A 128,256-nucleotide genomic window follows, 5' to 3' on the forward strand; every position below is an offset into this window, starting at 1 on the left:
ATAGAGGAAAGAACTAGGAGATAAAAGACATTTATTGAGGTATAAATATAAGTATGTATTTATGTAAATATATTAATAGATAATGATAGGGATATAGGCCTATGTGCATATCTTTATATGTTAAGTATTAAGGTAACATATGGACATTGGGCCTCAATGCAAGAACACTCTGTTCTAATAATCTGGTATTTATGTGATACCTTCCCAACATGATTGCTGAAGACAAAATGGGTGCATAAGCAAATGTGAAGAAAGTTGATGGTGCCTGGCTATTAAAAGATATAGTGTCTGGGGTTTTAAAAGCTTGATGTTAAACAAATGGCCATCTAGGAGGGAAGCAACAAAGCCATACAGATAAAGCACACCAGCTTCTATGATCACTAGGTGTTGACAGGATCAGGTATCAGAAAATCCAAAACAAACGATTATGTCGAGGCAAACAAAGGAGGTCGGAGTGGAGACTCAAAGACCATCTGTAGACAATTGGACATCCCCTCACAGAAGGGTCACAAGGAAGGGACGAGTCAGCCAGGGTGCAGTGCAGCATTGACAGACAAACAACATTCCTTTAGTTCTTTAATGCTCCCCCTCCACCGCCACCCCCACACTATCCTGACCCCAGTTCTACCTTACAAACCCAGCTAGACTGGAGTGTGTACATGGAGACAGATTAGCGTTCTTGACACACAGAATCCAGGACAGATAAACCCCTCAGAAACGGTAATAGAGTGGCAATATCATGAGGGTAGAGGGAAGGTGTGGGGACAAGGGGGACTGATAGCAATGATCGACGTATAACATACATGCCCCAAAGGGAACAAATAACAGAAACGTGGCTGAAGGGAGACAGTGGATGGTGCTAAGATATGAAAATAATAATTATATAATTTATCAAAGGTCTATAAGGGTGGGAGGGTGGAGGAGGGAAGGAAAAATGAGGAGTTGATACCAAGGGCTCAAATAGAAAGAAAATGTTTTGAAAATGATGATCGCAACATATGTTCAAGTGTGCTTGATACAATTGATGCATGGATTGTTATAAGAGCGTGAAAGAGCCTCCAATAAAATGATTTTTTTTCCTTGTTCCCCTTGCTATTAGCTCTCCATTTCTTGCCAGCTTCCCTTGTCATGTCCCTTTGACTTTAATAATCCAGTTGTAGTTGCTATAGGCATATGGGTCTCATATACAGCCCACTAATCTGTGTGGGATACAGAAAGATTTCTCCCAAGTTGTCTTCCCCAAATGTATGCCAAGCCTAGCTGCTTGCTACACATGGCAAACAACTATACACTTCCCTCCAATAAAATGATTTAAAATAAAACAAAACCTTTTTTTTTTTTTAACTCCTGTGATGGTCCTGTGTCTACTGGGAAAATCTATTATGTTAGCTCCTTGGGATCCAAAAAGAAGAATACAATTGCCATCACATTCTTGAATTGAATTGGCCCAGCAGCGTCCCTGGGAAGCCACCATTTTGATTGGACCATTTTTTTTGGAAAGCACCGTGACAAGACTAAGACAAATGTGTTTCTGAGAGAACTTGTCGGCAGCCATCCACGGTTCACAGAGGCACATCTAAACTTGTTGTGTGTGGAATATATCTGAACAGGAATGAACCGGGGCCCTAGTCTAAGCAGTACTTTTTTGACTTAACCGGTTCCTTCTGCATGAGCCCCACTTCCTGCTGGGAGCCACTGTTATGTCATTAAGACTGACCTGGGAGTCCCCCAGTCCTCTCTCTAGGACTCACCCATAATCTAAAGCAGCTCCACAAACCAAAAGGGGCCCTTCCTGCAAACAGCTGCCACAGGCACCACCCTATCTCCATTTCCCGATTAGATGCCTCCATTCTTGTATCATTAAACCTGAATTGACGGATTTTTGCAGCCCTGTGAGATCCTTTGTGGCACAAATGTCTCACATGCTCAGCTTCTAAACAAAAGACTGGAGGAGGTTCTAGTCCACCCTCAGCTACCTCTAAAGAGAGATCTAGGGATCTACAGACTCCCCACTGTCCTAAAGCAGAGTCCCCACGGAGCCTCTCCCGTGCCCAATGGGGTAAGTCAAAGCAGCGGTTATGACTCGCAGGACAACTTTGTGAACAATTCCAGACTCAAAGGATGACCTACCTGATCGTGCCAAGCAGCGCATAAGGCCTGAGCAACGCAAGCCACAATGGGGGGCTCACAGACCTGGGCAAAGCTTTGGCAGCTTGATGCTGAGATGCAATTGGTCCTGCGTAGCTCCCTGAGAGAGATCTGGGGGAGGCGGACACTCCCACTGCTCCAGGTGGTGCTCTTTTCCCCTCCAATAGTTTTATTAAGAAGTAATGACTGTGCCATACATTTGCATCGTTCAGTCATATTTTCAAAGAGCTGTGTATACATCACCACAATCTAGTGCACCCTCCCCACTCTCATAAGCATTTTCTGCTCAAGTCCCCTCATACCTTGATAAGCTATTTTTTTTAAGATCATTTCATTGGGGGCTTATACAACTCATCACCATCCATCCATCCATCCATTGTGTCAAGCACGTTTGTACATTTGTTGCCATCATCATTCTCAAAACATTTGCTTTCTGCTTGAGTCCTTGGTATCAGCTGTTCAATTTTCCCCCTCCCTTCCTCCATCATGAACCCTTGATAATTTATAAATTATTATTATTTTTTCATGTCTTACACTATCTGATTTCTTCCTCCACCCACTTTTCTGTTGTCTGCCCTCCATGGGATAAGTGATTTTTTGGGATAATTTTATTGGGGGCTCTTTCAGCTGTTACCACAATCCATCCATTCATCCATTATGTCAAGCACATTTGTATATATGTTGTCATCATCATTTTCAAAATATTTTCTTTCTACTTGGTATCAGCTTATTTCCCCCCTTCCCCACCATCCCGCCCTCATGAACCCCTGATAATTTATAAATTATTGTTTTTCATGTCTCACATCGACATAATAATTTATAAATTGTTGTTTTTCATGTCTTACTTCGACCGCTGTCTTCCTTCACCCATTTTTCTGCTGTTTGTGTCCTCCTGGGAGGTGGGTTATATGTCGATCATTGTGATAGGTTCTCCCTTTCTCCACCCCCCCCCGCACCCCTGACGCTTCCCCTTCCCCTCTTGGTATTGCTACTCTCGTTATTGGTCCTGAGGGGTTTATCTGTCCTGGATTCCTTGTGTTTCCAGTTCTTATCTGTACCAGTGTACATGCTCTGGTTTAGCCAGATTTGTAAGGTCGCATTGGGGTCATGATAGTGGGGGAGGGGAAGCATTAAAGAACTAGAGGAAAGTTGTATGTTTCATAGGTGCTATACTGTACCCTGACTGGCTCATCTCTTCCCTATGACCCTTCTTTGAGGGGATGTGCAGTTGTCTACCGATGGGCTTTGGGTCTCTTGATAAGCTATTGCATCCATTATTGTCTCTATACATCTGCCCCTTCTGTGCTTCATAAATTGGGAAACATACCAAAAAACAAAACAAAACCAAAAAACCACCTACTACAAAACGGTGTATATCTATCTATTTATAACAGAAAAGAAGAAAAGACCACAATATTAAATAAGCCAGACAGGAAATCTCTGTCCAGAAACAATCAAGAAATATTTACACCCAGAACAAAGTCAAAAGGAAGAGCAAATACCAGCTATCACATTCCACCATACTTCCATCCACCGTAATCAAGTTTACAGTAATCTCTGCCAGCTAGCAAGGCTGTTCTCGTCCCTCAACTGTGGCCAACAGGGCATCTGTCACAGGACCCCCCAGGAAGTCCTGTTATCCCCATGGGAGGAACTTGAGACTCAAAGAGGTGAAGGCACTTGCCCAAGGTCACACAGCCACGAAGTATCACAGGTGGGATAGGAAATAAGGCTGGTCCCTGGTTCCTAGCCATTGCCGGAACTGCGCTACACGGTCTCTACAGCACAGTGTCAATTCACAGGTGAGGTTCCTTGGGAGGGAGACATTATAGCTTATAAAGCCACAAGGAGCACCGTCCGCCTTTATGAAAGAGCAGCATTCTAGGCAACCTTAGCGCAGCCACCATCAATATACAGGTCCAACTGTGGTGGCTTTGGTCCAGAGGAATACGGTTCAGCACTGGCAAGGGTTTTGTCCCTCTCTGGGCTTAATCAGTAAAATAAGTGGATCCAACCTCCAGGATCGAGTCTAGAAATCCCTATTTATTCATCTTCCTTTACAGAGAAGGAAGAGAGGCTTCTTGAGGCAAAGGGCAGGCAGGACCCAGCCAGGCCATCCCAAACCAGCCATACCCACCAGACCAGCCACCCTTCTTGCCTTGTGATGACTTGAGGTGGCCCTGGAGGCTCTTCAGGAGCGCACACGTTCATTTTTCTCAAAGGATGATATACGTTGACCTTGCATCTCAACTGCAGATTCTTGGCACAGAGCAGGTGTGGGTGGGTATCTTGGATCTTTTCTTTCTCAGGAACAATGCACTGACTGGATGACAATTGCTTAGTTGGTTGGCTGGAGCCCTGAGAACAGAAAATGACAAAAGATGCATTCATCATAACATTGAGAGTCACCAAAAGCACTGAAGGGGTAGGGCCACATCAGCGACTGTGTAAGGAAGGAAGTGGACCTGATTGCAAAGAAAGAATGTTATTGCAGGCCTGGTAGATGGGCTGGGACACTTCAGTGCCTCTTAGGGAGTTTGGATGCAAAGTTCCTTGCCCTGAGAGGAAAGTAAAAGGAAATAGAGGAAAGAACCAGGAGTAAAATGGGCATTTATAGAGGTCTAAACACAGGCATGTACATATGTAAATATATTTATATGTAATGATAGGGAAACAAATCTATGTACATATATTTATAGGTTAAGGGTAGCAGATGGACATTGGGCCTCGACTCAAGTACTTCCTCAACGCAAGAACACTTTGTTCTAATAACCTGCAATTCCACGATGCTCAGTTTCCTGACATGATCATTGAAGACAAAATGAAAGCATAAGCAAATGTGAAGAAAGCTGAGGGTGCCTGGCTACCAAAAAATATGGTGTCATGGGTTTTAAAGGCTTGTAGATAAACAAGTGACCATCAGGCTGAGAAGCAACAAAGCCTACATGGAATAAGCACACCAGCCCGTGTGATTATGAGGTGACGATGGGATCAGATATCAGGCATCTAAGACCCAGAACAATAAATCATATCAATGTGAATGAGTGGGTGTGCAGAGTGGAGACCCAAAGCCCATCTTGAGACAATTGGACATCCACTTACAGAAGGGTCACAGGGAAGAGACAAACCAGTCAGGGTGCAGTACAGCACGATGAAACATACAACTTCCCTATAGTTCTTTAATGCTTCTCCCACCCCCCTTATCACGACCCCAATTCTACCTTACAAATCTGGCTAGACCAGAGTATGTACACTGGTAAAGATAGGAACTGGAAACACAGGGAATCCAGGACAGATAAACCCCTAAGAACCAACAATGAGAGTAGTGATATCAGGAGGGGAAGGGGGAAGGTACGGGGAGTAAGGGGGCAACTCATCACAATGATTGACATATAACTCCCTCCCAGGGGGGTGGATAACAGAAAAGTGGGTGAAGGGAGACACCGGTCAGTGTAAGATATGAAAAAAATATATATATAAATTACCAAGGGTCCATGAGGGAGGGAGGGGTAGGGAGGGGGAAAATGAGGAGCTGATACCAAGGTCTCAATTAAAAAGAAAATGTTTTGAAAATGATGGTGGCAACGAAGGTACAAATGTGCTTGACACAATGGATGTATGTATGTATTGTGATAAGAGCTGTATGAGCCGCCTCAAAATGATTTAATTAAAAAAAGAGTTCAAAAGCCTTCCCCCCCCCCTCCCCAACAACAACAACAAAGTTCCTTGTCCAGCTGTAACCTTGCAGAAACCTTGCAGGAAAGGACAGGAAAGGTGATAGTCATGAAGATGACAAAGCCACTGACATGGCAGCTCAGATGTACCGAGCACGGACACTGGGCTCACGGTGTTACGCGCCCTGACTCTTGAAGCTTCCCAACTGCTTTGGGAAGCAGAAACTGGTTTGTCCATGTGGAAGGTAAAAATTAGAGAAGTCACATGCTTATAGGACCAGGGGCATGGTGAGACGGGCCGTGAACTCAGCTCTCTCCACCTGTGGAGAATGAACGTCCTAGGCCACCATCTTCTTTCCTCTTCCTTCACAAGGTGCTTCTCTGAGGACAAAAGTCACTGTTCTTTTAGGGATGATCCTGTAGGCGACACAATACCATTCCTCACCTTACGATCTCAAATCCTGTCCATGTGGCGCTAACAGCCTTTGAGAGAAAGCGAGAGAGTCACACGAATTACACGTACACTGGAAATTGTAATGACTATCATGACGGAGCCACCCCGCATCTGTCACTGCCTTCTGTGGTTTGCATGATGCTGTGATGCTGGAAGCGATGTCACTGGTATTTCAGATACAATCAGGGTCACTCATGGTGACCGAGTTTTACGGGAGCTTCCAGACTAAGAGAAGATGACAAAAAGGGATAAGTTGTTCACTTCTAAGGAACTAGACGACCTTATGAATAGCTGGGGAGCAGGTAGAACCGGAAGATGAGCTCCCACCGCCCCAGGTTGGAAGATATTCAAAGCACAACTAGGGAAGAGCTAGCTCCTCAAAGTAGAATTGATCATAATGACGTGGGCAGAGAAAGGCTTCCAGGATCTTCCTTTGTCAATGGGCCATGACTCAAAATGATAAGAAACCACTGCAAACAGCCATTTTAATAATCTGATTATGGGGGGTACACAGTGTGAATCTAGGAAAACTGGAAATTGCCATAAATGAAATAGAAAGCCTAAAGAACAATATCCTAGACATTTGGATAATAACCTGGAATAGACCGATGTTGGCTACTTTCAGTCCAACAATCAAATTGTCTACTATGCTGGGAATGGGAAATAAAAAACAACAGCATTGCACATACCATCAGTCAGAACATTTCAAGATCTATCCTATCTGGGATAGGATAATATTTACTCACCTGGAAGGAAGTCCAGTTAATATAACTATTAGTCAAATTTATGTACCAAACACTAAAGTTAGTGATGAAGACATCTAAATATTCTACCAACTTCTTCAGTATGAAAGATACATTGATAACATTGGCAATTGGAATGCAAAAGTCAGAAACAAAGAGAAAATAAAAAGTAGTTAGAAAATATGGCCTTGGTTATAGAAATGAAACTAGACATCATATGTTAGAATTTTGCTAGGCCAACGATCTCTTCATGGTCAATGCCTTTCTTCAACACCACAAACAGGTACTACACACGTGGATTTTTCCAGATGAAAGACACAGGAATCACATTGACTATATCTCTGGAATCTCTGAGATCATGGAGAAACAGTGCTAGCAGGCAAACACAACATTATGCAAGTCCAGGTTGTAGCCAAAGAAGAGTCACAGTCCAACGTTCAGTATATCCCACCACAATTTAGAGAACGTCCCAAGAATAGCTTTGATGCATTAAACACTAATGACAGAAGACCTGATGAGCTGTGAGGACATCAAGAACATCACACATGAAGAAAGGGAAAAGTCTTTAAAAGACAGGAAATTACCGATCACAATGACCTACATATAACATGAAAAAAATTATAAATTATCAAGGGTTTATGAGGGAGGGAGGGGGAGGGGAATGAGCTGATACCAAGGGCTCATGTAAAAAGAAAATGTTTTGAAAATGATGATGGCAACATATGTACAAATGTGCTTGACACAATGGATGGATATATGGATTGTGGTAAGAGGTGTAAGAGCACTGACTAAAAGGTTTTTTTTTTTTAAGACAGGAAAGAAAAAAAAGTTCAGTGTGGATGTCAGAAGAGACTCTGAAACTTGCTCTTAATTGTAGAGTAGCTAAGGCAAATGGAAGAAATGATGAAATCAAAGAGCTGAACAGAAAATTTCAAAGGGCAGCTTGAGAAGACAAAGTAGAAAATTATCATCCAATGTGAAAAGACCCAGCGTAAGAAAGTGAAAAAGGAAGAACACATATAACTATTTCAAGCTGACAGAACTGAAGGAAAAATTCAAGCCTCGAGTTGAAATACTGAAGAATTTTACAAGCAAAATATTGAACGATGCAGGAAGGATCAAATGAAGATGGACAGAATACACAATCACTTATAACAAAAATAATTGGTTGCTGTGTTAGTTTGGGTACTTTGGAGAAACAACTCCACAGAAACTCATGTATTAGAGAGAGTTTTATATAAAGAGTAAGTGCACATCAAGAAAACATCCCAACCCAGAGCTGCCCAAGCCCACAAGTCCAACATTAACCCATATATCCGACACCGATCCACAAAGCCCTCCTCCATCTCACAAAACACGCGCTATGACAGACTGCAGCAGGAAAGCTGAATCAGTGAACGTGTAAGCATCTCAGTGCTGGCAGGGGTCTCCACACAGCTGCTCCAGCACCCAGGGCTGCATCGGGGTAGGTCCATGCAACTTCTTCTTTGAAAGTCTTGCAGGAAGTGAGCCTTGCCAGCTGAAGCAAGGTACTGGCTAAAGCAGCTGCACCCTGGTCTGATCATCGCAAAGGAAGAGACTCGAGAACTAGAAAGGTGAGGCTCCCTGAGCCATTATCCCTCAGCCCTTCAATTAACCCCACCTGTGTTTATCGGCCAGGTTAGCAAAATCAACTAACTCCCTCAGTTGCCATCAACCCTTTCAAGAAATAGGATGTGATCAGCAACCAATAGTAGGAAAATAAGCTTCAATGCAAGTTGCATTGAAGACATTAGTGTAAACAAGGCTCCAAGAATTGACAGAATACTAATTCAAATGTTTCAACACTGATGAAGCTTGGAAGCACTCACTTGGCTATGCCAAGAAATTTGTAAGTCAGCTACCTGGACAACTGTCTGGAAGAGATCTACATTTGTGCTCAAGCCAAAGAATGCAGAAATTATCTACTAATTCAGAATAAGATGTGGCATAAGGGATATCATCTCTGATTTTGTCTTAAAGCAGAGAATACTATAAAGATGTTTCTTTGTTATTGTTGTTGTTTAATTGACTATGTAAAGGTATTCAGCTGTGTGGATCATAAAAAAAACAAAAACCCTATGGATTACACAGAGAAGAATAGGGATTTGAGAAAACTTCATCGTGCTCATGTGGAATCTGCACAGAAAGCAAGAAGTAGTTGTTAGAACAGAACAAGAAAATGCTGTAGGTTTAATATTAGGAGCAGTGTGTATATGCCAGAATTTCATCCTTTCACCACATGTAGTCAATCTGTATGCTGAGCAAATCATCTGGGCTGGGCTATATGGAGAACTCAGTATCAGATTGGAGGAAAACTTATTAACAACCTGCAATATGTAGATGACACAATCCTCCTCGCTGAAAGCAAGGAGGACTTGAAGCACTTGCTGGTGAAAATAAAAGACTGTAGTCTTTAGTGTAGATGTTAATTCAATGTAAAGAAAGAAAGAAAGAAAAATTTTGACCAAAAAGCAACATCATCAAAATTGGAGGGAAAATTGAAGTCAAGATTTCACTTTGCTTGGATCCACAACCACTCACAGAAATTGCAGTCAAGACATCAAACCATCCAAGACTTTGGCTGTTTGTGAGAATAGAAAGCCTCGTCTTTCTCCAGCAGAGCCGCTGGTGGCTTCAAACCGCCACCCTTGCAAATCACAGCCCAACGTATAACCACGAAGCCACCAGGGCTCCTTAGTACAAATTTAAAAGAAGACGCATGTGTCACTTTGGAGACGATGAAACGTGCTCGGGTCTTTTTCCTCTCCGTAGTGATAAGATGGGACTTTTAGGGTTGTTTTATTTTATAGTTTACACAGGGAAGGAAGACAAGGCTTTCTACTCCCATAGAGAACTGAAGTCTTGGAGGCCACAGGGGCCATTCTGAGTGCTCCTGTGGGGTCACCGTGGGTCTCAGAACTAACTCAATGGCAATGGATGAACAAATCTGGACAGATCTTCCCACTCTGTCTGGCCCAGATATAACCATGTAATCTACATCATAAAATATTGTCTACTTTGTTATGCTGCCATATTAGTAGAAAATTTTCATCATTAACAAATCAAAAGGAATGGGCAAATCTGCTGCACAAGATTTCTTTAAAATGTTGAAGAGCAAGGCTGTTACTTTGAGGACTAAGGTGTGCCTGACCCAAGCCATGCTATTTTCAATGGCCTGCTATGTGTACAAAAGCTGGAGGAGGCTAGAGAAAACTCTATGACTTTGAATTATGCTGTTGACAAAGAATACTGACAGTATTATGGACTTTGAGAAGAACAAACACACCTGTCTTGGGAGAAGCAGAACTCCTTGTAAATGAGGATGGCGAGACTTTGTCTCTAGTGTTTTGGACATGTTATAGGAGGGGCCAGTCCCTGGAAGAGGACATCGTGTCTGGTAAAGTGAGAAAGAGGAAGACTCTCAATGAGATGGGTTTGCACTGTGACGACAACCATGAACTCCGACACAGCGATTGTGAGGATGGTACAGTCAGCTAACAAGAGCAACAGCAATCAGGAATCCGTATAAGGATCCAAAGAATCTACGCAGACCTGGGAGAGCATGGGAGACTTCCCAGAGGAACTGACTTTGGACCTGCGACAAGTTGGTCCGTGTCCGAATTTTCTTTGAAAGGCCGTGAGGCAAGGACCATGTGACTTGATAAATAAGAAGGTAGAGGAGGAGAATAATGTGCACCCTAAGAACTAGTAATGATCCCCTCCAGACTTGGGATTTACCAAAAGTGAGTTCACTTGGCTCTCTTAGAGCAGTGTTTCTCACAGTGAGGTTTCCGAACCAGTAGCATCCACTTTACCTGGGAACTTGTTAGAGAAATAAACTCAGGCCCCACCTCAGATTTCATTAAAAACTTTGGAAGTAAGGCCAACAATCTGTTTCATTTATTTATTTTTAAACAATTTTATTGGCATTTAGTCCACATACCTCACAATTCAATAATTTAATCATAACAAGAGTTCTACAATCATTAATACAATCAATTTTAGAACATTCCCTTTACCTCTGCCCCCATGGTGAAATCACTTATAAAATGAGTTGTGTAATCACCAGCTGTGTTAGTCTGGGTACATTAGAGAAACAAATCCACAGAGACTCATGTATAAGAGAGCATTTTATATAAAGGTTAAGTGCACATCAAGAAAACATCCCAACCCAGTTCTCTCCAAACTTACAAGTCTAACTGTAAGCCATTTATCTGACACCAATCCACCAAGTCCTCCTCCATCTCACAAAACAGATGCAACGATGTTGACTGCAGGAGGAAAGCCAAATTAGTCAATGTGTAAGCATCTCAGCGCTGGCAGGGGTCTCCACACGGCTGCTCCAGCACCCATGGCTGCATCAGGGTAGGTTCATGCGGCTTCTCCTCAGGGATGTCTCTCAGGAAGTGAGTCTTGCCAGCTGAAGCAGGGAACTGGCTAAGGCAGCTGCACCCTGGTGTGACCATCACAAAGCAAGAGACCCAAGAACTAGAAAGGCGAGGCTCGCCAAGCCATTTAGCTCTTCACCCTTCTACTAACCCCACCTGTGTTTTTATTGGCCAGGTTGGCACAATAAACTAACTACCTCACCCACAGTTTTAGAGAATGCCACCCCCCATAAATTCTTTGTCCCCTAGCAGTTCTTATCTCTATGCCTCTAATTATTCTGTGCATTGCAAACTGGAAAACCCAACAGAAACAGTAAAAAAAAAGTGGTAAGGATATAATAATAATACAGAGATAAAAAATACAAATAGTGGGTAAGAAAGAAAAGACCACCACAAATGTTTAAAAGGCCAGGCAAGAAATTTTTTCATGGAATAAGCAAGAAATACTCACACCTAGAAGAATCTCGGAGGGATCTGCCAGCGGCTTAATCTGACTATATAGATGCTCTGCAGATGGATTTTGGGCTCCCACTGTCCTCCATAGCTTTCTACAAGTTGGGTGTTTGCAATTTAGGCTCCGATACTTTCCCCTTTGTCATCTTTGAATTTTGTAATGCCATCTTTGGATCATACAAACTGGTGTGCTTCCTCCATGTGGACTCAGTTGACTCCTTGCTTAGATAGCTGCTTGCTTCAATAACAATCTGTTTTACTAAGTTCTCCAGGATAGTTCAAGAGTTATTAAAGTTGTAGAGACAAGGTAAGCTCCAGATATCTACCGTCAGTTGGCATCTCACACAGCTCCTGGTGTTTGTTCTCTCTCTTTCTCTCGCTCCCTTCCTCCCTCCCTCCTTCCCCCCTCTCTTGCTCTTGCGATCCTTGCAAGAGTAACTAGTAGATGATATGCTGGGAGAAGGAAGGCCTGATAGAGGTCTGCAGCTGATGGGAGCAAGGGGACAAATGATCTGATGGAAGAAGGGAGAAAAAGATAGGCTATTTCATAAGCCATAATGACGTCCATAATTGAGAGATACATTTCTCAAGGAATGAGATGCCAGAAAGTAAAAGCATATTATTTTTGAACTGGAAAGAATCAAGACTTACTCATATCCAACTCGCAGTTCCATTCAAGACAAGGCAAGGATGGCTGCTACCTCTCCCTTCCAAGTCGGGCTTTTCCCTTGTTGACTGGTTCTGAGTATTGGGAAATCTGAGATGAATTCTTCCTCCCTCCCTCCGACTTCCTTCCATTGGATTTCATGTCTAGATTTTTGCAGGTCCGTCTCTTCCTCTTCCCCATGACAGCATCATGCTTATCTGTGGTCCTTAGTGAAGGCAACATTACTGAGCCATCGAAGGGTGAAAGAATACCCTAGACTTATGAATGCCTTTGACAAAGTAGGGGGGAATGTGATAGAAACTTCAAGTACAGCGCCCCCACCCCATCCCCACCAGCTAGGCCTCCTGACTTAAGGGTGGCTTTTCAGACTGGCCCCCATTCTGGAGAATATTAAAGCTTACAGGAATCTGATTCCTAACTCCAAGCCAAACCCTTGATGTTCATGGAGGTCACTGTTTCTTTACTTTCCTCCATTCATGGTTTAGCTAGTTAGGAAGAAAATTTTGAACCATTTATTTAAATTATCAATGCTTTTCAGGGGTATTAACTCTTCAACAGTCCAAGCCAACTCAACAGTGACTCAGCACAACAGCTACCCGGACTTCACAACCCAGGATCTTCATCATCTCCAGAGAAAACCATCCTCAGAACAGCCAGTGTCGCTGAGCCCCTTCTCACTCTCATCCCACTAGATGCTCATTCACACATGCATTTAATCATCACACACAACCCTGAACCTATCCAACCCCAGCCCTTCCCTCTCAGAGGACCTACAAGTGGGCATTGCCTAATATTTTCCTCCAAATTGAGAGACCAACGTCAACTCTGACAGGTATCACTCCAGAGAATACAGTACCCATAGAGCCAACTCAGAAGATCAAGAACGAATCAACCAACAAGAAAGAATCATTTAAATTCCCCCGTTGAGCTCGTAAGAATGCTCTTCCAACACCCTTATAACACCAGGAAGAGGCCCAAGGGATTATTAGCCCACTTCAGAGAGAGCCAGACAAACTCAGCAGGAAATACATCGCAGGGATGGGCCTCTCAGTCTGGGTTTCCTGCCACCAATCAGTGCTCCGTTGGCTTGGGAAGGCTCTTGGAAACACCCCCATCTGGGGATGATGTCAGCCCTGGAATGATGCAATAGGATCAACCAAAACAAGACCTAAAAGGAAACTTACTATGACCTGGGGCTCTGAGTCCTCCTGCATGAAGGTGGTCTTTGGCGAGTCCCACCATGATAAAGCTCATTGCTCCAAGGTTGCCTTCACAGCTTAACACTCTTGAGGACGCTGGACAAAATCTGACCACAGGCTCTGAAAACTGGCTTCACACCAAACACTGAGGAGAGTTCATATGCCCACCACCTTCTAACAACTCAAGCCAAATTGCTGTTTCATTTTCATAAAAATAAAGTAAAAAGAAAAAATTCCATTGGATCACAACAGTCCATTGAATTCAAGCCTATTCACAGAGGAAGCAAAAGACTTCCTAATGTCAAGCCAAAAAATGATAGCTATGCACTCCCACCGGGTTCCAGCCCCTGGAGGCTGCAGGGCACCAGGCTAGCACAATAACCGCCCAGCTGACCATCATTCAGTTCTCTTTTGTGCAAGACTCCAGAGCTCTCCAGCAGGTCAGATCCAAGCTTCAGACTAAGGATGTTATTCACTGACCTTAAAAATAAGACTCAGCGATCCAGACAGATGAAAAGTTAGAGGTCAAAGATCACCACATAGCTTGGTTCAATTTCTCCCTTTGAAGAAATTATTTCCAATTTGATTTAGTAAGCATGGCCTTGTATGCACCAGGCACTGGGGGAAGAATAGGAGTTATAAAATCCTCTTAAGAGCTGATAGATAAAGCACAAGGTTAAATTTAAGAAAAACGGATGTAGTAGAGTGAAATTTCTTACAATGGCTCTTCTATCCATGTCTCTGTAAGTCCCATCAAATGATTGGGTCGGCTTATACCAACTGGGCTGATGTAGCACTATTAGAGAGGATTGGTTAGTTTTAGCATCTACCTCCCTGGCTATAAGGATGAGGTATCTTTGACACAGGAGCAGAGAGAGAATTACCAAGACCATAGGAAGAAAAATCTGTTTGAAATTTCTGTCTGATGTGGTGTAGGTTGAGACCATGGGTACCAGAGACATGTCACAGAGACCAAAGGACCGAGCAAATCAACCAGAGGCTGAGTCTAGGAGACCATGAGAGACCAGACACAGAGACCAAAGGACCGAGCAAATCAATCAGAGGCTGAGTCTAGGAGACCATGAGAGACCAGACACAGAGACCAAAGGACCGAGCATATCAACCAGAGGCTGAGTCTAGGAGACCATGAGAGACCAGACACAGAGACCAAAGGACCGAGCATATCAACCAGAAGCTGAGTCTAGGAGACCATGAGAGACCAGACACAGAGACCAAAGGACCGAGCATATCAACCAGAGGCTGAGTCTAGGGGACCGTGAGCTAGAACAGAGGAGCATCACTAAAACCATGAGACTGGGAGGCAGAGCAGCTGGCTGATTTCAGGCCCTCAGAGGCACAGGCCAAGGAATCACAGGGCAGGCAGGCTGAGGACTAGAGAGACACTTGGCGGGTGGCTGAAGAGAGGGATTATTGTGGACCAATGGCTGTATCATTAATATTTTCTGATCTTGGCTTGTGGTGACTTCCCTAGTAACCCACCCCCACCCCAAAAATTGTGACTGGAGACTTGGTGCCACAGTGGGTCTCAAGGTGGGCTGCCAATGGCAAGGTCAGCAGTTCAAAGCCACCAGCCAGTTTGCAGGAGAGAGATGAAGCTTTCCACTCCCTACAAAGCATTACCATTTTGGAAACCCACATGGGTCGGTTCTACTTTGTCCTATTGGGTCGATATGAGTTGGAAATGACTCAGTGGAAGTGAGCTTGAGCTTCTAAGCATGAGTATTAGCTTTGAGTTCTCTGTGGCCACTGCAATGAACCATTGAACCCAGCCTAGTGCTGTGGGAGAAAAAGGTGAAAAAGGATGGAGGGTAGAGGCATGTGTGACCTTAATGTCTTGTGGCAATAAGGAAACCAGAGGTGGTCTGATAGGGCTCCCGTGCTGGGAGCACAAGGCAGACATTGTGTATTTGGTGCATTACAGTAAGAGTCTTAGATCACAGAAAATGGTGGGGTAGTTCTAATGAAAAGAAACTCACCTGGGACACTGACTAACCTGTCATTTGCCCTGGGAAATATCAGTCTTTTTTTTCTTGCACCCCTCACCCCAATTCTAGTCCCACCATCAGATTTATTGTTGGGTCCAGCCCTGCCTTCCCACTGTTCAGTACCAAACATACCATATTTTTATCAGCAGTTAGGTACTTGGTGAATCGTATTTTACTTAGTAGACTTTCAAGGTATAATAAAAACATACAAAAGATGGTATAAGTCATAGTGGTTACCCAGGATGCATTTTATTGCTATACGGAAAAAGCTACAGAGTAATGTATGAGTAGAATATCTTTTTCTTGCCATCAGGAGCAACAGCAAACCCCAGCCACATCCATGTGTATCCATTGCTCCAAAGGAAAGAACTACTTCGGGTGATCAGTGGTGAAGGTCAGAGAACAGTGGTTTCAATTCTGCTCTGCCTAGTCCTGGATATAACCTGAGATAGTCACTACCTGTGACACAGAACTAAACTCTCGATGATCAACAGGAAGTGCTATAAGGAGAGGGAGACCACCGTACATGAAAGTATCTTCAAATACTTGCCTTCTTTGGGGAAAGATATCTGTTAATCTCTTCCCAACATCTTGGTAATAGCGGGGGAGGCAGGAAAATTTAAAAAAGGAAATATATCTAAACAGCAACATTGTTTTTTTAAAAAGAGAAAAATATCAAATATGTCAACAATTTAGAAACCATAAACACCCTAACAGCAAATACTGCCAAATGCTACTTTGCTACTTAGAAGAGGCATATTGATTTCATAAGGGTAGAGAAGAGCTGAATTCAAAGGATAGAAAAAAAATCTATCAAGTGAATATTTATCCAAAGAAAACTGGTTAATTCAGATCAGACAATATAGACCATAAAACATATCATCATTAAACAAACAGATTCACCACCAAAATGATAAAAATCAATTCTTAACAGTGATATTAAAATTCTAATAAACTAGTTCCTAACTATTTAGAGAGAAGTATCATGCACATCAGGCTTGGTAAAACAGAGGCTCAGCAAACATGAGGAAATCCTCCCTGACATGGACTGACGCCGGGACAGCAATGATGAACTCAAATGGAACAATGATTGTGAGGACGGCACAGGATCCAGCAGTGCTTCCTTCTGCTGCACATAGGGGTTGACGTGAGCTAGAATGAACTCAAAAGCACCTAATAATTACAAGGATTTACAGCAAAATTGTAAGACCAGGGGGACGGACAACAGAAAGGTGGGTGAAGGGAGACATCAGACAGGGTAAGATTTGATGAAATAATAATTTATAAATTATCAAGGGTTCATGAAGGAGGGGAGACCAGAGAGGGAAGGGAAAATGGGGAGCTGGTGCCAGGGGCTTAAATGGAGAGCATATGTTATGAGAATAATGAGGGAAATGAATATACAAATGTGCTTTACACAAGTGATGTATGTATGGATTGGGATAAGAGTTGTATGAGCTGCTAACAAAATGATTTTTAAAAAGTTGTAAGACCTGTATGGAGAATATGACATGTCCACCTTATCAGGCTAGATTTAAACACAGTCAAGTAAACAAATAGGGAGCAAGGCAGACAATTGATATAGAGTATTTGAAGAACACGATTACATCAACTTTATGCTATATCCTATCATATTTTACATTACATACAAAAAAAATAAAATCATATAAAATGCTCAGTTAAAATCAGAGGCGGGGGTAAATGTAGGGAAGAGTGGCCAGATGATGAACAAGGAGGCAGCTCACCCTGGGAGCTCCATGGTGATGGGGAGTGAGGATAGTGGGGACGATTAGGGGTTCTGAGGCTGTCGGTTCACTCCTAAGACAGCCTGGAGAGCTTCCACGAACCAGGAGCTGACTCCCACCCCATCTCCTGTCCCCGCTCTGGAGTCCCAGGGACCTGAGCCTGCTACAGGAACTAATCCAGCCGCCCACCTGTGCAGTGGGTGTCCCCACTGCGGCTACCACCCAAGGCCAGCACGCCCTGGTCACAGCGCCCCAAGCTGCCAGCTGCTCACCAGAGGCTCTCACAGCCCTGGTTTGACACGCCAGATGACATGGGATCCTCCTGCTGCTGTGGGAGGGTCCTTCCTCCAAGATCGGCACTCTTCTCTCTACCCTTTTCCTGCCCTGCCAAGCACTCACCGCCCTCAGTTCTCTGAGCTGCAAGCTAAGCCGACAGATGGAGCAGGGAGCATTTTTTGCCTGCCCACCCACCTGATCCCCAGTGCCTCGAGCCAAGAACTGACCACCCAAATCACACCACAGCTACTTCCACTGTCATCTGCCTATGCCCCAGCTGCCCAGCAGGGGCTCTAGCAGCCAAGGTTTGATACTCCAAAGGCCCAGCGCTCCCCCACCCTCTGCTCTCTGAGCTTCAGAGGACTGAGCTGACACACAACTGGGACCTCTTTCCAGCCCTACTGTTTGCAGTGCTTCTAGCTGGGAACAGATCACCCCCATTGTGTTAGTCTGGGTACATTAGGGAAACAAACCCACAGAAACTCATGTATAAGAGAGAGTTTTATATAAAGGTTAAGTGTGCATCAAGAAAACATCCCAACCCAGTGCTGCCCAAGCCCACAAGTCCAACATTAACCCATATGTCCGACACCAATCCACAAAGTCCTCCTCCATCTCACAAAACACACACAATGATGCCGACTGCAGGAGGAAAGCCAAATCAGTGAACATGTAAGCATCTCAGTGCTGGCAGGAGTCTCCACATGGCTGCGCCAGCACCCAGGGCTGTATCGGGGTAGATCCATGTGTCTTCTCCTTGGGGATGTCTTGCAGGAAGTCAGCCTTGAAAGCTGAAGCAGGGAACTGCTAAGGCAGCTGCACCCTGGTCCGACCATCACAAAGCAAGAGACCTGAGAACTAGAAAAGTGAGACTCACTGAGCCATTTTCCCCTCAGCCCTTCAATTAACCCCACATGTGTTTATCAGCCAGGTTGGCACAATAAACTAACTAACTTACCCATCACAGCTAACATCTGGGTCATCCACACATGCCCTGGTTCTGGCACCGTGGCTGCCATGCTCTAAGCTTGTCAGCTGCCCCTGAAGCCACAGTTTGAAAGGGGGGCGGTTTCTATGTAAAAACGCTTTCAATTCCAGGCATGGTCCTCTGTGTAACATTGAATGTAAGTCCTCAGAACTCTGGGCATTAGCATCCTTTAACATCAAAAGGTAGCCAGAGCTGATCTTCAGAGCACAGCCTAGGGTTTGTAACATAACAAAATGGGGGAAAGGCCAACAGGCCCTACCACTCTTTGAAAGGCTGCAAATCAGACCAACAGCCAAGATCAGGCCCAGGCCAAGCTGCAGGCCTATCCCATCTTGGCCCAGAAGCAAACCTACAGTTACCATCTTCACAGCAGTCTATGAGACCCCCCACCACTGCTGGCCACTGAGTTGCCATAGCAGTCCGACCCACCACCATAGTAGGCCATAGGCAGTCCTTGAAAACACTCTTATAAGTCACACAGAGAAAAAGCCCAGGACCCCTTGGTCTCCCAGAAACATGGCACCCAGTTCTTCCAAAGGGACACACAAACAGCAACATACTGAAACACCCTCAACAAGAAAGACAAAACACAACAGTGGAGCTAACAACGCCCATAGAAGAAGCATATGTGGATCTGCCACAAAAAGAAATCTTCAGAAGGCTACTTGGAGTAATACAGGAGACAAGGGAAGCAACACAGAATAAAGATAGAGGAGAAATCCACAATACAGAGGGTGAAGTGAAGTTCATGATAGAGGGGATGGAGTCCACACAGCAAAGGGAAATACAAGAGCTACTGGATGAGGTAACAAAAGCAAAACACAAGACCATGGATCTCACAAACAGATGAGAAGAGGCAGAGAATCATACCAGAGATCTTGAGGACAGCCAGGAAGACTTCAATGAACGGGAAAGACAGTCCAACAAGATCATCAAAGAGGGCGAAGAAAACCTGAGATCAATGACAGATGCTATGAAAAGGAACAATATTCAAATAATTGGTCTACTAGAACAAGACACAACAAACAAGTCAACAGCTAAATTAGCAAGGGAATTTTGGGAAGCAAACCTCCCCAATTTAGTGAGCAAGAATCTGACACCCATATTGGAAGCAGAGAGGACACTAACTAGATTAAGCTCCAAGGCATATAATAATAGTCAAATGATCCAACTTCGAGGAAAAAGAGAAAATTTTTAAAGCAGCAAGAGAAAAAAAGTCTGTCACATATGGTGCTCAGGTAAGAATACATATGCTCAGATGTATCAGCAGAAACCACAAAGAGGAAGAGAGAGTGGAGGAACATCTTCTAAAAGCTGAAAGAATAAAACGCCTGCCTGAGAATCCTCCACCCTGCCAAATTATCTGTTAATATAGACAGCAAGGTAAGAGTCTTCCAGGACAAGGAAGAACTAAAAAAGAAAAAAAATATGCCATAAAACACCCAACCGTGTGGAAAATCATTGCTGACTCACTATGGTCAGACGACCAACATCCACCAAGTACAACCAGGAAACAGCCATATAGCCCAACTCCACCCAGAAGCCAACACACTGATAACAATTACCAATATAACATGGCCTCGGAGGGGAAAGAAGGCCAGAATGAAGCCCCTCACATAAACAGAGCCCAATGATATGGAGGCAGATCGGAAAACACCCAACATAAAAAGTACAAGATGACAGCAATGAATCCACAAATCATGTTAATATCTCTGAATGTCAACAGCCTCAATTCATCCATTAAAAGACAAAGGCTTACAGGCTAGAAAACTGGCTCAGAAAACATAACCCATCAATCTGTTGCCTGCAAGAGACACATTTTAAGCTTGCAGACAAAAATTGGCTAAGAATAAAAAGGCTGGCAGAAAATGTACCAGGCAAACGGCAACTTAAAAAAGCAGGGTTTGTATGGAAGAAACACACCAGCCTGCGTGATCACAAAGTGCCGAAGGGATCAGTTATCAGCTATCAAAAAAGAAAAAATAAATCATATCATTGTGTGCTCACCTCCCTGATACAAATGCTGAAGACAAATGGGTGCATAAGCAAATGTGGCAAAGAAAGCTGATGGTGCCTGGCTGTTAAAAGATATAGATAGCGTCTGGGGTCTTAAAGGCTTGAAGGTAAGCAAGAGGCCATCAAGCTCAGAAGTAACAAAGCCCACATGGAAGAAGCACACCAGCTTGTGCAATCACGAGGTGTCAAAGGGATCAGATATCAGGCATCATCAGAACAAAAAATCATATCATTGTGAATGAGTGGGGGAGTACGGAGAGGAGACCCAAAGCCCATGTGTAAGCTATTGGACATCCCCTTACAGAAGGGCCTCAGGGAGGAGATGAGCCAGTTAGGGTACGATGCAGCAATGATCAAACATACAACTTTCCTCTAGTTCCTAGATGCTTCCTCACCCACCCACCTTCACTATCATGATCCCAAGTGTACCTTACAAATCTAGCTAGACCAGAAGATGTACACTGGTACAGATAGGAACTGGAAACACAGGGAATCCAGGGCAAATGGACCCTTCAGGACCAGTGGTGTGAGTGGCGATACTGGAATGGTAGAGGGAGGGTGGTTTGGAAAGGGTGAACCGATGACAAGGATCTACATATAACCTCCTCCCTGGGGGACGGACAGAAACATGGGTGAAGGGAGACGTCAGACAGGGAAAGATATGACAAAATAATAGTTTATAAATTATCTAAGGTTCATGACGGAGGGTGGGGTGGGGAGGGAGGGGGAAAATGAGGAGCTGATGCCAGGGGCTTAGGTGGAGAGCAAATGTTTTGAGAATATGAGGGCAATGAATGTACAAATGCGCTTTACACAATTGCTGTATGTATGGATTGTGATAAGAGTAGTATGAGCCCCTAATAAAACGATTTTTTAATTGAAGATAAATATTTTGGTAAACTATTAACACCCAAAATAGTGCCCAGTTGCATTTTAAACATTACAGTCCAATAAAATATATTTTAAATATATAAAAAAGAAAGCAGGCATTGCGATCCTAATCACTGACAAAGTGACTTCAAGGTGCAAACCATAACAAGAGACAAGGAGGCGCACTATACAATGCTCAAAGAATCAGTAAACCAGGAACCAGTGAGCATAATAAATATATATGAACCTAATGGGAGACCCCTGAAATTCATCAAACTATTCAAAAGATGAAAAAAGCAATCACAGAATCAACAATCACAGTTGGTGACTTTAATACACTGCTTTCAGAGAAAGATCACTAGGAAAGAAGCTCAGCAAGGAGGCTATAGAGCTAACCACTACAATCAGGCAACTGGACCTGATAAGGTTTGTATAGAGCTTTCCATCCAAATGCAAAAGAATTTCACATTCTTTTGAAGTACACATGGTTCATTTTCGAAAATAGACCATATACTGGGGGTATAAGTCGAGTCTGAGTAAATTTAAACACATAGAGATTACTCAGATGTCTTTTTCAGATCACCACGCCAGAAAGCTGGGAATCAATAAAAGGACAACCAGAAAAACAAGGGCAAACAATTGGGGGATAAATAACAATCTTCTGTGACATGAAAGGGTATTGGCCCAGACTAGAAATGAGCTTGGGAAGTTTCTAGAAACTATTGAGAATGAGAATACAACTTATCAAAACCTATGGGCTACTGCACAAACAATTATTAGTTTGATAGCAATAAGTGAATATATAAAATATAGAGACTTATAACTGATAATGCTATCACAAAACTTCCAGCAACTAGAACAGAGCCAACAGAACAACCCTTCCAAAAAAAAAAGAAAAGAAATAATAAAAATCAGGGCAGAGTTAAATGAATGGGAAGACAAGAGAACAATAAAAAAAATCTCTACAGCAAAAAGCCGGTTCTTTAAAAAGATCAATAGAATTGACAGACCACTGGCAAGTCTAACCAATGAAAGGAAGAAGCAAACATCAATAGCCAAGATGTGGGATGAAACAGGAAATCACAACAGACCCCAACAAGATGAAAAGGATAATAAGAAAGTTCTATGAAAGCCTGTATTCTAATGAATTCAACAACGTGGAAGACATGGACCAATACTTGAAAAAGTAGTCCCTCTCTAGATTATTCCAGATAGAGTTCAAGAACCTCAACAGACCCATAACAAAAGAAGATATAAATATGGTTATCCAGAAAATATCAATGAAAAAAGAACTCGATCCAGATGGCTTCACAGGAGAATTCTACCAAGAATTCAGGGAAGAGCTGATATGGATCCTCCACAAATTATTCCAGAACATAGAAAAGGATGTCAAACTCCCAAACTCATTCAACAAAGCCAGTATAACTTTGATACCCAAACAGGGCAAGGATCCCACAGAGATAGAGAACTACATACTGATATCTTTAATGAGCATAGATGCAACGATTCTTAACAAAATATTGGCAAATAGAATACAAAAGTATATAAAACATATCATCCAGGTAGGATTCATCCATCTGAAAATCTGTTAATATTATACACCAAATTGATAAGAAAAAGTATAAGTCACATGATAACATCGATAGATACAGAAGCATTTGACAACATCCAATATCCATTCCTAATTAAGACTCTCAAGAAGATAGGAATAGAAGGGAAATTCCTCAAGTTAATACAAGCTATTTACAAAAAGCCAACAGCCAACATCACAGTCAATGGAGAAAAGATAAAAACAACCGCACTGAAATGGACCATACAAGGATGCCCCTTGTCCCTACTTCTATTTAACATAGTACTGGAAGTCCTAGCTAACAACATAAGACAGTGGAAGGACATTAAAGGTATCCAACTGGGAGATGAGGAGGTGAAACTATCACTATTTTCAGATGACATGGTTCTATATTTTGAAAATCTCAAAAGCTCCACAACAGGAATACTGGCAGCAATAGAGGAATAAGGAAGAGTGGCAGGATATAAGATCAACAAACAGAAATCTATTGGTTTGCTATATACATTGGACAAGACCATGGAAGAGGAGATCAAGAAGGTCATACCCTTCACAATACCAAGAATAAATAGAAATATCTAGGGATATTTTGACCGCCCCCCCAAAAAAACAAAAGACTTATACAAGGAAAGCCACAGGACCCTACTACAAGAAATCAAAAGCGACTTCCACAAATGGAAGAATATCCCATGCTTATGGATCAGACAGAAGACAATATAGTAAGGTTTTAATCTTATGCAAGGCACTATATAAGTTTAATGCTATCCTGATTCAAATGACAACAACTTTTCAAAGAATTGGAAAAGCTGACCACCAGTTTCATAAAGAGAAGGAAGAAACCCAGAATTAGCATAGAACTCTTCAAGAAGGACAAAGCCAGAGGGCTCATGTTACCTGACGTTAACACTTACTACACAGCCACAGTGATCAAAAGAACAGAATAGCCAGAAATAAAACCAACAGCACATAGACAACTGATCTTCAACAAGGGTCCAAAAAGCATCAAGTGGGAAGCCGATGCCCCTTTAACAAGTGGTGCAGGAAGCAATGGATATCCACCTGTAGAAAAATGAAACAAGATATGTACCTCCCCCCAAGCACAAGAACAAACTCAAGGTGAATCATAGACCTAGAAGTAAATCCCCAAATTATCAGGACCATCAATGAAGGAATTGGGACAAACCTAAGAACTTTGGCTCAGGGAATACATAGGCTAACTGCAATAGGGAAGGGTACACATACAAGTGAACCTGAAATTGACAAGTGGGACATACTCAGGATAAAACACCTGTGTGCATTGAAAGACTTCACCAAGAGGGTAACAAGAGAACCCACCGACTGGGAGAGGATTTTTAGCAATGACACAATAGACAAAGGGCTTATTACTAAAAGCTACAATACCCTCCAAACCTGGAAAATGAAGATAACAGTTAACCCCCTGAGGAATTCGGCAAAAGATAGACGTTTCACAAGGGAGGAGACCCAAATGGCCAATAAACATATGAGAAAATGTTACCATTCATTAACCATCAGAGAAATGCAAATTAAAAATGAGGTATCATCTAACACCCTAGAAAATAGCCCAAATCTGAAAATCAGAGAGCAACAAATATTGGAAGGGATGTGGTGAGATAGGAACTCTCCTCCACTGCTGGTGGTCTTGTAGATACATACAGTCTCTGTGCAAAGGAATCTGGCAATATTTAAAGCAAATGGAAATTGAGCTACCATATGACCCAGCTATCCTTCTACTGGGCATCTACCCAGAGGAATTAAGAAATAAACCACAACTAGTCATCTGCACTCCAATGTTTATTGTGGCACAATTCACAATTGCAAAGAATTGGAAACAACTTAAATTTCCATCGATAGACAAGTGGATTAGTAAATTCTGGCACACACACGCAATGGAGTACTATGCAACACTAAAAAGCACTGATGATCGCATAAAACATGTCATTTCATGGGAAGAGTTGGAGGAAATTTTGCTAAATGAAGTTAGGCAATCACAAAAGAACAATTACAACATGAGCCCCCTGAGGTAAGTGTAATCAGCAGCACAGTAGGTATAGAAGAAAAACTGCGGGGAGAATGAGGTAGGGGAACAACTAGGAAATTAAAATCATCAACAACGAGGACGAAGAGATCCTGAGGGGTGAGGCGCGGGGGTGGGGTGGGGGTGGGGAGTAACAGCAATCTAGCGGAGAGGAATTACTGAGGCGGAAGTAGGGCGAGAGTGATGGTGGGGCAGGAGGAAGCTAAAAGGAAACAGAGGAATGATCTAGGAAGCAAAGATGAATAGAAGTATAAGCCCAAGTGTGTGCATGTTAATACATTAATTCATAACAATAGCGGTATTGGCCCATGTACACATATTTATATGGCAATTCACTGAGGTTGTGGATGGACTTCAGGCCTCTGCTCATTTCCTCCCTCAATGAAAGAACTCTTTGTTCTAACAACCCGGCTTTCTGTGATGCTCACCCTCCCAGCACAATTGCTGAAGACAAAATGGGTGCATAAACAAAGGTGGTAAAGAAAGCAGATGGTGTCTGGCTATCAAATTATATAGTGTATGGGGTCTAAAAGGCTTGAAGTTAAACTAACGGCCATCTAGCAGAGAAGCAACAAGTCCACATGGAAGAAGAACACCAGCCTGTGAGATCATGAGGTGTCACCGGGTAACAGGCATCAGAAGACCCAAAACAATCAAACAAACAAAAAAAAAACCATATTGTTGAGAATAATAGGGGTTGGAGCCGAGACCCAAAGCCCATCTGTAGACAATGGTATCTCGTCTCACAGAGGGGTCACAGGGAAGGGATTAGTCAATCAGGGTGCAGTAAAGCACTGATGAAACACACACTACTCCTCTGGTTCCTTGACGTTTCCTCACTCTCCACTATCATGACCCCAGTACTGCCTTTTTACTGCAGGCTCCAACGGAGCATGTGCACAGGTACAGATCAGACATAAGAGCTCACCACACATGGAATCCAGGAACAGGAATGGGAGTAGCAATACTAAGAGAGTAGGGGGAAGGTGGTGAGAGGAGGGGAGGAAAGGGGAACCAATCCTGATGATCGACACAGGGGGACAAACAACAGAAACCCTATGGGAAGAGAGACAGTGGTTGGTGTAAGATATGAACATAATAATAATTTATAATTTATCAAGGGACCATGAGGGTGGGAGGGTGGAGGAGGGAGGGAGAAAACAAGAAGAGCTGACATCAAGGGCTCAATAGAAAGTATATGTCTAGAAAATAATGATGGCAACGTATGTACAAATGTGCTTGATACAATTGAATATGGATTGTTCTAAGAGCTGTAAGAGCCCTCAATAAAATGATTTTAAAAAACAACAACAAAAAAAAAACAGCTGGGAGAAAAATAAAAGACAGACAAATAAATAAAAGAGCTAGGGCAATTAATATCACAACCAGACAAAGACAATACTAGGAAGGAAAATTACAGGCCAGTATCTTTCATGAACATAGATGCAAACACCAGCAAAATATTAGCAAGTCAAACCAAATTCTATAAAAAGGAGTTATACACCTTAACCAAGAGAGGTTCATCTCAGGTATGCAAGGTGGTCAACATTTGCAAATCAGTGGATGTAATCTATCGAATCAACAGTCCATGTGCACTATGATCATATCAGTAGACACAGAAAAAGCATTTTGATGGAATCCAACAACCCATTCATGATAAAAATACCAGGGAATGAGAACTTCCTCAATTTAATAAAGAATATCTACAAAGCCCCTCAAACCCTGTGGTTGTTAGGTGCCATTGAACCAGCTGAGCCAGAAGAATCACAAACTGCCCCAGCCCAGGCCCTTCTCACAATCCATTGGAGCCCGCTGCCGCAGCCATGGTGTCAGCGTGTCTCCCCGAGGCTTCTCCCCACCAGCCCTCTTCTTTACCAAGCATGCCCCTCCCACGGACTGGTCCCTTCGGATAACGTGTCCAAAATAGGTAAGAAGCAGTCTTGCCATTCTGTCTTCTAAGGAGCATTCTGGCTGTGCTTCCTGTAAGGCAGAGCTGTTCATTTTAGCACTCCAGCCCCTATCCACTGCCAGTGAACTGCCCCTTTGGGTTTCTGAGACTGTGAATCTGTCCAAGAGCAAAGATCCCAATCCTACTAAGCGTGATGTTAACGCCTGCACCACCAGGGGCCACCGGCAGCGCGTGGTACTCTCCATGCCTCAGCCCATCAAATACTGTCATTCGTCCGTGCCCTCCCTTGTTCATTGTCCTGCTTCCACGTGCACACGAGGCCATTCAAGACTTCATGGCTTGAGTCAGGCACCGCGAATCTTTAAAATGAGAGAGGTCTTGTGAAGCAGGAGACTAGTCCGGTGTCATAGGGCCCTGGTGGTGCAGTGGGTCACTTGCGGGGTGGCTAACTGAGAGGCCAGCAATTTGAACCCACCGGCTGCTGCTCCAGAGGAAGAGGAGGCTTTCAGAAAGCCACAGGGGCAGTTCTCCTGGACACTCTCTGCCCGCAGTCAAGGCCATCGGCTGCAGGCGTGATGTCCCTCATTCCGCGTCCTCTTCTTGATGCAGCTTGAATTTCTGACCATCCCCTGTTGACGTAGTGAAGCACACATTTTTTAATTATCTCACACAATATTCTACTTGCATGCGATAGTAGTGATACTGGTTGAAGCCAACACAAAATCTGCAAATTAACAAAACACGACAATGTCTTGGGGCAAGAGAACACTTCAAATCACACACACACACACAGACAAGATGCCTCAAGAAACCAAATGATAGGGCCAGAATATCTTCCAGGGGAAGCAATTCAATTGGAACTATCTGATAAGGAATTCAAAAGAATTCTAGAAGGATGCGGAAAAGAGAAAGAGAGTGGCTACTAACTCGCACACAAGGTATGTTTAAATATGTTTCTGCAATCCGTGAGGCTGCAGGCCAAGACGCTTTGTCAGCCTCATTAGGGCTTCTCCAAGTGGTGGGGGGGATGTATGTGCGGGAAACTTTTTTTTTCCGCCATGGGAAACACTTCTATCTTGAGGTCAGGGTTGATAATGATCAACTTTTTCACAAAACTCAAGTGAGTGTCTTCCCATGTTAGTGAAGCTTTGCAAGTAGTTTACACGAATGCTGCCCCACAGAAAACAATGACTTTTTAGACAGACCAAGAGAACCAGGAAGACCTCAAAGATGACCCAAGAGAGAAAGTGCTCTTAAGGTCGTTGAAGGAAGAAACTGTGGACTAAGTGTAGCAGCTGAAGGAAGACCATTGATGTGGTAGCTTCTGAAGATGGAATCTCCATGGTAGAACACTTTCCCTTTTACATGTACATCTTCGCTTCAGCGACATTTTAACCAAAAGGCATTGCACAAAGATCAGCTAGTTCAAAGAGACGAGCTTTTTTCCATTAGTCTTTTATGCAAGTTTAATGCTAAAGAAGATGCATTTTTGAAATTTGTTTTGGTTTTTTATTTTGGGGATGGGTCTTGGATTTACCAATGTAATCTAGACAGCAAGGTCCCATCAAACAGTCGTTCTCAAGGGGATCTACTGGGCCAGTTAAGTTCGAGGCAGAAAGGATAAGCTCAGACATGACTATATCTTGGAATTCCAAAGGAATACTTTTCATAGATTTTTTTTCAAAAGCTGCAGGACAATCACAGAAGTGTATGATGAAAAACTCTTCAGAAAATTGAAAAGTACATTGGTGAGAAAAAAACACCAGAAGAGTTGCAACAAGGAATTTTCCCCATCATAACAATGCACGCCAGCAATGGCTGTTCTGTGAGAATGTCATTGGAAAACCTTGCTCTCTCTACCCTGCAGTCCTGATCTTGCCCCTTCAGGCTTCTTTTTGTTGCCAAGCTCTAGGGAGATATGAAAGGAACACAATGTGAGTCCCCCGAGGATGCTGCCATTTCCAATTTAACATCGTGTGAATTGAAGAATGTTGAATTCTCTGGGGAAGGGCCAGCAAGATAGAAACACTTCCCCAAGAAGTGTTTAGACTTACATGCAGGGTAAGTTGAGGAACAATACCTCCACCTTTTGATATGTTTGCTTATTAAAGGGTTATATAATTTTGTAACAGTACTTTTGTTTATAACTTGTTCTCATGCTTATTTACTTTCAATAGGTTGAAAGTTAGTGAAAAGCACAAAGTTAAGAAAAACACAGACAAAATCCAGAAGAATCCTTTTTAAAAAAAGAGCAGGTTGATGAAATAAATGAAAAATCAGAAACCACATATAGAAATAGATATCCAAAAGATTAATACTAAAACTTCAGAAATAGATAAAGCATTGAATGAACAAAGGAGTAAGAGTGAATTGATGGAAGACCAACTAGTGAGATTGGAGGCAAGTAGAGTCATACTACTCCATGATTAGAGGCATGATTTCTAAAAGGACAAAGGAAGAAGAAAGCCTGAGGCGTGACCTGGAGCAAACCCTGGGACACGTGACAGTTTAGCAAAAGAGACACTGAGGAGCCGTAGAACAGTGAGAATGAATTCAGGAAAGCCGAGACCATGCAGAACTTGCCTGCTCTCTACACGACTTTCCAAAGCGAGCTTGCTATGGTGACAGACTATGGAACCTTTATCAAAATCTCAGGCTGTCGGACACCAAGTCTTGTCCATCGAACTCACATGTCATCTTGTCGGATAGATAAGCTCTCAGAGATAGCAGATGATGGAGACAAAGTGTGGGTGAAGCTTATTGGCTGAGAGATGAACAATGATAGGATAAAAGTATCTCTCTCCATGAAAGTTGTCAACCAAGGGACCGGGAAAGACCTGGATTCCAACAAGGTTATTATTGAGCAAGAAGAGAGACGCAGACGGTCCTTCTAGGATCACACCGGGCTAAAGATCACCCTGGAGGCGGTCCTGAACACCACCTGCAGGAAGTGTGGGTGTAGAGGCCACTTTGCAAAGGATCGTTTCATGCAGCCAGGCGGGACCAAGCACTCTGATATCCGAAGAGGAAGAGGAGAAGAGGAGGCAAAGTCAGCAGAGTTGGAGAAACCTGACCCCGAGAAGAATTCTTCTAGAAAAAGAAAGAAGGAAAAGAAAGACTGAGACAGGAAGTCATCTGACTCGGACAGCTCCGACTCCGACAGTGATGCCAGCAAAAAGGCGAGGAGGAAGAGGAGGAGGAGGAGGAGGAGGAGGAGCACCAGGAGTGCTAGTGGAAAGAGCAGAGAGGGCTGGGTGAGAGCATAAAGAATTAGTATCCTTAGACCTGAAAAGCCTCCAGTCGTGAGAATAAGGCCACCCACCCCATTTACTTCTCTCCCATGAGAGGCGGTTTCCCCTCAAGCAGCAGGCAGGGGTTAGGAGTTTGATGTTAAGAGCAGCTGCCTGATTGAGTTGTTTCTGGTACTCTTTGCAAGCGACCTCTGCATTCTACCCATGCAGGCAGGCAGCCTCTTTCAGCAGGAGAGCCCGGTGCCCTCTCCAGCTGCCACTGCCACATTTGCATTCCTGTCCAGCCCAAGCTTGAGCCGCAGCTCTAGCCGTGCCACCTCGCCAGCCATGGCCACCACCAGAAAAAGACCATTTGCAGTGACTGAGTTTGTGTGTGACATCCCTCCAGACGGCTGAACCAGCCAGCTCCAGCCAAGATCGTTGTTCTACTTTGTACTCACTACTGGGTGTGTTAATCCATTCCCTTTCCTGGCATTTGATGGGAAAAAAGAAGAAAGCTTGAGAATTAGATGAGACATTATCAAAAGGAATTACTTATGTGTGATTGGAATTCAAGATCAGAAAGAGATTTTAAAAATCCAGAAAATTGCCAAAGATTTGTTGAAAGAAAACTACCATAGCATGAAAGAAGCTATGGTATGTATTGACCAAGTTCAGCGAACCCCAAATAAGATCGAGTTCAAAAGGAAATCAGTAAGCCATATAATAATCAAGATTTTTTAAACATAGAAAATCCCAAAAGTACCTTGAGAAAAACAAAAATTGCCTAGGAGAAGCAATAAGACTAAGCTCTGCTTTTTAGAGTAGAAATCATGTTGATAAAGGGACAATGAGATGAGATATATAAAATCCTGAAAGAAAGAAAAAGGTTAGCCAAGAATGAATGTGATGGTGAAATTAGAACATTTCCAGGTACCCCCAAATTAAGGGAATTTGTAAAAACTGGGCCAACCTTACAAGAAAGGATAAAAGACATCCTTCAGACAAGAGAGCCAAACAATGACTGACAATAATTGAAGATTAAGACACAACGACATGTACCTAAATATCAACCCAGCTATAGAAGTATAAAAAATCAAATAAACATGCAAGATTGGAAACAGGGAGCCAGAGATTTCATTTACAAATGGAAAATTATAACTATAAAGCAAAAAATGGCAGTGAATGTTGTACTTATAGAACTTCCAAATGGAGAGAAAGTCAAGATGAAGTCAAACAGAACAGACTTTTAAATTTGGGAAGATAATGATAAATTACAGGGTAACTTTCAAAAAATTTAGAAACCTCACCAAAAGGAAAAAAAATCACTGAAATCTCAGTAAATAACCGGAGAAATAATCAGAAAACCCATAAATAAAAAGAAGTCAGCACAGATAAAAATATATTGAACAAAGAGATAGTCAACATCCCCTCCCCAACACACACAACCGAGTGAAATGATAGTGGTAAATTCATACCTATAGATGATTACACTGAACAGAAGTGGGTGAAATGTGCCAGTCGAGATAGGCAGCAGTAGGATGGATAAGATGGTGTCTATCAGACACACACCATAGGCACAAAACCAAAAGTAAGCTAATAGCTAAAGAATGGAAATTATATATCAAGCAAACGGCAACCAGAATAAAGCAGAAGTAACAATATTAATTTCTGATAAAATAGACTTATGGACAAAAACCAGCAAAAGAGACCAGGAAGGGCATTATATAGCCAATTAAACAAGAGGCTATAACAAGATTAAATAGCTACACACGCAAGGAAAGAACCTCCCAATACATAAAGCGACCTTTAACAAAATTATAACGAACTAGGCAGCTCCACAATAATACTGTGGGACACTGCTACATCACATTCAAAGCCAGAGCCACTAGACAGAAAACAAAGATACAGAAGATTTTAAACAATACAATCCACAAACTAGATCTCACAGACAGAAACTGAATCCTCAGAAAGAAAAGCACAATACACTGTCTTTTTCACTCCACACAAAACATTCTTCCAAATAAACTGTAGGTAAGGCCACAATGGAAACCTCAATAAAGTTATAAATATCAAAATGCTATAAAGTATCTTCTCATCTATAACATTAGAAATCAACTACAGAAAAATCAAGGGGAAAAAATCAAATCCATGTAATATAAGAGATTAAAAAACGCAAGCCCCATTGAATAAACTGGGCCCTACCTTAAAACTACCTCTACCCTTGGTAGGCTTAGGACTGAAATGCCCTGACGGGAGAGGATGCATGGGGTGGCCACCCCAAGACTAGGGAAATGGCAGTCATTGGACCTTAGGTGGAACCCCTTGTTAGTGGGTGTCCAATGAAAGGAGACCCAGACCCACCCTATATTTGCTGCCTCAATGCTGCTCCTGCATTAATATGACAGGGTTTGGTCAGAGAGGCAACGGTCTTTGCCGGTAAGAGATGATGGAGGGAAATGTCCCCTAGCACCAATCCCTGCTCGATCAATTAAGACATCAATTTGCAGAGAGCAACAGCTCAGGAGTGCAGCTCACAGTTGGACGATAGGGGCATAAACTCCTCATAGCAACAGCACCTTAAATTCAGGTCACCGGGCACGTTATTGATGCTATCGATACAATTATCCTATATTCCAGGGCGATGATTGACGATGCTCATGTTTTTTGTTTCTCCTATTGCTTTTTTCAGGAGAGGGGGTAGGCTTTTTTGGTTTTCGTTTTAGATTTTTGTTGTTGCTCTTGTTTCTGGTTTTGTTTTTGTCATAATATGACTGCCAAAGTAAACCAGAGTAGTTCATAACCAAGGGACAAGGAGATGGATTTGGGCTCCCCTGTAATTCTAGCCCCAGTACAAGAAGAGTTAGCTCTTATACCATGGCCCTCCTCTGACACTCACCTTCACTAAGAGGTCACTGAAGATAAGGTGCCACAGCACGTGTAGTGAAGAAAGCAGATGGTGTCCCTCTATCAACTGAAATGGTGTCTGGGGTCTTAAGGGCTTGTCTTCAAACAAGCAGCCAGCAAACCATTAAGTGGGGTGTCAATTAAGTCCACACAGAAGCTCACCAGCCTGTGTGAGTCAAAGATGACAATAAAAAATTCAAACAAGTTGAACATAAAAGTATGAGAGCTTGAATCATGAACATCCAATTTGTAGAAGGCTATGGTGAATGGTGGGAACACAAAATCCATCTGCAGAGTGTCTGATTGGATTGGGCCTCTGGCAGAACCTCTCTAGTCACAGGTGGGGGACTCGAATAGCTTCACTATTAGACAGAGATTATTATAAACTTGATTATAGTAGTCTCATGGTACAACATGATACTTGGTCAGGTGACCTCTTTCTTGACCCAACCTGAATTTTTTCTATGCTCAAATATTTCTCAATTGTTCCAATACAGAAATTTCTTCTCTGACTTTTAAAATATTGTTGGTGGTTTTCTTCTTTTTTACTCTTTATTTTTATCTTTATAGTATTATTATTGTTTTCTTGTTTCTGTTTTGTTTTTTATTGTTTCTGTTAGGTCTCCTTGTTTAGGAAGCACAGGAGTGAATACATAGAGACAACAGATGTGGTGGTTTATTGGGAAGTGGGGAAAATGGGAGTTAAGGGGGGAGGGGGAGAGGAATTGGGGAGCAATCAGTGGATGCGGAACAGGGGAGGGAGCATTAGAGCTGATTGTGATGATGCATATACAGTTCTTTTAAGAAGCAATTTAACTATGGAAGTGTATAGTATGTGAATATTATATCAGGAAAACTACTCAATGAAGAAAAGAAGAAGCCAAACGACCTATGGGTAGCATAGGTGAAGGAAGAAGAGTTTTTGCTTGGGGACATTGAGTTCATTTTAATGGTGGGGAACAGTTTGGAGAGGGATATCAATAGTGGTTGTAAACATAAAGAGTATAATCAATGGCACTGAATTATGCATGTAGCAGTTGTTGAAATAGTGAATGTTTTGTTGTGTATATTTTTGCCAAAATTGAAAAAACCATTTACATGAATAACAATGAGTACTGGGAAAAATATAATGTTCTAAAATTGATTATGGTAAAAATTGTACAACTCTTCTTGGTATGGTTGAATTACTGAATTGTATGGTACGTGGATAAAATGGCAATCAAACGGTTTAAAAAAATAAAAACTGTAATAAGTGCGTTGAATCAAATGATATAAAAACACAACACATCAATATAATAGGAGCACAGTGAAAAGTCCACAGAAGACAATTTATAGCAATAAATGCCCCATTAGAAAAAAAAATAAGAGCCACAATCAACACCTCAACCCAACATCTCCAACAATTTTAGAAAAAAGAACAGCAAAAAAAAGCCTAAATTCATCAGAATTCAGGAAATAGTAAAGGTTTGAGTAGAAATAAAAGGAAACAGAAAGACAAAAGAAACAAGGCTAGAAGTTACTTTTTTGAATAGATTAATAATATCAACAAGTTACTGGCGAACTTGTTTGGAAAAGAAGATGTAAATAACACAAATGAGAAATGAAATAGGTGATGTCACAAGCTCACCTAAACTGAGAGGGACAATCACAGAATACTATCAAGAACTGTACGCCAACAAATCTGAAAACCTAGAAGAAATAAACAAATTTATAGAAACACTCCCTACAGGAGCTAACACAATGTGAGATAGAAAACGTGAGATTGAACAGACTCACCCCAAAAGAAGAAACTGACAAGGTCACTGAAAAAATAACTCTCAACAGTGCTGTTTAATGCTCACCCCCGTGAAGGGATTACTGAAGATATGGGTGCTATAGCAAAGTGTGGCAAAGAAACTAGATGGTGTCCGGCTATTAGAAAAAAACAATGTCTGGTGCCTTAATGTTTGTCTTCAAACAAGTAGTCACCTATGTTAGACCAGGTTGACTAGACACAAATCCAAGCATACTGATATAGGTGTAAGAGAGAGATTTATATCACAGAGCAACTGTATATTGAGAAAACATTCCATCCCAGTCCAGATCAAGTCCTTAAGTCCGATATTAGCCCATAAGTCCTATACTAGTCCATAAATACCTCTTTAGACTCACACAGCCATAGGCAATGTTGTAAAACATGGGAAGATCACAAGCTGGTGGGTGCAAAGTCTTGTGGATTCAATGACAGTGGAAGCATCTCAGGACTAACACGTCTCCAGGTGGCTCCCCCAACTCTCCGAGTGTGGCTTTTCAACAGGAAGGTGAAGCAGAGAGAGAGGCCATCCTCCAGTGAGCCATTTATCTCCATCGCATCTTCAAATGAGATAATCAAGCTTAGACCTGATTGACAGGCTAAACTCCACCCCTTCGTGTTTAATACCCTTAAATTGACACGAGATTATGTAACTAACACATCATCTAAGTGAGGTGTCAACTAAGTCCATGTGGAAGAAGCGCACCAACCTGTGTGATCCAAGGATTGTGAATAATAAAATCCAAGCCCACAGGAAGGAGTGTTCCCAGAGTCTAAATGGTGAACATAGCAGAAGGCAGTGGATGACCGTGGAAACCCCGATCCATTTGCTGGGTCCACACTTAGATTAAACCACCAGTGAATCCCTTCTGCCCAGTCCAAGGATGTGAATAGCTTGTTATCAGACAGAGAGCATTGTGAAGTAAATTATGGTAAATGTAGTTAGGTTAAAACCCAACAGCTTATCATTTGATTTCCCTTTGACCCATTTAAAATGTTTTTTAATATTTTCCACTTTTTTGATTGAGGTTTTTCTGTTTTACTTTGTTATTGTTGTTAGTTCTTTTGTTTGTTTGTTGTATTTTTTCTGTATAGGAAATCCATCATAGGTAAATCTGAAGAGAGTAATTGGATTAATAATTTCTTGGGGCTCTGAACCCAAGAAATTAATAATTGCTTCAGGAGGTGGGGAAAATGGGGAGCTAATGTTCCTCAGGTGACTATGGTAATGATTTTACAATTGTTCTTGATATAATTGAACTACTGAATTGTATGATGTGTGGGTTATACGGCAATAAACCTATTTATAAAATAATAAGGGAAAATAAATGGTTACAAAACAAACAAAACACTGAACCATAACAACAAAAAAAGTCCTGGCCTAGACTGCTTCACTTGTGAATATTAACAAACCTTCTGGGCAGAGCTGACAGTTCTACTCAAACTATTTCAGAACAGAGAAAAGGATAGAACCCACAACATTTATTCCATGAAGCAAGCACAACCTGGACAGTAAACCTGCAAAGACGTGCTCATTAGAAGACCAGTCTCCATGAACAAAACAATGCAGCAAAATCTTAGCCAATGGAATCCAACAGCATTTCTAAAAAATAATAGAACATGACCAATTAGAAGTCATTCCAAGTATGCAAGGACGGTTCAGCATTAGAAAAGCAATCAGTGTAACTCACCACATACATAAAATAATGTGTATATGTGTTAGTTAATGCAGAAAGAGTATTTAACAAAATCAAATATCCATTCAGTTTTTTCCTGACTTTATTTTTTTATTAACATTTTTTGAATTTTAAAATTTTAACCCCAAACCCATTCTTGACAAAAACACTCAGCAAAATACAGACACAAGGGACATTCCTCAACAATATTAAGGGCATATCCACAAAACCAACAGTCCAAATTAAAGACTGAAAACATTTTTTGTGAACCAGAACCAGACAAGGATACCCTTGATCACTATTCCAATTCAATAGTATATTGGAAGTTCTAGCCAAAGCAGTAAGGTGAGAAAAGGAAATAATATAAGTTATAGGGGTAGATATTTTCATATGCACAATCCTGCAGTAACTGTCACCTCTAAGTTCGTGCATGGATGGACACACATGTTGAATGGGTATGGAAGGGAGAGTGGGAATGTACCCATGAATATATAAAAGCTTTACAGGAATATTTGTATTCAGCTTTTGCTACAAATATATCCACAAATGTGGTGAAGCATACAGAGAGCAAAGTTATGAAAATTTCTTAGACATAGCCAAGCTTGAACTTTTCACTACCTGAACAGCAAAGTTCAAAAGAAAGGAAGAAATCTGCTCTTTGCTTGCTAGTCTAACTGAAAATTGGACTTAAAAAAACCCATGTTGTCCAAGAGTGAGTCATGCCTGCATGGTGTGTCGCCATGAACACAGAGGGGTGACGCTTCAGTCTAAACAACATTCTCGCTCAGACAACGTATAGCGCTATTGTTAGTGTGTTAAAACATTCGCCATTGTGCTTTTTAAAAGTGCTTTATTTGCATAATGCATGATATCTATGGCTCCAAAGAAAGAGATACCGGCAGTTAAGCTCAGAGGAAAACTGTCAGAACCACGATAGAATTAAAGAAAGAAGTCATTGCAAAATCTGAATCAGGTGGCCGCTTGTCTGATTTGGCGGCTGAATACAACACGGCTAGGTCAACATCAACATTTTTTTAAGTGTGAATAAAGCGGCTAATATGACAAAAGGGTGAAATTGTTAACCACACAACAAAAACCCAGACCATTGAAGAGATTGCAAAGCGACTGTTAATTCGGATAAATCAGAAAGCGCGATGGAGATAGCATCTTGGAGACAGCGATATTTGAGAAGGCTGAAAGTTTCCACGGTGATTTCACGGGGAATGTAGTGGGACCGAGTAGGGAGCAGCCCAGTGTTCAGAGCCAGGCGTGGCTGGTTTGAAAGATTCAACAGGAGAACAGGCATGCCCAGTGTAGTGAGGCACGGGGAAGGGGCGAGTGCAAATACAGCCAAAGCTCATCAATTCGTGGCTGAATTTGATGCAGGGGGTGGGGGGGTGGGAAGGGGGGCCTATGGGTTTTGTTTCCCAGTAAGTGTTTGTGCAACGAAACCAAACTTTTTTGGGGGAAATAATGCCCAATAAGACCTTCGTTACTAAAGAAGAAAAGGCATTACCAGGCCACAAGCTGATGAAAGACAGACTCACTCTGTTTTATGGGAACGAGGGGGGGTGGAGGGTTTTTAAGTGAGGCCCATGTTAGTGTCCCATTCAAAAATCCAAAACATACAACAAAACACAGTGAAAAATAAGTTAATTTTATTTACTGTTTTGTTACTTAGTGTCCCATACTGATTGTGTTTAGATGTTCTGGAGGATCTGTCCACACCCTAGGGCTGTTTACTTTGTGTTTTAGTCCTGGAAAAAATGAATTTATAAGTGTAACTTTTGGGCCTCAGAACCAATTCCTTAGTTTCCCATGACTTCTTAAGGGGAAAATATGTTCTGGCACTTTTTGGTGTTCAAACACAAATTTGGAACAAATTGTGTTCAACAACCAAAGTGTCACTGCATTTCCAAATATGATTGTGGCACGATGAGAGACCAGGTTGTGGGAACAGTACTATTGCTGTTATTAAAATAGATGTTACACATTCGCAGTGGGTGTCGTGGTGCTGGCTAGTCAAATTTAACTCATAATGACCCAACATGACAGTGTAGTGCTGTAGAACTGCCGCACGGGGTTTCCTACGGCGGCGTCTTTGTGGGAGCAGATTGCCAGATCTACAGAGCAAGTGAAGGCGTTCGAACTGCCGACCATCCCACTCACAGCTGAGCACCCAACCTTCGCTCCACCGGGACTTCTCACAATTACTCCATCACCACTTGAATACTTAAATAACAAACTCAATACCACTGGTTTCAGTCGTTTTCAGTCCTGTGTGTTGTGTGCAGTTAAAAACATTGCTCTGAGAAAGGATCCACAGGTTTCACATGATTGTCCAAGGGGCACATGGCACACGCCCACACACAGTTGAGAGTTCCTGATTTAAGGATGTAGGATATGGTCAGAATTGTATCTTTATCTTGTTCCTATTACAATATTCTATTACAATTAACAAACATATCGTATATATACATACATGCACAAACACACACATTGTCTTTTCTTCTTAAACTAGTTCTTGCATCATCAGCTATTTCTGGTCAAAACACTATGGAGAGAAATTATCCAGTGGGCTAGAAAATACAGCTAAAGATGCTTTAAGAGGAGTAGCTTGTGGGGTTCTCTGAGGGCAGTGTACCTTGTCGTGTGGTTGCTGGTCTTGCCTAGTAAATCTTAGGAAGACGTTAGCCCTCCATTTCCCCAGATGACTTAGGGGCTGGTTTTCCAGAGGGCAAGAAGATGGACGTCTGCCCTCTGTGGCGTTGCCTGTGGTACAAGGATTCTATGATGCTATCAATCAGTCAGGCCATTCTGACTAGATTGGTTGCTTAGATACCGTGGGTTCTCTTTTCCGTATGAGAGATCCGAGCTGGGAATAAAATAGGCAATCCTGTAGCTTGCCAACCACACGATGAGAGACCAGGTTGTGGGAACTTGGTGACAGTGGACCTGATTCTGGGCCAGAGGTTACCCTCTCTGTAGAGGAAGGACAGACAGCGGGAGAGGTCCTGAACTGAATCAAGGAAAGAGAGCCTGGGAGCTGGGGGCACGTTACTCACGGATGTGGAGGAAAGGTAACGTAACAAAGACAGTAAGGTTGGTGGTTAACTAAAACAAATCCTGCTAAGGTGAAATATTTCTAAAGAGGTATAACTGACAGGTAACTAGATTAAGGACAAAGGGGGGTGTCTCCCCCAACACCAGCAGAAATTGGCTGGCAGGGCCGCAATAATGGGGTTGCAGGGAAATCAGGCACACCAATTAGACACCTATGGGAAATCCTAACTGGGTGTGTACAGACCCAGACCACCTAAGGTGTGCCTAAACTCAGCTAAGAAGATCGTCCAGTACCCTCAGCCATGCCTCCCCAGGCAGCGGGGATAGGAGGGGTAAATGCCAGGCAGCGGGGATAGGAGGGGTAAATGCCAGGCAGCGGGGAAGGGAGGGGGTAAATGCCAGGCAGCGGGGATGGGAGGAGAGGGGTAAATGCCAGGCAGCGGGGATAGAAGGGGTAAATGCCAGGCAGCAGGGATAGGAGGGGGTAAATGCCAGGCACTGGGGATGGGAGGAGAGGGGTAAATGCCAGGCAGCGGGGATAGAAGGGGTAAATGCCAGGCAGCGGGGATAGGAGGGGTAAATGCCAGGCAGCGGGGATGGGAGGAGAGGGGTAAATGCCAGGCAGCGGGGATAGGAGGGGTAAATGCCAGGCAGTGGGGATGGGAGGAGAGGGGTAAATGCCAGGCAGCGGGGATAGGAGGGGTAAATGCCAGGCAGTGGGGATGGGAGGAGAGGGGTAAATGCCAGGCAGCGGGGATAGGAGGGGTAAATGCCAGGCAGCGGGGATGGGAGGAGAGGGGTAAATGCCAGGCTGGGGACAAGCCTCTCTCTGTTTGGGTGCTCTCTTGCAGGTTAGAGGGCACACATGCGCCCCTGTCCCCTCTCTGGGCTCCAACTTTCCTGCGTGCTCTCAACTCTGGGTTCTCTCCCTTGGCTGGGAACTCTGAGTTCGCATTCCTGGTCCAGGACACCTGCCGTGTGTTTTTTCTGTGCTCCCCTGAAGCGGCTGGAGGGGCTGTTTTCAGTTGCGAACTTTCCACGGGCCCCCACCACGCGGCCCTGCATGCTGTCCAGAGATAGTGTGTACTTTTGAGACTTGCATTTACAAACGTGCTTCCGCCCTGTGAATTCTTTCAGCACCGAGGAGCAAGAACCGAGGCAAAGTACCCGGAAACATATTTGGTGCCGTGACCCAGATAAAACCTGCAGATTCCACCTTTGAGGTAAGCAGGCTTGGAACAAAACCTTCTGTCCCTGGAGCCCGTGCGAATTTCTGCCTTTTTTTTTTTTCTTCCGGTGCATCCTTCGTTTCGGACTTCACCTCTGTCCGCTGAAGTCGAAGCTGGGGGCTCTGGCTGTGGGGTCAGACTTAACCTGCAAAGGCTTGCAGTTTGGAACCACCAGCCTCTGGGTGGGGGTGGGGAGATGGGGCTTTCTACTCCCAACCAGGCTGCAGACCCCACAGGGACCTTCGACCCTGCCCTTGGGAGTTGCTGCGAGGGCGACAGCGTGCAGTCTGCTTCGCCAGGGCCACACGTCCAAGTACACGTCGGTGACTGCGGCAAGAAGGCTGCAGGAACCCCCTCCTCCTCCGCCAGCCCCCATGCGTCTGTCTGTCCCTCTCCTTTGCCATTCCTGCTTCCATGCTTCCCGCGTGTTGCTGCCTTCCTTTGAACTTCTAACTGCCGCTCACGTGCTGGTTGAATCTGCCCTCCTCTCTGTAGGGCACCCACTGCTCCCCACCACTGCCCTCCTGCGTCCCCCGACGCTTCCACCATGTTGCAGGACCGCCGCACCTGGGGCCGTGGTTCTCACTGCCGAGACGATGGTGTCTCTGGCCCATCCACTGGCCCACGCACGTGGGCCCAGGGGAGGGACGGACTGGCGAGCCAGCCCCTTGCGGTCCCTGCTGGTTCGTCAGCCCAAGTCCGCTCTGGTTCCTTCCACTGGTCCTTTCCAGTTCCTTCGAGCGTCCCTCTTCCAGTTCATAGATCAGCCAGGTGTAAGTGTTAGGCAGCTTAGCCTAGGGAATTGGGAAGTCCATTTACGCATGCCCAGGAGAGCCAGCATAGGACAAAGCTGGATTTTCCCGCCAGTGGGCGCAGATGGGTGTTACACCTGGAGCAGCCCACCTGGGCCAGGTGATTGCAATTCAGCCAATGGGAGCGACCTGGGGTCATTCACCATACCTCCCCTGGGAACCCTTGAAAAGGCAGGGACCGGGAGAGGGGCTGGTCTGGTCGTCTTCGCGGGAGGAGAGAGATCCTTGCGTGACCTGGAGCAGTCTCTGCCAGGCCACATGGTCAAAGGAATCCTATGGGTAAAACCTGAAGCTTCTTTTAACTCTCATTAAATTCACTAGGATCACGAGCCCGGCTTTGGCGTGAATTTTCTCGTGTGGAGCCAAGGACCGAGGCTGAAATCTAGCCGGGAGAGAGAGACCTTGTTTTTTGAGTTCGGCTGTTTTGGTGTTTGGTCTTTGTCTTCCTGTATTGTTTCTTCTTTTGCCAAGCTTTGGCCAAAAGGAGTGTGGGAGTTCGGTCACTAAACAACTGCTAGTCCTGTCTTTTCCAAGACACTCCAGGGGCTTCCTGAGCACAGCTGTGCCTCCTGCTTCCACACCATGGATGGACACAGACACTGGGCTATTTACATGCTTGGTGCAATTCCATTGGCTTAATGAATGCCCAGCCAAGGAGTCCAATTTCCCTAGAGTTGGCTGCATTCAGATTGAGCCATTAGATAGGTGCCCCCCCCCCCCTTCCCTGTAGAAGGCCCTGGTGAGAGCACCCATTATCCAGTGGTCCCCTTGAAGGTCCTGAAGATGTCACTCATTACCCTAATGCCTGGTTTGCTGTCTTGAAAATGTGCTGGGCCTAGCTAGCCAACAGTTGGAGGCTAGGTCCCGACATTGCCAGGGATAGAAATGCCTGCCTGAGGCTCTCTGGTTCCAGAGGACTAGAGCGTCTGGTTAGAGACTCTGGGACGCCGCCTCTCTAACCTTTTGCTGTGTGTTTTCTAGATGGGCAACCAGGAGTTTGTTTCCAGGGGAACACTTCCTGCCTAATCAGTCTAGATTCTGCCCACAGACAGTAAAGAAGGAGAAACTAGTGTTCTTCTGCAACTTTGTCTGGCCCCAGTACATTCTAGGTGACAGGGAATCCTGGCCAAATATGCACGCTCCCCCTACTCGAGTCCAGCTAGGGCTTTCCTGCGAGGGGCTGGGAAAGTGGGCAGAGGTCCCCGATGTCCAGGCATCTTTCCTCTTGAGAAACAGCAAAGACTCGTGTTCCACATGTACCAAAGACCTACTCAAGGGCCTAGTGCCTGGGGCTGCCAGTCTCTCAGCCCCCTGCTATTGAACCTGTAGAAGCTGAGAAGGGGCCCCTTCAAAATTCTACTCTGGAGAACTTGGTCCTCAGATGATTCAGAAGCCTTTTGCCCGAATTGAACTCAAGCAGATTAAGAGCAACCTAGGGAGCTACTCAGACAATATGGCTTGGAAGGATGTCATGATAATTCTAGGACAGACTATGGCATCTTGTGAGAAAGAGCAAGTACTAAAGGAAGCTAAGAAATCTGCAGATGTTTCAGTATTGCTGAAAACTGCCTTTTACAATACAGACAGAGAGCAAGAGACTGAGGTTCAGGAAAAGAAATGAAAATATGCCAGGCTCGTGCAGGTACTAGCCGCCATTCTTAATCAATGCCCATCTGCTGCCCCCAGGTCCCAAAGCCCCCTGCACAGGGTACAAAAAGCGCTATGTGTCCGCATGGGGGCCACTGGGAAAGGCCCTAATAGAATAGGCCTCCACAAGGGCCATCGTTCTAAATAAACCACCACTGGCGGCGCTCTGTCCTGTGGGGACAACCCAAGAGGAGAGTGACTTGCTGGCAAGTGTGCAACTACTAAGTAGACTGAGGCAGTCCAGCTGGATGGCCCAGCAGCCAAGGATTGAGGTTCCTGGTCTGGAACCCTGGGTGTGCATGGATGTGGCAGGTAGGCCAGGACTTTTCCCCCTATTGGTGCTGTCTACTCTCTCATAGCCTCCTTCCTCGGGCCCCAAGCAGTAGCTTGACACTGAAGTACAGCTTATCGTCTCCAGGGTGCCTGGAGACCACAATCCTCAGGGCAAGAATTAACCAACACTTAACACTGCCCACCTTGTGCCTCCCTGGAGATCTAGTTCTTATAAAAACTTGGTAGGATGGGTCCCTCGATTCCCAGCTCTAGCCAGTCTGGAAAGATCCTTTCCTAGTAATTCTCTCTACCCCGACTGCCGTGAAAGGTGCAGGATAGAGTGCGTGGATCCCTCACTCTTGGGTAAAGCTGTGGATGTCGTTGGAACCGGATCCCACAGACTCAGCACGATCGGGACACATGTGAACCATTAGATGGCCTTATGAGGATATTTCGTCGGTATCTTGAGACAGAGAAGGCCTCTGCAGAAAACCTTACTTCAAACCCACAAGTCTTTAAGCTAGTAGATGCTGTGACCCAATCCCTGTGTTTAAAATAAGCTTGCAGGCTGTGCCTGTCAATCCGGTGTTAACAGTACCTCCTGAGATTTCCATTGAAACCTTCCAGGCTGAGATTAACCCACGCTTCATGGGCATTGCCATCCCATAGCTTGTGCCATAGTCTTACCTACACTGTTCACCCGCTTTGTCCCCTCCAGAAGTCATCAGGTAACTAATGACATGAGCAAGTTTGCCATCCCCAGGACGACAAATGTCGGGATCCCCTTACCCCAGCCACCATGGGCCCCTAAGTGGATGACAACCCCTCCCAAGAGATCAGGAAGGAGGTGGACCTAAAGGCCAGTTCGTGTCCATTTGTCAGCAGGCCGTCTCTGCCCAGTATCCCCAATGATTTGGTCCTCACTCCTTCAGTGGGGAATGACAGACAGCCAGATTAGGGACAAAGGTGGGTTGTCTCCACCGTATGTCTGCAATAGCAGGAATCAGCGGGCAGGGCCAGCCATGTACAGACTCAGGCCACCTAGGCCCAGGTGGGAGGCCTACCTGGGCCCACAGATGAGGCATCAGCTACATGACATCACACAGGTGTGCCTAAACTCAGCCAATAAGATCGGCCAATACCCTCAACCACACTCCCCAGCCAGCGGGGATAGGAGGGGGCAAATGCCAGGCTGAGGACAAGTCTCTCTCTCTCTCTCTCTCTCTCTCTCTCTCTCTCTCTCTCTCGTCTGGGTGCTCTCTCTCCCAGGTTGGGAGGGCAGGGGCACACATGTGCCCCTGCACCCTCCCTGGACTCATACTCTCTTGCGCGGCCTCCTCTCCCTTGGCTCCAAACTCTGGGTTAGCATTCCTGTCCTGGGCCTCCTCTCCTGTGTTTTTCCATGCTCCCCTGAGGTGGCTGGAGTGGCCATTTTCAGTCGCCAACTTTCCCAGGGCCCCTGCCACATGGCGCTGCACACTTTCCAGAGATACCACGTACTTTCGAGACTGGGATTTACAAAAAGTGCTTCTGCTGAGTGAACTCCTTCAGCATTGAAAAGCAAGAACCAAGGTATGCCACCTCAGAAACCTAACATATTTTCAAAATACAGAAAAATGTTATAAAGCCATGTAACGGTTTCCCAGATCCCCAGAGAGGGAACGTTTCCTTAATATACAAAAGAATACATTGATATTTACCCCCAGGAAAGGATCAAAGAAGACATGGTGTGATAGCAAAGTGTGGTGAAGAAATTAGAGGGTGCCTGGCGGTCAGATAAAAAAGCATCTGGGGTCTTGAAGGCTTGTCTCCAAACAAGCAGCCATCTGAGTGAGATGTCAACTAAGTCCACATCAGCACCAAAGGATTGTAAATCATCTAATCCGAAGTCTAAGGAGGGATTAGTACCAGATCGTAAATGCGGGAATCCTGTTTGCAGAAGGCTGTGGATGTCAGTGGGAACCCAATATTCATTTGTGGGAACCACATAGGGAACAAGCCTCTGGTGATCTCCTTCTATCCTTAATTGAGGGGTGGGAGGAAAGTGGTCACTTAACAGATTCCACTGGAGAGATGAGTATAGATCAAAGGGGTAAACCTGCCTTGACCAGTTAAAACCTTGTCAGTGGATTCCCCCTCTGATGCACGCTGGACCTGATGTAGTTTTTACCATTTTCTGTATTTGTTTTGTTTGTTCATATTGGGCTTATCTCAGATCTGTTATGTCATTGGGGGTCACCCTCTTGAATCTATCTTATATGTTTTTTCTGGCATATGAACCCCAAGATTGATGACCTATAGGGACAGCAAGTAGAATAAGGTTTTCAGGGGGTACAGTGGTGGTGGGGAAGGAAGGAAAATAGTGCTTGGAAATGGATTGTGGTAGCAATTGTACAACACTGCTATTTGTGATTGAATGATGGAATGAAATATGTATTAACTCCCAATAAAAAAAAATAAAGTGAAGAACTATTTAAAAATATTTTTATTGTATATATAGTTCCCTATACTACAGTAGTTTAGTGAATGTATGAGGAAGGGAAACAGGGAATTGACTTGCCCTGGAGAAACGGTCAGGGTCAGGCTGATTCTGCCTCATTGTTAAGAATAGAATCAACACAGAGGAGAAGTGTGGGAGGGGCCAAAATTCTGGGAGTAGAGGTTAGCTTGGAGATGGAAAAACTTCCCATCATGCTAACAGTTTGAATCAAAAGCTGTAAGAGTGTTAAATGGCTCTCCCTGAGCCATTCAGAAGATGAACAAAGCCGGTCGGGTTTCCATGACCACCTCATCTGGAGGGCAAGGGTGACCGTTGGCCAAGCCAAGTTATGCCCGGCCCTCGGTTTCCTTCTACGGCTTCTGTGAGCGCTGGGCCATAGCAGTGATCAGAGCTGCTCCTTTCCCACTGCCCTTTTCCGAGAGCATGAAGGTCACGTCGCACCCAGGGGCCAGCTCCTTCACGGTCTCTTGCAATATCCGGGAGAAGCTATGAGAAAGCGAAAGAGAAGCATCAGCACCTTGCACATGGTCTCAGCCGATCTGAGAACAGCTTCAATCCAGTCTATTCCTTCCAGGTGGCGCCTCTGGCTCTATTTAAAAAAATAAACAAACACGTGCGTGAGGCGAGCAGAGCTGGAGATGAGACCAGAGGCCGAACTGGGGATCTGAGGAGATGGCCGGGCTGCCCCGCAGGATTAAGGAAACCCCCGCATCCGCTGGCAGGACCAGTCCCTGGGATCAAAGCAGCAGCAGCAGAAGAGAGCAGCGCCCTGATTTTCATGTGCTCCCTGCTGGCCTCCAGGACTCCCCTGTGAGGGAGGACTTTTAAACTTGAACGACTCCTTCCATAAGAATACTCAATGGCAGCTCCTAAAAGTACGTTTCAGGACCCACATTTATCACGCTAATGCAGACAAGCTGGGAAGGAAATGTGCAGGTGTTTTGAGAGCTAGTGTTCCCCGGCACTGCACAGCTGCACAGCTCTGCTATCCACGCAGGCTCCCGTGCTCCCAATCCAGATGATGCATCAGCACAGGTGTAGCCGAGCAGTGGGTGACGCCGCCGCCCAAGCCACCGAGACAGCTAGAGCACGACCAGACTCTAAGCCACGAGTCACGTGTAAGGTGATTCGATCAGGTGCGCATCACTTGGGCTGTTCTGCCAAGGCTTCTTTTTTGCCTGTTTGTTTGCTTGCATTTCATGGACACAGTCTTAGACACATGGAATAAAAGCCCAGACATCTTCAGTCCTCTGGTGAGTAAATGCACATTTGAAAATCTGCCTTGTGCTGATTCACTGTTGGGAAGCATGAACAGAGGTTAAAAGTGTCATCTGGGTGGGTGTTAAATGTTTAAAAGCAGTCACCCACCTCTGCTTTTATTAATTTCTGCCCCATCATGGCTTAACTATAGAGCACTGTGAATGAAGGTGGTTGTCAGGGGGTAACTAAAGGGGTGTGGGTCTTTTTCTTTATTTTTTGAAGAGGGAGAGGCAGTTTTAAATTATGGGCTCCTTTCCCCTTTTATGGTGAATCAATTGCTTTGGTTAAGAGAAGCTAACTAGTCGTTCTTGACAATATTCCCACTAGCCAAGTCTAACTTTATTTAGACACTGTAAGTGGGTAAGTTTGATTGTTTGAACCAAAGTGGGAACATTAAACAAACGTCACAGCCCTCACTAAGACCACTGTGGTTTTGCTGTCAAGTGTAGACTTGACATTGTGATTTTGCTGTCACGTGTAGACTTCTTTCAGGAAAAAGCTTGTGACCATTTTGTATGGCTTATCTGGAAACTTCGTTACATCTTAAGTTTTGTAAAGTATTTTTTTGTTATTCTGCTGCCTTTGTATAGTTTATTTAATTTTCCTAATGTGACAATTGTATTTAAAACTAAAACGCTGATAGAGCATGTGTTCTATCTTCACCTTCGGGCAAGTGGAATGGCGAGAGGAGGATATGACCAGTGTCTTTTCCGGCGGCAGAGATGTTTTACAGTCTTCCTGAATGGAGGCGTTAGAGGCCGGCCCTGCGGATGCACACAGCATCAACATCTGACCTCTTTTCCTTCGTAGACACGTAAATGTGCTTACGCTGCCCGTGGGAAAATGAAAACACGGGGGGTGGGGTGGGTGAGAGTGTCTGAAGACAAACTCTCAATATTCCTACGTTTATGAGTCTGGGAGGCCACGGCTCTCGTGGAGGAAACCCTCACATTTGTGGGTTAGAGATGCGTCCCCTCAGATTCTCCTACATAAAAGTTATTCCCCTTCAGGTCCCCCACAACAATGCCAAATCTGAGGTGCTGTTTGCAAACACAAGGTCACCGACTACACTTGGAGGTCAGCTGCTTAAAAGCTAACTGCCTACAGGCTGTCAGCCATCTAAGGCCATCAGACCTGATTGTCTGTCCCACCATGAGTAGGACCCACTCCCGTCTCAGAAGGATAATGGGTTGTTCCCCTGAAGGAGAGCCCAAGGACTCCTAAGGTCACGCCAACTCAGGGAGGACCAAGGTGAGGCTGCCATCTTGACTCTAGAGCCCGCCTCCCTTGTTATAGGCATGCTTTCCTGTCATAAGTGTGCCCGCAGTGCCCCCCTTCTTGTGTGTATAGCCCTGGCTCGTCCCCTCCTATTATGTATGTGGTTACCTGTACTTAGGGGAGCTTGAATGCCCTAGAGTGTATATAAGCCTTGGTTGGAAATATATTTGCTCTCTCTGCATGGACCTGGCTCCTGAAGTCATGGCGGTTCCGGAGGTGAGCACTTCATGCTTTATCTTGTCTGATGTCTCTTTAATTTTACCCCTCAATTACACAACCGCCTCATAGACCTGTTTGATTGTGGGGGCTGGTGCCCCAGAGTTGCCTTACTAGATGATCACTGAAATCTTGCCATGTGTTTGGAAATTATTATTTGTGATTGTTTTTTTGTGCCAACATGGCACCTGCAAGAAGAGATGGGTGGAGTTTAGCCTGTCAATCAGGTCGCAGCTGGATGACCTCCTTTGGAGGTGCTACAGAGATAAATGGCTCTCTGGAGGCTGACCCCTCTTTCCCTCTCTGCTACACCTTACTGCTAGTAAGCCACTTTGATACCTGCCAGAGTCCTGTGATGAATGGTGTCACTGGATCCACATGACCGTGCACTCTCCAGCCTGTGGTCTTCCTGCATTCTGCATCACTGCATGTGGCTGTGTGAGTCTGAAGAGGGACTTGTGGACGAGTGCTGGAGATGGACTTGAGTTGGACTGGGTTGGTATGTTTAGCTGCTCTGTAAAGCTGCTTGATCTACAGGTCTTTCTTACACACATACGTGACACTGAATTTGTTTCTCTTGTCTGCGCGGCCTAGCATACAAAGACTTGGTTTTGATCCATCTGGAGGACTTCCACTGGTTGTGCCACACTTGGGTCATGACATTTTCTTACTTCCTGTCTGAATACTTCACGTAAGACCACTCGCGTGTGTTACCAGGAACGCAGATCTGCCCATGATCATTTATTGGAGCATAATTAGTTTTCCTTATAAGACTTGATGAGGTCATCTCAAACAAGCAGCCAGCTGGCCTGAGTGTCACCAGAATGCTTTCTTTAAGAGAATCAAATCCTCTGCTAATGACTCTTGTGTTGATTCCTCCAGTATTTGATATGGGAGTTCCTTTTGTTCTTTATTTTGATATTTAGGGGAAGAAATCATTGACCATTTCTCTGTTTGACCCCAATCTTGTTTTCCCCCACCCCTCCATAGCTAATTCTTGACTCTTGTCGCCCACCATAAGTCTGTAAATGTTAACCTGCAGGTTGGAAACTTTATGCCTCTTGCAAGACAATTCTGACTGATAGCGATCCTACAGGACAGGGTTGAACTGGTGCTGTGGGTTTCTCAAGACTGCACCTCTTCATGGGAGTAGAAGCCTCGTTTTTCTCCCTCTGGCTCTCTACAGTGGCTTACACAGCTGCTTTACAGCTGGGAGATCTGTCCTGGGGTCCTAGCTTACAGTGAGTGGAGCACATGTGGCCATCTCTGAGGATCAGCCTTCGAGAACAGTTCTGCAGCTGACTCTAACGCAGAAGCAGTGGGTGATCTCTGACCGACCACAGCAATTTCTGGGGCTCTGGTGGCTCAGTGAAAGGTGCGAGGTCGGGATGGAGGCACAGTAGGAGTGGGCCTGACTCACAGCAACAGGCTAGCGGTGAGACAGGTGTTAACTTGGGGAAAGGCGAAGATAATACCAGGCGAGAGGGAGAAGAGAGAGCAGGGCGAGGCAGAACAAGACAAATTACAGGAGGACTTGAGAAATTATTTATAGGGGAGGATGAGGCTTTCTACTCCTGTAATGAGGTACAGTCCCGGAAACCTCCAGGGCCAGTCCTACCCTGTCCTATAGTGTTATATGAGTCAGCATTAACTTGATGGCCATGAGGTTAGTTTTTTTGACTTTACCGAAAAGGAAAGTAGGATTGAGAGCGCCTGGCTAATATCTCCCCAGGACAGCAGGAAGAAGCAGAGGTGTGAAGACTGGTCTGAGCTGTCTGTCAGACTCACCAGCCTGACTTCACCACCAGGGGGCACTCGCTCCCCGTCCAGGGTGAGGATGCACGTCCCACCTGTCAGTTGAGGAGGCTATTTGATCCCCCACGCCCCCTTCTCCCCGCACCCCTCTCCCGGACACTCACTGAGGGTGCAGCTTGTACAGGGTGCCATCCACGCCCACAGTGATCTTCAGATGCTCGAGCCCCTGGTCTTCTCTCCTTTTCTGCACGATGGCTGCCAGGCCAGCGCCACAGAGCTGCGCTGCCCGCCGGGACACAGCTCCGCACACCTCCTTCACCACGATGCTGTCGTCGCATGTGCTGTCCAGGCCAAGATGCTGCAGGATGGCCCTGACCTGGAGGAGGGTCAGCTGGTCACTGCAAGGGGAAGAACACAGTCAGAACCGATTTCCTTGATCCCAGGAGCATGCTCCATTAGATCTCTGGTGGTCCCAGCCCTAGGTGCCCCAGCAGCAGGGAGGACAAAATGACCCAGCAATGGCTTAGGAGAAACAAAGGACTTCAAGGTTGAGGTTCAGGAATTCCCATCACCTTTAACAAATACAGTGTGAATACTCATGCTTATATCATCTCACTGGGAGCCACTACCAATTCAGCAAATAGGACACCCGGTATCTATTCTTCCAAAGCAGAGCCTAAGGTTCAGAGTCCCCAAACAGTAGCAGAGCAGTATACAAACGGCCACATCACACCATGCCCTCTGCGGTCTGAGTTCCCCGTGCTCAGGTCCCCTTCTATTAAAGGCTATCATCTTTCCTTTTATGGAACTGGTTTTGATTCTGTTTTCTCTTCTCAACTAGACTACATGCTTTTTGGTGGAGGAGAGGATTGCTGATAGCTTTGGACTAGGTACATTCAGGGAACAAGTAGATAAATAGAGCTATAATATGCCATCTCCCCGAGAGAATGGGGACCTATTTTGATTAGAAGCAATTGCAAAGAAATATCTATCCTTCATCATGGGGACTGATTGGCCTCAAGTCTACTGTGGTGGCAGACTGCTGTCCAGTTGGTGACACTATGCCCAACACAATGAAACAGCACCATCTCATGATCAGTTGTTGACCAGCCTACGTGAACCATTGGATCTTCCCAATGCATCTTAGTCTAGATTGAAGCTCCACTGACCTCTGTTTAGCATCGTAGCAGCACACAAGCCTCCACTGATTGATGGGCAGTTGCTATACTTGTGAGGTACATAGACCAGAAATTGAACTTGGGTCTTCCACATGGAAGGCAAGAATTCAAGCACTGAACTACCACTGTCTTGTGACCCTGTGTCTAGACTAGACTCTGTTGTTTAAATGAACCAATAATACTTAAACAGAACTCTGGTGTTCCAAACTCAACAATGAGGTTATACCCCTGATTGTCTCTGGCAATATTTAGGGGTAAAGTGTTACCAGGAGAGAGTAACTGAGGAACAGCCTATATGGCCATATGGGGGCAAAGCAGATCAATTGTAGCATTGCCAGAAAACAGAATGACTTGTAGATATTACAGCTTGTACTATGACTTTGCACAAGACTACGTGTACAGATGACCTTGAATAAGACTAATTAATACCATGAAAAGCATTCATGACATTATGTTAATAAAACAAATGAGAATGTTTAATATGATCTTAAAATGTTTGTCCTTGAATAGAAAAAAAGGGGGAGAAACAAATCTACTCAGATATTGGTGACATTAGAGACAATTTTTCTCCTTTTACTCATCTGTTATATTTTAGACTTTCTGAAAGTAATGAGCCATAGTCTTTGTCTTTCTGTCCGTCTTTCTTTCTCTTATGATGTTAGTAAGCAGTGATGCTCATTGGCCATATCTTTTATTTCATTAGGGCTTCAAAATAGTGATAATCTGATTCTATCACTTTTTCTGCATTTGTTAGCTGGAAAACATACAGAAAAAGAAACGGTGTTCTGTGTATAAAAAGTCTTTCAGCAGGTTAATCGATAACCGGTGGCGTGTCCACAAATTAGATGAAAGAATTCTGAACAGGCTATGTGCTGCATAATTTCAACTATAGTGCACTGCTTAATTCCAAGTATAGTACATCCTCTAAAATAAAATAAAATAAAATAAAATAAAAAGATGATAAACCCAAACCTATTGCTATTGAGTTCTATATAGAGTTCCTAAGTCCTTAAAATCTTTGTGGAAGCAAATAGCCGCATCTTTCTCCCACGGAGCAGCTGGTGCGTTTGAACCACCAACCTTATGCTTAGCATTCTAAGGCTTACCCAATTATGCTCAAAACTCCTTAGAAACATTTTCCCCCACTGCCAACGAGTTGACTTGACTCACAGAATAGAATTGCCTCTGTGGGTTTCTGAAACTTTAAAAATCTTTACAAGAGTAGATAGAAGAGAAGCAAGGGTTTTGAACCATGGACTATGTGGCTGGCAGCTGAATGAGTAACCCAGGACTCCACCAGAGCTCCACAGGTCAGGGCTTCAGGACAGGAGAAGGAAAGATGACTGGGGGGAGCCCAAGGTCATTTGAATGGCAGTGAAACTACTCTGCATTAGATAGCAGTGGTGGATACATATTATAATGATATGCAAAACCCACAGGACTGTCAAACACAAAGAATGGGCAACGTAACTATGGAAGTTAGTTGATAATAACTAATATTGGTTCATCAACTGTGACGAGTGTACCATCCGAAAACAAGAGTTTAACAGGAGAGTCCCGTGGGGAACTCTGCGTGTCCTGTGCAGTTGTTCTGTACACCTAAGCTGCTCTGCAGGATAAGGTCTGTGTTTGAAAGTGTACAGCACGAGGAACTCTCGATTTCTTCAAGAGTCAGTCCCTCAGAGTTCACCGCCCGCCCTGGTCCTCCGAGTAAGGCTGGCAGTCCAGCAGCAGAGTGACTGCCCCTCGCAGAGGGCGGTAGTGGCGTGCAGACTGGTGCGAGACCCCCCTCAGGTCACGCAGCACAAACAGGTCAGCCAGACACGACTGAGATGAATCCTGAATTCAGTGCTCTTCCCGCAGGGCCCTGTCTGTTTGACAACATCCTCTGAGACGACACCTGCCATCTTCCCCACTGCACCAAATGGACAGAGTTTCTTTTCACTCGATAGGAATTGCTTTGCTTCTGTTTCCTTTTTAAACTATAGAAATCAACACATCCAAAACAGACACTTCTTGTGCATTGGGAGCAAATCTTTCTAGAAGCATACGGGTTCTGCGTCTTCACACTTTCTCAGGGACAGCTTCTTTTGTGTTCAGGTCAAAAGAAAAGAAGAAGCCGAGGAAGCCACACCAACCTGCCTTTCTGGGGCAGGTGAAGGCGAAGTTCCTTCTGGAGCACAAGAAGGTCCTCGAGGGGATGCCGTTCAACTTGCCCGTTGGCATCGGAAGCACAAGCTGTAAAAGGATGCTGAGCACCTGCTAGTCAACACTTGAGAAACACTCAGGCAGAGCTCTCGTTCCTGATTCTGTCACCATCTTCTCAGACAGGGAGAACAGCCCACTGGAGCCCTCCACCGAGAGTGCTGCTTGTAGCTTATGGACAGGTTTTATTTCCATAAAGTGATGTTTGGCTCATTGGCACTGGCCATAAAGACACAGAGAACTAGATGAGTGAATGTAAATTGAGAGAAATTCCAAACCCAGCTCCCGATAGCACCCAGTGCTGCTAGGAAAGCAGTGAACTGGACACACTTGTACGAGACTGGTGATGGTCAACGCTGGAGCTTCCTTTTTATGAAAGAGTGTGTCCATGGGGAGCCTATACATTTTAGCCAAATGCTTCTACTCCCAAGATGCAAATGATTGTGCATACAAAAATATTAACTATGGTGCTACGCAGAATAGTAGAAATCTGAAAATTATAAGCCAAGCTTTTTATACTAAAGGAAATGTTTAGTAAATTATAGCTTCGCAACATAACATTATTCAGCCGCTTACAATGATAATGAAACTACAGAGCTGATCTGGGCATGTTTCTCTTTCAAACAGGGTTTCAGATTCGAGACCCACCGATGTATATAGGTTTGACAAAGGTTATTTCTACATACGTACTTTCCCCTCTACATATGTACTCATATGTGATGCACACATGTCTCTGACTACAGTATAGCATACACAGGACAAAGGTATGAAAACATCTTGGTCATAACCAAATACCGTGAGGAAATGAGCTGCCGGGCTTCACTCGGGACCATCGTCTCAGGGGACTCTGTGGTCCATCCACTGGCATAACCTAGTCCACAAGGACAATGTCCCACCTTCTACTCTGCAACAGGGCTCTTCAAAGCTTGTGCGCAGCCATTTCAGAGGAAGAAGAATGCAGGGAACCAGTAAACACAGGGAAGGAGCGTTGCTGCACTGTGTGCATTGCAATCATGATCACAAATCAAATGTGTGTGTTGAAAGAAAAACCAATTTACTCTGAAAACCTTCACCCTAAACACAATTAAAAGGTAAGAATTTTTTTTCAGTATTCAGTTAACAAGTGCAGGGAGAATGAGGGAGTCAGATGAGCACCATTTTGCAGTCCCCAGTAAGATAACCGGCGTGGGCAATGAGTATCGGTGACGGTGAGTGTCCTATGAGAGAGAGAGGCAGCTGACAGGCACAGTCGAATGGCTCGGGTAAAATGCCCTTGCACCTACATCGACCTCACATCTACTCAAGCATTTGGACTCGTGTGACTTTGCAGAGACTACAAATACACACAATGTCCTAAAGCTGCAGGATGAGTTTCTTCTGTAAATGAATGCAAGGAGACCAAGACGGGAAGAGGAAACCTATAGATTAAGAGTGCTCCATCCCTCTGGGATGGGGGCCCTACGTCGATCATTGTGATCAGTCCCTCTTTACTACCCCTTCTTCCCTCCCTTTGTTGGTCCTGAGGGGTTTATCAGTTCTGGACTCCCTGTGTTGGGCGCTCTTATCAGTACCAGCGTACATGCTTTGGTCTAGCCAGTTTTGTAAGATAGAATTGGGGTCATGGTAGTGCTTTTAGATGAACTGATGTGAGCGGTGGGATCTGTTTCTAATGTACGCAGCTCGAGGCCTGGAGGAGAGGGAGGTAGAGGAGAGATGAACTGAGCTGGGTCAGGAGCTGGTCTTAGTTGAAGCTGGTGATGGCTAGATAGGGGTTCCCTAGGTTCGCCTGACTATTTTCTCTACTGTTTTAACAATAAAAATCTGAATCACAAATGAATATTGACATGAACAACATGAAAAGTGATATATGTACTGTGATTGCAACTAGGAAAAATGTATGCATTCATGGGCTGAAATGAAATAAAACATGTGAACATCAAAATAGTTGGAATTGATAGTGGACATATGGATGAATTTTTTCCCTGAAACTTTCTTTGGTGTGACAGACACATCATCTTTAGGAACAAAGCACACAGCTTTAAGTTAACTTCTGTGTAATAAAGAACTTAGATGTCCGGTGAGGACGTTTTCTCTTCTGCTAAATGATCCAAGGCCCCAGGCCGGTGCAGTGCCTCCTCGCTGCAGCTGGAGAACAGGAACAGCTTTCTCCAGGGTCTTTATGTTTTCTTTTCCATCTCAGATCTTCCCGACTCCAACGGGGAAGCCCTCTGTCCCAACCCGTGCCTCTCCCACAAGAGAGGAAAAGTGAATCAAACCTCACCTTTTGATTAGAGACAGGAACCTGGTTTCGAAGATGTCCTTCGTCAGCAGACGCTCTGAAATGTGCCCGCGGAAAAGCAGCCCCTGCTTGGTCAGGTCGATGAGGATCTGCCGGACTATCTCACCCAGGTACATCCCACAGATCATTTTCTCATACCTGTGGGGAGGGCAGGAAAGCAGGGCTGGAGAATCATTACAGGAAAGACCAGCGGGGGGCGGGGGGCAGCTGCCCAAGCTGCAGAAGCACAGGCAGAAGAGGGCCTGGCAGGAGGGATCCAAGCTCTAGAGCCATCTTGACTACGTCCCAGCTCTGTAGAGCCCGTGCTGTAAATCAGCACCTCAAATACAGGGAGCTACACGCCAGCCCCCCACGACTGCTAGGAAGCAAGTCCCAGGCACCAGTCGACACCCAGCAGAACGTCCTCTCCTGGCCCCGGACCCAACTCTCCTTGGCTTTGCACTTGAAGAAATCTGTTTCATTGGAGATGGCGCCCAAAAGATAAGACTATCTGTATGTCCCAGAGGTGCTACAAAGGGTGCTTCCCTTTCCCGTTCTGCCAGGCTGTGAGCGAGAGTGGGGTGGAGGGGCCCCTGTAAGTGAGCGCTCTCTGCCACACGTATGGCTGACAGTGATGCCGTCCTTACTAATAACAGTGGTCAGAGCGACAATGTGCTGCCCGTAGTCAGGTGGAAATCTAACTGTGGGTACGACTTACACCCTGGGCTTTAAAAGGCTCAGATGCTCATCAGTCTAAGGAACCAACACTGAAACAAATAATAGTAACTGTGAGGGAAAGTAAAGTGTGCAGCCCCTCAAATCCTCAGTCTGAAAATATGACCACCCAGTAGATACAGGCACACAACTAAGTCAGAAGGAAGTCAGTCCCTTGAAAAGAGGCATGATACTCATATGTCCTAAATGGGGATCCCACGTTAAGGACACTGCCTCCCCCCACTTTTTAAAAATCATTTTATTAGGGGCTCATACAACTCTTATTACAATCCACGCATACACCAATTGTGTAAAGCACATTTGTACATTCATTGCCCTCATCATTCTCAAACATTTGTTCTCCATGCAAGCCCCTGGCATCAGCTCATTTCCCCCTCCCTCCCCTTCCACCCTCCCTCATGAACCCTCGATAAGTTATAAATTATTATTTTGTCATGTCTTACCCTGTCCGACGTCTTCCTTCGCCCACTTTTCTGTTGTCTGTCCCCCAGGGAGGAGGTTATATGTAGATCCTTGTGATCGGTTCCCCCTTTCCACCCCACCCTCCCAGTATCACCACTCTCACCACTGGTCCTGAAGGGATCATCTGTTCTGGATTCCCTGTGTTTCCAGTTCCTATCTGTACCAGTGTACATCCTCTGATCTAGCCAGATTTGTAAGGTAGAACTGACCTCCCCACCTTTTTTAATAGCCCCAGTTCCTTTGCAATTCCCACAGCTCATCTGCCTTCCAGCCACAAACCTACAACCAAAGGAAGGTGCAGAACCACCAAGGGGACATTGGCCTTGCCCTCGGTTCTTCTTGGGCGATGTTTTCATGCAACATTTAACAACAGGTTCACAGCCCTGGTCATCCATCGATTTCTATCTGCTCAGCTTCTCAATTTGACTACTTCCTTTCACAACACATCAATTCTTTAATCTTTTTTATATGCATATGTACGAAGACACTGATTTAGGGAGAGTTAAATGAATATTAATCAATGGTCACTGAGACTGTGGAAGTTTTTCCAAAGATGGAGTCAGGACTACTCAACTCTACACATCTGACTTCACCTGGTTGGTGTCCCATTCTCAGCTATGTCCTTTAGTCCAGAGGCTTTCAACTTTTAAGACAAATAACTGAAAATAGTAAAACTTGTAAGACAGATCATCTCTAACTGACACATGCTAGTGCACGGAGTGGGAAACTATGACCATGGGCCAAGTTTAGCTCACTTCCTGTGTGTGTAAATAAAGTTTTATTGGAACACAGCCATGCCCACTCATTTACTTACTGTCCATAGCTACTTTTTGCCCTAAAAATGTGAATTTGAGTAGTTATAACAAAAACCAAATGCCCTCCCAACCTCTGTTCTAGGAATGAGTCCAATATATTCCATAAGGCATATCAGAAGGGAAGTATAAATCTAATCTAATTTTTCAAAAGAACCAGTCATAAGTTTGAGCATTCTACATATTCTAAATATAATATCCTCCCCTCCCCCCAGGCGACTGTGACCCACTGGTGAAACATGTCATCATGATTGAGAACCAGCACCTCAACCAAATCACAGGGGGCCTCTCTACATCCAGATCCTTTAAAAAGCTGAGAATGTTGACCTCTAGACTGGCCCTCACAGAAGTCCACTCTGTTCGAGCTCATGAAGTCATGTTGTCGGTGACAACAACCCACAACAAATGAATGTTTCTATAGCCTTTGCCTCACTCGTGTACACAGTATCTGGTTGTATTATAGAAAAAGGTATCCCTACTTACACCTGTAGGAAACTTGTAATGTGTTGTTGGTTTGATAGCGAGCGGTAATAAATGGTGTCTATGGCAATAAAGAGCCCTGGTGGAGTAGTGGCTATGCTGGTGGGCTGTGATCCACAAGGGCAGCAGCTCTAAAGTACCAGCTGCTCCATGGAACACAGACAGGGCTTTCTGCTCCTGTCAACGACGACAGTCTCAGAAACTCACAGGAGCAGCTCTACCCTGTCCTGTTAGGCTGCTATGAGTCGGCATCCACTCCATTGCAGTGTGTTGAGAGAGATGGCATTAAGATGTCACCCATGGAGTTCCAGCAAGATGGAGACCAAGTAACACACACCAGAAATCAGTGCAGGGGGGCGACGGAGAGGGACGCTCCACTCAGCCTTAGCCTTAGCCCTGCCACCGCAGCTGGCCGCTACCTTTGGGCAGGATTTAAACCCCTCAAGTCCCACAGTCAGGTGATTGGGACTCAGCTACTTCTTTACGTTTTCTTCTTTTTCTTCTCTCTTTCCTGCCACCGTCTCAGTGGGTCCAGTCCCCCCACTCCATTTCTTCCTTTGTCTTTCCTTTCACACACCAGTGCTGGCCTTCAAGTCACTCCCTTCTGCCTGGGGCAACTCTCCTGCCCTCCACCCACCTGGGAAAATCCCACCCACCTTCTGCTGCACCCCAAATGGCTGAGGGACCTCCCCTTCAAACAGCTGGGTAATTCCTGCCTACCCTCAAAGGCCCTTTAACCTCCCTGGCTGTCTAATTATGTCAGTAATTTTGTACCCAAAGCGGTACATTGTTTTGCATAAAATTTGTTGTTTTATATTGTAGGCCTGTAATGCTTAAGAACTTACTCATTTTAATCTCTCTAGTAGACATTCCTGGTATGAGGAAGTCAGATTGCTCTGCGATCACAGCGGAGGACACTGCTGGACCGGGGAGCAAATAAGGGACTTCTCTGCCGTGTAATCCGAGTGTGGTTCGGGGTCACTGCTTCTGACAGTTAACATTTACCCTGAGTCACCCTTGCGATTACCGCCAGGGAGGTTAAGTGGCTAGGGGAACTCCCACTCACCCTTTGTGGTGTTCCACTCAGCTGGGGGAACCTCTGCTCACCTTCCGCAGAGCTCCACGTGGCTGGGGGATCCCCAGTGTGTCATCCGTGTCCCACACATGGCTGAGGGAACCTCCTCCCATCTGCCCTACGTAGTGCTTCACATGGCCTAAGGAAGCTCTGCCACCCTCTCCAATGCTCCACCACGCTGCAGGAAACTCCACCCAGAGTACACAGCGATCTTCCCAACTAGGGCAATTCCGCCCACCATCCACAGTGCTCTTCACAAAAGCAGGCACACCCATCTGCTCTCTACAGCACTCCCATTGCAGCAGACAACCCTGCATGCCCTCTGAGGCATTCCAAGCCACAGTAGGCCACACCACAACGGCTTGCTGTGAGATCATCCAGTGCAGTGCCAGATAGGAACATCCAATTTGCCTTCCAAATAGAACTCTGGTTGGCTAGGGAAAGAGTGAAGCCATCAGGAGAATAATGTGGTAGCCCAACCCCCCACCCAGTGCGGTTAGCTGAGGGCGGTTTGAAGAAGCCTTCCTGTGTCTCCCAAAGAGAGAGTCCAGTGCTCTTCAACTCTCTAAAATGACCCATGAACCAGCCCCACCAACCTCAGTGAAAAAAAGGAGAAAAAAATGGCAATGGCAGAAGTCCTGAAGCTAACGATGTGCAAAGAAGAAGCAGGTGTTGATCTGCCAAAGAAAGAACTCTTCAAAATGCTGCCTGGAGTCATACAGGACATGAGGGAAGTAACACGGAAAAAGGATGAATGGCAGAGAAGATAAAGGCCAGGCACCGAAGGGAATATAAGACCTAAGGGACGAGATAACAAAAGCCAGTAGCAAATTCTCCAACAGACTTGGCTTCTGTTATCTCACTTGGGGAGACAGAGTAACCTAGACCGGTGACCTAGCGGAGACCCAGGCAGACTTCAACAAGTGGGAAAGGCAGTCAAGTAAGACATTCATAGAAGCTGCAGCGAACCTGAGCGCCGCGTGTGATACTACGTAGAGAACCAACATTAGAATAATGGAACCATCAGAACACAACACCATGAAGACGTCAACGGCAAAAATAGAGGCGGAACTTTTAGAATAAACCTTCCCCAGCTTTATGAATGAAAACAAGGCAACCATTCCGGAGGCTGAAAGAACACCAGACTGAATCCCAAGATGCCATCAAGGTATATAATAGTTAAACTATCCAACTTTGAGGGAAAGAAAATCATAAGCATATCTAGGGGAAAACAAATAGTCACCTATAAAGTTATCCAAATAAGAATATGCTCAGACCTATCAACAGGCACTATGAAGAAGCGGAGAGTAGATAACATATTCCAAAAATTGAAGGAAAATAACACAAACCCAAGAATACTCTACCCAGCCAAATTATCTGTCAAGATTGACGGAGAAGTAAGAGTCTTCCCAGACAAGGAAAAACTCAAAAGAATATATGAAAAGAAACCCAGCCCTACAAAAGATCCTTGCCAACCCAGTATGGGCAGAAGAATGACACTCACTGAGCACAAATAAGAGACCACCACATAAAACAACTCCACCCAGAGCAACAAAGAGAAAACAGCTCCCAAGATATCACTGGCTCAATGGTGAAAAGAAGGTAAGAATGAACCATAAACACACACACACACACACACACATACACACACACACACACACACACTCAAGGTACAAGATGACACCACAAGAGCCCACAGATGGATGTAATAACTCTGAATATCATTGGACATTAAAATGCAGGCATTAAAATGCAGAGGCTATCAGACTGTCTTAGAAAACACAACCTATTGATCTACTGCCTATAGGAGGCACATCTCAAGATGACAGACAAAAACAGGCTGACAATCGAAGGCTGGAGTAAAAATGTAGCAAGCAAATGACAATTCAATAAAGGCTGGGGTTGCAATCCTAATCTCAAACAAAATTGATCTCAAGGTGCAAGCCATAATAAGAGATAAAGAGGGGCACTATATAATGCTCCAGGAACAAGAGACCAGGAAACTGAGCATAATGAATTTATACGCAATTAATGCGAGACCCGTGAAGTTCGCCAAACACTCCAAAAGATGAAAAAAGAAATCACAGGCTCGACAATTATAGTAGGTGACTTTAATACACCACTTTCTGAGAAAGATAGATCACAGGGAAAGAAGCTTAACAAGGAGGCTTCAGATCTAAACATCACAATTAGATGATGTGACCTGATATTTTCAGAGCGCTCCACCCAAATGCATAATAACTCATAATTCTTTTCAAGCCCACATGGCACATAATAGAAGATAGACCCACACACTGGGACTCAAGTCAAATCTGTGTAAATTCAAGCACATAGAGATCATATAGACTTCTCTCTCCAATCGCTATCCCATAGGGATGGAAATCAACAAAAGGACGGTTAAGAAAACAAGGGAACACAAATGGTGGATGAATAACTCTCTGTTGCAAAAGGAGTGGGTACTGGCCCAGATCAGAGATGAAATTAGAAAGTTTCTAGAAGCCAATGAGAATGAGAATATGACGTACCCAAACCTTTGGAACACAGCAAAGGCAGTTATCAGAGGAACTTTGATAGCAATACGTGCACACATGAAAAAAAGGAAGAGAGACTTATGATTGATATGCTGCACAAAAGTTACAGCAATTAGAGCAGAGTCAACAGGACAATCCTATTAATAGAAAAAGAAAAACATTTTTTAAAGGGCTGAGATTCATGAGGGAAAACAAGAAAACTATGGAAAAAATTATTGCAGCTAAAAGTTGGTCCTTTGAAAGGGTTAACAGAATCGACACACTGCTAGCAAACCTAACCAATGGAAAGAAGGATCAAATTTCAATAGCAAGGATGAGAGATAAAGAGGGGGCATTAAAAGAGATACAGTGAAATCAAAAGGATAATGACACACGACTACAAAGGCCTGTATGCATATGAATTCAACAACTTAAAAGACATGGACAAATTCTTGGAAAAACAATCCCTCTCTAGACTATCTTAGATGGATGTCAAGAATTTCAACAGATCCATAGCAATAGAAGAAATAGACAAGGTTGTCAAGGGATTACCAACAAAAAAATCCCCCAGGCCAGGTGGCTTCACGGGAGAATTCTACCAAGCATTCAGGGAAGAACTGACACCAATACTACACCAACTCTTCCAGAACATAGACACAGTCAGCAAATTCCTGAACACTTTCTATGAAGCTAGAATAACACTGATACCTAAACTGGCAAAGATCCCACAAGAATTCAGACTTACAGACTAATATCCCTGATGAACATCGATGCAAAACTCTTAACAAAATACTGGCCAATAGAATAAAAAAGCATATCAAACAAATAATTCACCATGACCAAGTGGGATTCATACCAGGGATGCAGGGACGGTTCAACATACGAAAGACCATTAGTATCATTTGCCACATTGACATGAAAAACTATAAGAACCACATGATAATATCAATAGAGGCAGAAAAAGCATTTGACAACATCCAACACCAGTTCCTGTTTAAGAAACTCAAGAAGATAGGAATGGAAGGAAAGTTCCTTAATATAATACAAGCTATATATAAAAAACCAACAGTCAACCTGGTAGTCAGTAGAGAAAAGACAAAAAAATCCCACTGAAAAAGGGGACCAGAAAAGGATGCCCCTTGTCCTCACTCTTATTTAACATCGTGCTGGAGGTCCTAGTCAACGACATAAGGCAAAGAAAAGAGATCAAAGGTATTCACTGGGGAAGGAAGAGGTGAAACTATCATTATTTGCAGAAGATATGATTTTGTATATCAAAAATCCCAGCTCCACAAGGGGAGTGCTGGATGCAATAAAAGAAAACAGCAGAGTAGCAGGATACAAGATCAACAAACAGAAGTCTATCAGACTGCTATACCCATCAGACAAGACCATGGAACAGGGGATCGAAAAGGTGGTACGCTTCACAATAGCCAAGCACAAATGGAAATATCTAGGGATATATCTGACTAAAAAAAATGTATGAGGAAAACTACAGAACACTATTACTACAGAATAAATCAAGAATTACCTCAACAAATGGAAGAATATCCCATGATTGTGGAAGACTCATAGTAAAGATATCAGTTCTGCCCAAGGCACTGTATAAGTTTAATGCTATCCTGACACAAATACCATCATCTTTCTTCAAAGAATTAGAAAAACTGATTACCAACTTCTTATGGAGAGGGAAGAAGCCCAGAATTAGCAGAGAATTCCTCAAGAAGAAGGACACCGTCGGTGGGCTCGCTTTACCTGACTTTGGTACTATTATACAGCTACCGTAGTCAAAACAGTGTGGTATTGGTATAATGACAGATACTCAGACCAGTGAAAAACAACTGAAAATCCAGTAACAAAATCATCAGCATACAGACAAGTGATCTTTGATAAGGGCCCCCAAAATATCAAATGGGAAGCAGATGCCCTCTTCAACAAGTGGTGCTAGAAAAAATAGATATCTACCTGCAGGAAAACAAAGCAAGACCTGTACCTCACTCCAGGCACAAGATTAAACTCAAAGTGGATCACAGACCTTGAGGTAAAGTCCCAAACTATTAGGACCATCAATGAGGGAATTGGGACAAACCTGAGAACTTTGGAGCAGGGAATGCATAGGCTATTGGAAATAGGTAAGCACACAAACACAGAGGAGGCACAAATTGACAAATGGGATATACTGAAAATAAAACACCTGTGCACACTGAAAGAATTCACCAAAAGAGTAATAAGTGAGCCCACAGACTGGGAAAACATCTTTAGCAATGAAAAGTAGGCCTTATTACTAATACCTACTCTGCTAGCCTACAATAAGAAAAAAACTAATTGCCCGCTGAGGAGGTGGGCAAAGGACCAGAAAAGAAGTTTCACAAGGGCAGAAATCCGAATGGCCAATAAACATATAAGAAAATGTTCCCGATCATTAGCCATAAGAGAAACGCAAATTAAAACAGCAATGAGGTACTATGTAACACCCTCAAAGATAGCCCAATCAAAACATCAGAAAGTACCAAGTGCTGTGGAGGGGCTGTGGGGAGATAGGAACTCTTGCCCACTGCTGGTGGACCTGTAGGCATGTACAGCCATTATGGAAATCAATTTGGCGATATCTAAAACAAATGGAAATCAAGCTACTATACTAGCCAGCAATCCCCCTACTGGACATATACCCAGAAGAAGCAAGAAACAAACCATGGCCAGACATCTGTGCTCCAGTGTTCAGCACAGTTCACAATCACAAGGAGTTGAAAACAACCCAAATTTCCATCAACAGATGAATGGATTAAAAAACTGTGGTACATACATACAATGGAGTACTACACATCCTTAAACAGCAATGATGAACGCATGAAGCACATCGCCACATGGGAAGAACTGGAGGAAATTATGCTAAGCAAAGTAAACCAAGCACAAAAGGACAAGTACAACATGAGTCCACTGAGGTAAGCTTAAAAATGCAAAAGGGGCATGGGGAAAAGCTACTATATACATGCATTCCTGGGGTGAGGTCCAGGTACTATGGCAGAGGCCAGACCCAATACAGGGATCCATATGGCAGCCAACGAAAAAGGAGAGGGTGGGGAGACATGGGGGACAGGGGAATAGGGCACTAACTCACCCAAGAGGAGGGTGTTGTTTATATCTACACAGGAGAGGGAGAGAGGTACCAGACTTCTATCCAATGGGCCATGACATGAATGCAATATACTGGCATGAAGCGGGGAACCAATAGCGAGGTCTGCGGGGCCAGACCCAATCCCAAATAGGTGGACTCCGCCCCCACCCAGAAAATGCAGCTCAGGGAGAGAGGTGTGTCTGATCAGAGCACACAGGAGTACATGAAGGGGGAGGAAGAGAGAGTGGAAAACATCCTGGCCCATCAAGTCCCCAGGACTATATATTCCTGCTCAGAGCAGTCAATGCACAGAGAGGACCATAGGGCCGGCCCCATCATGAGACACGACGTCCCTCACTGACCCATAGTGCTACAAGGGACAACAATGGAGACTCAGTGCAGGAATTGTGCCCGATCTGACGCCACCACCCAGGGCAAAACACTAAGGGTGTACAACAGAACTGCAAGGGGAGCAAAGCAATGAAGTCCCTGGGGAATGCCAAAAATAGACTTTGGGGCCAGGGTGGGGCACCCCATCAGACTTGACTAGAAAACACTCCTAAAGGTCAACAAACAAACTATTTATAGGCTTTTCTTTTTTGTTGTTGGTTTGTTGTTGTTATTTTGTTTTCTCTGTCGTTCTTCTGCTTATTATTGTCTCTGAATGTCTATCTAGATCAGATAGGCGAGGTAGACCATATGGAGGAGAAAACAACGGGACCGATGGTTCTGAGGGGGGCATGGGAGAGTGGGCGGCGGAAGGAGGATGCCAACCAACTCAGGGACAAGGAATAACAAGTGATCCAAAATTGATGGCAAGGAGGGCACAGGATGCCTGGTGGGGCTGAATCAAAGGCAATGGAGCGGAGAGGAGTTACTGAAACCTGAATGAAGACAGGACATGACAGTGGGACAAAAGGAAAGTACAAGGAAACAGAGGAAAGAGCAAGGAGGCAAAGGACATTTATAGAGGTCTAAATACAGGCATGTACATATGTAAGTATATTTATATATGAGTATGGGGAAATAGAGATATGTACTTATATTTATATGTTAAGTATTAAGGTAGCAGATGGACACTGGGCCTTTACTCCAGTACTCCCTCTGTGCAAGAACACTTTCTTGTTCTAATAACCTGAATTCTGTAATGTTCACCTTCCAGACATGATCGCTAAAGACAAAATGGGTACATAGCAAATGTGGTGAAGAAAGCTGATGGTACCGGCTATCAAAAAAATATAACCTGTGGGGACTTAAAGGCTTGAAGATAAACAAGTGGCCATCTAGCTGAGAAGCAACAAAGTACACATAGTAGAAGCACACCAGCTGTGTGATCATGAGGTGTCGATGGAATCAGGTATCAGGCATCAAAGACCCAGAACAAAAAAATCTTGTCAATGTGAATGAGGGTAAGTGCAGAGTGGAGACCCAAAGCACATCTGTAGATAATTGGACATCACTCACAGAAGGGTCACAAGAAAGGGATTAGCCAATCAGGTGCAGTAAAGCACCGGTGAAACATACAACTTTCCTCTAGTTCTTTAATGCTGCCTCCCCCCGGCCCATTATTATGACCCCAATTTTACCTTATAAATTCAGCTAGACCAGAGTATGTTCACTGGTAGAGATAAGAGCTCGAAACACAGGGAATCCAGGACAGATAAATCCCCCAGGACCAATAATGAGAGTAACAATACCAGGAGGATAAGGGGAAGGTGGGAGGAAAAGCGGGGAGCTGATCATAATGATCTACATATAAGCCCTTCCTAGGGGGATGGGCAACAGAAAAGTGGGTGAAGGGAAATAACAGTGTAAAACATGAAAAAAAATTTATGAATTATCAAGGGTTCAGGAGGGAGGGAGGGGGATGAACTGATACTTAGGACTCAAGTAGAAAGAATATGTTTTGAAAATGAGGATGGCAACATATGTACAAATGTGCTTGATACAAGGGATGTATGTATGGGTTATTATAACAGCTGTAAGAGACCCCAATAAAATAATTTTTTTAAAAGATGGCACCCATGAACTCTGGTCGAGTTGTGCCCTGCACAACCCGCATGCACGCACACAGGCTCCCCCTTTCACCTGTGCTTTCCAGGATTCAAGGACCCCTCATCCACCTCCTTGTCGTATTGGGTCCGGATATCATCCATGCAGCCGTTATCTCCAAATCCCCCCCACTCTGTGTTGATGCACATTTTCCCTTCATTCTCTTCCACCAGCTCTATGTTGCTCATCTCCTCCATGTAGCACACGTTGCTGCCCGTTCCTAGGGGGGAACAGGAAGGGACTTGAGACTCTGGAAGATATCACCAGGTCTTAGAGATAAACAACAGCAGCAAGAAACCCTCATGGCCATGGAGTCAATTCTGACTCACAGCGCCCCTACAGGACAGGGCAGGACTGCCCTGTGGGTTTCTGAGACTGTCACTCTACGGCAGTAGAAAGCTTCGGCTTTCTCCCATGGAGCAGCTGGGAGTTTCAAAATGGGACCCTGTCGTTTATAGCCCAGTGGGCAGCAGGTAAGAGTTTAGGCTTGCAGCCAGATACAACTGAATTCGACTTCTAATTTTACCCTCCTAGCTGGGTAGTTGTAGGCAATTAGGCGTCTCATTTTTCAGGAGTCCTGGTGGTATAGTGGTTATACATTGGGCTGCAAAGTGAAAGGTTGGCAGTTCAAAACCACTAGCTGCTCCTCGGGTGCAAGATGGGGCTTTCTACTCCTGTAAACAGTTATAGTTTCCGAAACTCACAGAAGCAGTTCTACCCAGTCCTGTAGGGTCAATATAGGCCCAATGGCAGTGAGTTTGGTTTTTTGAGAGTCTGTCTTTCATACTCTGTTTCTTCATCTGTAAAATGGGAACCTCTAAGGGTTTATATGGCATCAAGGTGAATACCTGCCTTATAGATGTCATGAGAGAAATATGAAATATTAATTATAAGCTTCCTCCACATGGCAAGTAATCAGTAAATGGTACCTACTGCTATCATTATCATTATTGTTAGGCTAAAGGCACACAGAGTGGGCTTCCATGCACCCATGGAGATAGCGATTACAACTAGAAGGAACCATGAGGAACTGTCTAGTATGGGATCACCCAATACTTGGCAGGTATGAGCCACTCTCCTCTATCTCGCCCACGATCTGGCCTCAGAACCATTGTCAGCACTGACGTCCAGGTAACTGTTACCACACAACTGTTATATTTTAAAAAGGTTGTTTAGCTCCATGGCCTCTTCAACAAATCAGGCAATTCAAGACCAGACAGAACAAGTAATCTACCTCAGGTCACACAGTGGATAAGAATTGTAATGAGATGGCATTGAAGATGTATCGATAAGTCCCATCACCTTGGTCTATTCACTACTCATCTCCAGAAAACACAGACAACCAATTGGAACAACTTTCCCAGTTATGGTCATTATTCAGCATGTGCCTGGCACCCAGAATGCACTTCTTTCCATCTCCTTCTGTTCAAATCCCAGCCCTCCTCCACCTATTAGAGCCAGTCATCTAGAATCCACCCTTGACCATAGTCACTACCAGACGTCCCCCAAAGGTCTTGAAATCTGTGTCTCTTCAGACTCCTCTTCTCCCTTCTCCTGAGTTTCTTCCTAACTCTCCTCCTCTTTGAACCGTGACTGCTAGAAAAGCACATTTTGGGGACAAAGGGGAAACTGAGCTCACTTAGCTGCAGCCCAACATGCTTCCAAATCTAGTGCTGCCTTCCAGCCAAATCTGACGACGGCCTCCTTCCTCCCAGGACATTCTGCCCTAAATTTACCCCTAATTGGAAAATCCCCTTCTTCTACATCATTTTCCTTCCTCAATAGAAAGGATGACCTTGACTAAGGATTCACAGCTGAGAAAGGATTTAAATAAATACTTAGAAATTAAGGATCAGGAATCAATCTTTTTATTATTATTATTATTTAATGTTGCACTGCTTCTTGTATTTTAATTAACTGTATATCTATTTTAGATAAAGCATGTAAAATGCATAACATGCATACAGGAATTGGTCTTAACTGCTATGTGCTTGGACAAAGTTATCTCCCAAACCTCTGTATAATGGGACAATGGGTCCCTGTCCCTCACAGTGTTAAATGGAACCACTAAGGCAGGGGTCCTCAAACTTCTTAAACAGGGGGCCAGTTCACTGTCCCTCAGACCTGCTAGAGGACCAGACTGTGGTTTTTAAAAAAAACTATGAACAAACTCCTATGCATAATGCATATATCTTATTTTGAAGTAAAAAAACCCAACGGGGTAAAAACACCTGGCAGCCTGAATAAATGTCCTCGGCGGGCCACGCTGGCCGTAGTTTAGGGACCACTGCTCTAAGGGCTCATATGAGATCAAGGTTGATGGCACATGCCTGACCACTTACCTGCAATTAGGCCAATCTCACAAGTTGGATCTTCATAGGCACAGGTCATCATAGTCCCCACTGTGTCATTGACCATAGCAAATATGTCCAAGTCAAATTCCTGAAAAGGAAGTCATCCTACTGTAGGTAGAATATACAAGTAAAGGAGAGTCAAAAGAAGCATACCAGCCCAAAGGATACGCAACTCCAAGGGATAGAGGAACATGACATCATGGATGAGAAACACCACTCCTACCCATCAAAGGCGGCCCCTCTTTATCTTAAGGATAACAGAGCCCCTACCTTTCCAGTCTGAAAATGTGAGCCCCTAGGGGTTATGGACATACAATTAAGTCAGAAGGAATGTGTGGGGGGAGGTCATGCTCACAGTCATCCTCCCAGTTGCCAGACTGCAGAAGGCCCCACGCCCTGCTGTTAAAGACAATGGATGCCTGCAGACATCTATTTGGTTCCAGTAGGTGGGGTTTACACCCTACTGAGAGTGGTTCCTATGGAGATCTAGGAATAGGTCAAAGTTAAGCCGCCATCCTAAACCTAGGATCTGCCCATCTTGTCACATGTATAACCCCAATCCCTCCTCTTCCTATTGCGTGTACGTCCCTAGACCACCCCCCTCTCATTACTGTATTGCCCATAGGACAGCCCCTTCCAGTGACCTATATCCTCACCTGTAATTAGGGGGCTTGCACGTCCTCAGAGAATATAAAAGGCCTGGGCTAGCATTAAATCTCGCTCTCTCTCTCCCTCCACGTGGACCATCAGGTGGGGCTGAGGTGAGCATGCTACTATGAATTGTGTCTGACTCCATTTATTTCAATACTTCTATCTCTCATGCTCTCTATAACTTTACTATGATATTTACTTATTATCGCTGTACAATTGCGCCTACCGGACCAGTAATGATGTGTTAGGGGCAGGCTTCCCCTGACAGGAATGTGTCCCTGAAAAGAGATGTGGTACTCAAGTTGATGCCCAACTTGAGGTTCAGAGCTAAGTTCCCATAGCATACATTTCTCCTCTTGATGGCTTCCCTGAGCAGGTCCACCACGTCTTCCCCTTCACAGTCGGTGGCCTTAAAGCCTTTGGTCCACTCTACAAGGATTCCCTGAAAGAAAGGGGGGGGGTTCATTTGAGCAATAATTTGCTGGGATCACTCCACAATATCAACATTTAAAAGATCCAGAGCACTCGAGTTTCATGTGTTTCTCCGTGTGATTCCATCTCTGTAGCCTCGGCACTGAGCATGGAGCCTTCTCCCACCATGATGCTCAGTGTCTAGTGCTGAATGGAGGAATTACAGCAATTCAATACAAACTTTACAACTCCATCTGTGTTGCATGCCCTGGAACACACAGATAATATTAGCATCTGGTCTTATTACTGGCTTTAGCTAGTCAATTTATGTCTTATTACTTCTTCCTGTTGCTTCACGATCTGTCTGACCCATCTTCTAACAGGGTGCATGCATGTGAATCTCTAAATTCTTCTGGGAGCTTCAGTCCAAAATGTACCATAACAATGAAATAATGGTGCATGATAGGTTTTTAAAGTCAGATAGTCACGGTTCTCTATCACGTTTCTCCAGCTGCACTATCTGACTGAGACCACTATGTGAAATAACCTGGTGACTCAGAGGGCCCTCAGGGGAGGGGGGGCATGCCCAGTGGGCTGCAAGGCTGGCTGTCCCGCCTTACCTTGTCAATGCGCGTATGTCTGCAGGGAAAGGAGAACGTGAAGCCCAAAGGCAGTGGGGCTCCCTTGAGCCCCATGTAGTCCAGGAAGTCTGAAATGCACTGCACGATGTGGTCAAACAGCTGCGGGGAGAGAGGGGGACAATGAGATGTGCTGGCAGGTTTGCACCCACGAATCACAGGAATCCCCTCTTTACCCCCCCCCCCCCGCAATTACCTGCTTGCCTGTGCCCTGCGTGATTTCCAGGGGGATGGGGAAGGTCTTTTCATCTATTTCCACCCATTTTTCGTGACTTCTGATCTTCACTAGGAGAGTCTTAAAGTTGGCTCCACCGAGATCCAGGATGAGAAAATTCCCATTCTCTGTGGTATAAAGAGTCAGCGCTGTCTCCTACCAGCATGGACTGAGCAGGAGCTTGTGTGCAAGGATCAGGAGAACGAGGGAGTACTGAAAAGGACCTGCCTAGAGTCTGCCCTCTTGTGACTTACGGACTGAAGGTCACGAGGACCCGGATAGGCCCCTGAGGTGGTCCTAGGCTAGACTACATTTCTTGTGCTGGACAAAAGCCTCTGAATCCCCAATTGTCCCCAGAGAGATGGACTAGAATCAGGGGACTTGACAGTTCTAGGTCCTGTCTCTCATACTGATAAAGTGAGGGAGGATTTCCTGAGCCATGCACACAGTTCATGTGCTGGGCTGCTCACTAAAATGGTGGAGGGTCAAGTTCACCCAAAAGTACCAGGGAAAACACTGATGATTACTTTGCAAAAATGAGCCACTGAAAAACCTATGGAGAAAGTTGTCATCGGACTTGAGTGGGGTCCACATTTTGGGGTTCTTTCACTGCAAATGCTTGGTTGATCCAAGGCTCACGGGTTGACAAGAAGTACGGGTCACCTACCCTACTCATCCTCCACCCATCCTATTACAGACACGAGCCCACGGCTTTAAAAATAAAACCCCTCACTGGCTGTAAGGAGCTGTCATGGAAGCTTTGGGAGGCCTGAGGGAAGGGGCTGGGCTGGCCCACCTGTGCCGTCAGGCATCCCGCAGACGTAGGTGGGTAGCATCTTGACCGTGGCCATCGGGTGGGTCTCCTTCTTCAGCCCGTACTCGAGCTCGGTCCTCATTCTGTCCTTCACGCCCACCAGGTTGTCTCGGGTCAGCTGGAACAGAGCCAGCACCTCGTCGATCTGCTTCCACTGGCCCTGAACTTGGGAGGCCACTGCAGTCACCATGGCAGCCCCCTTGGTGCTGCCACTCTCGGACAGGAGGAAGCGGACGTCACAGTTTGGGACCAGTTTCCTCACCACCTTGTACAGGCGTTTTGGGTACCTGAAGACAGTGTGGTGGGAAAATATTTAACCATCAGAGATGGCCCACCCAGACATGGAGAACAGAGCCAGGAATAGCCATAGCAGGGGACCTGGGCAAGGTTGCAGGGCCAGGCTCACCCCTTCCCTTGCTGAGCGGTAGGTGGGACGGATGGAAGGGAATTAAGGAGAGGGGCAGGGGCAGTGTAAGAGGCAGCTGGGAGAGCCAAGTGACTGGCTATTTTATCATTAATATCTCAACCAGTAGGGCACGTCCACACATAATGTAGTGCCTAAACAGCATCATCTTCGTCCAAAGGGAGAGATGGGCTTCCCCAGGCTCTTTCAGGTGTTCCCACTGACATCCAACACAGCCACCTGGCTCCCTTCCTTCTGGGAAATTCTCACATTTCTGTATTGTCCTACCACAATCCGTCATGTAAACTTGGCAGTCTCTGTCACCCCTGCTTCCCTGTCTAAACTTGAGTGTGTCCTATGTACCAGTTCTACCATATAGCAGGTTTTCAACAAGTAATGAGTAATAGGTAGGTATGTGTCTAGATGGACCAATGGATGAATGGACACCTGGACAGATGATGGCCTTACTAGTTAGGTAGGTCTAGTACAATATTCCTCTAAGAAAGACCCCCTCCCCAAAGCAACCCAGCCAATAGACCTGGCCTTTCCTTATAATCTCAGCTCTAGTTGGGGTGGGTGATTCTTATACCCAATGATCCACAGAAAAATGCATGATATTCTTCAATAAGTTTTGCCAAGATTCCTCTCAGTGAGATAAGAGAAGTAACCATAACTTTATGAGGAATAGTAGAGACTCAGGAGGTTATTCTGATGTCAGAAATGGGTCATATTTTCCCTAGGGAGAAATGAGTACACGTTTTACCTGCATAGCAGGTCTGTGGCATTAAAAAAACACACACAAAAAGTAACTTGTGACTCATGTGTAACCCCAGCCCTCCCATATAAGAAGCTCTTTCTCTTCAAAGTTTGGAGTTCTTGGAATTGTACCAAGTGTTACTCCAACAAAGCCCACAGCAAAGACCTTGGAAGCAGACATGGAGGGAGTGCTAAAAGCCTGCACGAGTGAACACAGCTCTCTCCATCTCTTCACTTAGAAGGGCTTAGTTGGCGCTGTTACCACATTTAGGTAACACCTCCAGAAGCTCAGGTGATCAGCACAGTCCAGAGAAGAGCTGGGGTTCCACTCCAGGGGGAGGCTCATTGCAAGGGGTGGCCTGACAGGCAGCACTTACTGGGGGTGTGTCTTGTAGAGGGTACCATCAATGCCCACTGTGACCTGAAACTTCTCACACGTACTGGATGCTATCTGGGAGGGCCCTTTTTCGCTCCCATGATGGACCATAGTGGAGTCATCCTCTAACTGGTCCCGTTTCCTTTTTTCCAGGTTTTCTTTCCCGTTTTCTCCCAGAGTTTCTTCAGTGTTGTCTGACCTAGCCAGGAGACATGAATAAGAAAATCACACTTGTTCAACTCTTGAGGGGCCAATTCTCCACTTTTTAGGATTGTGAAAACAAACAGGCACATAGGTATATAAGAATAATAACAATAATATTCATATCAATAATGATCATATCAGCCAACATTTAATAAATACTGTGCTCTGGGTACTTGTCTAAGGATTTCACATGCTTTAACTTATCTCCACAAGTATCCTGTGGGGGATGTATCATCTTTGTTGTACAGAATGACTCAAGACACGGAGAGTTTAAGAAATGTTTCCATGGTCACAACTATACCAAGTGCTAGAGGCAAAATTTTTACTCAGACAAATAAATAGCCCAGCATTGTGATCCCTGAATTGTATGTGAGAATTCTCAAGAGCCTGATGGAATGGACTGTATTTTCTATTCCTCTGGCAAAACTGGGACCGACTATGAATAGTGTCACATTGCTTGGGTCTCAAGATAGTCCACTAGAGTTGTACCTATGTAACCCCACACAAAATGAATGGGAAGGGACCGAGGAGGAAGCCCTTTCTAGGCTTGTCTTGCCAAGAGCAATCTGTAGTGGAATAGCAGCTGCACCTGAAGTATTTTTCCCAAGAGGGAAAATAAATGACAAATAAAAGTCAAATAAATGAAAAATGGAAAGGAGTAGAAATAATAGCTAAAAGTAAAAGAATAAATAAATAGATGATACAGTGGGAACATTTTAACACTACGCTAATTCATTGAATGATACTAGGAGGAAGGAAATAATCTCTCAGTTCAAGTGTGAATGGGTTGATGGCTAGAAGAGCCAGGGAGTAGACTGAGTTAGAATCAATGACTATGGTCCGTCCAGCCATAATTCTTTATGTGATATATTATAATTGTTAGAATTTTACACTCCATGAATTGGTGGCTTTAGTTTCATTTTGAAAGCCACTCTTTACTATACGAATAAAAGGGATCCAGACCTGACCAGAGTGAGGGTGTGAATGAAGCTACACCCTTTGTTTCCTTGGTGGCACTTTTAGACTCCACCTTAATTTGTTACTATTGATGCTGGGAGTCCTTGAGTCAGTTTGGACTCATAATGACCCTGTGCATAACAGAACGAAGCAGGGCCAGTCCTGTGCAAACCTTATTACTGTTCTTATGTTTGAGTCCATTGTTGCAGCCACTGTGTCAATCCATCTGGTCTTCCTCTTTTTTGGCTGCCCCTCTATTCTACCAAGCACAATGTCCTTTTCCAGGGACTGGTCTCTCCTGAAGACATATCCCAAATAGATGAAGTCTTACCATCCTTGCCTCTAAAAAGCATTCTGGCTATACTTCTTCTAACATGGATTAGTTTGTTCTTTTGGAAGACAATGTTACTTTCAATATCCGTCACCGGTTCACAATTCAGCTGCATGGATTCTTCTTCAATCTTCCTTACTTCACATGTGTACGAAGTAACTGAAAATACCACCCTTGAATCAGGCACACCTTAGTCCTAGTAACATCCTTACAAGTAACAAACTTGCAGCAGATTTACCCACTGCAACTTGTCTTTGGTTCTCTTGACTGCTGCTTCCATGAGCACTGATTGTGGATCCAAGCAAGACAAAATCCTTGACAACTTCAATCTTTTCTCCATTTATCTTGATGCTAGCTATTGGTTCCATTGTAAGGATTTTGGTTTTCTTTACATTGAGCTGCAATCAATCCATACTGATGTGTGCAATCTTTGATCTTCATTGATAAGTGCTTCAAGCCCTCCTCACTTTCAGCAAGTAAGGATGTGTCATCTGTATATCATTGGTGGTTAATAGGCCTTCCTCCAATTCTGACCTGAACCTCTGCCAGCTTTCTGTTAATGTACTGTTGCAACTGTTGTCAAATTATCTTCAGGGAAATTTTATTTTCATGGGATATCAGTGATATTGTTCTCTAATTTGTACATTCTGTTGACTCACTTTTCTTTGGAATGGGTACAAATAAAGATCTCTTCCAATCGGCCAAAAGGTTGTCTTCCAAATCTCTTGGCATAGACAAGTGTTTCCAATGCTTCATTTGCTTGTTGAGACATTTCATCTGGGGGTCCGTCAATTCCTAGAGCCTGGTTTTTAGCTATGGGAGAAAGATGGGGCTTTCTACGCTCATAAAGAGTTACAGTCGTGGAAACATATAGGGGAAATTATTCCTGGTTCTATAGGGTGTCTATGAATTGGCATCAAGTCAATGGCAGTGACTTTGCTTTAGAACTAATGCTTAAGGTAAACAAGCGGCCATCTAGCTCAGAAGCAACCAAGCCAGCAGGGAAGAAGCACTCCAGTCTGTTTGATCATGAGATGCCAACGGGATCAAAGAACAAAAAAACATACCATTATGTGCTCACCTCCCTGATACGATTGCTGAAGACATATGGGGGCATAAGCAAATGTGGTGAGTAAAGCTGATGGTGCCCGGCTATCAAAAAATATAGTGTATGGGGTCTTAAAGGCTTGAAAGTAAACAAGTGGCCATCTAGCTCAGAAGCAACAAAGCCCACGTGGAAGAAGCACACCAGCCTGTGTGATCACGAGGGTTCTGGTAAAAGGAAAAGACCACCTGCTGTCTTTTAGACCTGTTTGGCATCTAGCCCCGGATCTTGCATTTGGATTGTTTCTGCCTGCCCCTCAGATTTGGGACTGAATAGCACCCACCACCACCTGAGGCATTTCCTCAAAGTGTCGTGGGTTTCTGTGGGATGTTGCAGGGAATGGCAGAACCAAGAAATGTGAGGGAATACATCATTTAAGGGAGGAGTGGTGCAGGTCTAGCACTTCAATGGGTTGGTTATTTGGCACATTTTTAATCTCTAACTTCTCGGGACTACCCTGGCCAAAAAAATTTATTACCATAGTGCTGAAATTCTGTATAAGTGAATACGATCCTCTCCTGTCTTCCCACTTGATGACTGGATTGTCGCTATGTGCACTGGACATGGACTGCACATGGAGAACAGTTCAGGCAGCTCAGTTCAGCAACAGAACCCAGTTTCCAGGCAGTACTTACTTGAGGTGTGTCTGGTCGATGGTATCATCCTTGTCACCTGTGGTCTTGAGCCGTTTCTGCTTTTCGAAGTTCTTGTTCTCTTGGAGATGTGTCAGGATTGCTGCCAAGGCCGCCGCACAGAGATTGGCTGAGCGGAAGGAGACAATGGTGCACACATGTTGCACTGCCACGCAGTCATCCTCTGACGGCTCCAAGCCCAGGTCAGTCAAGATTTTTTCTGTGTTAGTAAGGCCTTCTTTATCCCTGGCCAAGGAAAGGAATGAGATGGTTATACTTATTCATCTTCTGAGAGGCCACTTCCTCACCATCCAGGATTGTGAAAATAAACAGACCAGCACCCAGGAATGTAATAAGAATGTCAATGTCACCAATTATCACAGCAGCCAGCACTTTGTCCTGGGTACTATCTAAGGACTTCATAGACTTTAACTCATCTCTACAACAAAGAGGTTAAGTAATTTGTGTGTTTTCACGGCAGTAGCCAAATGCTAGAGCTTGGATTTGCATTCAGTCAGTCAGATAAAAGCCCATGATTTTGACCACCCTGAGTTACACCGACTTCATAGGAAATCCACCTCCACCAATTGGACACAACAGACTCTGTGGGCAGGTAACACTCTACATAACTCAGTATCTAAACTGATTACCAAGCTCAGGGCAATGCCACAGTTTGTAGGCCTGAGGAGGCAGGATCCTAAATTGACTGGGGCCAGCCACCTTCACTAGACAGTTCCCATTGCTGGTTACTGTGTGAAAGGCCTCAAGTCACCACAGTCAAATCAGTACCTAAAGGGACCAGGTGTCAGAGGTTCTTAACTTGGCTCCAAAAAGGTCCTAATATTGTAAGAAGATCTGCTTCCCAGGGCTTCCCCATGATTGCTAAGCAGACCACATGTTGATCCTGCCCCAGTCCTCTGCAGAACCAAGGCAGGTGGGACCAGCCAGCAGCTTACTTCTCCATGGCAGCCACGTGCCATGTCTCAATCTTGTCCTTGGTGTGGAGAGCAGAGGATGTCTTGCCACCAAACAGGAGGCCAGCCCTGGTCATCTTCAGCAAGATGAGCCTGACCAGTTCCCCCAGGTACAAGCCACTGATCATCTTCTCAAACCTGCAATGTGGTCAAGAGATGAGTGGAAGAAATGACTTGGGCTCTTCAGCATTCTTTTCCCAAAGACCACGAGGCACAACACACGATATGCAATGTAGCCAAGAGGAATTCCTGAGAACTGAATGAAGGTGAACATGATAGTAGGACAAGAGGCAAATAAACAGAAACAGATGAAAGTACTAGCAGGCAAAATCCATATAAAGAGACATAAATATTGGTATGTATCTATGAAAATATATTACTATACAAGAATAGGGATATTGATCTATGTACATATATATACATGTTAGATTATTAAAGGTAGCAGATGGACTTTGGACCTCTAATTAAGTGTTCACTCAACACAAGAACACGTTGATCTGATAAACCAGCACTCTGTGATACAAGCCTTCCCAACATGATTGCTGAAGACAAAATGGGTATATGAGCAACTCTGAAGAAAGTTGATGGTGCAAGCTATTAAAAGATAAAGTGTCTACTTCCGGAAAGATTGTGACTGAGTAACACATGCCATAAGAACTCCGCAGAAATCTGCCCAGGAGAGTTACTAAGAGGGAAATTCAACACGCTGGATCACAGGAGGAGTATCATAAAAATAAGTAGGCACAGATCCACACGGTTTTGAGGGGTTGGGGGCGTTGGCTTACCACAGTGGAGGCCAGCTAGGGTTTAACTTTAGCCACACTACTGTCTTGGCTGGAGCCGGAACCATTTGGAGCCATCACAGGGGCTTTATCTCAACACAGCCACAGCTTGCCACCATCTCGGGTCAGGGGTAAAACCTAGCAGCCCCATGGGCAGTGATCGGGCACAGCTATATTGTTACTTTTGTTTGCCTCTCTTATCTCTATCCCCCCACAGTCTCAGAAGGCTTAGTTTTTTTTCTCCTCTTTGTCTTTTCCCTGTTCTCTCACACACCACTGCTCACTTCCAGACCACTCCCCCTTAGCCTAAGGCATTTACGCCTGCTCCAAACCCAGTAAGGTGAGCTCCACCCTGTGCAGCACAGCCCAAAGCCTGGCCGATTTCTACCATGAGATACTCTGTCCAACTTCTTAGTGGGGAATACCTGCCTATGTGGCTGGGGAGCTCCTATTTTTCCGCTGTTGTCCCATGTGACTGAGGGAACTTCCTCCCGCCTACCTTAGTGCTTCACAAGGTCTAAAGCAGCTTGGCCAAAATTCGCCAATGTTCTAAGGAATCTCTGCTGAACCTCCGCAGTGATCTACCTGGCCAGGGAAATTCTGCCCACCAATCACAGTGTTCTACACCAAAGCAGGCAACCCACCAGCCTTCTGGGGGCACTCACCTTGAAAGTGAAGCCACAAAAAGATAAAGTGGTAGGCTAATTCCACAGTGAAATTAGATGTAGGCAGTTAGAAGAGACATTCCTATGGGTCTTCCAGAGAGAGCCAGTGCTCTTTGACTCCCTGGAAAATGGCACCTGCCTCCTCTAAAACAATACAATGCAAACAGCAATCAGCCCCAACGACCTCAACGAAAACACAGAAAAACAGGAGAAAAAAAGGCAATAGCAGAAGATGTCCTGAACCTAACAACATGCATAGAAGAAGCAGACATTCAGCTGCCATAGAAAGAAATTTTCAGAATGCTGCTTGGAGTCATTCAGGATATGAGGGAAATAATACAGAAAAATGATGAAATGATAGAGGAGATAAAGGCCATACACCAAAGGGAAACACAAGATCTTAGGGAGGAGATGAAAAAAACAGTAGTAGACTCATGGACCTCGAGAATTGACTGGAAGAAGCAGAGAACCATATCAGTGACTTGGAGGACAGCCCAGCAGACTTTAACAAACGTGAACAAAAATCTAATAAGATCATCAGAGAAGCTGAAGAAAACCTAAGAGCTATGTCTGATGCTATGAAGATGAACATCAGAATAATTGGAATACCAGAGGAATACACAACAAAGAAGTCATCTGCAACCATTGTGAGAGAATTCTTGGAGGAAAACTTCCCCAGCTTAATGAATGAAAACCAGGCAACCATTCAGGAGGCTGAAAGAATCCCAGCAAAACTGGATCGCAAGAAGTCACCAAGGCACATAAGAGTTAAATTATCCAACTTTGAGGAAAAGGAGAAAATCATGAGAGCAGCTAGGGAAAAACAAGCAATCACATATAAAGGTTCCCAAATAAGAATATACTCATATATATCAGCTGAAACTATGGAGAAGAGGAAAGAGTGGAGAAACATAGCCCAAAAATTGAAGAAAAACAATGCAAACCCAAGAATACTCTACCCAGATAAATTATAGATAAAGATAGATGGGGAACAGTCTTTCCAGACAAGGAAAAAGTCAAGGAATATGTTAGAAGAAACCCAGCCCTACAAGATTCTTGCTGACCCAGTATGGGCAGAAGAACAGCACTCACCAAGCATAAATAAGAGACCACCGCAGAGAACAACCTTATCCAGAGGGCCACAAAGAGAAAACAGACCCCAAGATAGCATTTGATTAAGTATGGAAAGAAGTCAAGAATGATGCAAACACACACACATGCACAACACACTAATAAGAAAGGACGGTAGGAAAATACCCAACACAAAAGAAATAAGATGACATCACAGAGTACACATATGGAGATAATAACCCTGAATATTAATGTACTGAACTCAGGCATTAAAAGGCTGAGGCTAGCAGACTGCCTTAGAAATTATAACCCATCAATCTGCTGCCTACAGGAGACACAGCCTGAGACTACGGACAAAAATAGAATGAGAATCAAAGGCTGAAGAAAGGTATACCAAGCAAAGCAATTCAAAAGAAGCTGATGCTGCAATCCTAATCGCACATAAAATTGACCTCAAATTCAAAGCATAAAAAGAGATAAAGAGGGACACTGTATAATGTTCATGGGAACAGTAAAGAACCACTAAGCATTGTAAACATATATTTCCTGAATGAGAGACCCGCTGAATATATCAACCAAACACTCTAAAAGATGAAAAAAGAAATCAGTCTTAACAATTATAGTGGGTGACTTCAGTACACCACGCTCTGAAAAAGATAGAACACAAATTAGACAATTTGACATGATAGATATTTACAGAGCTTTTGATCCAAATACCAAAAGTTGACAATCTTTTCAAGTTCGCAAGGCACATATTCAAAGATAGACCACATGCTGGGGCATAAAGTGAATCTACATAAATTGAAGCACATTGATATCATGTGCTTTATACAATTGATGCATGTCTATGTATGGATTGTGATAAGAGTTGTATGAGGCCCTAATAAAATGTTTTTTTAAAAAAAGCACATTGATATCATATAGACCTCTCTCTCTGACCTTTGTGCCATAAGGCTGGAAATAACAAAAGGAAGATAAAGCAAGAGCAAACTATTGGAGGAAGAATACCTCTTTATTGCAAAAGGAGTGCACACTGGCACAGACCAGAATGAAATTAGGAAATTTCTAGAAACCAATAAGAAACAATTACATGTCATACCAAAACTTATGGGACACAGCAAAGGCAGTCATCAGAGGAAGTTTCATAGCAATACATGCACACCTGAGAAGGGAAGAGAGACTCATGATTGATATGCTGGCACAAAATTTACAACAACTAGAGCAGAGTCATCAGGACAATCGTACTAATAGCAAAAGAAAAGAAATAATAAAAATCAGGGCTGAGATTCAGGAGAGGGAAAATAAGAAAACTATGGAAAAAATTAAAGCTGCTAAAAGTTGGTTCTTTGAAAGGATAAACAGAATTGACTGACCATTGGCAAACCTAACCAAAGAAAAGAGGGAACAAATTTCAATAGCAAGAATTAGGGATGAAAGAGGGGACATTACAACAGACCCTAATGAAATCAAAGGGATAATTATACAGTAATATGAATGATTGTACTCTAATGAATTCAGCAACTTGGAAGACATGGACAAATTCTTGGAAAAACAATCCCTCCCTAGACTATCCCCAAAGGACTCCAAGAATCTCAACAGACCCATAGCAATATAAGAAATAGACAAGGTTAACAAGGGATTACCAACAAAAAAATCCTCTGGACCAGATGGCTTCACTGGAGAAATCTACCAATCATTTAGGGAAGAACTAACACCAATCCTACACAAACTCTTGCAGGGATGGTTCAACATACAAATGACCATTAGTATCATTCGCCATATTGACATGAAAAACTATAAGAACTACATGATAATATCAATAGACGCAGAAAAAGCATTCGACAACACACCAATTCCTGTTTAAGACACTTGAGAAGATAGGAATGGAAGGAAAGTTCCTCAAGATAATACAAGCTATATATGAAAAAACAAGAGCCAACGTGGTAGTCAATTGAGAAAAGACTAACATAATCCCACTGAAAAAGGGGACTAGACAAGGATGTCCCTTGTCCCACTTTTACTTAATATCGTGATGGAGGTTTTAGCTAACAGCTTAAGGCAAAGAAAAGACATCAAAGGTATTTGTCTGGGGAAGGAAGAGGCGAAACTATAATTATTTGCAGATGATATGATGTTATATATGGAAAATCATAAAAGCTCCACAAAGGGAGTACTGGAAACAATAGAGGAGTTTGGCAGAGTGGTAGGATACAAGAACAACAAACAGAAGTCGATCAGACTGCTATACACATTGGATAAGACCACAGAAGAGGAGATCAAAAAGGTGGCACCCTTAACAATAGCCCACCATAAATTGAAATATCTAGGGACATACCTGACTAAAAGAACAAAAGAGCTATATGAGGAAAACTAGAGAACACTATTACAAGAAACCCAGAGTGACCTCAACGAATGGAAGCATATCCCATGCTCTTGGATTGGAAGACTCAGTATAGTCAAGATGTCAGTTCTGCCCGAGGCACTATATAAGTTTAATGCAATCCCGATACAATTACCCTCATCTTTCTTCAAAGAAATGGAAAAACTGATCACCAATTTCATATGGAGAGGGAAGAAGCCCAGAATTAGCAGATAACTCCTCAAGAAGAAGGACTAGTGGGAGGGCTTGCTTTACCTGACTTTAGCAGTATTATACAGCCACAGTTGTCAAAACTGCATAGTATTGTTATAATGACAGATACTCAGACCAATGAAAAAAAAACTGAAAACCCAGAAATAAAATCATCAGCATACAGAAAACTCATCTTTGATAAGGGCCCCAAAATATACAAAAGAAGCAGATGTGCTCTTTAAAAGGTGCTGCTGGAAAAAATGGATATCTACCTGCAGAAAAATGAAGCAAGAACCGTATCTCACTCCATGCACACTTTGAGAATGATTGGGGCAGGGAATGTGCGGATGTGCTTTATACAATTGATGTATGTATATGTATGGATTGTGATAAGAGTTGTATGAGCCCCTAATAAAATGTAAAAAAAGAATAAACTCAAGGTGGATCACAGACCTTGAAGGAAAAACTCAAATTATTAGGGCCATCAAAGAGGGATTTGGGACCAACTTGAGAACTTTGACACAGGGAATATATAGGCTATGAGAAATAGAAAAGGACACAGATACAGAGGAGTCAAAAATTGACAAGTGGGATATACTGAAGATAAAACGCCTGTGAACATCTAAAGCATTTGCCAAGAAAGTAATAAGAGAATCCGTGGACTGGGAATACGTCTTTAGCAATGACACATCAGACAATGGCCTTATTACTAAAATATGCAAAACTCTGTTAGCTTCCAAAAAGAAAAAAAAACTAATTGCCCACTGAGGAGTTGGGCAAAGGACCTGAACAGAAGTTTCACAGGGGCAGAAATCCAAATGGCCAATTAACATATGAGAAAATGTTGCTGATTTTTAGCCATAAGAGAAATGAAAATTAAAACATCAATGAGATAACACCTAACACCCTCAAAGGTAGCCCAATTCAAAAAATCAGAAAGCAACAAGTGTTGGAGGGGCTGTGGGGAGACAGGAACTCTCATCCACTGCTGGTGGACCTGTAGGTATGAATAGCCACTATGGAAATTGATCTGGCGATATCTAAAACAGATGGAAATCGAGCTACCATACAATTCAGCCATCCCCCTGCTGGACATATACCCCGAAGAGGCAAGAAACAAACCACAGCCAGACATCTGTGCCCCAATGTTCACTGCAGCACAGTTCACAATTGAAAGAAGTTCAGAACAGCAAGGGGAACTGAGCAACGAAGTCCCCAGGGAATGGCACAAATAGACTTTGGGGCCAGGGCTTGGAACCCCATCAGACTCAAACAGGAAACACTCCTAAAGTCAACAAACAGTCTTTTAACTAACTGTAAGCTTTTCTTTTTTGTTGTAGTTGCGTTGTGGGTTTTTTTTGGTCAATGGCTTTTTGCTGTATTTTTGTTGCGTAGTTTTGCTCGGTCTTTTTTGTGCATGTTATTATCTCTGCAGGTCTGTCTAAATAAGATAGGCTGGATGAATAATCTGGAGAAGAAAAAACCGGACCAACAGTTCTGAGGAGACATGGGAGAGGAAGAGGTGTGGGGAAAGGAAGTGATTTTAACAAACCCAGGGACAAGAGAATAACAAGTGATCCAAATCGGTGGTGAGGAGGGTGTAGAAGGCCTGGTAGGACGTGATCAAGGTTAATGTAACCAAGAGAAATTACTAAAACCCAAATGAAGGCTGAGCATGATAGTGGGACAAGAGGAAAGTCAAAGGAAATAGAGGAAAGAGCAAGGAGGCAAAGGGCATTTATAGAGTTATAAATAAAGGCATTTATATATGTAAATATATTTATTTATGAAGTTGGGGAAATAGATGTATGTGCATATATTTATAGGTTTAGTGTTAAGGTAGCAGATGGACATTGGGCCTCCACTCAAGTACTCCCTCAATGCAAGGATACTTTATTCTATTAAACTGGCATTCCATGATGCTCACCTTCCCAACACAACCGTTGAAGACAAAACGGGTGCATAAACAAATGTGGTGAAGAAAGCTGATGATGCTCAGCTATCAAAAGATATAACGTCTGTGGTCTTTAAGGCTTGAAGGTAAACAAGCAGCTATCTAGCTCTGAAGCAACAAAACTCACATGGAAGAAGCACACTGGTCTGTGTGATCACAAGGTGTCAAAGAGATGAGGTATCAGGCATCAGAGAACAAAAAATTGTATCATTGTGAATGAGGGGGAGTGCGGAGCCCAAAGCCCATCTGTAGGCAACTAGACATCCCCTTACTGAAGTGTCACATTGAGGAGACGAGTCAGTCAGGGTGCAGTGTAAGAACAATAAAACATACAACTTTTCTCTAGTTCCTAAATGCCTACCCACCTTATCATGATCCCAAGTCTACGTTACAAATCTGGCTAGACCAGAGGATGTACACTGGTACAGAAAGGAACTGGAAACACAGGGAATCCAGGACAGATGATCCTTTCAGGACCAGTGGTGAGAGTGGCGATTGACGGATGGTGGCGGGATGGTGGGGTAGAAAGGAGGAACCGATTACAGGTATCTACATATAACCTCCTCCCTGGGTGACGGACAATAGAAAAGTGGGTGAAGGGAGATGTTGGTCAGTGTAAGATATGACAAAATAATAATTTATAAATCATCAAGGATTCATGAGGGAGAGGGGAGTGGGGAGGGAGGGGGAAAATGAGGAGTTGATGCCAGGGGCTTACATGGAGGGCAAATGTTTTGAGAATGATGAGGGTAATGAATGTACAAATGTGCTTTATACAATTGATGTATTTATGGATTGTGATAAGAGTTGTATGATACCCAATTAAATTTTTTTAAGTTTAAAAAAATGATATAGTATCTGCAGTCTTAAAGGCTTGAAGTTAAATGAACGGCCATATAGCGGGGAATGAACAAAGCTTACATGAAAGAAGCATACCAGCCTATGTGATGAAAAGGTAATCAATGGAATCAGGTATAGGAAGATTAAAAAGCAAACAGCTATCCTGAGGTGAAACAGAGGGGTGAGGGTGGAGATCCAAAGCCTGCCTATAGACAACTGGACATCCCCTAACAGAAGGGTCACATTGAATGAACAATTCAGCCAGGGTGCAGTATAGCACCAATGAAAGACACAACATTCCTCTGGTTCTTTAATGCTTCCTCCCCACCTATATCATGACCCCCCAGTTCTACCTCACAAATCATGCTAGACCAGAGGATGTACATTGGTACAGATAAGAGCTTTCAACACATGGAAGGCAGAACAGATAAACCCGTTAGAAACATTAATGAGAGTAGCAATAACTTGAGGGTAAGGGGAGGGGAGGGAAGCGGGGAAAAGAGGTAACCAATAGCAATGATAGATGTATAGCACCCCTCTCCCACAGGGAGACAAATAACAGAAAGGTGGGTGAAGGGATACATTAGATGATGTAAGATATGAAAAAATAATAATATATAATTTATCAAGGGTTCACATAGATGGGAAAAAGAGGAACCAATAACAAGGGCTCAAGTAGAAAGATAATGTAAAAATGATGATGGCAACATATGTATAAATTTGCTTAATATAAATGATATTTAGATTATTATAATATCAATAACAGCCCCCATTAAGGTGATTTAAAAAAACAAAACCAGGAAGAGCCCCTCAACCATGTGGATCCACACCGGCCTCATCTACAAAAGTAAAGGGCTCAACTAGAAGAGGTCCAAGATTCTCTGCTGTCACCACGTGCTTCATTCCAGGAATCTCTGTCAGACCCCTCTGGCCGTAGGAGTGTCCCTCTCATGGGAGGGGGACTAGTGCCATTGGGTTGTTTGCCTCATGGTGACCCCCATGTGTCAGAGGACAATTGTGCTCCACAGGTTTCAGTGGCTGTTTTTTCAGAAGTAAATCCATAGAAATTTTTCCCCGGATGTCTGAAAATCCAATCTCTTAGCTAGCAACTTAATAACTTTCACTTTCCAGAGACTCTTGTGTTGGTGAAAAGGAGGCGCAATTTCAGATTCTTTCCCAAGGTTATTTAATCATAGCATGAAAAACTCATCCTAAGAATTCATGTATAAGAGATTAATAATTATGTCAAAATAAAAAATTATTACTGGTCACTATGAATCAGAATCAACTTGATGGCAGTAAGTTTTTTTTAAAGTGTGGAAAGGTGTGAGAGAAAAGGATTTTTGCTTAGAGAGCATTATATTGCTAGTGGCGGACTACTTTGGAAAAGGATATTAAGAATCATTGCGCAACTTGAAGATCACTGATCAATATTATCACTGTTACTTCAATGTATATGTAGAAATTAAGTTGGCCTATTTTATGTGTATTTCCCCCTACAATTAAAATGCATAGTCAAAAGCATATATTGTAAAGGGGGTAAAAGTCCAATATATCAAGCTTCTCTCCAAGTGAGAAAGATGCTATGTCTCTGAGCTGAGCTTGGGTAGTTCCAGAGAGGTTCCACCAGAATAAAGAAGCTATCTTTATTCTGATTTCATGAAACAAAAACACACTATTACTGAAGATGGCGCTCAGGTAGGCAGCACATACTGGTATCTCTTTTGTGTATGGTGGATTTGATGTCCAAGAGGACTAGTGGGAGAATGCTGATGAGTGAGACAACCCTGGGTACCTCCCTCAGCCACAAGTCAACCCCCCACCACCCCCACACACATGTGCCTGAGCTGGATCCCCTGAGATCTGATCCTTGGGACAACTTAGCTTAGCCGGCAGGGCTGCTCTTGTACACCACCACTGATGCGGCCACGGTCGCTGATTGCGCCACCCCACCCCCAGGCCTGGTCACCATGCCAGGAGCTGCTTAACTGCCCTGCCAAGACTTACACAGCTGTGGCAGAACCCCCTCACAGCAGCTGCCCACTCACAGCCCTCCCTAAGAGAGCTGCTCCCTTCTCTCACGGTTCCCCTCTCTCCACTTGGCGGTGACCCACCACCAAGCTCAGGTCTCTTCTTCCATTCACCAAAGGCCTCAGGAACTGGTCTTCAGTCTACCTGTAGCAGGTTAGGTAACCTGTACCTGGGGTGCCCCTCCCCCTACTGTAGCCTGAGACACCTCCACTCGTGCCCCCGCCCAAGACCAAGCAGCTCCCAAATGCTCCTGCCCATACTGGCCCATGCCCCTACTGTGTGCTTCTGTGTGCTACTGCATGCTCCTCCCTGGCAACCCGAGGCCTCCCTGATCCCGCCAGTGCCGCTCCTGCTCGTGCCAGCTTAGCACTCTCCTTGTGTCCCAAACCCACAGGGAACAGCAGGGAGTGCATCCTCAGTCCAAAAAGCACATTCCCCACACATAGCCTGGCTCCAAAGCCCCGGGGACAAGTGACCCCAGTCCAAGGGCTTCCCAAATGACATCAGACACACTGCTTCAGACCCCACCGTGGCCAATTCCCATCAAGTGCCCCCCCCAAAGACTTACCATTGCTCACAGGGCTCCTCCATTCCCGCCATCCACAGCAGCAGTGGTCTGTCCCACACCAGTGCAGCGCTCCACACCCACAAATGCAGCAGCTGCCCCTACCAGTGCCAGGCACCTACGCCTTATGGAGGCTTTCTCCAGGCACCCACACCAGGACATTGGGGCTGTTTTTACCCTCGATCAGCAATGCCTCCTGTGGCAGTGAGGTCTCCCACATCTTTGCCTTCTACTAGAGCTCATTAAAGAAATTTAAAAATTAAACAAGAAAAAAGGCTGCTAATCGTGGCCTGACAGACCAGTTAAAAGCATCTCCAGGGAATGCATACATACAGGCTCCAGCCCCACTCCAGTCACTGAATCTCTGTGGAAACCAGCCTACACAGCAGTCTGACCCACCTCTATAGTAGGCCATAGGCAGCCCCCAAAAGCACCCTTATCAGTAACACAAAAAGAACTCAGGGCCCCCTGGTCTCCTAGAAACGACGCCCACCAAAAAACCCCCGAGAGACAAAACACAATATCAGAGTTGATGATGCTCATAAAAGAATAAGACAGATCTGCCACAAAAAGAAATCTGCTTGGAGTAATACAGGAGTTGAGGGACACAAGGCAGAATCAGGATGCAATGAGAGAGGAAATTAAGTCCACAATTGATGGGATGAACTCCACGATAGAGGAAATGGAGTCTATGCATCAATGGGAAATAGAGGTGCTAACGGATATGGTTGCAGAAGTCACACACAAGTCCACAGTATTTACCGATTAGATAAGAGGAGGCAGAGAACTAACTGTATCAGCAATCTCAAAGACACTCAGGCAGATCTCAGCAAATGAGAAAGGCCATTAATTAGGTAAATAAAAGAGGCAGAAGAAAACCTGAGATCAATGATAGATGTTGTGAGGAGGGATAATATTCTAATAATTGGTCTACCAGAGAAGGACACCACAAACAAATCTACAGCTAAAATAGCAAAGGAAATTCTGGAAGCAAACTTTCCAACCTTAATGAATGAGAATCAAACACTCACAGAGGAAGCAGAGAAGACACCACTAGACTAAACTCCAAGAAGAAACTTTGAGGGAAAATAGACCATTTTAAGAGCAGCAAGAGAAAGGGAGATGGCCACATACAAGGGAGCTCGGGTAAGAATATGCTCAGACCTATCAGCAGAAACCATGAAGAGATGGAGAGAGTGGAGCAACATCTTTCAAAAGCTGAAAGAAAAAAAGTACCTGCCCGAGAATCCTCTACCATGGCAAATTATACATGAACTAGATCGGGAGATAAGGGTCTTCCAGACCAGGAAAAACTCAAAGAATATGCTGCAAGACACACAACCCTGCAGAAGATACAGGCCAACTCACTATGATCAGAGGATCACATCCACCAAGCACAAACAGGAGACCAACATATAGCTCAACTCCATCCAGAAGCCAATGTGCTGACAACAATTACAAGCTAACATGGCCTCAGAGGGAAAAGAAGACAAGAATGAAGCCCCCCACACAAACAGAGCACACTGATATGAAGGGAGATAAGAATGCATGCAAAGAACAAGGCACGAGATGACAGCAATGAATCCACAGATTGTGATAATAACTCTAAAATGCAATGGCCTCAAGTCATACATTCAAATAAAAAGGCTAGATGATTGGCTCAAAATACCTAACCCAACAATCCGTTGCCTGCAATACACACATCATAAACTCATGGATAAAAATAAACTAAGAATAAAAGGCTGGCAGAAGGTATGCCAGGCAAACAGCAACTTAAAAAAAAAGCAGGAGTGGAAATCATAATCTCCGACAAAATTGACCTCAAGGTTCAAACCATAATAAGAGACAAGGAGGGTAAACGAGCGGCCATCTAGCTCAGAAGCAACAAAGCCCACATGGAAGAAGCACACCAGCCTGTGTGATCAAGAGGTACTGAAGGGATCAGGTATTGGGCATCAAAGGACACAAAACGTATCACTGTGTGCTCACCTTCACAATATGATCGCTGAGGACAAATGGGTGCATCGGCAAAAGTGGTGAAGAAAGGTGATTGTGGCCGGCTATCAAAAGATATATTGTCTGGAGTCTTAAAGGCTTGAAGGTAAACAAGCGGCCATCTAGCAAGGAAGCAACAAAGCCCACATGGAAGAAGCACACCAGTCTGTGTGATCATGAGGTGTCGAAGGGATCAGGTATCAGGCATCAAAGAACAAAATATCAAATCATTGTGAATGAGGGGGAGTGCATATTGGGGAACCAAGACCTATCTGTAGGCAATTGGACATCCTCTTAAAGAAGGATTGTGGGAAGGAGACAAGCCAGTCAGGGTGCAGTGTAGCAACAATAAAACATACAACTTTCCTCTAGTTCCTAAATGCATCCTCCCACCCCACTATCATGATCCCAAGTCTACCTTACAAATCTGGCAAGACCAGAGGATGTACACTGGTACAGATAGGAACTGGATATACAGGGAATTGAAGACAGATGATCCCTTCAGGACCAGTGTTGAGAGTGGCGATACCTGGAGTGTGGAGGGAGGGTGGGGCAGAAAGGGGGGACCAATTACAAGGATCTGCATATAATCTCCTCTGTGGGTGTGGACAACAGAAAAGTGGATGAAGGGAGATGTCAGATAGTGTAAGATATGACAAAATAATAATTTACAAATTATCAGGGGTTCATGAGGGAGAGGGGAGTGGGGAGGGAAGGGAAAAATGAGGAGCTGATACCAAGGGCTCAAGCAGAAAGCAAATGTTTTGAGAATACTGAGGGCAACAAATGAACAAATGTGCTTGACACTGTGGATGAATGTATGGATTGTGATAAGAGTTGTACGAACCCCCAATAAAATGATTAAAAGATTATTGTCGCAAAAAGGTTTTCTATGAAAAAATCAACAGAACGCACAGACCGCTGGCGAATCTAACCAAGGAAAGGAAGGAGCAAACATCAATAGCCAGGATGATGGATGAAACAGGAAATCACAACAGATCCCAATGAGATTTTAAAAATAGCCACAAAGGACTGTATGAAGGAATATATTCTAATGAATTAAAAAATGTGGAAGACATGGATAAATACTTGGGAAAACCGTCCCTTCCTAGATTATCCCAGACAGAGGTCAAGAATCTCAACAAACCCATAGCAAAAGAAGAAATAGATATTGTTATCAAGAACCTATCAACAACAAAAAAATTCCCCAGATTTGACGACTTCACAGGGGAATTCTACCAACCATTCAGGAAAAAGTTGTCACTGATCCTCCACAAAGTATTCCAGAGCATAGAAAAGGATGGCAAACTCCCAAACTCATTCTATGTAGCCAGTATAACTTTGACACCCAAACAGGGAAAGGATCCCACAGGTATAGAGAACTACAGACCGATATCTCTAATGAGCATAGATGTGAAAATTCTTAACAAAATATTGACCAATAGAATACAATAGTATATAAAACATGTCATCCACCATGGTCAGGTAGGATTTATCCAAAGGATGAGGGATTGTTTAACATCTGAAAATCCATTACTATTATGTACCACATAGATAAGAAAAAGTATAAGAACCACAAGATAACATCAATAGACTCAGAAAAAGCATTTGACAACATCCAACACCCATTCCTAATTAAGACACTCATGAAGGTAGGAATGGAAGGAAAATTCCTCAAGCTAATACAAGCTATCTACAAAAAGGCAACATCATAGTTAATGGAGGAAAGATGAAAACAATTCCACTGAAAAGGGGGACCAGACAAGGATACTCCTTGTCCCCACTTCTATTCAATATTGTACTGGAGGTCCTAGCTAACAACATAAGACAGCGGAAGAACATTAAAGGTATCCAACTGGGCAAGCAGGAGGGGAAACTATAGCTATTTGCACATGACATGATTTTGTACACTGAAAATCCCAAAAGCTCCACAATGGAATGGAAGAATATGGAAGAGTGGCAAGATACAAGATCAACAAACAGATGTCTATTGGTTTGCTATATACATCAGACAGGACCATGGAAGAGGAAATTAAGAAGGCAGTACCCTTCACAATAGTCAAGAACAAATTGAAATTCCTAGGGATATATTTAACCAAAAGAACTAAAAATCTATGTAAGGAAAACTACAAGACCCTATGACAGGAAATCAAAAGCAACCTCCACAAATGGAAGAACATCTCATGCTAGTGCTTTGGAAGACTCAACATAGTGAAGATGTCAATCTTACCCAAAGATCATTATAAGTTTAATGCTATTCTGATTCAAATACCAACAACCTTCTTCAAAGAATTGGAGAAACTGACCACCAATTTCATATGGAAAGGGAAGAAGCCCAGAATTAGCAGAGGATTCCTAAAGAAGATGGACAGAGTTGGAGGACTCCCTTTACCTGACTTTAACACCTATTACACAGCCGCAGTGGTCAAAACAGTGTGGTACTGGCATAATGACAGATACTCATACCAGTGGAAAAGAATAGAAATCCCAGAAGTAAAACCATCAGCATATAGACAACTAATCTTTGATAAGGGCCCCAAAAGCACCAAGTGGGAGGCGGATTCCCTCTTTAACTAGTGGTGCAGGAAACATTGGATATCCACATGTAGAAAAATGAAACAAGATGTTTACCTTGCCTCGTGCACAAGAACAAACTCAAGGTGGATGACAGACCTAGAAATAAATTCTCAAAGAATCAGAATCAATAAGTAATCTGGACTAACCTAAGGTTACTGGCCTATGGAATACCTAGGTTCACTGCAATAGGGAAGGGTATATAAACAGGTGAACTGGAAATTGACAAATGGGACTTAAGAAGAATAAAAAAACTGTGCACGTTGAAAGACTTCACCAAGAGAGTAACAAGGCAACCCACCAACTGGGAGAGGATTTTTAGCAATGACACATCAAACAAAGGGCTTATTACTAAAATTTACAATACCCTCTTGGCCTGCAATAAGAGGAAAACAGTTAATCTCTTGAGGAAGCGGGCAAAAGAAGTGAAAAGAAATTTCCCTAGGGAGGAGACCCATATGGCCAATAAACACATAATCCTGATCATTAGCCATAAGAGAAATGCAAACTAAAATAACCATGAGGTGCCACCTAACATCCTTGAGGTAAGCCCAAATCAGAAAATCAGAGAGTAACAAATGTTGGAGCGGATTTGGCAAAATAGGAACTCTCCTCCACTGCTGGTGGTCGTGTAGACATGTACAGGCACCGTGGAAAGCAATCTGGCGATATTTAAAGAAAATGGAAATTGATCTACCTTATAACCCTGCTATCCCTTTACGGGACACAGACCTAGAAGATAGAAGAAATAAAACAGATCAGTTATCTGTGCCCCAATGTTTATTGCGGCATAATTCACAATCACAAAGGGTTGGAAACAACCTAAATTTCCATTGATAGACAAGTGGATTAGTAAACTCTGGCAGCACTAAAAAGTACAGATAATCACATGAAACACATAGTTTCAAGGGAAGAGTTAGAGGAAATTATGCTAAGCAAGGTCAGCCAATCACAAAAGGACAAGTATAACATGACCCCCTGAGGTAAGTATAATCAACACAGTAGGTATAGAAGAAAAGACACTTATCTCACAATATATGGGTGGAAGCACAGGCAGTCGGGTGGAGGTCAGACCAAACCCAAGGAGGTACATGTGAATCCAACATAAAGCAGGGGAAAGGGGGAAAGACGGGGGGAGAAAGGGGGATGCCACATGGAAGAAGCACACCAGCCTGTGTGATCACGAGGTGTCGAAGGGATCAGGTGTAAGGCATCAACAGACAAAAAAATCTTACCATAGTGAATGAAGGGGAAAGTGCAGAGTGGATACCCAAAGCCCATTTGTTGGCCAATGGAGATTCCCCCCTCACAGAAGGGTCTAGGGGAGATGAGTCAGTCAAGGTGTGATGCAGCACCGATGAAGAATACAGCTTTCCTCTAGTTCCTAAATGCTTCCTCCCCCCCACCCCCCGCCCACTATCATGATCCGAATTCTACCTTGAAAGTCTGGCTAGACCAGAGGTTGTACACTGGTGCAGATAGGTGCTGGAGGCACAGGGAATCCAGGGTGGATGATACCTTCAGGACCAGGGGTGTGAGTGGTGATACTGGGAGGTTAGAGGGAGGGTGGGTTGGAAAAAAGGAACCCATGACAAGGACCTACATGTGACCTCCTCCCTGGGGGACAGACGACAGAGGGGGTGGTGGTGAAGGGAGACGTCGGACAGGGCAAGATATGACAAAATAATGATTTATAAATTATCAAGGGCTCACGAGGGGAGGGGAGCGGGGAGGGAAGGGGAAAAAAGAGGACCTGATGCCAAAGGCTTACCTGGAGAGCAAATGCTTTGAAAATGACGAGGGCAATGAATGTACAGATGTGCTTTATACAATTGATGTATGTATGGATTATGATAAGAGTTTTATGAGCCCCTAATTTAAAAAAAATAAAGAAAAGGGGGCACAGCAGAGAAACTGAGATGATGGCATGGGGGGAATGGGGCACTAACCCATCCAGAGGAAGTGTATTGGTTTGTTTCTCCACAGAATTGGGAGTGTGAATACAGACCCCACCATGGAGTACCAAGCCAAGAGGGCAATGTAACCACATGGAGGATTGCGTGAAAAGATTGGGCTACAGGGCCGCCCCAAGCAGAGCCAATCTGGTCCCTGCCCTAGAAGTAAACCTTCAGATGGGGGGAAAGAGTCAGCTTACCATGCCCACACGGAAGCAAACCCAGAAGGAACAAAAGAAAGGGACAGTCGGCTTAGACTCCATATTAACACACCAAGCCCAGAGGATGAGGTCCCTGCACGGAGCTGCTAAGACAGAGAGGACTGTAGGACCGCCAACAACTCAAGACATGTTGTCCCCTCACTGGAGCGTACTGTGACAGAGGACAATAATGGGGACACACGGTGGGGACACATGAGGCCTGAGTTCCCTGCAGCGGGACAAGCCAAGAAGGGAGCATAGCAGATCAGCAATTGGAACAAAGCCAACCCATAAAGCCCCTAGAGACCCCCAAATAGACTTTGGGCTAGGAGGGGCAGCCCCCAACTCTCCCAGGACCAGTGGGGAGATATTTATAAAGGCCAGTGGACAGACCTGGAACCATGTATTTTTTTCCTCTCCTTTTCTGTTTTCAACGTGCCGTTTTCTTATTGTTTGGACATTGCTATATAGGACAGGCATGGGAAGCAAGCTCAGGGAGAAAGCAATGGGGCCAATGGCCCCAGAGAGTCTTGGGGGAAGAAGTGGGGAGGAGGGTGAAAGGCGTGTCAAGAAAACAACGCCACAGACAGGAGAACAACCAGGGAACTAAAACCAACATCCAGGAGGGTGTTGCAGAGATCCTGTGGGTATTACAGCAGCGCCAATCTAGCTGAGAGGAAGTCCTAAGAGGTAGAAGAAGGGAGAATGTGATGGTGGGCAGGAAGCAGCAAATGGAAACAGAGGAAAGCTCTAAGAAGCAAAGCTATAGATAAAGTTTTAACACAGGTGTGTACTTACTGTATATAAATACATGAATCCATAAAAATAGAGGTATTGGCCTATGCACATATATTTATAAGGTACTACACTGAGACTGTGAATGGGCCTTGGGCCTCAGCTCATAACTCCTCTCAATACAAGAACATTTTGTGCTAACAAAATGGCATTTTGTGATACTCTTCCCCCACCCCACCTCACCCTCGACGCGACAGCTGAAGACAAAATAGGTTCATAAGCAGATGTGGGGAAGACAGTGGATGGTGCTCAGCTATTAAAAGATACAGCGTCTGGGGTCTGAAAGGCCTGAAGTTAAACAAGCGGCCATCCAACAATGAAGCACCAAGCCCACAGGGAAGAAGCACAGCAGCTGGTGCGATCATTACGTGTCATCAGGACCAGCAACAGGCATCAGAAGATTTATAACAAACAACAAACAAACAAACAAGAATGAGTTGGTGAAAATGAGGGGGATCAGAGTGGAGACCCAAAGCCCAGCTGTAGACAATGGAACATCCCCCCACAGTGGGGTCGCAGGTAAGGGATTAGTCAATCAAGGTGCAGTAGAGCACTGATGGATAACACAATATACCTCTGATCCCTTGAGGCTTCCTCACCCCCCACTATCATGACCCCAGTGCTGCTTCCCACTGTGGACTGGACCAGAATGTACATAGGGATAGACAAGAGATAAAGCCCACAACACACGGAACCCAGGAACAGGAATGGGAATAGAGATACCAAAAGGGTAGTGGGAAGGTGGTGGGTGGGGAGACAGTGGGTACCAATCACAATGAATGGCACATAACTACACACACTCCTCCAGGGGGAAGAGCAACAGAAACCACTGGGAAGGGAGACAACGGTTGGCGTTAAATATGAAAATAATAACCATCTATAATCTATCAAGGGGCCATGGGGGTGGGGTGGGGAATAGGAGCTGATCCCAAGGGCTCAACAGAAAGTCAATGTCTAGAAAAGAACGATGAGAATATATATACTAATATGTCTGATAAATTGATGTATGGATTGTAACAAGAGTTGTAAAAGCCCCAATACAATGATCTTAAAAGAAAAATAATATAGAAAAATAAACACAGTAGGTACCTCGTAGTCAAAGCATTGAAAACTAAATATAAAACCCAAGAAGAAAGAAAGAACATTAAGGGCTGTAAATATAAATCCTTATATGTAAATACACATTAATTTTTAAAGCAAAACACACTAACTTTTTCCTGGGTACAAAATTAAATAAATTTTTTATTCTTCAAGCCTGATATGATGCAAAATCATAGATGATCTTTTTCATAATTAATTTCATCACAGACACACACACACACACACACACACGTATACACCAAAGCCATAGACCATCAAGGAAACTAAAGAAATCTAAAGAACTCAGAAATTCAGTCTGTATTTTGTGGAACAGACTATTTTTAAGTGAATAAAGACAGATACTTGCTTTACAAGCCTCCAATTCTAATGTTGAATAATGTCTGGGAGATGTTTAAGGCATTTATTCATCAGGCTCCTTGGCACAACAGTTGATGCCAAGGTTGAGACTGGGAAAGTACCAGATGAGCTTGGAACCTCTTGGCTCCAAATAAGGAATACTTGACCCGAAATAGGAAAAAAAATACATAATCAATTAAATAGAAAAATCCATGCATCCATACTAACATAAGCAAATGGTGAAGATAAGAAAGCTTTTTTAAAACAGAATATCACTTCCCAAATATAAGCCATCTAACTGAGAAACAACAAAGCCCACATGGAAGCAGCACACCAGCCTGTGAGATCATGAGGTGTTGAAGGGATCAGGTATCAGTTATCAAAGGCCAAAACCACCATAACATTGTGAATGAAGGAGAGTGCAGAGTGGGAACCCAGGGCCCATCTGTGGACAATTGGACATCCCCTTGCAGAAGGGCTGTGGGGAGGAGACAAAGGAGTCAGGGTGCAGTGTAGCAATAATGAAACATACATTTTTTCCCTCTAGTTCTTGAATGCTTCCTCACTCCCACCATCATGATCCCAATTCTACCTTACAAATCCGGCTGGATTGGGAGAGGTACACTGGTACAGATAGGAACTGGAAACACAGGGAATCCAGAAGAGATGAACCCATCAGGTCCAGTAGATGAGAGTGACAATACTAGGAGGGTGGAGTGAAGGTGAGGATGATGGGGGAACAGATTACAAGGATCTATATATAACCTCCTCCGTGGGGGGATGGACAGTGGTGAAGTGAGTCAAGGGAGACATTGGACCATGTAAGATGTGACAAAATAATAATAATTTATAAATTATCAATGGTTCATGGGAGAGGAGGGAGAGGAGATGGAGGGGAAAATGAGGAGCTGATACCAAGGGCTCAAGTAGAAAGCAAATGTTTTGAGAATGATGAGGGCAACGAATGTACAAATGTGCTTGACACAATGGATGTATGTGTGGATTGTGATAAGAGTTGTACAAGCCCCCAGGAAATTATTTGATTATTAATAAAAAGGAATGATGGACTTAAGAATTTAATGAGTGCTAAAATGAGTGTATGGCAAGTTGATAAGGAACAAGAGATTTTCATGTTCCAAAACTTGCCCTCACTGCACACTTATTCATTGTAAAGAGGCCAATAATAATTTTATGATCATAAAACCTACTGGTTGTCCCTTCACCAAGTAAACCCAGTTAATGGCAAACAGACAGTATGTGCACCCAAAAGGACACACTATGTCCTTTTGTTATTCTATGTCATTCTATGTTATTCCTCAAAAGAAAGAAAAAGAGAAGTGTATTACCTAAAGGGAATCAAAATAAAACATAAGATAAACCCAAATAGAGACACACTGTGTAAAGTAAATGGTCTGTATTGTTTAAGGCCATGAAAAACGTAGATAAGCTAAGGAACTGTTTAAATTAAAAGGAGGTTAAAGAGACATGGAGGCAAAATGCAACCTGTAACCCTGGATTAGGACATCGTTTTTCTTTTTGTGCTATAGAACATTAACGGGCAACAAGTGAATTTTGAATAAAGTCTACATATTAAAGTCCATATATTAGAAGTGGTAAGTGGGAGTAATGGAAACCCAAAGCATGAGGCATTCAGCTGAGTCCTACCTACTTCCTCAGCCCCCTCACTTGTCTAATCCGAGACTCCTTGTCTGAAAGCTCTAAGAAGGCAGGACCCAGGCGACCTCACTCACAGCCATTTTTCCAGTGCTCCAAAAATACTGATGGAATTGGAATTAGGGTATGATCTAAGGGAAATCATTCCATTACCTTATATGTTAATTGCAAGCCTTGCCTTGTAATCTAATTGTGGTGGATAATGGTCACAACCAAAGAGCCTCCTAGGTGACGTGGTGGTGTGCTGAATAAATTGTTATTTCCTGGGGACAATGCCCAGAGTATGACAGTCCAGTACTTACAGTTGCTTTCCTGGGTGGAGAGAGCCCAGGTCCAGCTCCCTGTCAAACTCAGTGCGGATGTCTTCCAGAACCCCATCATCCCCAAAGGCTCCCCACTCTGTGTTGATGCACATCTTTCCTTCATCGCCTTCCACCAGGTCAATGTTGCTCATGTCCTCCATATAACATGCATTGGTGCCATTACCTGAACAAAGGATCAGAAATCATATGCAAAGAAGAAAGGGCTCCTGGCTGGGCAAAACCAGAGTACAACATTGGTTTACAACAGATTTATTCTGTAACCATGGACCATGGCTCTGATAGGATTAAATTTATTGACTTGCATAGAAATAATCGTGAAATCAAATGGCAAAATGACAGTGTGAAGTTTCCGACTTAAAACAATCTGACTTGTAGACTTTAACTATTGCAACAGGGTGGTGAAACAACAAAATTTATAAGAAAAGATTGATGGATACGAGTGCACACAGAATTAATTATTAAAGATGCAATAAAGGAAGATGAACTGGAAGAATTTTTAGGAGAATATAATGAATTTATTCTAATATTTTGTATTCTGGCATTGTCTACCACATTTTTAGAAAATAATTTAAGGAACCCCCTAAAGGATCATCCTACTATATATATATGGAACAGTATATATGCCATGTTCAATACCTTACTAGCATGCTAAAGCCTCTGTGATGTGTTACCTAGAATAATATGAGATATTGTTTTTCTAGTGACAAATATCTCACAATAATCTTATAAACTTTTAATAATTTTTAAAAATTACAGTGAGATTACAAAATGAGCAATTAAACCATGAGTGATATTTTTCAGTATGTGGGTGAAAAGCTAGTTAAAATTAAGAACTCTTAAAAAAAGAACTCTTAATAATACATTTGGAAACACATGAAACAACGTGAGGAAAATAATTTCATCTAAAGTGATAGCATATCAGAAATAGTTGCCTTGTTCTCAAATTCTAATGAGTTTGAACTTAAGGTGAAGGCCATGTTACATTTGAAAAGCATTTGGAAAATCTATAAAAGGGTAATATTGAAAGTGCAACAAAGGAAATCAATTCAGGAAATATACATGTTTCAAAGGATCATGTTGATGAAATGGAATTTTGAGAAATTAAGTTGAAGTCAAATGACTACTGCTAGTATTGACTCTATATAGCTTTGGCAATGTACAGGAGTTGACAAAGAGTTATTAATCATGCATATATTAAACACTTGTAATAACACTAGGGTGGGTATTAAAGTACTAATATTTCATGTCTTTATGTATTAATTATGGTAGCACACTGTATTCCTAGAAATTCCTATCAATTTTACATGACTGTTATAAAACTACTCACTGCAAGGTCAACAGTTCAAAAGCACCAGCAGCCCTTCAGGAGGAAGATCAGGCTTTCTACTCTTGTAAAGAGTTAACGTCTCAGAAAACCCACAATGCAGTTCTAACTTGTCTAATGGGTACTAGGAGTCGGAATCAACTCAAGGGCAGCAAGCTCGGTTTAGATATTTATTAAGTGTTTGTTGTGACAGGTCACCTACATCAAAGTTAAGTTTGGTTTCAGTGCTTTTTACAGCATTGAGAGTTCTCTATTAAAAATGCTTTACATCTTTGACTTAATATTTATATGCAATACTGTTTTTAATAAATAGCTTTTAAGTTTGAGTTGTTAAAATACTTTTTACATTATGTTTTCTTTTTATTGAAATATTTTGATGTAATGATGAGGGCAATGAATGTACAGATGTACATGACACAATGGTTGGATGTATGGATTGTGATAAGAGTTGTATGAGCCCCCAATAAAATGATTTTTTTAATGATTTAAAATTATTTATATGCAATACTATTCTTACAGTGATTCAGGACTGCAACAAATCATGGTATATTTTTTTAAGCGTGAGTCTTTAAAAACACTTTTTATATTATGTTTATTTGTTATTGAAATATTTTGAGGTAATGATGAGGGCAATGAATGTACAAATGTGCTTTACACAATTGAAGTATTGTGATAAGAGTTGTATGAGTCCCTAATAAAATGATTTTAAAAATTTGAGGCGGTGATTAAAATTGAATAACATTGCCATTTCAGATTTAATTATAGTGAATGCATAGAAAGAAATAATTTAATATTTCTACTTTCAAAACTAATTATAAAATCTTGAGGTTAACAAAATTTGAATTAATATATAAAATGCAATATTATTGGTAATAAAGAATGAATTTGGTAGTTGTATTTCTTCAAAATAAATTGCTTCATATTATCTACTTTTATAATGTAAATATGAGATTACAAAGGGAGATGAGTTACCTTAACCTAATATACCCTTTTCCTAAGCCCCAAATCCTTATTTCAATCCTTTCCCTAAACTACTTAGCTTCCTTTCTAGTTGATACTAAATACATTCTTTACTGATGGCCTTCCATAAACTGTCCCTAGCACAGTTACAACCTTTTCTTTGGCAGACATTAACTATCACTTCAGAAAGCAATATTCCACTGTTGAAATACTAAGTCACTCCAATGAAATAACTCAAAGACTTTATAATATAATACTGAAAGACCTGGAATCAGCTGCAAATGAGCACCAGGAATCTTCTTGGGATGGTGGAAATGATCTGACCTAAGATTGTGGCAATGGTTACAAAATGCTACATATTTATTTTTTTAATCACTGAATTATACACCTAGAATTAGACAATTTCTGTGCCTCACTGTTGCTGGTATGAGATGACGTGGAGTCAGGCCAACTCATAGCACCCCTATGTACAACACTGCCTGGCCCTGGGCGAGCATCACATCGTTTTTCCTGACTAGAGCGGTTTTTAAAAAGCAGCTGAGTATCTTTCCCGGGCTAATAGTCAAATCAGAGGACTTGAAAGACTACCAGAAGAACTAAGAAGTCTAGAAAAGCAGTGTTTAATATAAGAAATGGTAAAAACTTTTCTCAGCGAGGGTGACACAATCAGGTATGACACCCAGTCTGTGTGCCACCAGACTGACGCAGTGGGCAGTAGCTGGATGGCAGGCTGTGTGGGGCTCCTGGATGCAAGAAGGCAGAGGGAGCGGACCAGGTTTAAAGATCCTGCCCTTGGGGAAAGTCAGGCTGAGGGGGATGATGTTAGAATTTGAGAAATGGCCATTCCAAAAACCATAGTGGGAAAGGAATGAGAAGGAGAAGGGAATATTCAATTTGGTTTCATTGTATCCCAAATGGAGCCCCTCCTTGCCAGGTGCGATCACCCCTGGAACCAAGGCTCCACCCCTGCCTCCCTGGCCCAAGACCACATCACATCTCACCTGGACGGTACAATTGTCTCTCTAAGGGTCTACCTGCTTCCAGTCACCTTTAATAAGCAATTCTCCACAGAGCAATTAAAATGATCTTTTGATCGCTTCTCAGCCTTTTGACTCTGATCAAGTGTAGTAAAAATGAGCTTTTGAAAATGCACATCTGTGTTTAACATCATTTGTCTTTAAGGAAATGCAAATCAAAGCCACAGGAGATAATACTTCACCTCCACTGGGATTATAAAAATTCAACAACTACCCTCCTAAACAAAGCAAAACAAAACAAAAAAACCTTGAAAGTAAGAATGTGGAGAAGGTGAAGCCCTGATCTATTAGTGGAGGAATATAAAATGATGCAGTCACTGTGAAGGATTAGATGGGAAATTATTGATTTTGCCAGCATGATCATTTTAAAAAGCACATGTTGTTTATCCTTCCCCAAGGTCTTCAGTGGCTGTCTGACTGCTGCAGAGGCAAAGCCAATGATCTTACTGTGACTCTTGCCCCTTGCCTGATGCCATAGACTTCCTATTTCCTCTCTTCTCTGCAACTCCACATGGCTTTCTACGTTCAACACGGAGGCTCCTTAAAACCTCCAACAAGTCACCACTTAGAGAGGCCTTCCTTCCCTGGCTGCATCCCTGGGCTCACTCACTCCCTTGCTCACTCAAGGGCACCCAGCTTAATGTCCTATACCACAGCCAACACCGCCTGGCATCAGCTTGTTGGTTTAGTAGGTTTTTACTTCCATACCCTTGATGAAGACACGGACTCCTGTAAACTCACCACTGTGTCCCAACACAGCATAGGACCTAGCCTACAACAAGCACTAGTTTAATAATAAATGTATTATATTTCCATCTTCCTACATAGCTGCCCCTAAAGAAAGTATCCCACACACACCCCACACCCCACTTTCCCAGCTGCATCAATTCATTCTGAGTTTGCTGAGACTAAGATCCAAACAGTCCTAGTTCTCCCACTCCCAAAAAGCAAGTCAAATAGTTACCAATGATAACTCCGATTTCACATTGAGGATTATTGTAGGCGCACGCCATCAGGGTCCCCACTGTGTCATTGACCAAGGTGATGAACTCCAACTCCATGTCCTGTCAGAACACAAGTCCCAGGGAGCATCAGTGGGTGGAAGGGCAGAGGAAGCTAAAGCAGTGGCAGTGATTGGTTCAGACAGTAATTAAATGTTGCTTGCTGGGTCTACCCTGGGGGGAACCAGGTCTTTCTGACGACCAAATGCCCTCCAGACCAGGCCAGTGTTGGGGAGACAGAATAGCAGATTAGGGGCTGAAGGGGGAACATATGTGTCTCCTTATTGTGCCTCTTTGCAATGAAAATATGGGAGCCCACCCCCAGGACCCAAGCCTCTTGTTTGGGGAACTCTGGGAAGACAAGGCAAGTCTCCACTACAGTGAGACCTTGCCTAAGACTGAGCCCTTCTACCGTTCCTTCTTCCAGGGCAGGCACAGCATCCCACAGCCCAGGCAAGGCGCATGACTCACCGAGTGTTTCTGCATGGCGTTCCATAGGTGACTCACTACATCTGTGTCCTGAACTGCCCGAGTCTTAAATGTCTTGGTCCACGAAAGCAGGACCCCCTGTGGGAAGAGGTCAATCCAAGTGAAAACGAGAAAGGTCTCCGCTGTGAACATTGTTACTGTGACTCCTGTCAGGTTGGTCTTAATTAATTGCATCCTTATCCAGGACAAAACAAAATGGCTGCTCCATCCCTCAGAGCCAATCATGCGAAGGATTCTCATTGACCGATTTTTGAAGGAGAATAAGGGCTTTTCTTCCTAATCTTAATGTTAAACTCTGCTGTTAAAAAGAAATCTTTTAACATTACTGAAGGATGGGTGAATGGTGGTTGGCCATGGGGTTCTCTGGTGCTGCAAATTCCAATCCATTTTAATTCCATTAGGGAAAGAAGTGTCTGTGCTATGTTATTGAGGCAGGATTAATACTGGGTGTGTTTTGAGTTCATTGTTTTGGCCAGAAAAGCACATTAAACCATCAAGAGAAAAAATCAGAGATGGAGAAGAGAGATGCTAAGCCACATGAAAATCAATCAGGAGCAAGGAGCTTTTCCAACCAGCAGAGGGAGAAAAATGCTCTCAATGAGACGCAGAACCCTGAATCGGGACTTGTAGCCCCCACACAGTGAGTAAATGAATTTGATGGCTAACACCCCCCAGTTGAGGCATTTCTGTGACAGCAACACCAGATAATCAGATCTCTTGCTCAGGTTCCACTCCAGAACCACCACTGTCCCATGTGACATGCTGCAGGAATGTCATCCTCACACCACAAACAACCCCCTCCCTGCCCTTCTCTCCTCTAAGCGAAGCACCACAATTACGGATACTTTTCTCTTCAGAGATCATTTACATATCAGAGGACTTCAAAAGTTTGTGGGAAAATTGCATGATCTTTTAATTCTATTTTTCTATGAACTTTTTGAAGCCTTCTCATATCTACCACTCTCATCTGAGTAGTTATAAAGATTATACATGATGGCTAAAGGAGCAATCACTGAGGTGTTAGGACACTTGGATTAATGAAACATTGCACAAGTTATCGAATCTTTCTGAATACTAGTTTATTCATCTGTAAAATGGAACTATCACTTCAGTACCATTTACAGGAATGAAGACATCTGGTGTATTTAAAAAAACAAACTAAAACAAACACTGCCATCAAGTCAATTCTGACTAATGGTGACTCTGTAGGACAGGGTGAACTGCCCTGAGACCGTACTTCTTTGCAGGAGTAGAAAGTCTCATATACTCTGGGTGGTTTGGAACTGAATATCCACTATACCCGTGTGCAGAATAAATGGTTTGCTTGTCCCATAAAACAAGACTAATATGGTGTCATCTATTTTTTACTTCTATATACATGATTTATTTGAAATGTGATTTGTTGTACATCCTAAAAATGAAATTAGAGAAGATTTCCAACTGCATAAATCACTATCATCTTAGGAAAGTAATGTGTGCGGTGGGGGTGGGGTGGGGGTGAAGTTTCAAAAAAAAACATACTTTGGTTTCTATCACATGTATTTTTAGGTTTTCCAAAGGACAAAGGATGACCAAAAACTTTCCAATATTAGAAGACCTATATTTTATTCTTACATCCTCAAAAAGCTCTGGAAGACTGAAGAGTTTCTCTCCTTCTTTGCAAACATAAGCCTCTCTCCTCTGTGAGCCAACCTATGTCCAGTGAGGAAGTGTTTCTCACATCCTTACATTCATATTTCTCCATGTGAAGTTTTGGTTCCTGGAGAAGGAACAAATGTTTCCAAAATTGTTAATACACAAACCTTCTTTGAAATGGGTTATTATGTGTTGAGAGGGATAAAGTTTGACAAAACGTTTCCCTATACTGTGCATTCTTTTCTGCTGAGTGAGGTGTGTGGACCAACTATAGGCTTTCACACATTCTTCACCTTCCTAAGGCCTTTCTCTCCAGTGTGAAGTTCTAGTACTGACAGGTGACTAAAAGCATGCCCAAATTCCCAAGACTTAAAAGGACCCCCCTCCCTATGTCTTCTTTTGTTTACTGAGATATGAGGACTGAATAAAGGTTTCCACATATTCTTTACATCCTTAAGGTTTCTCTTCACTGTGAATTATCTTACGTTTAGTGAGTGCTACAGGGTAAACAAAGGTTTTCCCACATTCTTTGCATTTATAAGGCTTCTCCCCACTCTGTTTCTTTTTGTGTTCACTGAGGTGTGAAGACTGCCTGAAGACTTTCCCACATATTTTACACACATAAGGTCTCTCTCCACTGTGAGTTCTTAAATGTTTAGTTAGAGCTGACCCTGGATAAAACATTTCCCCACATTCCTTACATTCATAATGTCTCTCTCCACTATGAGTTTTCATATGTACACTTAGAATCGAGGGATGTCCAAAGGCTTTCCCACATTCCATACATTGATAAGGCCGCTTTCCACTGTGAGCTGTCATGTGTCTAGTGAGATATGACCTTGAATAAAACATTTTCCCACATTCTTGACATTCATGACTCTTCCTATTTTGAGTTTTTATAGATCTATTTAACATTGGGGGAATTTCTAAAGGCTTTTCCACATTCTGTACATTCACAAGGTTTATCTCCACTGTGAGTTCCCATGTGTTTATTTAGAACTAAGGGAAAAATGAAGGGTTTCCCATATTCTTTACATTTATAGGACATCTTCCTGCAATGTGTTCTTTTATGACCAATGAACGGTAAGGACTGGGTAAAGGTTTCCCACATTATTCACATATATAAGGCCTCTCATCATTTTGAGTCCCTATACATTTAGTAAGGGGCAAGGAACTACTACAGAGTTTACCACAGTGCATAAAGTTACAGTTTCACTCTAGTAAATGTTTTTGAATGGGACTTTAGGCAGCAGGGACTACTGAAGTTTTTGCCACATTCTTTATACTGGTAAGGTCTGGATCCAGTGTCAGTTCTGACCTCATGATTAAATGTACCATCTTCACAAAAGTTCAAAGGATTTATGCTTGGGGTTTCTTTAAGACTAGTAAGATTTGCAGCCCAGTAAAAACATTGCCCATATGGGTCAACTTTTTAAATATTTCTTTATCTTCTTCACTCGCATACAGGTTCTCTACCCACTTTTTCTCAAAGACGTTTGTTTCTTGGTTGTGGTGGTGATGCTCACTGTTACAAAAATTCACATATTCCGCGTAATGTGAACAACCAACAGTCATTCTTCATGAATCACATATTATATGTTCAACAAACATCTTGTATCCATTGTTATCCAATTTGAGAGACTGACTCAATAGTGTGAAGTTAAAATATAAAAGTAAACAGAAAGGAAATTTGATGAGGAACAAGACACAAGGCACCTGAATCAAGGTTCCTGATGATTTGTACCATCACATTCTTGTACAATTTCCTCTGAGAAAAATCCAGCAAAACCCACTCTTCCTGGGTAAAGTTCATGGTCACATCCTCAAACACCACTGAATCCATTTCTTGTCTGGTTTCTTTATGTCGAATTGAAAGTCCTCTCTGAACCCCTGAAGTCACTTAAGTAGGAAGGATGGCAGTGGAAGCCAGGCCACCACACTCTCTGAAGACAGATGAATGTTTAATCCACATGGCCAGTCAGAGCTTTTGAAATTTGTACTTCTGCATGGATGTGCAGGATGATTGCCTTTGGTACCCAGCTGTGGAGTCTGGATTAGTTCTCTGTGTGGCATGGCTGGGACCTCTTGGCACACAAAGACACAGGTGCAACCTCTCCTCCACGGTGGGGTCAGGCCAGCGGGGTGTGGGCAGGAGGGTGGGAATGCGGCTCACTTAGAAGAGCTAGAACCAGGGGCTCTGGACACAGCTTGCCCACAGGAAATCCCGATGTCCAGGAGCAGACCAGGGCAGACACAGAGGCAGGGACTGAGCACCAGAGCAGCACCCTTCAGGCCCACTGGGCCCTCCCGTGCCACAACTTGTCAACATGGTGTTTATCTTGTAGGAACCCCTTGAGAACTTAATTTCAACTTAGAAAATTGGTTTTAGTTTTTTAAAGCAGTTTTCTTGATATAATATTCACATATAATATACTTCCATAGTTAAATAACTTTTAATTGTATATACATTTGTACATACATCGTTGCAATCACTTCCAATGCTTCCTCTCCCTCCAATATTCATTGTTTGCTCCCAAAATACCTTTACCATTCCCACCCCAAACCCCCAAATACGCAATACATCATTACATCAGTTATTGTCTCTATGCATTTGCTTCTTTTGTGTTTCACACTGGGAAACCCAACAGAAACAATAAAAATCAAAATGAGACAGAAAAAAATAATACTCTAAAGATAAAAATAAAGAAGAAGAAAGAAAAGACCACCAAAAATATTTTAAAAGCCAGAGAAGAAATATCTATCGTGGAACAGGTGAGAAATATTTGAGCCTAGAGATAATTCAGGTTGGGTCAAGAGAGAGGTCAACTGACCAAGTATCGTATTATATCATGGTTCAATCCACCATAATCAATTTTACAATATTCTCTGTCTGATAGCAAAGCTGTTCTAGTCCCTCACCTGTGATTAGAGGGGATCTACCAGAGGCTTCATCTGACTAGGTTCTCTGCAGATGGATTTTGGGCTCCCACTGTCCTCGATAGCCTTATAAAAATTGGGGGTTCACAATTTAAGCTCTGATACTTTTCCCTTCATCATATTTGGATTTTCTTAAGTGTCATTTTTGGATCACACAGGCTGGTGTGCTTCTTCTTTGTGGACTTAGTTGACACCGCACTTAAATGGCTGCTTGTTTGAACATCGACTTCAAGACCCCAGACGCTATTGCAATTGATAGCCGGGCACCATCTGCTTCCTTCAGCACACTATGCTGTAACACCTTTATCTGCAGTGATATCTTCATGAAGACAAGTATCCAGCAGGACCATGTTCTAACTGTTCTTGGGTTGGGGCTATAATTATGTGGGAGTCCAGTATTCATCTGCTTGTCGACAGGTTAGGAATGACTCTGTTTACTTTGGCAGTCATATTATAACAAAAACAAAAGCCAACAACAACAACAACAACAAAACAAACAAATAAGAACAAGAACAAAAAAAAGCAGAAAAATAAAACCAAAGAAACAAAAGAAAATATTGTCAGTCATCCGCCTAGGTTATCAGGTGATTTCATTGATAACATCAATAATTTATCCAATGACACAGAGTTAAAGATATTGTTGATCTGAGGAGTTTGTGTCAGCACAGTCCAACAGTGAGCTGCAACCCATGAGTTATTGCTTTGTACAGATTGATTTCTTAAATGATTGAGCTCTGTTTATACTGAGCACAGGGATTGATGCTAAGGGACATTTTCCTGTATCATTTCTTACAAGTGAAGATCCTTGCCTATCAGATTAAAGCCTGTCATATTAATGTAAGGGGAGAACCAAGGTATTAAATATATGGTGGTTCTGGGTCCCCTTTCATTGAACACCCACTAAGCCAGTGGTCCCTCCCAGGGTCCAATGGCCACCCTTTCCATCATCTTGGGGTGTCCATCTTTTGCTTTCTCTCCCATCAGAGTATATCAGTCCTTCAGAGCATTTAAATCCAAGTATACCAATAATTTTAATGTAGGTTCCCCCCCACAATAAGACCTTTTATTTGTTAACATTAAGTCTGAATTTTACACAGATGCTTGAACTGGTGGCTCATAGCCATCAGCTTGTTCCACTTTTGCACCTGTCTCTTCTCCAGGCCTTTCTCCAGAACTGCCACCTTCACCATGAAGCTCCATGAGTCTTCCCAATTCAAACTTGGGCTTTTTCAGCATCGTTACCTTTCTGACAAACACATCATGGAGAGGATAAATAGACTGGCAAGCCTTTTCTGTGTCTTTCCCAATGCTGTCTGGAATCAGTTTATTGACCACTCCTTTCAAGTAATTTATCTGCACCTCTCGGGTCATGATTGTCATCATTTTCTTTCGGATTTGGCAGACCTGCTGGTGCTGAGCATAAGAGGTCTTCCGAATCTGATTATTGCAAATTTTGGTAAAACCAACACAGAACAGACAAAGCAGATACCCAGGGGTAGTCTTGACATCAACATGAGCTTCTATCACGGTCTGCCATTTTTGGACCATGAAGAACATCTAGTCAAGAGATCCATCCCAGAGAAGTTAGTCAGGCAGTTTTGCCCTGAACATCCTCAGTAATTAACTTAAATTTTGTGAAGGTAACCTCATCATTCTACAGATCAGCAAGGCCCACTTCAAAAACTCGACCCTTGAGGCCATAAGATGCAATTTTGGTTCCTTGAGTCCTGGTGACTAGTGTTTTCCCAATATTTCTCATATTGAACATAGCTGGTGCTTTCACATCACACCAATCTTTCTTAGAAAATGCATCAACCACTTTCATCTTAGCTTCTTTGTGCCAACTTTTGTAAGGCGCGCGTTCTTGCCATCTGCCATGGTGCCGTGGCAGAGAGGCAAAAGGCAGTTTCTTTACTCGAGCTTTCATGCCGAATCCTGGTGTGGCCCTTGGGGAACACTGTGTTGACTGTTAAGGCCAGGGTCTGAGGTCATTATAGTGCTTCATCCATGGCATGGCTCACCGGGGATTCGATAGAAACATATTCATAGTGTCTATCCCAGAACATAGAATTAGATTTATTCTGCTTTTAGCTTCCCTACAATTACTGGTTAGCATCCCTTCCCATCAACCCACCATACCCACCAATAGAGACATCAGTGGCTCCTCTGAAATGTAGATGCTCCCCTCCCCTGGTCTTTACTCGATTTTCCCGTTCTCCTCTCATTCCTGTGGATTTGCCAGTCTCGCCTCAATGTTGTACAGCATCGGGTGGGTGGTCTTCTCCTTTCCCCCTTCTTAAAGGAGTGGCCCCAGCCAATGTGAGGTCTCCTCTTTTGAGGTGGTTCTTATGAAGTGCACATAAGGGGGGTGGTGTATGGTTCATGGCTGGTAGACAGATATTCTACCATTTGTTTGGGAATTAGTCTCTAAGATTTCTTAGGTTGTGTTTCTCCTTAGTAGTGGTCTCATACAACATCTATCCTTTTGTGACTGACTTCAATCAGGACAATGGTTTCCAGTCCTTCCATGTCATGTGGTGTTTCATGCTTTCATCACTGTTTTTCAGGGATGCCTAGCACTCCATTGTGTGTATGCACCATGGTTTCTTTATCCATTTTTCCACTGATGAGCATTTGGGCTACTTCCAGTTTGTTGCTATTGTGAACTGTGCTGCTGTAACATGGGAGAGCAGACATCCACTCATGTTGTGTCTCTTGTTTCTTTGGGGTATTTGCCTACTAGTGGTATTGCTGGATCATATTGGATTTCAATTCCCAGTTGCCTAAAGTGTCACCATATCATTTTCCATAGTGGGATATGTATTAACAAGTCCACCAACAGCATATAGGAGTTCCAGTCTCTCCACATCCTCTCCAGAATTGTTTTATTTTCTATTTTTTTAAAAATTGGGCTAGCCTTGTGGGTATAAAGTGGTATTTCACTGTGGTTTTAACTTGCATCTCCCTGATGGCTAGTGATCGTGAGCATTTTTCCATGTGTTTGTTAGCCATTTGTACTTCATTTTTTAGTGAACTGTCTGTTCATGTCTCCCTCCCCTTCACCCCATTTCTTAATTGGGTCATTTGCTATGTTCTTATTAAGCTGTTGCAGAGTTTGTATATTTTTACTAGACCCTTGTCCTATGTGTAGTTAGTAAAAAATGTTCCCAATCTGTGGGCTCTCATTTCCCTCTCCTTATGAAGTCTTGATGTGCTCTGTGATGTAATTTCATCATGTCCCAGTCATATATCTTATCTTCCACTGTGTTTTCCCCCTTTCATTTTATGCTGTAGTGCCCCACCCTAACAAATGGAGCTTTTTTCAGAGATATGTATTTAATTTTGTTTAACAAAATGACCTATCACTGTCAAAGTACCCTGTATGACACTTAATGCACTTGTCAACTCTGTGATTCCATTCTTAGAAACATTTTTCAGACCCATCGGTTTGGATGGCAGACAGCACCTCCCTTGTTTGTTTGTTTGTTTCTTCTTCACCTCTTCTACATCCTCAAATTGCTGTCCTTTCCTGTCCATCGGCATTCAAGGAACAAAATGAAGTTGCATGGAGTGACATCAGGTGAGGAAGATGTGTGGGGCACAAGTCAGGCCTTTTTTGTGTCTGCCACAAGTCAGGCCTTTTTTGTCACACACTGTTAAACCATCTTTTCAGAACCTCTAAATAGAAAGCTTGATTAACAGTCTGACCTGGTGGAAATAACTCCAAATGCACTATCCCCCTCATATTTGAAAAAAAAACAACAACCAAAAAAAGGGTATCATCTTGATCTTTGATTTCCTTTGATGGGATCTTGTTTGGGGTGGGGGTGGGGGGTGAGGTGTCGCTGGCATCTTCCATTGGCTCAATTATGCTTGCTTTCAGTGTTGTAAGAATAGCATCAGGTCTGGACACAAGTAGTGACCTTGAGGGTAAAAAGTCTGGATCATTTTGGAGCTGTTCTTGCAAAGCTGCCACTCGATGCTGTTTTTCCTGGTCAGTCAGAACCCAAGGCGCAAATGTCATAGCAACCCTTCTCATTGCCAAATCTTTCCATAAAATTCGCTGAGCCAAGTTCCAAGATAATCCAGATAACTTTCCCATCTCTTCAATGGTCCATGATTGGTTTTCAAACACAAGTGCACGAATTTTGTTGACATTTTCATTCATTCAGGAAGCTGAGGTACATCCAGAATGAGGTTTGTCGTCATACACGTGAGTTTTTCCCATAGTGCTGTCCTTGTGAGCTGTGCTCAAAATCCCAATAGTTTTTGCAGCATTTTTTCCAAACAGGAAACAAAATTTCACAGCTGAACCCTGTTCTCTTAAATTGGCCAACACAAAAATGAGGCTTGACCAAAACCGACTTACAAAAAAACCACTGTGACCAGAGATAATCTTCCCAGGTGATGTCACTGGATGCCCTAACTCAGAGCCAGTTGCTGGATTTTCACCCAGCCAGAAAAATGTGTACTAGAAAAGCTATGGCCGACTCTTGCTGGTCTCTTCCCCCCTCTCTCCTCGGCTCCCTCTCCCGTTTCCCTTTCCCCTTGTCCTCCTTCCCTTCCCCCTCTCACATGGACCACCAAGCGGGGCTGAGGTAAGCAATGCTACCATGAAATGTGTCTGACTCCATTACTTCTATCTCTCATGCTCTCGATGACTTAATATTATATATATCAACCGTTTTTAAAAAAAGGAAAGAAAAGAACAGCTATGTCCAGTGGAGCTTTTTTCTGTTTTCTTTTTCTTAAACTGAGTACCCCTCGTACTTAGTAGTATATGTATACCCTGCAATAAGACCCTTAAGTTTGTTCCAGCTTTCACATTGGTGATCCTGATATCTCTGGAGTTTACGTTTAGGTCTTTAGTCTACCTTCAGTTCATTTTTGAGCATTGGGAGAGTTATGACTCTTGGTTCATTCTTCTGTATAAGGAAATCCAGTGTCCAACAGGAAAATGGTTCTATATTTGCATTATTAATCATCTCCTTGTAAATAGTGTTCCCAAAAGCTTCATGCTTGAAATAATAAATAATCATAGACTTTTTTTAGAATGGGAGAAAACTTGAAGGGTAAGAGACTTGCTTAAGACAGAGTCCAGAGTGGCTGAGCCCCAATACTTGTCCTCGTGAAGGAAATACAGAAGAAATGGGTGCTACAGCAAAATGTGGGGGAAACAGTATATGGTTCTGGCTATCACTAGAATAGTGTCTGGGGTTTTAAAGACTAGTTTTCAAACAAGCAGGCCTCTAAGTGATTTGTCAACTAAACTCAGATGGAAGAAGCACACTAACATGTATGACCTAAGGATTATGATAATATAGTCCAAATCCAAAGGAGGGAATGGTATCAGAGCTTAAATTGTGAACTTTTGCTTTGCAGAAGGTTATGGATGACAGTGGAAGCCCAGAATCCATTTGCTGAAACTACACATAGACTAACTCTCCAATGACTTCTCTCTGACCATAACTGATGGATGGGAAAAACCTGGTTATCAGACAGAGAATATTATAAAGACAAGTATAGTAGATTACAATGACAAATCTGCCTTGAATGGTTAAAACCTTGTCATTTGATCTTCTTTGGATACACTTTGATCTTGATCTGATTTATAATATTTTCCGCTTTTTCCCCAAAATGGAGGTTTATCTCTGTTGTATTTTGTTGTTGTTGATATCCGCCTTGACTATTGTGTATTGTACCATGTTGGTCAGTATCTGAAACCTAGGATGGATGAGTCTATAGAGACAAAAACTAGCTAAGGGTTCCTGAGGGGTCTGGTAGAGGAGGTGACGGGGAGTGGGTTAGTGGGGAGCTGATATCAAGGTGGACACGAAGGAAAAAATGTTTTTAAACTGATTGTGGTAGTGATTGTACAACACTGCTTGAGCTGACTGAACTAGTGACTAGAATAATGTCTGGAGTATATCTTAATAAAATGATTAGGAAAAAATTAACAGAGTGGCTGAGACCAAGATGCCAAACTCCATGACCACACCTCCTCCAACTATCCCTTGAACTTTTAACAATGAAACCAAGACTGAGAGAGGAAGGCGATAGTTCCTGGACTCCTATGATTGAAGAACAGAGGCTAGCTTTTATGAAGAGGAACGTGGCCTGGGAACTGGAGGAAAGCTTATTAACAACTTGTGATGTGCACATGACTTGACCTTGTTTGATGAAAGCAAAGAGGACTAAAGCACTTGCTGCCTTCAGTTTGGAATACGTCTCTATGTAAACAAATACCTGCACAACTGCATCATGATAGAGAAAAGGTTGAAGTTGTCCAGGATCTTGTGTTGCTAGGATCCATAATTAATGCTCATGGAAGCAGCAGTAAGGAGATCAAAAGATCTGTTTGCATTAGGTAAATCTGCTACAGAAAACCCTTTTACAGTATTAAACAGCAAGGATATTTCTTTGAAGGCTAAGGTGTGCCTCACCCACGCCATGGTATTTTCGATGGCCTCTGACACACGTGAAAAAGTTTGGCATTGAAGAGAAAGGACTGAAGAATTGATGTATGTGAAATGCGGTACTAGAGAAGAATATGGACTTCCCATGGATGGCTAAAAGCAAATAAATCTGTCTTGGAAGAAGTATGGCCAGGGTGTTCCTTAGAGGTAAAGATGGGGAGACTCCGTCTCACGTATTTTGGACATGTTGTCAGGATAGACCAGTCCCTGGAGAAGGACATCTTGTTTGGTAAAGTAAAGGAGCAGCGAAGAAGAGGAAGGTCCTCAAGGAGATGGATTGAGACAGTGGCTGCAACAATGGGCTCAACTGTGGGAAAGATTGTGAGGATGGTGCAGGACTGGGCATTGCTTCATGTTGTTGTGCATAACGTCGCTATGGGTCAGAACTGACTTACTGGCACCTAAAAATAACAAAGATCCATAGATCTCTGATTCCTATCAGAATAACTGAATTTCTGCTTTTATAGCTTCACCTGATAGGAAAGTAAGAAATGAATAGTCTGGCCTAACCCCTCCCCTGCAAGAAATGCTATTAGGGACAAAGTAGGGACTCCAACAGGGTGATTTCAAGTTCATGTTTTGATTGTCAATTGGATGATACAACAGTATGCGCAATAAGAGATCAAGAGGTCTCGATTCTGAGCAGTAGTATCCTGGGGAGATTTGACCTCTAAGCATAATCCCCTGGCCCTAGAGAGCCCATGATCCTTTCCCATGCTCCCTTACTTATTTTCACAGATTGACGTAAGATCTGGTTCACCTTCCCCCTGTTTACAAATGAAAAGCTGAGACTCACAGAGATGAACTACCAGAGACCTACACCTGGAATTGGCATTACTGAGACCGTGGACACCTCATCTTTCAATAACTTTTATCTCAGGAACTCCATCTCAACCCCCCTCCTAAGAAATATTGGGGGTGAGATGCCCCGACCTTCCAGCTGTCATCCCAGGCAGCTATGTCAGTGGTTCTAAGTGTGGTCTCCATATAGCAGCTTCTGTATCACCTAGAAGTGGTTTGAAGGCAAATTTAGGGCTCCACACCAAACCTAATGATATAAAAACTGGCATAAGCCTTGAAGTCTGAGCTTTAACAAGCCCTGGCTAGGATTACCATGTACACACGGGCCTTGAGAACCACTGAACTATGTGCCCATTGAGCTTTGCCCATGTTGAGCATCAATTCAAGACACCTAGGTCCACAATGTCTCTGCCTCATATTTCACCTCATTATTTTTTTAAAAAGGCAAGAAACTGCTCTGGTTGCCCTGGGTCCCCTGTTCCCCCAAGGGCACAAGCTCACATCCTCCAAACCCAGACTTCACGTCCTACACATCTCCCTTACCCCCACCCCACACCAGCCTACCTCATTTAGTTTAGTCTGCCGGCAAGGAAACGGAAAAGTGAAGCCAAGGGGAAGTTTCTTCGGCTTCAAATCATGAGCCTCCATGAACTTGGCCAGACAGTCAGCAATGTACGCAAACAGCTGCAGAGAAGAGATAGCAAAGGACATGAGAAGAGGGACGGGTACTCGTCTGCCCAGGTGTCCCCACTTCACAGGAGCATGAGTACCTGGGAACCATTTCCTCGGGTGATTTTACTGGCCAGTGGGTACTCATTCTCCATCTGGATCTCAGGTTTCCCTTCTTCAGAGACTTGAACCTTCGATACTCGAACTTTGGTTTCTCCAAGTTCCACAACAAGAAGCTCTCTTTTTGCTACTGAAAACATAAAATACACAAAAGGACCGTTCATTAAGGGTCTATGATATGCCAAGCTCAACCAGCTGCTGTCGAGCATTGCAATGCGTGTGTCAGAGTATAAATGGTTTTCTATGTTTTGGAAATAGATCTCCCAGGTTTCCATTGAGGCACCTCTGGGTGAATTGAAGCCTCCAACCTTTTCATTAGCAACTGAACACACTAGACTGGCCGTAAAATAAATGTCATTAAACCTCCCAACCACCCTGTGTGCTTGGTGTCATGACCCCATTTCCTGAGACTCAAAGGAGGTGGTCATTTATGGAAGCAATTGCACTAAAGGACAGAGTCACGTGTGAGTCCAAGCCTGAGCCCTTCTCAGAGGACCCTGCTGTACGAGAGGAGTGCACTAGTGTGGAGAAGACGCAGTGACCTCCCTGTGAAAGTGACACTAGCAATGGGCTTTGAGGGTGAGGCAAATCCAGCCACAGCAAAGTGAAGAAAGCTACTCCTGCCAGGGAGGAATGTAGATAAAGGCATGAAAGAGAAGATCGAAAGAAGGGTGTGCAGTAAGAGAAACTGATCCCGAAACAGCTTAATCAGATAGGAGTAGAATGAGGGATGAAATCTACCAGAAGAACAGATATATTTGAATTATGGTATTTGCAAAAAATAGTTAATATACTATGTGTGGACAATAAAAAATTAATCAGTCTTACAAGAAGTATAACCTGAACTAACAACTACCCCCCTGGTTGGGAATAGTCCATCACAGTTCCTGTATTAAAAGACTGGGAGTAAATAAGGTTCAGACAGGTTACCCACTCTCTGGTAAGTTCATATAATATAAGGAGAAACTAATTACAGAAAAAATGAAGTCAGAGGATTTCTCTGAAAATTCTGTGTGCATTTCTGAAGCAGAGGCCTCAAGGGATTGTTGTATCCTTGTTTGATCTCGTAGAGTTGATCTCAAATAAACACCATGTGACAGAACAGAGCTTCCTCCATAGGATTTTCTGCTCTCCATAAGCGTTTCAGTGGCTAATCCCTCAGAAGTGGACAGTCTCTTCCTATTGAGCTCAGGCAACAATGGGCTCAGGCATAAACACCGATGGTGAGGACAGCTCACATCAGGCCATCTTTCTCTCTGTTGTACATGGGGACACAGTGAGTGCAAACCAACTCAATGGCAGCTGACAACAAGAGCAACACACATTTTCTAGGTTGTGATCTTTATAGAGCAAATAATCAAGTCTTTCTTATGTGGAGTCATTGAGTAGGATAGAACTGCCCACCTTTCAGTTAAGAGCAGAGTGTTTAACCGTTGTACTATCAGGGATCCTTCTCAAGGGATTAAGATAGTTTTATGTGTTAGTTTGTTAGTAAGGATGAAATTGCATCTCCTGCTCAGAAGTTCTCTGAAGAATTTAGGACATTTTAGGGAATTCAAAGCATTCCATCCACACGACCTCATCTGATCCTAACAACTCTGCAAGTCAGTGGGACAAACTGAGCACCACCCTTTTACTGGTCAGCACAGGAGCATGGACGGTCACAGAACTTCCAAGGGCACCTGGCTAAATAGGTCTTCAGGCCCAGCGCCTCACGCAACAAAATTGCTGGGGAGATACCTTCAACCAATTCACAACAATACACTGCTTTTTAATCCTGGTGAGATTTCCTGCATAATGAGAAGGTCTGAGGACAATGAAGAAAGGAGGTGGTGTCTCCTAACAAGTTTGAAAAACATTGTCCCTATGACTTCCAAGTCCTCCTCAAGCAGCCAGGGCGAGGAAAACACATCCTGCCCCTGCCACCTCCAGACTGCCAAAGGCCACGTTCCCTAGCTTCTGGGGACATGTCTTCTCCATGTCTGGAGACGGAGTCACAGCACAAGAAGCTAGGAGGACTTAGGTCTGTTGCTACCCCCACCCCTTCCTCTGTTGCTACCCCACTCTTCTTCCCTACGTGCCCCCTGCCAAACACAACCCATGAGCCAGAGAACAGGTATCGACCCCATGTCCTCTTCTCAATGGCCTGGAAGACACATCAAGAATAAGAGTCAGGTATTAGCCAAGATTTCAAAGAAGGACCATGTCTTCAAAGTTATGTTCCTTCAGGGTGGCGTACTAGCAGCCCACATCCCACCTTCCGGAGAAGGAATAAAGTCTTTCCCAGCACATCACAAGCCAGGGCCCTCCCATCAGCAAAACCAAGCTACCTTTGACCCACACGTTTCCTCAGAGGAGTCCAGAACCTCTCTGATCCAATAAAGGCTCCCAGAGGTTTTCCAAACTTGAGTCCTTGTTCCTGCAAGGGCCCCAACTCTTCCTCTGAAGTTTGGTTGGGGACTGAGACCCTGGTGCTCGATAAGCTCCTGGATCTACAGGGCTTTCATCTGGTTAACAGCGACAGGACTGCTACAGGGATTGTGCACGACTGTGAGTCCTTGGCAGCCAATATCTACAGTAGGTGCTCAGTAAATCTCAAACCCTTGCCCTCTTATGACTTATCCAGAGGTTAAGAATATGATAAATTCTCCTCTAGAGATTCTAGAAGAAATGCATCTCTTCCAACACCTTGATTTTAGTCTTCTAAGATCCATTTTGGATTCCTGGCCTCCAAAACTATCAGAGGATAAATTTGCGTCATTTTAAGTCACTAAGGCTGTGGTAATTTGTTATAGCAGTGATAGGAAATAAACATATAGGTCAACTGTCTCATTGTATAGATGGAGAAACTGAGGTTAAACATTTGACACAGAAGAGAGACAGGGCCACACCGAGAAGCCAGATCTCTTTAATTGCCATTTAATTCTCTTTGCTACATCATCCTTCATTTCACTATTTACTATCCATATGTAGAATCTAGATGCCTATGGCAAAATACCCTTTATTATTTATTAAACAAATACATGAGTTGATAATATGCATCAGACAGTCTACTAAGTAACCAGAACACTGAATGGGATATAGACCTGAACTCATGGGACTCCTGGTTGGGAGATTCATCCACAGACTTCAGGGTCATATTACTGACAAGCAGCTAGCAGGGTATGAGAATGGTTTTCAGGCGGAGACAGTAATTTCTGCATTGGGTAGAACTCACTGGGTGCTCTATTGGTGTAGTGGTTATGTTTTGAGCTATGATCCACATGGTTAGCAGTTTGAAACTATCAGCAGCTCTGAGTGAGAAAGACGAGACTTTCTTCTCAAAGACAGTTACAGTCTTGGAAACGTAGGGTGTCTCTATGAGTCAGCATTGACTTGATGGCAGTGAGTTTTGAGTTGAGAATGCTCCAGAAGGTGAGGAAACAGAATGTGTGATCCTGGTGTGCAGAGAAAACGCATGATGCATCTGTCTGGGGAACCCAGAGGTGTTCAGTACAGGAGAGTGGGAAGGTGGAGTTCAGTACAGGAGGGGAAAGGTAGAGTGGAGAAAAACCTGGAGTGGTAAGCCAGAGTCTGGGACTAAAGGTCAGGTACCCACCAGCCAGGAGGAACTACAGGGACCAGGGGTGGGGTCCCTGCAGCCCCAGCTCCACTCACCTGAACCATCTGGAATGGGCCTAACAAAGGTGGGCAGCATCTTCACTGAGGCTGTGGGGTTGGTGTCCTTCCGCAGGCCCTTCTCCATCTCGGCCTTGAACCGTGCCATGATGTCCAAGAGGACCTCATCAGAGAGCCGCATGTGATACAGGAATCTGTCCACCTGAAACAAGGACCAGGACAGCCAGTCAAGACCAAGGCCACCATCCATTACTCATTAGGAAGCTGCATTCTTAAATCAGGGCAGAGCTTTGCGATGTGAATTCTCAAAGGTCTGTTGATCTAAGACACAGAGGAAGTAAAAATCATTCATTAAAATTACTTTTAAGTGGCAGAACTCCTTTAGAAAATATGGGGAACTGAGAGTTCAGAAGGTGTTACACAGCTACTGAGGTGGATATCTATGGCCTCCTTTGGAGTATGAAAAGAGATGTCATTACCACCTTCCTGATATGATCACTGAAGACAAATGTGTGAATTGCAAAGGTGGTGAAGAAAGCTGATGGTGCCCGGCTATCAGAAGATATAGTGTCTGGGGTCTTAAAGGTTTGAAGATAAACAAGCAGCCATCTAGCTCAGCAGCAACAAAGCCCACATGGAAGAAGCACACCAAGCTGTGTGACCACGAGGTGTCAAAGGGATCAGGTATCAAACATCAAAGAACAAAAAAAATCATATCATCGTGAATTAGGGGAAGTGCAGATTGGAGACCGAAAGCTCATCTGTAGGCAACTGGATACACGCTTACAGAAGGGTCGCGGGGAGGAGACGAGCCAGTCAGGTTGCAGGGTATGAAACATACAACTTTCTTCTAGTTCTTAAATGCCTCCTCCCCCACTATCATAATCCCAATTCTACCTTAAAAATGTGGCTAGACCAGAGGATGTACACTGGTACAGACAGGAACTGGAAACACAGGGAATCCAGAACAGATGATTCCTTCAGGACCAGTGGTGAGAGTGGCAATACCAGAGGGTAAAGGGAAGGTGGTGTAGAAAGGGGGAACCAATTATAAGGATCAACATATAACCTCCTCCCTGGAGGATGGACATCAGACAGTGTAAGATACAACAAAATAATAATAATTTATAAATTATCAAGGGTTCATGGGGGGAGTGGGGAGGGAGGTGAAAATGAGCTGATATCAAGGGCTGAAAAAGAAAGCAAATGTTTTGAGAATAATGATGGCTACAAGTGTACAAAGGTGCTTGACACAATGGATGGATGGATGGATGGATTGTGATAAGAATTATACGAGCCCCCAATAAAATGATTTTTTTTTAATTAAAGGAAAGAGACATCATGCACAGTAAGATAAACACTAGGCTGCTCACCACAAGGTCAGTGGTTCACACCCACCAGCCACTCATGGGAGAAGGATGAAGCTCTCTGCTGCAGTAAAGATTTACCATCTTGGAGACCTTGCAAAAGAGCAGGTCTCCACAGTCCTTTGGGGTTGCTATTAGTTGGGATCAATTCTATAACCATGGGTTTTCTACCCTGCCCTACAGGGTCTCTGTGAGTCAAAATCAACTCCATGGAATTTAGTGCGTGAGAATTGCTAATGGAAATGAGTACATATCATTCAAAGAAATATAATCAAAAATCAAATTCACTCCTATTGAGTCGATGCTATAGGATCGTGGTGATCCTATAGGAGCACATGGTTTTGAACTGATGGCCTTGAGGTTATCATTCCAATACATAACCACTATGCCCCCAGGGCTTCTCTAAATAAAAAAGATAACATAGAAATTGGGTTGAAGGGCCAATGCTCTAGTGGCAGGAAGTTACAACAATCAGTATGACCAGGCTTCAAGTACTTGAAGGCAAAGCTGTATCAAAAATTAGAGAAAAATTCCCTTCCCTAAAGTGAATGTTGATCAGTTGGCATTTGTGGTCTGGATTCCCAGGGCATACCGAGAAATCCACAATGAGGAATGATGGATGGGGAGAAGGAGTGGCAGGTGTACTACGTACTTTCACCCCAACTTATTACTGAATAAGTGTCTCTCCACCCATTCAGGTCACAAGGAAGCTGAGCACAGGCCTCATAGGAAATTCTCAACCACACCCATCTACCAATAGCTTTCATGTATGTCAATCATTCAACCTCCCATCATTTCTTTGAGGTGGCAGATGAGGCTAAGAGAGTATTAATTGTCCCTGACTCGAAAACGGGAGTCCCAGGTCAGTGTAAAGAGTCAATGCATTCCACAGCTAACCAAAAGGTTGGAGGTTCAAATCCATGCAGGGATTTGCTTCTGAAAAGTCAGCCTTGGAAAACCCCAGAGCGCCCTGTTCTACTCTGACCCCATGGGGCCACCCCTGGGAATTAAAATTGAGAGCAGCAGTCTGGCTAAGGTATGGATGAGGGATCTAAGGAGGCAGTAAAAAGTCATTCGGACGCATAGCAATGGGATCATAGCACAGAGTCTAGAGTCCCTGCCCACACTGCCAGGTTTGGTCCGGGATTGACCAGCGCCACGGACAAATAGCATCAGAAATGAAGGCCCCACCTCACCCTTGTCATACAATGGCTGCCCAGCTGTAAGTCAGGCCTCAGAAGCCAGGGGGGGCCAGATCAGTCTGGGAGCAATGCAGAGACCTGAGCCCAAAAAACAGCACCTCTAGCCAGGAACCAGAGGAGCCCATCAGAGCGCCATTAACAAGAAGCCATTAGCCACTGGGCTTGAGCAGATTGGAGCGGACAGGATATGAGCAGGTCATTAGGGACCTCCTGATCAGCCCGAGCCTGTTGGTGAATTTAGCCACCACAAAGGGGCCCAAGCAAAGGAAATGCCCAACACTTAAAGACTTCCCTGGAGGCTGGACAGAGTCTGTCATTTGTCTTTCTGAAAGGAGGAATAAGACAAGTTCATTCTTAAAGTGAGTTGTGTTCACTTTTGTTGCCTCTATTAGCAACCATCTGAGGGGCTCTGTGGATATATATAATCAGCAAATGAAAAAAAGAGACAGACTTAATTTGCTCAATTGATGGCATTTTTAAAACTTCCTGAAACCTTTGAGTCAACTCCCTTACTAACAGAATTTCATAGATTTATTTCTATAAATCCAGGAGGGAGAGATGAGGCCAACTTTCTATGTTTGAAAAGCAGGCAGCAGGGCCGGAATACGTGGAGGAGGAGCAAGTAGGAGCGGACTTGATCCTCAGTTCCTCTTCAACAGCGAGATGATGTGACGAAATCTTATTCTCTAAGTTGAGAGTTGGCACCTGCCCAGCAAGGACAGGAGTGGCACGTCCCAGGTAGCAAGAGAGAAGTGGAACCCTCAGTGTAGCCAATGTTGACTCATGGCGACCTTAAGGACAGAGTAGAACTGCCCCTGTGGGTTTCTGAGGCCATACATTTTTATAGGGACAGAAAGCCTTATCTTTCTCCAGAGATGGGGCTGACCTGTGGTTGGCAGTCCAATGCTTAACCCAGTGTGCCACTAGGACTCCTTTACCTTTACCCAGTCCACCATAAAATGGATCTTAGAGACAGGTTTCTCCTTTTAAAAAAGCCATTTTATTCTCATATAATTCACATCATACAATTCAATAGTTCGATCATATTAAAAAGAGCTAGCTGTACAATCATCACGACAATCAATTTTAGAGCTTTCCTTTATTCTTGTATTGATTGTTATTAGCTCCCCATTTCCCACCAACTGCCCTGCTATATCCCCAAGAAACCACTAATCCAGTTATTGTCTCTATAGATTTACCTATCCTGCACTTCATAGACAGAAAACTTACAAAACAGTAACAAATTCCAACAGAAAACCTCAATTGAAAAGAAGCAACAAAAAAGGAGGAAAAGTAAAACTGAAATGAACTTGGAATCTTTAGTGACAAATTCATCTGAAACCAAAAAAAGAAACCAGACAATATTAAAAACGAGAACACATTTACAATGGGTCAAAGGGGAGATCAAATGATAAACTATTGCATTTTAATCCACATCTTCCGTAACAGACTTTACAATGCTCTTCTTCGGATAGTAAGGTTATTCTTATCCCCTGACTATGGTCAGAGGCCATTCACCAAAGGGTTAATCATGCTGGAGACAGGTTTCATGAGTAAAGTGACAAAACAGTGCACACTATTCAAATGCCACCGGGGCAAATGCCAAACACAAAAACCAAACTCTGTGACAGAGCAGAACTGTGCTTTTGAGGGTTTACTTCACTGTAAACTTGCAGAGACAGATCACCAAACCTTTCCATCGCAGTTCTATTGGTTGGGTTTGATTTCAAGATTCCAACCTGTAGATTGTTGTTGTTGTTAGATGCTGTCTAGGTCGTTCTAACTCACAGCGAAGCTATGTACAACAGAATGAAATATCACCCAGACCCGCACCATTGTCACAAATGTTCGGATGCTTGAGCCCAAACAATGGTTTGGACTCAACTACCTACAGGTGTCACTCGGGGACCCTTACCATTGGCAAATGGCCCGTGTCAATAATAAATTGTTTGATTATTGTATGTTAAAACTTATACCTTCCTATTGGTCCCGTTTGCAATCTTTCCAACACATGAAGAATCAGATCTGCGTCAAAGCTTCTTAAAATGTCATTAAACAGGGCTCTCCTCTGCCTGACAGAGCATCACCCCTCACAGCACATCCCGCAACCTCCTCAGGCTGCCTACCGGCCTTCTCCCCAGTCCCTTCTGGCTCTGGCTGACAGGAAGTTCTACATGGGACCTGAGGCTCAGGACAGCATGTGGTGTGGGAGATTTAATTCCTCCACCTCGGAGAGTTTTACAGAAAGCCTGAGCTTCCTGTATCTTTTATAATAATCTCTTACTCGTTTTTTTTAATAAACACAGGGGATTGGCATGTCTGTGAAGAAAGAACAAGGCATACCTAAGAGTTATTGAGCCCTCTTACCTTCTCAACTGGGTCCTCCAACACTGGGCCTTCCATCACCTGGGCCTCCATCACGGAGTGTACTGCAAAAATTTTCCCTAAATTTGGTATTCAGGGCACTGAGCAGAGACTTCTGTGTTTTCCCCCAGGTGGCAGGGGGTGCCGCTCACATCCAGTACCTGCCGAGAGACCTTCTGGGGTGCTCGGTGCTGGGAAAAGGTGTGTCCAGCTTGTTCAGTTCAATGATTAAACTTTGCCCTCTTGTTCTGGTCCCTCCCTCCTGCTGGCAGCCTTTGGATGATAGTCCTGAGCTGGACAGGGGAAGGCAGGGAACTGATGTGCTGCCCGCCTCTTTGACAGTCATGTGCCACAAAATCTCACTGCTAAGCAACTCTCCAGCCAGTCCCCTCCCCCCAGCTAACTCAGCTGAGAAAAACATCTTCTCTCTGAGAAGTTGGCCTCTGAACAAAGGCAACTGTCACCAGCTGCTCTGCAGATGTCACGTCCCTGGGCTCTTTCTTTCGTTCATGTCTCCTCAGCACAGGGAGCCGAACTCTGCCTCCTTGTCCCTGTCTTAAGTAGGATGAAATATTTTTCCAGTCAGGGAGATTTCTAGACTGTTGAGGAAATGCCTCTGTTTGTGACATCTATGAGCCCATGTTGATAAAAGATAATCAATAAAGCTTTAATATTCCCAATGCTAAACCTTTCACAGGTAGTGGAAATATATATATACCAGAGAAAGAATGAATAGGAATCACCAGCAGTCACTGAGAAGTTGCTACTGGAGAGAAGACTTTAATGAACAGATAAGAACTGTCTCAGGTCACTGAGATAGTTGGTCCTCTCACTCATCATACTCGGTGATGAGAAGGGCCCAGTAAGATGCCAATGTAGTTTCCATAGACCCTGTGTTCTGCCCACGGTCATTGGCTGGCTAACAAAATCAAACATCCACAATATTAACAACAGCTGGCATGGATTAAGTACTTACTGATCCCATTTTAAGCCGCCCTAGTGGTCTCCTGTGTTATGTAATTGGTTGCTAACCACAAGGTTAACAGTTCAAATCCACCAGGCACTCTGTGAGAGAAAGATGAGCCTTTCTACTCCCATAAAGAGTTATCGTCTCAGAACTGCACAGGGACAGTTCTACCCTGTGCTGTAAGGTTGCTATGAGTTGGCATCCATTCAACAGCACGGAGTTGGTGGTGGTGTCAGCTCTTGTCAAGTTTCATACTCTCAGAAACCTTAAAGAGCAGTTCTGCCCTGTCCTATAGCATCAGACTCGGCTCAATGATAATGAGCTTGATTTTAATTTTGTTTTATTTCCATTTTATAGATGAGAAAACTGGGGCCCAGAAATGTTGACTTATTCAAAAGCTTGTAGTGATAACGTGAGTTATCTGATCTTAACTAATAGACAATATTGCTTCTCAAAACTTCTTTTCTCCATGAGATAGGTTTCCAAGTGATTAGTATTAGTAACAGCACCAGCAGTAGTCTGTTGAGTTTTGTTAAGAATTTCAACTACTTGGAAAACAATATACAGAGATATCAAAAAGTCTTCAAAGTTGGATGTGAGGGAAAATTTTTAAAAATTCCAGAGCATAGTTTCCACAATACTAATCAAATACTTTCTACAATTAGCAACTGAGTAGATACTAATATCCCAATTTTTCCAGTGGTGGGATTCAGCCACTTGACACCAGTTTAATAATTTGATACCTAATTTTTTGTTGAGCTCATCAAACCCATAGTTAAAATGACATGTGTAATCAGGTGGAAGTCACCAATTTAAATCCCTTACGTGTTTTAATGTTCATCTGTGCGGTAGCGTATTCTCCAGCAATGTTCATTCTGCCCATAGCTGATTTGGCATTGATGGTTGACCTCTTAAACGACATTCATCTTCTTTCAAACGCACTGCACGCAAGAAATATAGACATAATAAGAACTGAAAATGTGTGGTAACATCTATTAAAGTGGGCGGCGACGGCACGCCCCCGGCAGCCCTGCCCCTGTGAACTCCACGCATGCCCGGTGACCTCCACGCATGTCCGGTGACCTCCACGCAGGCCCGGTGACCTCCACGCAGGCCCGGTGACCTCCACGCAGGCCCGGTGACCTCCACGCAGGCCCGGTGACCTCCACGCAGGCCCGGTGACCTCCACGCAGGCCTGGTGACCTCCACGCAGGCCCGGTGACCTCCACGCAGACCAGGCCTGTGCGCAGGGGCGCCTCGAGCAGCCTGAGCGGGCGCATCACAGGCTCGTGCCGCGGCCTCCGAGAGCGTGCTGG

General features: G+C 43.7%; 1 protein-coding gene and 2 pseudogenes across 1 annotated transcript; 2 read left to right on the forward strand and 1 right to left on the reverse strand.

Moving 5' to 3' along the window:
* The first annotated feature begins 29,750 nt into the window (after positions 1 to 29,750).
* Positions 29,751 to 30,446, forward strand: LOC142428598 (zinc finger CCHC domain-containing protein 17 pseudogene; annotated as a pseudogene).
* Positions 30,447 to 46,318: 15,872 nt separating this feature from the next.
* LOC142428722 (hexokinase HKDC1-like) lies at positions 46,319 to 121,221 on the reverse strand. The gene is made up of 18 exons (XM_075533504.1): positions 121,080 to 121,221; positions 117,404 to 117,549; positions 117,198 to 117,317; positions 104,767 to 104,862; positions 104,259 to 104,358; positions 99,953 to 100,136; positions 78,523 to 78,678; positions 77,607 to 77,812; positions 74,339 to 74,375; positions 72,785 to 73,089; positions 71,971 to 72,116; positions 71,757 to 71,876; positions 71,072 to 71,167; positions 70,063 to 70,162; positions 67,757 to 67,940; positions 56,483 to 56,638; positions 50,983 to 51,216; positions 46,319 to 46,795 (listed from the first exon to the last, which is right to left on the reverse strand). Exons 1-18 carry the CDS (start codon positions 121,219 to 121,221, stop codon positions 46,660 to 46,662), a joined length of 2,664 nt encoding a protein of 887 aa, XP_075389619.1. The 3' UTR covers positions 46,319 to 46,659.
* A 2,174-nt stretch (positions 121,222 to 123,395) lies between these two features.
* Positions 123,396 to 128,256, forward strand: part of LOC142428599 (ubiquitin-associated domain-containing protein 1-like) — a 7,464-nt pseudogene continuing 2,603 nt past the window's right edge.

This window comes from Tenrec ecaudatus, chromosome 16 (genome assembly GCF_050624435.1).
Source record: "Tenrec ecaudatus isolate mTenEca1 chromosome 16, mTenEca1.hap1, whole genome shotgun sequence".
NCBI classification, from domain to species: domain Eukaryota; kingdom Metazoa; phylum Chordata; class Mammalia; order Afrosoricida; family Tenrecidae; genus Tenrec; species Tenrec ecaudatus.

What these genes read in the sequence shown, in the direction of transcription:
- LOC142428722 (XM_075533504.1), bottom strand. Translation starts at nt 121,221, where the DNA reads ATGCGGCTCTCTGATGAGGTCCTCTTGGACATCATGGCACGGTTCAAG. An exon ending in ACGCCATGCAGAAACACTCG is followed by an intron (nt 104,359 to 104,766) that starts GTGAGTCATGCG and finishes GTGTTCTGACAG; the next exon opens with GACATGGAGTTGGAGTTCAT. An exon ending in CTCTACAAGACACACCCCCA is followed by an intron (nt 73,090 to 74,338) that starts GTAAGTGCTGCC and finishes CACTGTCTTCAG; the next exon opens with GTACCCAAAACGCCTGTACA.